At 40.2% G+C, this 144,179-nt stretch overlaps 1 long non-coding RNA gene across 1 annotated transcript; it reads right to left on the bottom strand.

Annotated features, from left to right (window-relative positions):
* Positions 1-43,648: 43,648 nt before the first annotated feature.
* LOC134531246 (uncharacterized) lies at positions 43,649-82,433 on the bottom strand. Its single transcript, XR_010074973.1, has 2 exons — positions 82,348-82,433; positions 43,649-44,418 (listed from the first exon to the last, which is right to left on the bottom strand). It is a non-coding gene; the product is annotated as an uncharacterized LOC134531246 (long non-coding RNA).
* Between the last annotated feature and the right edge of the window lie 61,746 nt (positions 82,434-144,179).

The raw sequence follows: 144,179 nt of genomic DNA, 5'->3' as shown, positions 1-144,179 counted from the left end.
ACAAACTGGCAGAAAAGGTCATACTGAGCTGCTTGAGAGAGCAAGCCGAGGAACTGGGGGTTCTCCCAGACTTCCATTTCGGCTTCAGAGAGGCGAACTATACTTCCCACGCACTGGCACAACTGACCTAAATGGCCACAAAAGGATTCAACAACTGGGAGCATACATTGGCGGTGTTCCTAGATGTGGAGAAGGCCTTCGACAAGGTCTGGCACAAGAGCCTTCTCCACAAGATGAACCGGCTGCACTTCCGCCCAGGTACGTGCTGTTGGTCTCCAGCTTCCTGGAGGGCTGACCTTCCGGGTCAAAGTCAACGGGGCCCTCTCTGAGCTGTGCCCCATTACGAGCTGCGTGCCACAGGGAGTGCGGCTCAGCCCATTACTCTACGCCCTCAACATGTCGGACATACCGACTGCACCGGCCCTCCAGGTACAGCTGCATTCTCAATTGCATGTGTGGGACCAGAAATGGTGAATTGGCTGAATCTGCGGGCAGCGGCAGATGCGTTTGAAACCTTTCTGGGGGGTTGACTGCCGAGCCTCAGCGATTCGGACCCAAAGGGCCTCATAGTGAATGGATCAGGCCAATGGTAACGGATGGACCGAGAAAGGCGATGCTGTGTTCGGGTGCACCCGGGCTTAAATAAGAGCTGTAAACTGCTCGACTAGGTGTGATAAGTTCCCCTATTCCAGTGGTCGTGGAAGGTACCAAGGCAACCCCAAGGCCCTCCAGCATACACACAGTTGGTTTGTCATTTCTAGCCAGTTCTTCCTGCGATCTCTGCCAGATGAGTTCAGGCACCTCCGGGCCTTAATCGGCTCTAAATCTGTCGGGCTAAGGTACGGCAGGTCGGAGGGTAATCTGAGAAGACAAGGACATCCAGTGGGGTAATTCTGAAGAGTGGCAGTCGGTTAGCTGTTGGCAAACGGTCTGCCGAATCGACAAGTTGGTAGTAGTATGGGAAGAATCCATGAAAGATTGAATGGTATCCCACTGAGGTTTCCTCCAAGGCCCTGGATTTATTTAGGGTAAGACTCGTACTTGGTAGTGACACTACGATCGTTTGGAGCAGACTCCAAGGGTTCCCTAGCCCGATGTGGTGTCGACGTTGTGAGCGACGACACAGCTCCGGTGACTAGCCTGGACAACTAGCAGAGGTTGGTTAGATAGGTCTCCACCGGACCACGGGTTCACTGGGTAATTGAGGGTTCCCAGTGAGATGTGGGAGAATGGGGTAGGCACCAGAAATCCTGATAACGTCTAAGAGCTAAGGACGCAGCCAATTGTCTGGTTAGCTGAGTGAGGCAGGGGGTGACAGTGTTGTCTATGCTGGGATGGGTAGCCTCAGTCTCTGGACATAACTGGATCTCTAACACCTCTCCTGTTACGCATATACTGTGTATCCGTATCCATGCTTGCGGGGGGCCCAGGCCGGCAGGGCCTAGCGACTAAGAGGGCTGTGTTAACAAATAAAAAGGGATCAATCCCTCAGTCATGTTCGCGATTACACTGCCATATTTGCCACTGGGCTGTGACCGGCCGTGACTCAGCTTCACAACAGGGTCCAAGAATATCTCAGGACCCTGGCAGAATGGCTGGAGCAATGGTGCATCTAGGCCAACACCGAAAAGTATTCCACCATTCTGTTCACTCGTCGCAGACCGCAGCCCCAGAGACTCTCCACCTCTTTCAGACACCAGTCCCACTCACACAGACTGTCAAATACCTGGGCCTGAAACTGGATTCCCAACTGCTTTGGTACCACCACATAGCAGATAGAGTGCTCGAATGCAGGAAAATGGTGGGAGCAATCTATCCTCCGGTTAAAAGAGGGTCCCCTTCCTCATCAAATGAAACTACAACTATACCTAGCCATCATCCTGCTGGCCATGCTCTCCGTGGTTGAATTGTGGGACTATGCGGTGGCAGGAGTGCTTCGCCCACTACAGGTGGCGCAGAACAGGGTCCTACAGATAGTCACTGGTTTAGACAGTACACACGTATAAGGACCCTGCACCTATTGACCCGTTTCCCCCTCGTGCCACACGCGATCCTAGCAAGCAATATCTGCTTCTACAAAGCAGCTAGAGCCCACTGGAATGCCCTGATTCGGGAGCTGGGGTGGAACAACCCGGAGGTCACCAGCTACAGATAACCCAGAATATTTGAATAATGATTCCACAAAGGTAAACACAGACCAAAAACTATACCTGTGGGACAGTGCCACAATCTACGAGCCATCAGTGTGCTGCCTGGGGCTCAAGCCACGACACTCCGCCAGGGAGTGGGCCTTCTAAGGGGGGCGGGCTGCATTACCGTTCCCTAGGGGACCAAGTCTCAGCTCTGTCCACACGATGGCAGCCACGAAGGGGAAGCAGCCACTGTCAGGTAAAATAGTGGACATGCACAAAGCCGGTCAAGGCGCGGCCATAAAACCGACAAATTGGCCGACACCATGCTCACACTCACAAGGCTGGGCGATACACACCCATAAAGTGCAACTCGTCCATGCACATCCTCCATGCGAAGTCCTCTGAGGGGCAGGCCGGGCGTCTGACACGCGACTGGGCTGTAACCGATGCGGGCAGTGACAAATCATTGCGGCCTGAGTGGCCCCCCCTGTTGCGGGACAGATCAGCCCGGAAAACAACCACCGGATGTGCTGCCACCCCTTCTCGATTGGGGACAGCGCCGCCCGTCGCGAGGCAACTCCTCTCCCACCATCAAAGGAATACCCAAGGAGCAACAGCACTCGGTGCGGTGCTAGAGGCTCAAACTACCGACGACTAGAATGACTCCACTATCCCCAGTTTCAGACCAACCACAACAGTGTGTCCTCCGACAGTGCCCTGGGCCCATGCTGGACCCTCCAGGGGATCTGGCTAGCCAGCCCATCTCCCCCGCTATCTTGAACATAAATAGATTATATAAAAAAACTCGCGGCCTCCTTGGCACACAGGCACTCCTTCCTCGCACCCCATGTGCCTACCAGAAAAACCAGAAACCAGCAACCACCCTCATTTCAATAAAACACGCCAAACCTAAACAGACCCAACTGAACACCAGAGGTTATGGGTGTCATTTCGCGGCCTAGGACTCTTGGCGAGCCCCAGATCCGAACCACAACTGAGCTTCGGACCTGGTGTCTCGCATTGGCTATGATGATGTAATAAGTCTGCAGCACATGTGATGTAGACTGTGTTGTCAGCATTAACACTGATCTGAGCCTTTGCTGCCTGGTATGTTCTAGGAGTTATTATTTAAAAGTAATGCATAAGGAAAACATTTAAAAGTATTGAATTTAGACTCCAAGAATAGAAAAAAAATTACCATTTAAAACCACGTGACAATAGTTAGAAGCAAGTTAATACTTTTTAAAATAAAATGTGCTAGAAATGTGAAACAAATGAAGTATTTCAAAAAAACTATATGATGAAACAATAGTATTGCAAGTCAGAAAGTTGTATTAATAAACGAGACATAAAAAAGATTTTTTAAGTTAATGCGGACCGCAGAATAATTTATTTTTCAGATTAATAATATTTCCATTTAAAAAAAATATTAATTGAAATATTATATTTTATTTAAGAACACATTGTGGTAGGTAGCTTACTTAACATGAGAATGGAAGGCTTCGAATTCAGTTAGGCAGCAGCAGGAAGCAGGCAGACAGGCTGGCCGGCGGCTAAGAGACTGTTCATTCCTCGTCTCTATCATGTTTATAGAAAAATGACCATTCAAAATGGCCACCAGTGCAAGCATTCCAAAATTATTTTTAATTTTTTTTTATGCCATCAGCATGGCGAGCACCCTCTCCGCTTTCCTCCCCCCTTCCTTCGCCAGAGGGTGCGCCCGCAGCCACCATTTTTTAACCCCCACAGGCAACTTCTCGCTGCTTCTCATTTTAAACTCAAAGACAGCGGACAATTATTTAAAATTAAAATAAATTTATAATATCATGTTTATAGCAAGATATTTAAACTAATTATCACAAATAAAAAAAAAAAATTAAATGTCCAGGTCAATTTTCAAATAACATTGAAATTCGTTTTATATACACCGTTTAATTCAGTTGCCATTCTCGGATCCCCAACCGCTAAAAAATCGCACGGAAGAATGAATACTTGAAAAAAAAAATTATGTTGTCAACCAGACAAGCGTTACAATAGTTATAATTACAAGAACATGAACACTGTTACTCCACACATTGTCATAACATGTAAGAGTGTTACAACACATTCTAATTAAATTTATTTACATCAGTATGTCACAATTCACAAACATATAGGTATCAAATGTTTACTTGAAACAGATACTTGAAATACAGTTACCTATTAAAAAGCTTCAAACAGCTACTTCAATTAAAAATACCAGGTCTACCATCGCATCAACACAGGTGATGCAGAGCCAACCCGACAAGCACCACAGCAGCTGCCTCTAACAAAACAGGAAGCAGAGAAGTTGATTGTGGTTATGATGGAGGGTGGTGTAATAGAACCATCGGCGAGTCCTTGGGTTTCACAAGTTGTTTTAGCGGTGAATAAGGATGGCCAACTGACGTTCTGTGTGGACTATCGGAAGCTGAATGACATCACCAAAAAATGGCACTATCCCCTCCCATATATCGATGACACATTTGGTACACACTCTGGCACCAGATGGTTCTCTACACTGGACCTGAAGAGTGTTTACTGGCAAGTGGAGCTGCACCCCGAGGATAAGGAGAAGACTGCTTCCAAGTCAGGTATTGGGTTGTTCCAGATCACTGTGTTATCATTCGGGTTATGTAATGCTCCTGCAACTTTTGAGAGATTGATGAAAATTATCCTGCATGGCTCTACTTGGAAAACATGCCTAGTATACCTGGACGATATTATTGTGGCGGGAAATACAGTGAAGGAGCACTTGCAAAATCGCCAGATGTATTCGACACGCTTGGTTCGCCATGCCCAACTTAAGTTAAGTCCTAAGAAGTGCTTCTTGTTCCAGCATGAGGTAACATTGCTGGGGCATATTGTATCACAGGATGGAGCACACAGTCATATTTGTTTGTAAAGTTATATTATCGAACATTATTAAGACTACTCTTTTCTTTCTTCAAAAACCATTTTTGGAAATGTAAATATACACGCAACAATTAAAGTATCTTCTTCCAAGAAGTTTTTGAACACATACACAAACATACTTGTACATTATCCTGATTATAAAATACATTTATACTTGTAAATATACAGTTACCATATTTAAATTAGTCTCGGAGAAGATATAAATAGAAATATGACTTACTTAAATTTCTGAAACTGTTTCCATGCAGCTTTTAAACATGCATAAGCAAACATGTTCAACTTAGAAGATGGAACTGTTAATACACAAGAACATTAAAATATCTGCTTCTGTGTATATTTTAAACCCACATACACAAACATGTACCTGATAAGAAGATACATTAATAACATTTTACTTGTGAGTGAGAACTCTTGAAACATTTCTGGTTCTCAATGGTATAAGGTATAGGATGGTGGCAAAATAAATAAGTTGATAGAAAAAACATTGTTAATTTACTAAGTACCATACTATTAAACAGAAAAGTATAATAACTTAAAAATAAATGTCATTGCATCCATAAAGAAGTGATGGTTAGATTGATATATAATATAATGAGTCTACACATATAAATATTATATATTATGACCAAGAAAAATTTCAATGCTTTTAGGAATCCAGGCGCCATCGACTTCCGCCGGGCGGAATCAAGACTATGACGACATCCACCGGATGGACGAGGGACGAATAGCAGTAAACAGCAAGTCTAAATAGGACACAATTATTATTGTTTACATTTTGTAATAGAATTTGTTTGTTTACATTTTTTTGCAAGTTTTTGACAGTAAAGTCTTTTATTACATCGTTTTTAAAGATGAGTCAAGACATTCAAGACAGTCAAGACAGAGACAACATGAAACATCCTGCAACTAGTAACCCAGTTGAGGTTATAGGGGAGTCCGAAGTTTAAAATCAGTTAATTATTACATAATTGTTGCAAATTATGCAGGGCATTACACGGTACATTGATGCAATAAGGCCTGACATGAAACATATTACACAAGGGCAACATGAAATTAGACAGATTAGTTCAGAAATTATAACTCAACAACAGGAATTGGTAAAGGTATAAAATAAAATACATATTTACAAACAATAGTAGAGGGATAAATTGCCACCACCTGTGCCCAAAGGATAGAAGCATGTGAATCGCAAATTGCAGGGATAAAGCTGGTTCAGAAACTTGCGAAAAGGATCTTAGCTTTTTAAGAAATAACACTGAACTCATTGGCCAGGGTGTACAAGAAAACAAACAGGAAATTTCAAATTTACAGGAGCAATACAATCAGCCCAGAATGACATCTGTAGGAACCAAAACGAAATCACGGAACTGCATTGGAAGAGAAATGATAATGGGAGGGGCATTTATGTAAATGAACGGGAAATTCAATAAGTTCATGCAGTAAAAATAGTTTCTAAAAATGTACATATGAGAAATAGTCCACTCATTATAGACATAAAAAAGGTATTCTGGTGCAAAAGGTTGAGGAGTTTTGAAAATTGGCAGGATTGAAGACTTGGGTGTCCTGTATATAACCTTAAGTTTGCGACCTTGAACGACCGCCGCGTCCGCCGCCATATTGAAAAAATGGTGCCCAAATTAGCTTTTTTGCAAATAACTTATTTCCTGGAGATTTTATATAAAATGTTTAAGATAAAAAATGAAGAAGATAACATTTTCTACAAAATTACTCCTAAGCGTTTTTTTCGTCAGACCTAAAGTTTCCGAGTTACAGGGCCAAAACTTCAAGTGAGTGGTTATAAACTGTAGAAAATCAGTATTTACAAGCTACGTTTCACCAATTTCCCGCCCAATAGCGTACGAAAAAACCTTTCATGCAATAAAGAAATAAAAAACCTCTTACTTCTACCAACTCTTTTCCACCCCACCCCAGGACGAGTTGAGTTCCGCGTTTTTTAATGCGCATTAACTCCGCGCACCATTGCTTCGGACTTCCATTGTTGAAAACAAGATTCACTTGACCTGCAGACAATGCGTGCGGTAGTTTTTACATGTGGTTTTAAGAAAAATACGGCTAAATATAAGAAAGGTAAAGAGATATTACTTTTTTAAAATGTGAAAATGTATTATTTAAGCTTATAATAGTGATTTCCAGGGAAAATTTCATGCCTGCCTATGAATACTGTATGTTAAACGAAACAAAGTATTTCTTTGCTAGTAATTTGTTATTTACAGATCATTTAATTTTACTTATTTGCAGTATACAAAGTTCTTCAGACTAGGTATTCTTTGTAATAGGGGCCATATGACTAATACTTATGTGTTATGTGGCTATTTGGTCTCTTAACAGGACAATGTGGATCTTATGCAGATGCATTGTTTAAAAATGTGATTATCATTTACTCGTATGTGTTGTTTATAATATATTTTTCTGGAACTCGTTGGCTATAATTGTAAACGTTTTACATGTATTAAAAACACAGCAAAGTGTATATTAACTTTTTTTTGTTTGCTGGCATTCAGTTGTTGAAATTAACACATTTATGCGATATAAATAATGCACACAGTACAGATAGTTGAAGCATTTTATATTTAATATCTGATAAATATGATTAATACGTTTTGTTCACCTTCCTGAACCGAGATAAATAGCGGATCCTGATGCACGTTATTGGTGGCTTCGGATCTCTAGATCATTCCTGACATCTTGAAGAATGTAACCGCCGCCATATTGTCTCCTGTCACTATCGTGTCTACCATTTCATTTTGCATTTATGTTCCTGTAAGGGTTCTCAAATTGTCCCATGAACCTATGGAAGATCCTTCTATAAATAAATTTCTCTCAGGTTTATGACAGCATGCCATGAGGTGGGAAGCCTGTATATGAAGAGAAGGACAAAGGCGTACCTGGTCGTCAGCATCTGTTGCAGGCCCCCTTGTTTCTACGACAAATACCAGCAGTCAGCAGAAAGTGGCCAGTGTGCTTTGTTGTTCAGTGGTTGCTTCTCACACAGGCCATGGCGAACAGTAATGAGTATTTGTGCTTTATTTGTGAAAGAACCTTGAGCGAGGGAACCACAATTGAGGTGAAACAAAAAGGCATGGATAAATTTCGTGAAAGTAGCATAAAACGAGACGATGGTAAGAGTTCTACGTTTTTGGTGAATCGACAGTCTGTTACTGTGCATGATGCATGCCGTAAACAGTACATTAATGAAAAACTTATCGCAGCAGCAAAACGACGTGGGCAAAGCGACACTGTGTTACAAGATGCACCGTCATCATCGCGACGATCTACTGCACCAGCATTTGACTTTAAAATGTTTTGTTTCTTATGCAATTTATAAATTAGTGAAGAATATTTGGTAAATTTGAAGAAAACCCGAATAAGCGACCGAGATACAATATATGAAGTAAGAAGTCTGACAATGAAAGAAAACATTTTAATGTGCGCCCAAAACCGGCATGATGACTGGGGTAAAGCCATCTCTGAACGCATATGCAATGTACAGGATTTGGTTGCAGTTCGGTACAATCGGAAAAGAAAAGAGGCTACCGACCGGCTTCAAACGTTGACGAAGCCATGGAAGAGATTTACTTGTATTTAGAAAGTAACGGTGAAGAATGTCAGTTCTCCATGGATTAATTGATGCATGTAATCGAAGGAGATTACCGGCCAGATCCAAGAACTGTGAAAGTTCGGTTATTGAAAAAATATGGCGAGGATATATCGATTGTTGTGACACACAAAGGAACTCTAATATGCTTCAGAAACACTGGTTTTAAAATATTAACAGAATCATGGTATGCTTCGAAGATAACTGATGCGGTGGAGGAACGCTTAAGAGTTGTGCAAGCAGCAGCGAATATTATTTTGGAAGATATTCGCTCTCAAGTTTACGAAACAAAGGAATATCCACCTTCAGATCAGTTTCTCGAAGACGTTGACACAGTAATACCGAAAACATTGCTCTGTTTTCTCGAACAAGTGATTGTCAAACATAAACGTGGCAATACTGACAAATGGCTTGTTAAATGTGCCCATGCAATAATCGCAAATGCCAGACCACCGTCATTTTTGTCTGCATTGCAAATTGGTGTTGGTACTTATTTGTACAAGAAATTTGGCTTGCAGCAGCTACTAGACGTTTTGTCAGCTTTGGGATTTTCAGCATCGTACAGGGAATGTGTGTTGTTTGAAATATCAACTATTATGCGTCCACCAATCGGAATCCTCGCAGGAGCATTCTCGCAGTTTGTCTTTGACAATGCTGACTTCAATACAAATACTTTAGATGGCTTGAATACTTTCCACGCCATGGGAGGAATCCACTGTGTGACACCTAAGGATGCTATTGCTCCAGACCAAGCTATTATTCGTAGAGAAACGATGCCTTCAGATAAAGTCGTAGGACAGTTTGGAAATGTGCCCACACAGATTTTTAGAAGGAATAACCAGTCGGGGCTGCAAGAAATTGTCATTCAAGATCTTGAGACAGTAGATCCATGTAAGAATGATGTGTTACCTTCGAGTTGAGATTTGCTGTGGCTGTATGGTAAAAGTGCGAATATGCTGTCAATTCCAAGTTGGAATGGTTTCATGGAGGAAGCTACACAGGACAAACCCTTCAAAAGATCACAAGTACTGTGCTTGCCTTTCATCAATGCCCCGCCAAACAACCATGATACAATATTCACTGCTCTTCTGTCAGCTGCAGAAAAATGCAGAAGTTTGAAGCAGAAAACATGTTTCATCACTTTCGATCAACCACTTTATATCAAAGCTAGAGATATTATTGCCAGTCACCCTGGTCCAGAATTAAATCATGTTGCTCTCAGACTTGGTGGTTTTCACTGTGTAATGTCATTCATGGGATGTATTGGTTATGTAATGAATGGCAGTGGTTTGAAGGAACTATTGTCCACCATATATGCTGAACACACTGTAGAGAAAATGCTGAGCGGACATGCCTATGCAAGGGCGATCAGGGCTCATATTTTATGTCATCAGGCGATAGCTAATATAGTTTGGCATGATGTAGACCTATCAGAGGAGGAAGAAACTGGAATGATGTTGCTACTCAAAAAAAATGATAAAGCTGCTGTACTGGCGATGGATAACAATGAGTGCTACAAATCGGTCTCACAAAAATTTAAAGATCGTTTAGCACAACTTGAGGCCAATGGACCAACGGCAAAGCTTTGGGTGCAATACTTACACATGGTTTCATTACTAAAACAGTTCATTGAAGCGGAACGTATGGGAAATTGGCAGCTTCATTTAGAGACTATGCAACAAATGCTGTCTTACTTCCATGCTTGCGACCACTTCCTTTATGCAAAGTCAAGTCATCTGTACTTGCAGGATATGTTCACACTGGAAGAAAAAATGGATCCGGCTGAATATGAGCTCTTTACAAAGAAAGGCCATTTCACCATCAGGCGGTCAGATAAATTTTGGTCCGGCATTTGGTCGGATATGACCATAGAACAGACACTAATGCTCACCATGAAGAGCATTGGTGGTCTGACACATGGACGCGGTATGACGGACAGTGTCTTAACCATGTGGACACTAGGGATGCGCTATCTGCATAATGTCTGTGAAGAAATATAAGAATTCTGCAACATCCAAACAGGAACAACAGAGCAGCATGTTGATATGCGCCTAACACGTATGCAACGTGACAGGAACAATGTGATAAAGATTACAGAATGGTTGTCACAACATAATCCGTTTCCGCAAGTCGACAGCTTACTCTCCATCAACAGTGGCATCGTTGGTGTTGGAACATTAAATTGCCATATGGCCCGAGAAATTGGTGCTGTGGCTGTCACAAAGACTGTTGGCAACAATTTTGGCTCCTTAAAATTCAAGCGTAAAGATGTAGTACTTTCGTTGGGAGCAGCAAATAGCAGTATCAAAGTAGATAACATTCCTATTTTCATCAATCCACTGCTGTTGTTTCAAAGAATCTGTATCGCCAAAAAAAGTGATGAAGAATTGAAAAATTATTTCAAATATGAACTTGCACCATTCCCTCTATCATTATTTAATGAGGATGGTATACGAAAAGGAACAAAATCGTCACTGTTTAAAGCATTTAGTCCAATGGACAAACCTGTACAACTGAATGACAGCTTGCATGTTTTGGATGGCAGCTTCTTGTTGCATCGAGTATTATGGCATCGCAACGATTTGTATGGCACAATATGCATGTACTACGTGCAATATGTCCAAAGACACTTTGGTCCTAGTACAGTTGTATTCTTTGACGGTTATCCAGCGAACGCTGCTAGCCGTAATACAAAGAGTGCAGAAAGATGTCGACGCTCTAGAGCACATATGTCTACTGATATAATTTTTGGTGAAGATATGATTCCGCCTGTTTCGCAAGAAAAATTTTTGGCGAGCGATGCTAACAAAAGGAATTTAATTTCAATGTTGGTTACAAAGTTTGAAGAAAATAATTTCACAGTGAAGCAGGCAGTAGAAGATGCGGATGTGCTCATCATTCAGACCGCCATCGACATGTCGTCAACATTTACACGTGTTTTTGTTGTCGGAGCAGATATAGATTTGTTGGTTCTCTTAACTGCAAAGGCGAGAAATCATTCAAATTTTTTTTTGCTGAAACCGGCAATTGGCAAAAGTGTAGAAACACTTTATTCGACACGAAGCCTGAAATATAACGAAGATGTGGCTAAGAATATTTTGTTTTTACATGCAATCAGTGGTTGTGATACCACCTCTGCTCTATTTAATCAAGGTAAATTGAAGTTCCTCAGTCTCTTGGGAAAAAACGAATCGTTGCTTCACACTGCAGCAACCTTCAAAGACATAGAAGCAGATGTAGAGGCTCTCGCCGCAGCTGGTGAAACATTCTTATTGGCACTGTATGGTGGATCGTCTGCAGAGGACATATTGGATTCACTACGCTTCAAAACTTTTGTGAAATCTGTGTCCAAGAACAAATTTAATCTTGCATCCCTTCCACCCACAAGAGATGCTGCAAGACAACACTGTCTGCGAACATACCACCAAGTCGCGATGTGGTGTGATAGTGAAAAAGATCCTGAGAAATATGGCTGGCAGAAAACGAAACATGGGCTCGATGCTATTCGCACTACGTCAGAACCAGCCCCCGACATCATTTTAAAATCGATATCCTGTAAATGTAAAAGAGGCTGTGCAGGAGCATGTGGATGTCGGAAAATTGGCTTAAAGTGCTCAGTGATGTGTCTTTACTGCAATGGGACAGCATGTGAAAACATTCCCGATTTAGTAGCGGATTCCGACTCAAAAGACACATTCGATGTTGATGACGTCCTCGATTCTTTGGAGAGGGTGTTGGAGGAGGATGGATACGAGCAAGACTCTAAAGATTGTGAGCATAGTGAACCAGGGACATCGTATAGTACAAAACGACAGAAAACATACATGTAAGCTTTGAGCAAGGATTTTTTTGAGCAAGGACTGTTTTGAGCGTGAATTAGGCCTACGAGGGATACCACATTAAGAAAAACGCGCCGCTCAACTCTACCTCATGGGTGGTGTGGAAACGAGTTGATTGAATGATAAACTTTTATTACTTTATTGCTTAAAACAACTTTTAGTAAGCTAATGGGCAGATAATCGGCCCAAAGTAACTTGCTAATGCGGTTATAATTCAATTTTAAAATATTTGCCTCAGTTTTCAGCCCTATAACTCGAAACATTTAGGTCTGACGAAAAAAACACATAGAGGCAATTTTGTATATAATTTTATCCTCTACATTTTATATTTGAAACATTTTTCTGTAAAACATTCAGGAACTAAGTTATTTGCAAAAAACCTATTTTGGGCGCCATTTTTTTAAGATGGCGGTGGTCGCGGCGGTCGCCCAAGGTCGAAAACTTAAGGTTATATTTCAGGCTCCCAAGTCTACAATCCTGCCAAGTTTCAAAACTCCTCAACCTTTTGCACCAAAATTATACCTAATGGGTGGACTAAAATAAATTCAAGAAATTTCGAGAAAGTGAAGTGGAAACCGGGAATATGGAGGGATCAATTGCAGTCCAGTGCAGAAAAACCTGAAAATTTGATAATTACATGCATTTGAGTTTGGTACAGAAGATGCAGGCAGCACTGCATCCTGACCCAGCATACCATACAGGAGGTTTTTTGTGAATAATGGTGGAATGGGTATTAATGAAAGTAATGTAAACCATGGAAGAGGTAGACTTAGTAATATGTATTCAATGGAAATGACTAGACCTAATTAACAGAGGGGTATCAGTGTCAGTGCAGTGGCCAATGAGACAAGTGCAAATGTAAACAATGGTGGACAATGTTCTCAAAATTTTTAAATAAGCCTAAGCACAAAACCAGAATTAAGAGGTTACAGAGAAACTGTGCCAAAATAAAAAATAAAAGGAAAGTGTTATGTACTGTCAGCTCGGTTGGTAAGGCTGAGAGTGTTGTATTGTCTATAGTTCGTTCGTCAGCAGCTGGCATCATGGTGGACAGCTCATCAGATAACCTGTGTAACCAATGTATCACGTAATGCACACGCAGTGCGTGTAACAGGTACCTACATAAAAGTGGCGACGAGAAATTCCGGATAGGTTCGTGCGCGTGGAGTGGTGTGTGGGGGATGATGACGGCAATTGGGGTTATATAAGAGTTTGTGCTGTGTCAGGACACGTGGAAAAGTTACCGCGAAAGGATGCAGTTTTTTTTTTAGCCAATAAAATTGAAAATGACGAAGAAGAGGATGTTGAGAGACAGACTGGTGTGTGGTGTGCGGGATAGGTCGGTTCAGCATGCATTGCTGTCTAAGGATCCACTGAGTTTCAAAGAGACAATGGAGGGCGGCTGACGCAACAGGGAAGAACATATTGGACTCACATGGAAAAGCAGACGAGGTAAGTCCAACACGTGTTGACGAACAAACGGTGCATGCGGTGGCAGGCAGAAGCCAATTTGGCAGACGTCCGGACGATATTCAGGCAAACATGGACACGGGAATACGTAAACAAATGTTGGGCCCACAGGAGAACAAATGGAAACAACAGTGTTGGCGATGTGCGGGGAATCATGTTGCGGAAGAGTGTCGGCATGTGACAACTGTGTGCCGGTTTTGTTCCAAAGAGGCCACATAGAAAAAGCCTGTATTACAAGAAAAAAAACAAGGTAGGCTTACTTGTGGGACTCGACAGGGAAATACGGGGAATAAGTCTACCTCTGGACAAACTCACATGTTGTTAGATACAGTTAGGGAGCAAGAGGGAGAACAGAATGAAGCAATGTACAGTTTGTATAACCTTCGAGCATTGAAAAGTAAGGCACCCTTTGTCATGGACGTTTGGTTGGATGGCAACAAACAATGCATGGAAATAGATACAAGTGAAAGTTTTTCTGTTATTAGTGGGGAAACATACAAGGCCCTGCGGCCCGAACAGCTACCATTGGACATGTGTAACATCGCGTTGCGTACGTGGTCCCAGGAACAATTGCGGGTTAAGTGAGTTAAAACAGTATTGGTAAAAACTGCCAGGATGGATCTGCTGCCGAAGCTAGGGGTGCCCCCAAGTGGCGGAACCACTAGCAGCGCAAGGTCGGGCTTCTCGAGGGGGGGGGGGGGGGCATTTGACGTCGTCCAGACGAAGACCACCCAAAGCCCGACCTGCACCCAACAGTATCCGGCCCCGCTAACGGAACGCACCCCTAGCCATGGCCCACCCGAGTCAGGCGAGTCTCCGATACCAACATAGAACCAAGAGCCGTGTCTAATTAATTAAACACCTCGACCCCCGTTCATTAACAATATAACATAATTTAAGAGTAACTTCAATATTAATTAAAAACCCCGCCCAGGGAAAGTGCGACGCAGGAGTGCCCGAGTCACTCACGTGTGAACTTGCCATAATAAGTTTGTGTCTCCTTTGCAGTCTTCAGCCTTAATTAATTATAGTGTTGTGTTAATGTAAACATTACCTCCCCGTTTTTTATGTGTGACGAGCGGTCAGCAAGCAACGAACAGTCTCTGGCTAGACTCTGAACTTTGAAACTTAATTTACACAAATTAATTAACCGTAATTATTAAAGGCCATCTGCCAATCAGATTAATTAAAATAATTAATGTATGAATTTAGAGCTGCTCTCAGAATATTAATATTAAAATAAATTCCGAATAACAGAACTTAAGCAACTTTGGCACGAGAGAATGCCGAGACCTTCCTCGCGCCAAGGCCAGACGCTAGTATCGAGCGACTCGCAGACCGGGGAGGACTTGTGTTCCACGGGGAACCATCATCCATTGTTCTACGCTGAGCAGTATTTCTGGTAATTATAAGTCATCAACCTAAACCTGTTTTATTCTTTTTACGTAAACTCCCCATGCGTCTCCGGTTCTTCTACGGTGTAGGGCCTAACCCAACCACTTAACTTTAAACTCCCCGCACGAGCCATCACGCGGGGTAGTTCACCTTACGGAACGGGCCGACTCCCGCTACCAACGTACTTTTACTCAATGTCGAGTGCACGGGCGCCGGCGACAGCTACGTGTAAAAAACTTTTCATCTAATATAACTGCGGGCCGCGACTCACACAGGTTAACACGGACGCCGTAAAATTAGCAACTTTCGGGATTGGCCGTCTCAAATCAAACACCCCCCCCCCCCCCTAACCTCGGCTGGAGTGAGGGCTTAAACTAGGGACAGTGCATCAGAGCACTATTTTTAACCAAGTGTATTTTTGTAGGGTAGGTAATTCCTTGTGTGCCCTGCAAGTGTAATATAAGTGTAATTGCAACTGTATTTGTCCACCTGATCAAACGACCACTCCGGGGAACCACACATAACTTAGAAAGTCACAACTTAGAACTGTCATAACTTAGAAAACTTTGAAAAATCCACATAACTTAGAAACACACAAATTAGAAACACAAAACTTAGAAACGTCATAATGTAGAAAATCATAACTTAGAACTACCATAACTTAGAAACACACAACTAAGAACTGTCATAACTTAGAAACACGTAACTAAAAACACTCATTGTAGCACTACACAACTTAGAAATGTCATAACGTATAAAGTCATAACTTAGAACTATCACAACTTAGAAACACGCAATGCAGAATCACACAACTTAGAACTATCACAACTTAGAACGATCATAACTTATAAACATGTAACTTAGAACCACACAACATAGAAACGTAGTAACATAGAAAGTCATAACTTAGAACTATCACAACTTAGAAACACGCAATGCAGAACCACAAAACATAGAAATGCTGTAATGTAGAAAGTCACAACTTAGAACGACAACAACTTAGAACTGTCATAACTTAGAAACATGTAACTTAGAAACACGCAACGCAGAACCACACAACTTAGAAACGCCATAATGTAGAAAGTCATAACTTAGAACTATCACAAGTTAGAAACACACAACTTAGAACGATCATGACTAAGAACGATCAAAACTTATAAACACGTAATTTAGAAACACATAACGCTGAATCATGTTACTTAGAATTTAAATGAGAAGGCATAAATATTTTGAAAGGACTGTAGTGAGAAATATTTTTGTTTGCACTCCCTGCATTCAGAGCTGCACTCTTGTGGCTAAATATTTACTTTCGCGTTCAGTTTGGTTCTCTCTGTATAGATGGCGCTGTTAGTTCCACACATAGCTAAATTGACTTCAGCTAATGGTTTGCTCGCCACATCTGAACGACACATTTATTTTATTCCTGTTTTCAATGATTAAGATTTAATTTGTGTTAGTAAAACAGTTTGTTTTGTTTGTATAGCTATAATAAATTAAGTTCATTACATAATGAGCGTTGGGCTAAATTCAAGTGTTTAAATAACTACAAGTAAAACAAAGAAGAAGAAAAATTGAATTAATTTTCCCCGTTTCTATTAAGTCACTGTTGACGGAAATTAAAAACTAAATAAATAAATAAATATAAATTAAACTTGTATTATCTGATATACTTTCGTTGTAGCATCATTAGGTATTCTTCTCTCGAAGGTTACATTAGTGCCATTTATTTAATATAAAATTTTTACATTTTTTTAAATGTAGCATTAACCATAATCTTGAGAATATAAATACATAATGTATGTAAAATAATCGTTAAAACTTTAATAAGTGAGAAATCACGTAATGTAGAGAAAGCAGAAACATTAATGTTCAGACGCAGGGTAGTTATTAAATCTTTTTAAAACATTTTTAGATAAAAAGCGTTGCAAATTTTATATATGAAGAACATAAAAATTTAATTTTTTCATTTCATAAAATTCATATTAAGGTACTATTTTCCAGTTGATTTCCGGGGAAATACTGCACAAGCAATGTTTACTGGGGATGCTGAAAACGTTTGGCCAGACAGCTGGTTCCAACATGACGGCTAGGTCATTGGAGAGGTGGTAAAAAAATCAAGATTCATGAAATTATTTCGAACCTGAGCTTTCGCGTTTACGCTACATCGTATTTTACGTAGTGCATTTCCGAGTAACTCTCATTACTTTATGTGAGATAATGAAGTATTTTTACGGGAATTAGGTTTTTAATTTAAAAGTATATATTTTATTAAAAAAAAATTTATTTGTTACTTTGATTAATTTAATGTTTGCGTAACCTATTTTTATAGTTTTAAAATAAAATTCGATAACTATTTTCGTTTAATATACCTATTAATATCTTTGAATGAGTTACCCGTAGTTATTTATAACTATTTTTGACTAATATTAAAAAAAATTTGCAGGGGTATTTTCCGTTTATATATTTATCTTTACTTTGAATTAGTAACAGTTTAGGAAAAATTGCTGTTTGTTTTCTTCGGCTCGTAGAAGTTTCAATCGAGTTCATATTTCAGCGTGACTCTGTGGCTGAAAATGCGGGTCGATCTGCTCGATGTGACCTGCGTTATGCCCTACGTCTAAATCAGAAATGTTGCTATATCTCGCGGACTTTCTCTTCCATCACGTAAGATTGCAGCATATTATGTCTACAGACTTTTAAGTTTCCAATGTCTTAGTAAATAAGTTGTAATGTACGTACTGCGGCAGTTCCCCCCCACCCTTTTTTTATAGTAAAGTTATAACAATATACGAGTTTTCATCAATTAATGATTACATTATTTTTGATTTCGTATTTCGCACAATAAACTTAAAAATTTAATATTATGTATTTTAATGGTTATATGAATAAACTTCCCTTTTCTTATTTACTTTACTCTAAAAGTAAGAACTGTGTAAGGTGATTTGGACGAAAATTTTAAACTCTATTGCTTGCAACCAGATAACTAATTACTCGACTTTGAATTAACACTTTCACTAATTCATTGCCAAGTGCGAGTAGAGGTATTATTAACAAATAAGTAAACTAATTGTTTTCTTGAGAAAAACGCTGACACAATTAGTTAATTGAATGTCTGTGGTTGGTTATGTTATGTGTAGACCTACATTATATTAGTCTGTGGCGTTTTGCCTCATAGTGCTACACTCCATTAACTAGTAATTTGTGTTGTTTTGTCATATTTTATTTTATTTTTTTGCAGCTGAAATTTACTAGGTCCTTTCCCTTGAAACACAAAACTCCTTTTGATATATTTTTAAAGAATTCTGAACAAAAAAAAGTATTTATAATGAATAAGAAGTTCATGCCAATATGCATTCAAAATAAACTTTTTTTTCTAACATTCTGTATAAGTGTATAAATGTATGTCGGGAAACTGAAGTCGGTGCGTGGTGTGTTTGGGATCCGCCATCTTGGATTGTGACATCACGGCGGCCATCTTGAATGACCTTGACTAGGATCTTGCCACCATATTGTAATCCACCATTTTTGTTTCTGGAACTTTCCACCATCTTAAAATCAAATACCCCAATCTCGAACGTTGCACTTTACCTTACGGCCGCAATCTGGTTTTTCCATCATCTTGTTTTTATCTGCCGGAAGTTGTCATCTTGCTTTAATTTCTTCTACTGGAAGTCGCCATCTTGGATTATGTAATATCTACCATTTTTGTTTCTGCTATTTTTTCCTAGTGTGTCAGCTACTCTCTGTCTCATGTACATAAGTTCGATGTTCCATTACCTACTAATGAGGTTATGACCCTTATCGACATAAGGTAAGTGCACCGAATATGGCCTGTTTCCCTAATATGGCCTATTTACAGAAAAAATACTTAGTTCAGAAAAATCCAGCAGGTAGCACCATTGTACAGCAGATAGTATCGAATGCTTCCAACTAATGGCAAGAGAAAGCGCCACGGGCACAATGACTCGCTAAAGGACATTCTTATTGTGTTTTTAGAATTTGGTTGACGAAGCCATCTTATTTACTAATGTAATGAAAGAATAAATTGTTTCTTACACGTAAGTCATACAATATGTAACTTTACTTTAAAATGTTAAGAATTTTATACTCTTTAAGATGGTATAATGAAATATGCTTTCATTTTACTAAAAACATAACTTCAACGTGGTTATTTAATTAAATGTAAAGTGTCCTAATATGGCCTGTGAAGGCCATATTAGGGCAATGTAGGCCATATTAGGAACATAAAATCTGTGTTTCGATTTTTTAAATGTATTTATTTGTATGAATTTTTCTATGTTTTAGGCGATGGGTCGTCATCTTAAACGTGCTCAGTGCACAGAGAAAGACTTGCAACATGCTGTTGAAGCGGTCAAGTCGAACACACTATCAACATATGTCGCATCAGAAAGATTTGCTGTTCCACGTCGGACTTTACGCCGATATATCGATGAAGGTAAAACATTTAAATCAAAACTTGGTAGAAGAAGCATTCTTACCCATGAAAAAGATCAGGATTTGTGTGAACGTATAATAAAATTGGCAAACACTGGATATCCTTTAACAGCAACAGCTATCAGACTTGTGTTTACCGATACTGTATAACCAACAATATCAAGACTATGTTTTCTATTCAAAAAGGCCTTGCTGGACGGAAATGGCTCAAGGGGTTTCTGGAAAGAAATAAAAATATTTCTAAACGTACGGCTCAAAACTTCAACCAGCAAGAGCACAAAGGGTCAACAAGTTTATTATGTCAGACTATTACTAGAAACTGAAATAACTATTAATCTCTATTATATTATATAACGTCGACGAAAAGGGGTGTAGGTTAAGTCTGCACAAACAACCTTCCAAGTATGCCAAAACAGGAAGTAAACGGGTACACATTGTTGCTAAAGAGCATGGAGAAAGTGTTTCCATTGTTTCTTGTGTGAACGCATTGGGCTCTGCTGTGTCCCCCATGATACTGTTCAAAGGTGTCCGTATGAAGCCAGAATATGTAGATAATTTACCTCCCAGCTCTGTCTGCCAGATGACACCACGAGGTAGTATGACAACGAATGCATTTGTAAGCTGGATACATCATTTCAGTAGATTTAAAACACCAGGGCCATGCACCATTATATTCGATGGTGCTAAAAGCCATCTGGATTATGAAATTGTTGATGTGGCTGATCAGTTACAAATAACTCTTTTCTGCCTTCCAGAAAATACAATACATGAACTCCAGCCTCTGGATAAGTCGGTGTTCAGAGCTTTTGAGGACTATTGGAGTCATCATGGTGACAGCTAGGCCATATTCGGTGCACTTACCTTATAAAGTTTGTGAACTTTGGTTATCGCCATACGCCACATATGGCAGCACTGTGGTTACACATTTCTGTTCCATGTGACTTCCGTTCCATTCACGAAATTACTTCCACCAAGTGCCTTATACCGGGAGATAAAATGTTACAAAACATCGCTTTGGATCATTGTTCACTGGAGTGTGGGGCAAATGCATGAATCTGTCCAACATTAAGTCAGGCTTCAGAGCTACAGGGATTTACCCATTTAATCCTGACATTCTGCCTGATGAATCAAATGCACCCAGCTCTGTCACTGAAAAAACTAGCATTCTTAATAGTGGGCCTACACATGTAGAGTTACAGCGAGAAAACTCCAACCAGCGACCTGAGTGTTCAGGAGTGCCTATTTTACCATGTGATGAAGAAGAGGAATTGGTCCAGGAAGTACTGAGGAGACATAACACCGAAGGCAGCTCTGTTAACAGCACAAGTGATTCATTCAAAACTTTCTTGCCAACACCTCAAAAAGAAATTTCAAGAGCAGCAAAGAGGAAATCATCTCTAAACTGCAAGGCCATTCACCTGAAAAAATCTCTATTTTCAAGACCAAGTACAGAGCAGTCAAAGGAAGCTCCTGGTGCAAAAAGGAAAACTTCTCTCACGAAGGAAAATGTCTCAAGGCCAGGTGGGCGAAAGCTTTATGCTGGAAGACGCACAGACAGATTGCCCAAAGCTTCAACATCTGTCGCCGACCAAATACAAGAGTCATGGTACTGTGATTTGTGCAAAGAAGAGAGAGTTATTGACATGCGAAAATGTAAGCTTTGTGAGAAATATCTCCATGATAAATGTGTAGGACTTACGGCTGATGACACTGATGAGTTTATTTGTCCATATTGTGAAAAATAAAATTAGACTTAATTTTAAACATCCATAATAATGTCACGAACACTTATATTTTAAATTAATCAATGGTTTGCCAGTTAATTTGATTTTATAACAGTTGTTGACAATTCATGTTAAACAATTTGTGACAATCATTAATATCATTACCTATTCCTGTATATTATTCTTGAATCATGTCATTTAGAATTTTTTTAATTTTTAAGTAAAGAAATAGGTATATTTTATACATATTTTAAAGCAAGAAAATTTGTGTAGGCTACAAAAATAATGAATGATATCTGTTATTATGGTTGAAATTCTTATTAAATTTAAGTAAAAATTATAGAAATAACATTTAACATCACTAGAAGCAATATTCCAATATATAAAATTAAAATGTTTCAATCCATTATATATTTATTTAAGTGAATAATATTTTTACAGCTAAGTAAAACTTTAATAATATTTTATCTGCTTAAATCACGATCGTGTGTCTAATAGGCCATATAAGGAGCACTAGGCCATATTATGACCACAATACAGATTTGCACAAAATGAAATTATTAAAAAATATACACATTGCATAACACATCTGATAACAATTTTTGAGTACACAATATACTTATCTACAACACACATAAATTATTCACCTATTTAATCATTGGTTTTGTGTGTAGGAACATCCAAACCTTAGCTAGGCTATATTCGGTGCACTTACCTTATTAAATGTAATTTTTTATACTATATACATTGGCAGTTCGGTGATTCGAACCATGGCAGTTTGTAACTATAGATTAGAAACATACGCCTTTTACCACATAACCATCGAGACATTTAACAGAATGAGAATTATATAAGGTATATATAAAAAATGTCGCATATTCGGAAGTGTAATTTTTTCAATATGATGAAATCAAAACAGCAGAATTTGTTGCTGCCATACTTGTTTTCAATTCACAATAATAGGAGCGCGAGTGTCACGTAGTACCGTAAAATGGGGTGAATAGGGTCTAAGGGGTGAAAAGGGACAAAAAATTTCCAAAACATTAAATGTACAGCTGTAATTTTTAATTTAAAGATATCCCAACACATTTTTTTTTAAAATTCTGTGAATCTTTAAGTCTTTCCAACTATGTAGACAAAACTGTTAGGTAATTATTTATGTTTAGGTTGGCAACATGAGAATCAGCTGTTGTTTATAGTAGCCATTTATATAACTTGACAACTGTTTGTTAATTTGAGCAGGTGGTTTAGCAAATCTTTTTGATGAATGCATTATAGTTTTTATTGATGTTTCGTAAGTATATTTAAATATTTACACCTTAATTTTGTGACATATTAATAATTTTTGCAGCAATGTTTAGGAAAACTTGCATTTTTTGGACTTACAGAGGGGTGAATGGGGACAGTGTTAAATTATAACATTTCGAAGTTGGGATGGAATGTGTTTAGTTTTATAAGGTTAAATAAGTTTGTAGGTAGTAGTAAAAAAATTTAAAAACAGTCAATTGCTTAATTGTACAATTTTTATTTCTTTTTGTACATTTATTCTAGGTTAGAAATTTAAGCTGCAACAATGGGTCGGACGTACAAGAGTGATCCCACTTCAAGCAAACATGCACCGATTGACCATGACCAAGTGACACGTGCAGTTTTGGCAGTAAAGGAAGGCATGTCAGTAAGGGCAGCTGATAAGGCTCATGGTTTATCAAAGTCTGCCCTTCAACGGTACTGTGCAAAGCCAAATCTACAGATTCGAACAAAAGGTGGCCAGACAGCCTTACCTTCAGGTATGGAAAAAGATATTGTCGAAGCAATTGTAAAATGTTCGGATTTGGGGTATCCACTAAGTTCTTTTGATACCCGTTGCTTTGTAAAGTTTCATCTGGATCGAGAGGGCAAGAATATTCCAAAATTTAGAGACAACCTTCCAGGTCGTGATTGGGCTCTGAGCTTTTTGAAAAGGAACAAAGAGGTACTCTCTCAAAGAATATGCCAAAATATCAAAAGAAGCCGAGCAAGTGTGAGCCCTGGAGTTATAAATGATTATTTTGACCAAGTCACAATTACACTGAAAGACATTCCAGCTCATCTCATAATAAGTTATGACGAAACATGCTTGTCAGATGATCCAGGTCGCCGAAAGCTTATCTTCAGGAGGGGATGCAAATATCCAGTGAGAGTTTTAAATGAGAGCAAATCTGGGGTATCAGTACTGTTTGCTGCAACTGCATCAGGAAAGATTCTTCCCCCCTATATAATTTACAAGTCTATTTACATATATGACCTCTGGATACAAGGGGGTCCGGAAGGGGCACAGTACAATAGGAGCAAGTCTGGCTGGATAGATGGCCATTGCTTCCTCGATTGGATACAAAAGATTGTTGTCCCATATTGCAGAAGATTCGATGGAAGAAAGGTCCTAATTGGGGATAACTTGAGCTCACATTTGTCACCAGCTGTAGTCAAGATATGTGTTGAAAATGACATCTCAATTGTTTTTTACCACCCAACTCAACCCATCTAACACAACCACTAGATGTTGCTGTTTTCAGGTCGCTGAAGATACACTGGAGGTTGGTTTTGGAAAAATGGAAGCTCAAAACCAAGAACAGCAGCAAGTCATTTGACAAACAGTATTTTCCTTGTCTTTTAAAACAGACATTGGAAAAAAATGAAAGTAAATGACCAACTTAGCAAGGACATATCTTCAGGTTTTGAAAAAGCGGGCTTGTTCCCATTGAAAAGAGAACGGGTCCTAGAAGGACTTTCTGCATTTCCTGCTGATCAACCAAACGAAGGACAGGAGAATGAGAAAACAGTGAACGACAACCTTTCACAGTTTTTAAAGGAGATGCGCTATGGTAATGAAGAACCTGAAGCAAACAGAAGCAAGAAAAAGCATCTGAGAGTTCCACCAGGTCAGAGTGTTTCTCTTGCTGATTTGGAATCAGAGGATAGTGATGTGGAATTTTATGATGGCAATAATGGAGAAAATGAGAAAGTTGTTCAAATCAAAGAAGGGGACTGGGTGAGGGTAAAATTTCAGTATGAAAATAGTGTTGAAAAGGTTTTTATTGGGAAGGTTTTGCAAGTGTGTCCAGATGAAGAGGGAGCAGACAAGTTTGTTGGATCATTTCTAAGGCAATCTAACAAAATGGCTTCAATTTACACATTCCCCAATGTCGCAGATGAATATGAGTTCAGCAAAAAACAGATTTTGCAAGTGTTAAACCCACCTGAAATAAGGAGGGGTAGGCATACCTTCAAGTAATCCAGCAAACAAACCTAGTGTTTCCACATATTATTTGTGGTAGGGCCTACCAGTAAATACAGTGTGTTTCTTAATGTAGGTAACATTATATTCTGGATGTAGACTATCTTCCGAGACTATGCATAACAGCATCATGGAGCTTATAAGTATGAATTTGTTTTTGTGCAATTATTAAAATTAATTTTTAAGATGCCTTTTTGTAAATATTTTATAGACAAATTTCGAATAAAACTATTAATGGAAGTGATTTAACCTTTTTAAAAACATTTTACATGCATTTAAAAAGCCAAGCATATGTCCCTATTAACCATACTATGATTAAAAAGGGACACATATTGAAAAAACCTCAGGTGTCCCTATTAACCCCACCTCTAGGGTGAATAGGGACAGGCAAAAATAAATTAATTTATGTAAAACATTAACAGAAAATACAAAAATGTATTATGCTATAGAAAGCTAATAAAAAGAACTACTAAATAAAAATATAATCATACAACATTCTTCAGTGATTTAGAAATTATTTAACAAAAACTAAAAAAATTGTCCCTATTCACCCCATTTTACGGTAAACCAACCATATGCTAGAGGGTGCTGCCACCATCTTTGTTTTCAGTTCTTGCTACCAGGCACATTAGTGTCCAGCTGTATGCTATAGAGAACTACCGCTATGTTGGCAAGAGTGCAGGAGTATTTGTTGCAAGAATGTTGTCACTTACGCCATCTTTTCGGACATCATAGCCGTCATATTGTAATTCTGTAATTATTAACCTATATATCCGGAAACGATTTCAACAATTATAAAAAAAATCGTTCATTAATGTAATGATTGACCCGATGGATTTAAGTCTTTGGTTCAATCCTTGACCAATACAAATAGTGTTATATTTAAAATTTAATTTAATTAAATTCATTAAAAAATACAAAAAATATTTATTTACTTTCCTGATCTATCAGCTTCCAGTGAGCCGCAGATGTAGGTTTGGTCGCCATATTGAAATTCTGTACTTATTAAATAAATAATCGAAAAAAAACCATCAAAATATTAGAAAATTAGCCAAATAATATAGCGATTGAATCATTCGATTTCAGTCCTCGGTTCGATCCTTGGCCGATGCAAAAAAAAAAAGGGATTTTAGACTAAAAAAAATTATTTTTTATTTCTCTCTTTACCTTCTGACAATTGGATAGTTGGCCTTACAACGAAACGACTCTCTAGACAGGCCGTATGACAAGCGTCTCCATACCAAGAGGTATGGAAACCTCTTCAGCTTACTCATGTACCATTTCAGGTATAGACAAAGTATCCCGAACCAAAAGATCTAATTCATCGATGCTCAGCATACTGTTCGAACAGATCATTTACAATGTCAGCCTTGTAGGCCAAGTGTATCCGAACCACGATGTATTCGTTTTCGATACTTATGTTTTTACTGCTGATAAAGACACTGCACCCGTTAAAGTCTCCTCTAGTATGTAAACGACGATGGTAGACCTTCCACAATGATTTATACTGACGATAGTCAGCATTACTGTTGTAGGTGATAGGTCAGACTGAACTGAAGAACCTCCAATTGCTGATGGTACATACGTCATCAAGGTCTTCGTCGTTGTTGCGACTGCTACTGTCCAGTCCGAGTAAAGATTAAAATCAACAACTCCAAATTTCTCTGGCTTACACAGCTCCAACTGGCTACAACGGCTACAGCAGCTCCAACTAGCTACAACGGCTACAATGGCTCCAACTCTCTACAACAGCTACAACTGAATTTAGCTCCAATTGGTTTCAGTCATATTTAGCCCGAAAGTGTCTCGATTGCTGCGAAGGCTTTTTTGTTACTTATTATTTTGTTTGGTGACGACTTTTGCATATCTTAGTTAGAAATTGTATTGTGAGAAAACAATCTTAGGCGATAAATTGCAATACAAGAAATAAAACATTTTTTCATTTTTCTTTAGTGATGGATATATTTTGAACATTTTGGGAAGCAAGTAGAAGTCTTAACCTATCGACCAATATTTAAGGATCTTCTCATGTTATGTAATCAATCTCTTCTGCTTCTGCCTCCATCTTATTTGCGCTTTTACTGCCAAATTTCTGAGAAGCTAAATAGTCTTCGTTTTTAAAACCAGCCTCATGGTTATTATAATCATAATCGTCCCATTTTTCATTTCCATTTAAGATGCTACTTTCTTCGTTAGCATTTAATTTCAAATCATTAACGAAATCTGGGATAGTGTTGTCTTTATTTCACTTTCTGGATGTTGAAGCACCATTCTATTCATCATCAGTTAGCTTGGTTGTACAGATCTTGTGATGTTTATTCAAGATATTTCGTCAACTAAATGATGCTGAGTGCAATGACCCAAAATACACTAGCTTCTCTCATGACGTTTAACATTCATTGCAAGGTAAACTTCTTGCTGCAATAACTACACTTGTGTCCGTTCGATAACGGCTACAGACATCGCTACGGAATCCATACTAGCATCTGTGAATGTGGTCAGAAGCATACTGAGTGTTCCAAACTAAAAGAGACATTCAAGTAGGAATTTCAGTAAACCATTAGCTAGAGTTAATTTTACATTTGTTGTAAAATTCATCTCCAAACAGATCTACTTTTCACCAACAGATGTCTCCTCATGTAATTGCTCACAGTGTTCGTGCTTTAAACAATATATCTGAATCAATCTAGTACAATTTACCTTGCATAATAATGCAAGTATAAAACATTCGTTATTTGTTATTTTTAGGCGAGATGCGGGATGCTCACTCACGATCGGAATAGGAGAGCTTTGTTAGACCTCAAGCAGAAGGAGAATAGTCTTGCATGCTGTGGTTCTCAGTTGTTTTGATACATAGAAATCGACTCAGCGATAAATCTAATTTATGTGTGTGTTTCGCCTGATTTAATTTGTAGTTGTAATTCGGTAACAAGAATTCACTAACTAAACGTAAAACTGAATGCAATTGCATTTCTCATATCGAAAGTAATTTGGTAACAGGAATTCACTAAATAAACGCAAAACTGAATACAATTGCAATTCACATATCTAAAAAATGCTTGAAATGATTACCTACTTTCTAATGATTATCCAGAAGCACACTAAGAAATACAACTAAAGTTTTGACAGGAATAACCAGGAGCACAGGGAGAACATCAACAAAATGTTGTGAGGAGTTTGAAGCGGCCGAGGTTAAAAGTCAAGGTCATGCAAAATGGCCACCGTGAAGTCACAATCCAAGATGATGGACCTCAACCACACACAATGTACTGGCACCAGATGCCGGACATACATTTATATATTACTCGTATGCCAAATCGGAATGTTTTAGGGGAAAATTACTGAGTAGCGGCTCCTGGAAAACCAGTTGAATAGCAACTGCAGTTAAAGGTTAGTTAGGTTGCCTTTATTAATTACGTATAAAGTTTTACTTGTGTATTAAAAAAAATATTACTACTTCTGAATTTACGCAACGAATCTTTCACTTGACGGTTTTGTATTAGCCTTATTTACAAGAAGCTACTATTTTATAAAATTACCATATTAGGAACCTATCCTAATTTTTTGTGTTACAATAAAGATTTTATACTCCTTATATACGAATTCTAACCAAATGAATAGTGCCCACAGCGTCATCTAAGAATAGTTAGTTATTGAGTTTGGCTAGGTTGATTTTAGTTCTCAGTATAGGTTCTTTAATACTAAGAGTGTTGAGTGTTGTAAAACAAGTATGTTTGAACTGTACAAAGCCTTGTTCTTTTAAGATATTTTCGTATGTAAGCTTTCACTTAATTCGTTGTTAAGGATGATTTTGACTTTACACCAAAATCGATAGAATTGGTTGTAGGGAAAGTGGAAAATAAGTACATTTCATCGTAAACAATTTTAGTAATTTGGTTGCTCTTGTATTATGTACTAGCCAGGCCCCGATTTCAGGAGCCAGCGCTCTGGGATAATTTTTACCCCCCCCCCCCCTTTTTCTTTCCAGTTCCCTGCAAAAATAATAAAAAAATTTAAAGTCAAGCTTATTTATAATAAGTTTTAATACAGCATATTATGCAACTAAATACTAAGGTTTTTCAAAGACAAAGGCTGTATTTTTTTATTTAATAAATGAGCACTAGTATTTTTTTGTGAAAAAATATTGTCCTGCTGTATTGACCAGCAGAGTTGTCGGCATCATGGCTGTGTTCACATAAGACTGGGACGAGTTTTAATTATATCAAGGTAAATGTTTGTATTTTTCATGTATCAAAATGCTTTTCTATTGACGCAGTACCTATTATACTATACATTTTTAAAATATTGAGTAAAATATTCCTTTGTTATTAAGCTTTCAAATGCTTGTTGTCGCAATAGTCCCGTTTGCATTGTTTTTATTAGTGAAATTTTTTGTTCCCGAGTGACGCTACTGGGCAAGATGGATAATGAAAAGTTAAGGTAGATCAACTCCTGACATATTGGATTTTTTAACTTCCCGAATTTGTTTAATGTGAATGCACAATTTAGGTATAACTTTCAACGATTTATCGATATTTTTTAACAATGTAGTATAATTCTGCCGATACATATTAATATTAATAGTTTATTTATATAATTGAACATAAATAGTTTGTAGGCCCTAAATGTGAACCCTTTTTTATACTGATGTGGCTATATTCAAATTAAAACCACCTTGCACAGTATTGTTTACCTATCCGAAACTTTATATTTTACAGATGGTGTATACCTATAAAAGGAAAAGTAATCGTGGCAGCTGGGAAGAGAAGGACATGTAAGCTGCCCTCGCAGCTGTTCAAGAATCTGGTGAAACTATTCTAAATGCTTCAAAGAGCTACGATGTGCCTTATGGTACCTTGCATCGGCACCTGAAGAAAGGAACTGCAGTGAAGTCTTTGGGGAGGTATCAGCCGGTTTTCACATATGTTCAAGATTTGGAACTGAAAGAATACATTTTAAAAATGGATTCTGTTTTTTTCGGGTTAACAAAAAAAGAATTCGTGGAACTAGTTTTTGAATTCGCTGAAGCAAACAAAATTCAACATCCATTCAAAAAAGGTTGCGCAGGAGATGACTGGTTCAAAGGTTTTAAACAGACACATTCAGACATAACTTTAAGAACACCTGAGCCAACATCAGTGGCTCGTGCTCGAGGGTTCAACATGCCACAAGTAAACCGGTTTTACGATTTATATTATGACATATTAGAGGAGCACAATATCAATGCAACAACACTGTTCAATGTGGACGAGACAGGAATCCAGACCACAACCACCAGACCTCCCAAAATACTGTCTTCGACTGGCAAAAAACAGGTGGGAGTAATCTCTAGCTCAGAACGAGGGACTTTGAGCACTATCGTAGGATGCTGCAGTGCTGCAGGCCAATTTATTCCACAATATTTCATATTTGCAAGAAAGAAAATGGTTGACCGACTTCTTGATGGAAGTCCACCAGGGTCTGTTGCTACCTGCACAGATAACGGGTGGATAAATGGGCCAGCTTTCTTACAATGGCTGCAATACTTCGTCCAACAGGTGAGACCAAGTCCTGAGAAGAAGGTTCTCCAGTCACATCTCTCACAAATACTATCCTGCATTAGTTTTCTCGGAAGAACAATGTGGTGTTTCTCTCTTTTCCACCTCACACCACTGGCAAACTTCAACCACCAGACAGAGCTGTTTATGGACCCTTCAAAGACATTCTTTTAGCAAGAAATAAACACATTCCAAAAAGCACATCCTGGAAGAATTGTGAACCAACTAGACATCGCGAGACTAGTCACTCCAGCTTTTTTAAAATCTGCATCTGCGAAAAATGCTGTTCATGGATTTTCATCAACTGGATTGTGGCCTTTCAACAGAAACATTTTCGGAGAAGAAAATTTTGCACCAGCGACAGTCACAGATCGTCCTCATCTTCTTGACGAACCAGTTCCAAGCAAGGATCAAGTTGCTGAGATCAATTTGCCAGGATCAAGATGCAAGATCTGCAGACACACCCAATCAGTTCTTTGAAGACATGGAGGCATGTTCCTCTAAAACAAGCCCATTTCAATTGCGGCCGCTCAAGCCGTATGTAACTCGGAACGACAAACGCAAAAGAAAATTTCAGCGGTCCGAGATCCTTACAAGCACCACACAAAAGGAAATACAAAAAATTTCTTATCTTAAGAGTCTACAACAGACAGCACGAATCAAGAAGGCATCTTCTAAAAAAATTTGATAAGGCAAATTCAAAAAAACTAAAAAAACGTTTTGTAGAAAAAAAAGTAAATGAAGGTGAAACTCGATGTTTAGTTTGCACAGAAACATATGCAGCCTCCGCTGGACAAGGAGAGTGGATTCAGTGTGGTGACTGCCAAGACTGGGCACATGAAGTGTGTACATCCTACACAGGTGTGGGAGCCTACTATTGTGATTTATGCCAAGAATGACATTTTAAAAGGCTAACGACATTTTTGTAACATTTTAAAATGTTAGTGACATGGTTAAATAAACTATCCATCTTGCCCGAATCCATTATCCATCTTACCCAGGGGTAATGGGCAAGATGGATTTTTTTCTGACTTTCATTTTTACGTGGATTAAATAAGTTTCTCATTTTTCATCTAAATGGTTTTGTGGTATTAAGTTCTGTAAGTATTGGGTTAATAAATAAAGCAGTTTATCAGTCTCTATGACTAAAAGTTTCACAGGAATGGAGCCTTCAAGTTAGGCTATCCATCATGCCCGGGTCTCCCCTACGTGGCACTTGTACGTGGAAGAAGTGTGAAATACATGACAATTTAATAATTGGATGTAACTGTAGTAAATCATGTTTAAAAAGAAACCATGGGCGTCTGAAATTAAATAAAATCAACAAGTATAATTTGGTGTTCACTAGTTGGCTACAAGGCTAATGTTATAAACTTCGCAAGAAAAGCAAACGCACAGGACGCTACATTCAACAAGTGCAATAAAACTGCGGCAATTTATTGGTAAAATACACCAGACGCTAGACATCGCCGACCCTGCAACTTGAAACAATACAGTAGTCGAAACAATTTACATTTGGCTTATTTCTATAAGTATGTTAATTTTTATGTCAAAGTAAGCAGTTCTTTATAATTTCATTAAAAATTTTCATGTGCTTTCACAGTTTGGTAGTTTCATAAGTGAAAACGTGAAACGTGTAATAAAAATAAAGTTGTTGTCTTCCATACAAATAACTTCAGTGTTTTCGGAACACGTTACATTAAATATGGAGGCCAGAATTGCAAGATGTCTTGTGTGACTTGTAAAGGTTATTTAAAAACATTGTTATTTACCTTTTCTTGAGTTTCTTGTCTGAAACTGATAAGACTATGTCTCATTGGGGGCCATCCATAAATAACGCCACGTGTTAAGGGGAGGGGAGGTGGTCGACGAAGTGTGAAATTGTGTGGCAAGGGGTAGGAGGCGCCATAAGTTTCGTGATGTCACATGTTCAAATATAACATATTTAAATGCGAAACTTTAAATGTAAGCAAAAAACTTAGAAATATTACCAACATATCAATACGCCTATACGATTTAAGGTAATCAACTCATGAATGCGAAATTCAAAGAAGTTTTCGAGATTTGAAATTAGAGCGAATTATAGTATCAGCTGTGCAATATTTTAAAGATTTTGACTTGGATGATATTTACATTGCCACAAATGCTCCGGGAAGAAGTGCATTCAACAGAGTTTAACGACAAATGGCCTCTGTGTTCCTGAAATTAACAACCAAAATGAATGAGAACGAAATGCCTGCTATGCCAGTGATAAGCAATATAGAGGAGTGGGTTCAGAGTCCATGGACACAAGATAATTGAGTTTTGTATCTTTCATTTTGATATAATTATTAGTTTATCATTCTTTCAGTAGTTTCTTGTTTTGTAAATTTTAAGAAATGTTTGATTTAATGTTATTTTGTTTAAAACAATTTTTAATGAAAGTAAAAATATTTTAAAACTGCTGTTTTAATTAAATTAGTTCAATATATAAAGTTGGAAAATTTGTGACATCGCACCATCTGTGACAAGGTCCAGATGCGGGAAGGGGGGGGGGGGGGGGGGGCAAAAATCATGACTTGTGTGACATAATTTATGGATGGCCCCTTGTAAGTGTACACGTGTGTCTCTCAAAGCTCGTTGTTGTACCATCTGAACGGGTGAAAAAATTTTATGTATTAGAATACGATTGTAAAAAGTGAAAAACTGCAGATTTTTATAACATTATTTAATGTAAAGGTTTAATTTTGGAAGTAACTTGGAACACTTATACTAAACAAAAATGTATTTCACCATAGAACTCAAGGAGACTGTATTGCGTTTTTTAAATATATTTTTTGTTTGTGAACACTCAAATTATATTTCATACAAACCAGCACGAAAATCTGCTTAAGTTTCATTCTGTCCTTTGTCTTGAGAATCCGTTTGCCCGTAAATTGTTCCCCCACCACATGGCAACTTCTATCCCCTTCGCCAGTGACGCACGGGTTTCCTGCCACACCCCGCCCCGGCACATTTCAGGTATTCTTCTCCAAGACCCTACGACCTTGAGTCCGGGAACTCAGGCGCCCCGCTAAGGCATCACAATGACAAGCCATACAGTACAACCTGCTCAATTTTTGAAAATCAGTCAACGTTATATCACTGGCTTAAGAACCCACTTAAAAACAAAGCGATGCTTAGAAATAGGTCAGTTACCTCCATTTATAAATACAGATACCAACGCATTCACGTTAAAAAATGAAGATATTGAAGAAGAAATACTCAAAAAGAAAAGTAAAACTATCAGACAGATATTTGATAAAAGAAAATTTGATGTGGCTTCTTACTACAATATTAAAACATAAACACAATTTTTCGTACAAATGTTTTCTGAACAAAACATTACCACAAACCATTATTTTCAGAGCCTTGTTAGTAAGAGCATCAAGGGGGTTCTGGCTCAATGTAAACAATGAAATGTAAACATTGCGCCAGAACCGCCCTGGGGGCCACCATCTTGTTTCGTGGGGGCCACCATTGTTGTTGACATTGGTTACCAGGGCGTGCCACCGTCGAAGCCACTGGGGGCCTACATCTTGTTTACGTCTGCTAGAGGCCGCCATCTTAGTTCAACCATTGGTTACCGGAGCGCGCTACACCGTCGCTCCGAAGGCAGGAATTGTATACAAATAAACCTGGGTGGTGTGGGGATTCGATCCGTGGGACGCAACAGCATCGAGGTTACAAGGCAGACACCTTAACCACTAGACCACGAGACCAGTTGGGAAGTGGAGAGTTAAATAAGGAACATATGCTTAAAAGACGGCATACCGCCAATATTTAAATTTCGAAAAAATATGCTAAAGCCGCCATGTTTAAATTTCGAAAAAAGAAATAAAATGCAGCCAAGTTGTATGCTTAAAACAATTGACGCCATATTTAAATTTCCAAAAGAAATAAAATGCCGCCATGTCTAATTTCCAAAAAGAAACAAAATACCGCCATGTTTAAATTTCGAAAATAAATGAAATGCCACCATGATGTATGCCTAAAGCAAACCCCCACCATTATGCTTAAAACACCCACCCCCAAGTATGCTTAAAGCAAACCCTCACCACTCCACAAATGCCGCCATACTAGCTATGTCTTAAACATTTGCAGCTATGCTTAAAAGCCCCGCCATACTAGCTATGACTAAATAGAGCGCAACATAACCTCAAAAAACCTGCGCACAGAGAGCGTGATGTTGTCCGCTGGAGCGTCACGCACACAATGCGCAATAATAATTCCATCATATTATATATATTTATAATAAAATAAGCGTTGTACAAACGTCGTGTAGGGAAGAAAGATGGAAGCTTGCCCATATAGTAAGAACAAATAGCACTGGCTTTCTGCCAGTGTGTCAAGTAAAATAAGAATAAATATAAATTTAAATAAATGTTATGCAAACACCGTGTAGGAAAGAGAGATGGAAGCCCGCTTGTGTAACGTAAAATATGCTTTAGTGGTAGCACTTGTGCAACACGCCAAGTAATAAGCATAGTGTAAAATGTAGAATATTGTGAAGAGAGAAAAAGAAGCATAGTTAAAAATGTAGGACCTCTATTGTGGTAGACCACCGTTTAATAGTACTGGACCAGAGAGAGATAAAATAACATCACTAAAAAAATATGCCATAGCGATAGCATGTCAAGTGATAAGCATAGAAATGTATTAAGCATAGTTAGGACAAAGACTATTAAATATTTCTCTTCCACTACGTCAAATAAAATAAATTTAAATAAGCAATGTACAAACGTTGTGTAGTAATTGGCTCTCTGCCAGTGTGTTAAGTAATAAGCATAGTTAGGACCCCTACGGTGCAGCGAGTATTGTTAGCAGTTGTGCGAAGCTCTAAGAGCATATTAAAACATAGGACCCCTTCAGTACAGCGTGTAACACGTAGCGTTAAGTAATAAATATATTTAAAATAAAAACTGCACGGAGTGGGGCAAAGACCCAGAAAATTATGTTTGCACCGACCCCGCCCGGCTGCGGCACGATCACCAGAAACAAATTACGTATGTTACCTAGGTTGACATCGTCCGAGCCTCCGAGCCCGATACGCCAGTACCCTCCCACCTTCCCCTCCAGCCACGGCATTCAAACCTCCCGCCGCGTGTGTAGTGGGGGGATAGAGTGCCACGGACCTGGAAAAGATGGCGCGAGAGGCTTTTCTTGAGGCTACCCGGCGGCCATGTTTTTCCTGACAGTTCTTCATCATCGCGGTAAGAGGGAGCTGAACTCGACGTAAACCGGACGTACCGCGGATTGTTTATTTGAGTATGAGTTACCTTGTAGAGGTGAATTTGTAACTAAACGTGTGGACAATCTGTGCGCGCGCGCCCGTGACAGTCAGCTCAGTGCTACCACGTGCGTGTTGTCTGAGTGCTGGATCACGTGTTTGCCTCCTCGACGTCTGGCGTGTGGGACGCCCTAAGAACCCACCCATCTAATCATCAGAGCGTGCCCGGCGCTGAGATCCGGCCAGGTTCAGGTGTCGCCGAGAACTGCAGCAAGGGGGTCGAGTCACGCCCTCACACGGGCGACGTCACGCCCTGAGGCGAGAGTCTCCGCCGGGTCCGTGCCCCTTGACACGGTGGCGCCCAATAAACTCATACGTCTCATTTACAACACCCCCGACCATGTCAAGGTAATAAAAAATAAACAATGTACGCATATAGGCATGGTTAAAAATAATAATAAAAACAGTACTAGCCAATCAAATAGCGCGACCTTCCACTTCTCAACTCGCCGGGAGCTCGCTTCCAGAAATTCGGCACAGCGAGAGCAGAGGGACTGCTGTAAACTCGCGGGTGGAGTGTGTGGGTTAGATCGCCGTACGGGTCGCGTAGCGGGGAGGAGCGAGTCGAGTCCACCGGCCTTATTACCACACACCACCATGGCGGACAATAGCGCAAGCGCGGTAAAGTTGGAAATGTTGTACAGCCTGAACGAGATGTGTTGTGTAAAGTGTGCGCGGCCCAGATATGTAGGCGCAGTACCGGGGGTAACATGGGCAGACACATGTACGTGTTTAGAACCGCGGGCCGAAGAGTGCACCCACGGGGCCAAGGCGTCCGTGCCAGACTTCCTCAAGTGCACTAACCGGGGGTGTGACGGACTAGCAGGTGACGGACTATGGTGTAGGCAATGTAGAGCGTTCAGACATGCAAAGTGCCTCGTCGCGGCCGAGTTGGCGAGTCTCCAGGACACGTGGTACATCTGCAGGGCGTGCCAGGACACCGGGATCGTGTCACGCGGGACAGTTCCCCAGGGGCAGTACAGTCTGCTGAACCAGGGGTACCCCATCCCGGTGAAGCACGTGGAGCTCCCAGAGTTCGCCGGCCTCACCAGTGACGACCCAAGGCAGTTCATCCGCGCATATCAGAGCAGTCTGAGCCGTTATGGCGTCCCGGAGATCGAATGGGCCCCGCGTACGGGCAACGCCCTGCGGGCTGACGCCAAAACCTGGTGGACCATCACGTGCGAGATCGACATGCCATGGGAGGAGTTTACAAGACGGTTCGAGGCCAGGTTCGCGGATGCCAGATCGGAGATGAAGGCACGTACCGAACTGTTCTGCCTGGAACAAGGGGCCAATGAGACGGTCGAGGCATTCGTGGTAAAGAAGATCCGCATGTACAGACGGCTCCTCCCGACGCACGCGCCGGAGGACGTACTAGGGCATGTCGTGGAACTCATGCGCCCAGAGCTACGCGCGCACCTACGGCAAGCAACCCACTACTCCGCAGAGCGCTTCGTGCAACTTGCTCGGGCGATAGAACAGGACCTGAAGTCGATGCGACCACCCAGGAACTTCACCCCGGCACCTACACGAGCGACACCAGCAGACACCAGCACTCAGGCATTAGTGCCCTACCCCGCACCCCGCGACGGGGGTCGCCGCGACACCGGGGGGCCAGGTGACCAGTTGCCGCCGGCCTGGCGCCGACGCACCATAGGCGAAGGCTCACCACCACAGTGTCACACATGTCCTAAAGGCACGCTCCACTGGCATGAAAACTGTCCCGTGCGCAACGCATTCCGGCCCAGTGACAGGACGTATAAGCGGCCGGGAAACGACCAAGGGGAGGTGACGCAGTAATTCCAGTACCCTCACCTCCCGCTGTCACAACTGCGGATGCCGCACAGACGCTGGCCGGGCCACTACTGGGTCACGTCAGCGCAGCGGAAGGCAGACTTCTGCGCATCCCCGTAAGAGTCAACGGGCGAGAGGTACTCGCACTGATCGACACCGCAGCCAGTCATAACTGTGTTGCTGCCCATCTGGTTGCGGGGACGCAGTACGAGCACCAACCGGGACAACTTCAGCTGGCCACTGTCGGAGATGCCTGTCAGACGCAGGGCGTCGCGACGCTGTGCATCGACGTACGCGACCAAAGATCGTCCACAACTGCACTGGTGGTCACGGAGCTACGAGACGACGTCATCCTGGGCCAGCCATGGCTCTGCGAGCAAGATGCGCATATTGGGGTGCGTGGTGGGCTGGTGTGCGTAGGCACCCGTGGGCGCCGCACGGTCTACGGCTTCGGACATCCAACACCACCATCACCCAGCAAGGTCAGTCTCAACGATTTCAAGCACGGGGTCCCTCCCGGACTGCAGGCCACTATCCAGAGTGTACTGGATCAACAGAGCGCTGTGTTCGCGAACGCCGACCCCCTTAAGCGTACATCAGTTGCGGAACATGCAATTCCTACTCACCCCCACGAGCCAATGTATATCCCACCTGGCAGTTATGGGTACGCGGGCAAGCAGACCATCCTAGCGCAGGTCAACGAGATGCTGAGAGATGGTATCATCGAGCCCAGCGAGAGCCCATACAATTTTCAGATCGTGTTGGCAGAGAAGAAAGACGGTACGGCCCGCTTTTGTGTCAATTTCAAGCCGATCAACAAGGTGACGATTAACTCTCCCCCTCCCTTACTGAATATTGCCGATACACTCGCCGGCCTAGGGAGCGCGAAAATTTTCTCATCACTCGACTTGAAATCTGGGTACTGGCAGGTTCCCATAAGGCTGGAGGACCGCCAGAAAACTGCTTTTACTATTCCTGATGGACGCCACTTCCAGTTTAGAGCCATGCCCTTCGGGCTGCAGTACGCTCCAGCCACTTTTCAGCACATGATGACGCGCGTGTTGGACGACTACTCCGGTCAGTTTGCTGCAGCATATCTCGATGACATCATCATTTGGTCCCAAAACTGGGAGGAGCATGCGCACCACCTCGCACTCATACTGGAGCGCCTTGCGGCACATGGGCTGACCTGTAACAGGGCCAAATGTCATCTGGGACCGACCGAACTTAACTTCCTGGGGCTCGTGGTAAATGCAGAGGGGAACCGACCCACGCCAGAACAACTGGGCATCATACTCACTCGACCTGTCCCAAACACCCGCAAGAAGCTCCAGCGGTTCATTGGGCTGGCCTACTGGCTGCGGGCTTTCATCCCCGAATTCTCCGTAGTGACAGCCCCCCTGACAGCTCAACTGTCCCCAAAAAAACCGTACAAATGGATGCCTGCTATGCAAACCGCATTCGACGAGCTGAAGCGCCGGTTCAGTCAATGTCATCTACTGGCCAGGCTCGACCCCCAGAAACCTCTCATCGTCCAGACGGATGCAAGCCAGGAGGGCATAGGAGCCATCTTGCTCCAGGCCAGCGCTGGAGGGGAGCCGCGGATAGTCGAATACGCTAGTGCCAGGTTTGGGGACTTAGAGCGCAGGTAGTGTGAATGAGCGCGAGTGTCTCGGGGTAGTGTGGGCATTAAGGCGTTACCGGCCGCACTTGGAAGGACAGGAATTCACCCTGCGCATGGACAGCCAGTGCCTCAAATGGCTTGCAACCATGCAGGGCCGCCGGTCCAAACTGACGCAGTGGGCCATGCTACTGCAGGCGCTGGACTTCACCGTAGAGCATGTGGCAGGAAAGCAAAATGAGCTAGCAGATAAGTTGTCACGCAACCCGGACCGTACGGTATATGCGCGAGATGACGCCGAGTGGGAGGAGCTGCTGCCACCGACACGCGAGCAGACGCACCAGTCCCGCGGGAATACTGGCGCGTGCGATTACCCCGAACACACCCCCGTCACTCCCCCCAGGGGCAGAACTGGACGATCTGGACACCTTCGTACGAGCCAAACAGGCGACGGACGGGCACACTCAGGAGCTCATCCTGCGGTGTGGTGCAATGACACTGGAGGGGTACCGAGTGGTAGATGGCTGCCTCCAGGCATGCCCGGTGGGGCCACAACCACCCCAAACGAAATGGCGGACATTCGCACCAGTGGACACACGCCGGGACATCTTCAACATGCTGCACACTAACAAGCTGGCAGGCCATCCGGGGACGGACCAGACCACACGGGCCATCAGGGAATGGTTTTATTGGCCGGGCATCAACAAACACGTGAGGAACAGTGTACGAAACTGCCGGCACTGCCAGCGACACAAAAGGAGGCCGGACGGGCGGGAGCAACAGGTGCCCAGGCGACCCACAGAGCCCTTCCATACCGTGGCTCTGGACCTGATGGGCCCCTACCCTCGCACTGCACGGGGAAGAGGTTCCTCCTGGTTGTGACCGACTGCTTCACGCGGTAGATTGAGGTGTTTCCCTTAGCCAATTATCGTGCCGGCACGATCGCTCGGGCGCTGGAGACGGAGTTCTTCCCTCGATGGGGCTACACCCAGGTACTTCTATCCGATAATGCCACCCAGTTTGCGGGCAGGAAATGGGCGGAATTTTGTACTAAATGGCGGGTCATGGCCCATACCACACCCATCTACCACCCAAGGGCGAACCCGACGGAAAGACGGAACCAGGAAGTAAAGGCCCAGTTGCGCCTGCAACTCACGGACGACCACACAACCTGGGACGTACACCTCCCCGAAATCCTGTACTGTCTGAGACGTAGGGAAAACGAGGCCACCGGGGAAGCACCCGCAACGTTGGTAGAGGGGCGGAACTTGCCCTTACCGGGGCAGTACCGAGTTCAGGCGCAAGGTGCGGAAGAGGAGGGGCAAACGCCTGAGGCCCGGGCGGCACGGATAGCTGCCACCCGTGACGTGGCCCGGCACCGACAGGCGGAGTATCAGGCCCGTATTACACCCGTGACATCATCACCGCCCCCGGAACTGACACCCGGGCAGCTCGTCTACACCAGGCTGCACCCCCTTTCAGCCAGTGGACGAAAGTACTGCGCCGGGCTGGCGGCGAAGTGGGTAGGTCCCGTAGCGGTAGTACGTACTCTAGGTACCACGGCCGTGTTGTTGAAGTTACCCACGGGGCGGATAGTGAAGTACCACAGGGATTCAGTGAGACTCGCACGTGAGGAGGAGATGGACACAGAGGCTCAGAGATCTGAGCCAGGAACGCCGGACCCAGCCCCCGATACAGAGCAAGCGGCCGGGGGGCATGACACTCCCACGCCTGCGAGTCCAGATACGTCAGACTTCCACGGGTTCCCCGACGCTACTGCCATAACCTCCATCCTACACACGGGTCACCCGGAGTGTGCGAGGCAGCTGTTCCCCGAGTCGGACACAGATGAGTCCTTCCGTGGATTCGCTGCTAGAGAACGAACGGGCAGTGCCGAACAGCGTTCCACCCCCTCACCACTCATCTGGTACCCCGAGGACGCCGAAGACCGACCCAAGAGTCCGCCGCTTACAGGGCCTAAATGGCCTCTACACTATTCCCTGGAGAACGCCACGTTCCATGTAACCGTAGAGGAACCAGCAAATGAAGAGGAGGGGGGTGACAGCCCCAATGGACAGGAGGCAGCGGCGAGGGGGGCTGCGCATGGATACCATTTGCGGCCGCGCAAGGTGGCAGGCCCAGCGAGATGCTGCATGACAGAAGCCATACGAGTTGGAGGCGCCGACAGACGGAGCGATCCCCCCGCCACAGGTGTGCACACAGCGGACCACGCCACCCAGCTGCTCCCATCGCTGTACTGTAATATCGGGCTACTTTCGGGGGGGGGGGGGGGGGGGGGCAATTGACATCGTCCGAGCCTCCGAGCCCGATATGCCAGTACCCTCCCACCTTCCCCTCCAGCCACGGCATTCAAACCTCCCGCCGCGTGTGTAGTGGGGGGATAGAGTGCCACGGACCTGGAAAAGATGGCGCGAGAGGCTTTTGTTGAGGCTACCCGGCGGCCATGTTTTTCCCGACAGTTCTTCGTCATCGCGGTAAGAGGGAGCTGAACTCGACGTAAACCGGACGTACCGCGGATTGTTTATTTGAGTATGAGTTACCTTGTAGAGGTGAATTTGTAACTAAACGTGTGGACAATCTGTGCGCGCGCGCCCGTGACAGTCAGCTCAGTGCTACCACGTGCGTGTTGTCTGAGTGCTGGATCACGTGTTTGCCTCCTCGACGTCTGGCGTGTGGGACGCCCTAAGAACCCACCCATCTAATCATCAGAGCGTGCCCGGCGCTGAGATCCGGCCAGGTTCAGGTGTCGCCGAGAACTGCAGCAAGGGGGTCGAGTCACGCCCTGAGGCGAGAGTCTCCGCCGGGTCCGTGCCCCTTGACACGGTGGCGCCCAATAAACTCATACGTCTCATTTACAACACCCCCGACCATGTCAAGGTAATAAAAAATAAACAATGTACGCATATAGGCATGGTTAAAAATAATAATAAAAACAGTACTAGCCAATCAAATAGCGCGAAGCGCAGTAAAAGACGCTCAGCAACATGTAGCAAATAAGCATACATAAAATAAAAGAAAAAAACTCACCGGAATGCAATCGGCCCACCCCGGCGACGTGTAATTAAAAATAAAAAAACCCAGAAAAAACACATTAAAAATAGTAACACCTATGTACGCCGTGTGGAGCGCAACCTGCCTACCCGACAGCGTGTAACGATAAGTAAATTTATAAAACATATAACAAAGCAGGAGCGTTAGAGTAACACGTATTTACGCCATGTAGGCACTCGGAAGGCTGTTGACAATTTCTCGCGCGACGAAAACCAGCGAGAAGGGGAAAGTTGTTTTTGACCCTGGCCCGCTGCGTTCTATAGTAGCTTGCAGTAGTGTCATGGAACTTGCCTAAGCGTGGAACACAATTAAAAAAGTACAGCCCAGTAATACATTTAGATAATCAACCGCCGAATGCATGTGACAAAAATACCATAAATCAAGTGTAAATAACAATACAAATAGGTATTAATAAACCTATTAAAACATACCATGTAATACAAAACAAAAACAATCAAAATGATATAGCAGACACACACAAACACAATCACAAACGCAATACAGCGCAATGCATATAAAATCGCCAATCACAGATAATAAAACCTCAGCAGCGAAAAACTCCCATGAAATAACAGAACACACATCACAAAATAACTCGCTTATTGAGACAGCATGATGCAAAGAGTAAAAATCCCTATACGTAAATAGGAAAAATAAAACAAGCGCGGAACCACGAGAAAACAAGCATAAGACGTAATAAAATAGTGTTACCCATAAAATAAACAAGCAAAACCATCGACAGCAGTCCACACCATAAAATAAATGCAAGAAAGGTAATAAAAATACTAATTCAGTAACACATTGAGGTAATAAAAAAATGCAGACAGGTAAGGACGAAAACCTCTATATCCCCCCCAGTAATGTAAACTATTTAATCACCTACAAAGACATCAAAACCCAACCATTACTTTCAAAACAATTTCTCAACATTCACAGACCAGAACCACAAGCAACTTGGGGATCATCACAGCATCGTCCCGCAAAGTTCCAGCCTACTCTCTTGGCATGCCAGGAACATTTATGGAGTTTATCGTGACATTTGCCAACATAAATACATCAATACAGAGGTTTCCTCTGGGTTTTCCTGGTCCCCTCACCACTTTTACCCCATAATTAATTGCTCTACCTCATACACACTTCAGCCTCATCAGCAACAAGGTCTCCTCCCATGCAGGGTGGAAGGTCCAACTGTAACAGGTGACCACAGTATCCGACCAACTCCTAGCATTCTAAGCATCACCATGAACCAGCACATTACACTACTGCAGCACAATTTACTAATATACTTAATATTTAAATTTCTATAAAATGAACTGCTGCAGATATGTCTGTCATCTTGGAGGCAGGACTGCATCCTCACTGGCTACTCACTTCCGTCCCTCAGATAGGTCAGCTGGCTCTACTTGATACCAACCTTGTAACTTTCACAACAAATTGCTGGAAAAATATTTAAATTATTTTAACTAGCTTAAATATTATTTAATATAATTTTACTGCCGATTGAGAAAAAAATTCATCAATATATCTTGCAAAATCTGAGTACATAAGTACCTGTCTCATGCTTTTCTTGCTAAACATAGGCCAGTCATTGACAAATAAAACAATTTTTATGCAACTTCTTAGGGTATGGCAAAATGTACAAGACAAATAATACATAATTTTGGTTATTGACTTCCTGGTCAAAACTTAACTTTCTAATGAGAAATAATAAAATGTCCTCTGTCAACATTAAGAGTAAAAAATAAAAAAAAAACTGCTCCTGTTTCAGTTAAAACACAACACAAATGAAGTATCACTGCTTCTTTTTCTTTTCTTTCTGTGGTTCCCACAGGCTACTTTTGACAAACCGCTTAGTGGCACCTTGATCTATGCGCGGCATTACCGTCTTACGATCACGTATCTTTTGAAATTTATCGAAGTAAGTTTTCACACGACCAATTTCTGACTTAATCTGGGTACGTGCCGGGTTGCACCCCTTTGTACGCAAATACATCCAAAATAATGAGTTAAGTGAATAAGACACAAACAAATCGTGCTTCACACGGCTCTCAACATCGAGGCTGGCATAAATGTCACTTTTACACAGTGTGTCCACAATCTTGTCAATTCTGTCCACACTCTGATGCAGAGCGTTTACGTTCTGCACAATCTCACTGTGGTTTTCCAATTCTGACAGATCCAGAGCATCATCTGTGACTTTTTCTTCAGAATCCATGGCAACAGTAACTTCATTTACCATTTTACCTGTTAACAGAAATTAAAAATTCTAAATATTTACACTATTTATAACATCGCACAACTAACAAGACTTATTCCTGCCGTAAAGCATATTTCCTTTATAAATTATAAAAAAAAATTACTTGAACTGGCCGGATGAATGCATTATGGCGTAACATTAGTTAACATTTGAATTAGTAGAGGCAGTGATCATGGGGCAATGAAAGAATAAATAGGAGAGGAACTACATGGGGATAAACTAACAGCTCTCTGCGACATTTGGGTTATTCCATATCAAATCAACACTGGGTATAAATCTGACCACCTCAGAATTTGATGAAATTTAGTATGAAGTAGTCCTCATAGAGAGTAAGATAAATGCCAATTTTTTTTTCAAATATCTCAAACAGTTTGAAAATTATGGTTTTGAAAAGTTTCCCAAAATCCGTCAAAAAAACGTAACAGACATATTTTGAGATCACCATAGCTTTTCCCCTAATTGAGCTAGAGAGATGGGAGTGGTGTCATTTTACTCAGTTTTAAATGCTCTTTCTTTTGATGTAAAACACAACATACTTTGTTATAAAAAGTGTTTTTGAGAAATCAATTTCAAAGTTTTAATTCAGATTTTCTCAAAATGTGCATTTAAGAAAATTTTTAAAAAATTCTAATAAATAGGTTATACTTTTGGTAAGTGATTCTCAAAATTTCAAAGTAGGAGGCTAATGGGTTCATAGTAAAATAATAATTTTTAAATAGGGGTTTTATAAGTTTTTGTTTCAGTTTAATACTTGTACCCTAACTTTACTTAATTTATGATGGTGATTATTACCATAATTAATTATGTACTTAGGAAGTTGCCTATAAGACAACAATTTAGTTATTTACAAAAGAACATTTTTTTAAAAATTAAGTTTGAAATAGTTTTTATAACGTACTTTATAATGCATTTTATTTGAAAATGTAAGGAGCCACTCATAAATAACAATCAGCAGAGTCTGTTCAAGTTGTGACATGAAAGGTGACTAATAGTGGGTAGGTCTGTTGTTTCATGAGTTGACAAGAGCCTCACAGTCAGGTTGAGACAGGCTCACTTTCAGTTCTCTCTTCTGTCTGTGTTGCATTGTTTAGTCTGCATCTGCAGTTGGTATCAGTAGGATGTGAGTACATAATGTAAGTGTTTAAAAGTGAACAATCTTTTGTGCTCAAATATGTTAAAATATAAGTTCTATTAATTCCTTGAAAGTTTTTTTATATTTAGTGAGTGTTTACAAGAATATTATTTTGTAAGTACTACATGATAAACATTTATTGAAGCTCTTTGAAAAACACAATGAAAAATACAATAAGCTAGGTCTATAAGATGGTAGTTTTCTAAAGTTTAAAAAATTGTTTAAAACACACAATGGAAAGCAAAACCAAATTAATTCAATTACAATGTTTTAACCTGCTAAACAAAACTAATCACACAATTAGGGATATAAAAAGAGACTGAAAAATGTAACATCTTGGATGTTAAGTTTAAAATCTAAAATAACTATAAAAAAAAGCCAAAATTTGTGATTTTTGTAGAAATTAAATTGGAAATTTAAAGGTAGACAATACTAATCAACCTGGCCCCTCTGTTCTGTCCTCCAATCAAAACTAGCGAGGAATACAGTTCTCAGCCACATGACCCATTCTTTTCTTTAGATCCAAAAATAGTAATTGAACAATTAAATACTTCAATAGTTGAACTAGAAGTCTCCTATTAATGTTAATAAAATTCACTATTGAGCATTATTCTACACAGAAAGTAAAAAAGATAAACTCTGCATTGAAGCGTAAACTCTTTTTAGCAGCTGAAGATTCATCTAGTGATGATGAGAATCTAGATGAGTCAGTTTTACAAAACCTCAAAGAAAAGTTTTCTACATTAACAAATAGAGTTTAGAAGTTAATGATATTTACGTGTCGCCCAGAGAAATCGGACATTAGAAAAATAATGCTGGAATTTAATGCACCAAATTATATGGTGAGACAGGCAAAAAAATTTTAAAAGAAAAGGTTTTTTTTTTAGAAAGCCCTAACCCAAAGCCTGGAAAGGCTACTTCAAAAGCTATTGTCAATAAAGTAAAGTCATTTTATGAAAGTGAAGATATAAGCAGAATATAATAAGCAGTATTAAGGACTGATTGTCTGTAGTCTATTCAAATGAAATAAAACAAAAATGTCACAATGACTAATATTGTGTAATCTGAAGGAAGCTTAATTATTGTTTAAGGAAAGATTCTCCGATATTACAATAGGTTTTTCAAAATTTGCCGAGTTGAGACCAAAACATTGCATATTGGCAGGCCAAAGTTGTACACATTCAGTCTGTGTATGAAGTTAATGATAGAAAATACGAAATTAGGAGCTTTGACAAATGGACAACAGTCATCATTCATTAATGACAAAAAAGAAAATACTAAAGAGTCTGAGTTTGTAGTAAACCTAGGTTTCTCTGAAAAATAGAATATTGTCGTTCAGGACGAAGCTCAAAGTTTCCACTGGGCAAGTGACCATTGACAATACACCCATTTGTGATTTATTACAGAGAGAATAATAAACTTAAACATTTAAGTTTTGTTGTAATTTTACCATGTTTGCAGTATAACACTGTTTCTGTGTATACATTCCAGAAAAAAACTTGTCTAATTCATGACAAAAAAAGTTTCTATTAGTGCCAAAAAAAGATTTTTTATTACTCCGATGGATGCTATGCACAATACGAAAATAAGAAAAAACTTTATCAACTAATTGTTCTTCCACTACTGCCCATGGAAAAGGACCATGTGATGGAGTTGGGGGCTAAGTGAAGAGACTTGCTGCAAGAGCAAGCCTACAACGTCCATATGACTAAATTTTAACACCTATCCAACTTTATGAATGGGCAGTTGATCGGGAATTAATTTCACCTTCTCCACAAAAGATGCGTATGTTGAGTCTGAGAAATTTCTGAATAACTGTTTCAGCCAAGCAGTAACTATTAAGGGAACACAGCAATATCATGCTTATATGGCTGTACATTTAAGTGTATCAAAGATATGTGTAAAAATATTCTCTGAAGATACAACAGAGGAAACAGTGACCATCCAAAAATGCCTTGAAAAACTACAAATGACAAAAGTTAGTGGATATATAACCGCTGTATATCACCAAAAGTGGTGGCTGGAATATGTGTTGGAAAAGAATAAAGAAGATTAACTAAAAGTGACATTTCTGAAACCTGCTGGTTTTTCATCATCATTTCATATCCAAGAAAACTGGACATATTGTGGATACCACTGAGAGATGTACTTTGTACTCGTACAGGAAGGATTTATGTAATAACATCTGAAGAAGTATCGGATCCTTCTTTATCAAATCTTTACAAAAATTGGTCATTAGTATTGATATATGGTTAACTCGAATACTTAGACCTGTTATATTAATTTAATGAAATCAAACCAAAAAATGGTTGTATTAATGGTTTGAGTTACGTGAAATATGAGTAACACAATATTTGTATATTTAAGTGAAGTTTAATTAATATCATTTCAGTTCTGAATTCAAATTATAATACATTTAGTATACTGACAATATCAATATTTGTTAAGTGTCTCTAAAATTGAAATCACAAATTTAAGAATTTTTTATTTTTATTTCTGTATGCTAACTTGCTAAATCGGTAGAGTATGTCTTTGTTGGGTACACAATCAGAGTTCCATGTTATCGATCATCATTCGGTTAATTATCACTCTGTTCAACTTTACAATTATATTTAGCAGTCTGGTATTTGATAAAATAATTTTAATGTGTCTCGAATTTAGTTAAGTGTGATCGAAGGACGATACCACCAACCTGGTAGTAGTTCGGAGTGCTATGAACTATTTAGAATAGTTTTTCTTACAACTCCATCCTGAGATGCCTAAAATTCGGAAATCATTGGCTTCAACCTGGGAACGCCTCTCTTTAGAAATTGATGGCTTCAACTTTGTTGGATCATGATCTAAATTTTGTTTCTCGATTTTCTTTTCAATTATTCGGCATAACTTTGTGTTCGATGATAAGTGAAATCGTCTTCATTTTTCTAATGGCTTCGCCAAATGAAACCTTCTTAAATTCTTGAGTATTAATTAGCTTTCTTTTATTATATAATAAAAATAACAGTTCACCTCAATAAATCAAGTATCAATATCATAATTATCGGTTTTAAAAATTAGACGTCAAAGTCAGTTCAGCTGGTTTTAAACAGAATGTAATTTCCTTCTGTTCTTTTCTCAATATTCTAAAATTGACTTTCAGCTATTTTCAATAAATTATTTTGTGTCATTGTTTTAAAACAGTACCAGAGAATTTTATAAAGATTATTAATACAAATATATAAACTGAAAATAGAAATAAATTTTATAAAATATCAAGTTACTTATGCAAAGAAGTTTAGTTAACAAAGATATACATTAAAATTTACTAACTGATATGCCATAGAGGAAAAACACATACACTACACCTATCCCTCACTTAGCATGACTAATTAGTTCCTAAAAATGCTCATGTTATTCCAAATAGCGTATTCTGAAGCATTAGTTTCCATAAATAGCAAGACTAATTTGTTTAATGTGTTCCAAAATTGTGTCGGAAAATATACTTTACGTAATATAAATGAGTTGAATAAAACTCAAAAATAAATATATCACACCATTTATCTTTATATGCCTCCCATCGCACTTTGTATGACAAATACGACACCGTGTAACGGAAGATACGTGGTTATGTACTTTATCGTCAGTCGGCTACTGACTTGCCTGCCCGGGCGTGACCTTTAACTCACGTTGCATACCTTTCCAAACCATCCTTTACTGACAGTGAAATCGATATTACTGTCCGGATGCTTACATTTTAATTTTTCAAAAATTAAAGTGCTTATTCACGTATCACCACCTGGTTCACACCATTCCTGTCAGGCCAAAGATAATTTTTTCATTGCACTATACATTTAACAACCTTTTCCATGTGAATCATCTGTTCATTTCTGTTCTGGTATCTTATGTCAAATATATTCCCGCTAGTACAACCAACAGCATTAGACTTATATAAACGTTTGTTAGTCATTTTTTACGATTGTGCGCACAGTAGACGTGCCAAAAACTAAAGTACGACCAACATACCTGTGGCCTTCATGACATTCTGCATGCCGTAATACTTCTAGTTTTGTCTCAAATACTTGAACACAATGCATTATGAATGATCAAACACGCACAGTTACCGGTATCTGAGTGGGCAGATGTTGCTTTTGTTTGTGTGAATTCCCTGCCGCAGGCTAGACTGCATTCACGGCCCGGTTTGTGGCCAGGCGACAACGGTATGGCACAGAGACATACGCGTGGACGTAAAAACATTTGGTTCTTTACACTCCTAGCCGCAATTTAACTTGCCATATCTGATGTTTGTACAACAGCCGATAGCATAGACAGACCTGCGTGCGCATCTCTTCCCACCTTGTTTGGCTAACTGTATCCCACGGCACTTCTGTTGTTTACAGAAGTTGAAACAGACTTCGTGGAGTCGTGCCCGACTTTTTTTTTTGCCTGTAGAGATTTTGCGCTGAAATTTACAGACGTGATATTCAAGACTGGGGCAGTAAAATTCAGATCGCGCTAAATGAATCCGCGCAATTTGAAGACGTGCTAAGTGAGGGATAGGTGTACAATGGAAATATCAATGATACAATAATTTTTGTTTCCCCCCCTCTTGTCTAGAAGGTTTTTGAGTCATCCTACCTTTACAGAAGCCATAAAAACTTCACAAATCATGAAGTTCTGAATAACTTTAGCCTAAGATGTACCTAAGTGTTAAAAAATTTTAATTTCATGATTAATGTAATATAGTAAAGAAATCTACCTACAGTAGGTAGACTAACAGTTTCATAACACACCCTTTTTAAAATTATTATTTAACCATCATTAGCCTCACACTTTGAAATTTTGAGAATCACTTACCAAAAATATTAATTATTTATAAGAATTTTTTAAAAAATTTCAAAAATGCACTTTTAGAGAAAATAAAAATTTTGAATTTTATTTCTCAAAAACACTTTTTATATCAAAGTTTGTTGTGTTGTACATCAAAATAAAGAGCATTTAAAACTAAGTAAAATGACACACTCCAATTTCTCTAGCTCAATTAGGAGAAAAGCTATGGTGATTTCTAAATATATATATATTTTAAGGATTTTGAGAAAATTTAAATAGCTGTAATTTTAAAACCGTTTGAGATATTTGAGAGAAAAAAAAGGGGCATTTTTCTTAATTTTTATGAGAAAAACTTTCATACCAAATTTCATCAAATTTTGAGGTGGTCAAGTAAATTTTTTTTTATTTTATTGTGTTGATTTCACACAAAATGACCCATTTGCCACATTTCCAGATTGCGAAAAATTAAGGATTGACCTCTGCCAGGAGTAAAACCTGGATCCCCTTAATGAAAGGCAAATGATCGAACCACTAAAACACCACCTCTACCTCTAACAACAAACACAATTTCTTGCATCTTTATCACTAAACCTGTACAAATCACCACTAATTAATTTAAAGTCATCTTAACAGTTTTAATGTCAATAATTAATAAGAAAAATATTTGATCATAGATACAAAAATCTCTGCATTATCTTAAATTACTAGGTAAACATCAAAGGCTATCCCTATCATAATTTTTAAATAATTAGATTTTAAAAATATCCACACCCATAGTAGGTGCACAGCTGCGACTGAAGCAGGTATGCAGTAATAACAAAGTGTAGCATGTAAGCCTGAAGAGTGGGTTAATAGTGGCTAAGACAGTGCTGTACGACTGTACGATGCATGGGTGTGACAAGTACGAACTCACCAGCAACAACTGCTGTGCTTCCCAGTTTAATAATGTGATCAGGACAGCACCCAGATTCAAACCAAAATAGCAGTGGCGGGAGGAAAGCAATCCCATTAAGAAACCCTGTAGCTCTCCTTTTCAACGACTCACTAAAACCAGATTTATAAATATTATTCCAACATTTTCACTCCTAACAAATCCTTCTAAGCTAAACATAGGGGTTTGTACATTACTACAATATTAAGTTAGCTATATCACGGTTTGCTAAAATCAGAAAAAAAGTTTACTTTTCAGTAGGGACATTAGCTAAGGCAATCAGTAAAGTTACAAATGACAAGAAAGAGCCACTATTAAAAACAGAAGAAAAAAGATTGTGCTAGCTTCAAAAAATTAACAGAAACTTGTAAAACAAATGTGAAAACTACCGTACAAGACTTTATTGAACAACATGGTTTGAATACACCATTTAAAAACAACAAACATTGAGTACATTTATTTCTGTAAAAGTAATAGGTTATGTCTCAAGACACTTAAATCACAATAAAAAATATTTCTTAACTATTTTTGGTCCATGGTTTTTTTTTCATTTAATGGAGCTAAAATTTAGAGAGCTGGCCTTATCAGATAAAATGTAGCATTGCAGGATGCTCAGTAAAGCAGTATCAGCAGATTAACTGATCCAAAGTCAAAGTGATCTAGTTTTATCATTCTTAATATTCTTATTAAGTAATTTTGATATTTAATTATTTCATTTATAAAAGCAGTCTAGCTATGTTTTTACTGTTTTTGTTTTTGTTTGCTAGGTTATTATTTGTGTATATGGATTTTTCAGTATTATATTTACTTTTGATTTTCTTCTATTCCAATATTTTACGTTTGGATTTGTTTGTAAGCTATTGTTGTTTTTCTGGAACATTGTGTATTGTATTGGTAAAAGGAAGGACAAAGAGACAGATGCAAAACTTGGTGGGACAAATTTTTTAGACTTTTATTTTGTGCCCAGATATTCGCAGGTTCTGTATGTAATTCTTATGATGGTTACTCTCAGGAGACGAGAAAATTATCAGGCTGCTGTGTTTTTGGTCCGTATTGTGTTGTGATTGGTTTTTGAGGTCACATGACTGCTTATTCCCTTCGTCGTTGCGGGCAGTCACGTAGCTTCTTCAGTCGTTCTTGGAATGTTGTGCTGATAGATCATGCCTTTTGGCAGCTCGCTAATCAAATTATAAATGAATAAAGAGGCAAATAATTTACCACCTGGGGGTCTAGGCCATGTCGCATCTAAAGTTTCAACCTTTGTTTGTTTCAAGTTTCTGCCTCAGATATGCAGTGCAGGCCCGGGTGGTCTATTGGTCCACCGGGACGTAGTTCATACCTAGACGAAGAGATGCTAGGGACATTCTTTCATTGAGGCACAGGAGTAGGAATAATGATTGGCGAAAAGTGATGATTGTTTTCATTAGAACCTATTTGGTACAGAAAACTTTAAGTCTTTCATTATAAAAAGAATAAAAATACAAATATATTTCAACTATATTACCATTTGAGAATCACATTAACAATTTCAAGTCATTTAACAGTCATCAACAAACCAGACTACCTGCACTTCAGGTGAAATATTGTTTCAAGTTTTTATGTATTTGCAATCTAGACCAACTGGAAACTAGCCGAAGGTCTGGAGCCTAACAAAACCAACACACATTTGGAATTTAGATGAGTCTGGGTTTTCCAGTAATGCCAAGAATGTTAAAGGGGTGACATGAAAAGGAAAGAAGGTTCATAACACCATCATGAGAAGTGGAAAGAACACTACCATTGCTGCATGCTGTTTGTCTGCTGATGACCTTGTACCACCACTTAATACAAAGCTGAGATGATGTGGTGCACCTGGATAGGGTTATCAGATGTTCTCTTTTACCCGGACATGCCCTCTTTTTGTAGCCTCAACAGTACGGACGGGTTTTCTAACAAACTACTGGTACCAGGAGACGTTTGTACATGCATGAGCAGGGGGAAGTGGGGATAGCTGTGCAAGAGGGGAAGAGATCAACGAAAGGGTGTTCAGTTGAATGGAAGGCTATGGATTGTAAAGGATTTGTAGCATTGCACAATGAGTATGTTATATACATATATATATTTTTTGGGGTCATAAGAATATTGATTAAGAATAACTTTGATATGAAAGATAATAATAATTTGATATGTAGATAAGGGTAATTGTTCAGAGCTGTTAAGAATTTTTATTAATTACTTTGGTTAAATTTCATGGAAAGCCTCAAAATACTTATTTCCTTGAGATACTTAATTATTAATTTGAGGGTTAACTCCAGTTCATAATAATTGATTTTGATATTCGATAATTAATGTCAGTAATTGTTTTGTTTAAAGCAGTATAGATTATAATTTTACAGGACATCATTTTTAAACAAAAGTTTTTAATATGGTATGAATTTCAACTTTGTTTACTAAAATTTTGAACATTGTATTGGAATTTTTTGGGTAATTTTATATTCTATTGGATATTGCTAGTGTAATATCTTGAGAATAGTCTGGAAGGTACAGAAGGAAGAGCGGACAGGCGCGACACTCTGGCGCCAGAAAGTTATTTTTCACTTTGTAAATGCGTGTTTGGGATTTACACGTCACGTTGTACGCACAGCTGTAGCGACCGTCTGGAAGGGTCTCTGGAGGCTACCACTAGCCAGCCAATCAGGGCAAGCCCTGGCATTAAGTGATGTGCCCGTACGAATTTCCTTATATGGTCATGTTTTGGAATTATGTGCGCTGATTGGTCAGTTGGCCCACGGGGTTGCCTCCCTTGATTTCAACTTTACAAGGGAAGGTAATCTCGTCGACTAAGTCACTTGTTGCTCGATCGTCGCCGAACTCGGTCGCGTCGTCGGCAAGTCGCAAGACAAATGGAGAATTACTAAGAGATAATTTAACGCCTAGGGACTGGGGCCAGGCCGTAATTTTTCAACCTAAGTTCATTTTTTTCGGACAAATTCACTAGAAATTTAGGCCCTAGGCGTCGGCATCGGCCCAACATCGTGAGATTACGGTCCGCGATCGACGGTACCTTGAGTTAGGTAATTAACCAAGGGACATTACTAAGTTTTTTTTTTCTTTGGCAAGTAACAAGACTCCTCGACCATCAACGGCAAGATGTATGGTGCTGTGGTATGTATTTGGACCTCATCCTATCAAAATTCAAATACATCGTTAAAATTTGTATAAGAAAAGACAAAAACTGTGCAAGTAACAAAGTTTTTCTAACTAAATTCATTTGTAAAATTGTGTATTGAGGCCATGTAACAATGAGAAAAAACATTTTTTTTTAAAGAAATAAACAAAGTTAATTTAATAAACTCTTTTATTTCCAAATAACGTAGAACCACCGTAATGAAAAATTCCTCAGGAACATTGTTTGTTTTGTTTTGTTACGTTTCTATGTGTGCTTAGCCGGGCAAAAACATACAACGTAACAACATGGCTGCCCAGTCGTGGGGCACGAATTTAGACACTGCCTGATGATAAAATAAACATTCGGAAAAACAGCAAAAACTTATCAAGTAAAGCCAATCATGACTAAATAAACTGGCAAAACCTTTTAGAACATCGGAAAAATTATAACTTGTGAACGAGTGATTCGTGTGTGGATCGTGTGAACTTTTATCTCCGCGTCGCACTTGTAAACATAGACAGACGAAGACGAGCGTGAGAAGCCAGCATTCACCGTTTAACAGCGCGGGACATCGTGGGAAAGGAATGCGACGAGAACTACATTTTAGAACATCGTAGAACAGCGCTTCGCAGAACATCGTGGGACACGATTCCAGCAACATAGATCATCTCGGTACTTCGCAGGACGAGGGATGAATCGGTACTTCGCGGGACAACGAGGGATGAATCGCCGGAAACAGCAAGTCTAAGTTGGACAGAAACTTACATTCTTACGGTCTAAATTTTTGTATTTGTGGTTATCATTGTTTCAAGTTTTTTAAAATGTATTTTTAAAGGTTTGTTTACGTTTTCTGGTAATTTATAATAGTAAAAACAAAAGAAAAATGAGTACAGACAGTCAGGATGACCTTGCGGGTTTTCCTGAAACTTCAGGAATGTCCGATCCTAATTTGAATATTGAATTGGTACAGGAGCAGTCGGAAAACATGGAACAGCCTGAAAATGGTAATCCAGTAGAGGTTATGGGGGGGTCAGATATATCTCATCAAATGTTAGAAAAATTAATGATAATGATACATGACATGTCACAAGGACAGACTGAATTTAGACATATAATGGAACAAAAATTAGATGCCACTGAACAAAAATTAGATGCCACTGAACAAAAATTAGATGCCACTGAAAAAAAATTAACCAATACATTTGAGAGCCGATTTGATGCACTTAGGAATGATCTTAATGAACAGATCTCTTCCTGTATATGCAAAGTAAATAATTGTGAAGTGCAGATAGAGGCGGTACAGTCTAGGTTAAACACTTGTGAATATATAGTGGGCCAAGTTCAGGAAAATTTGACGCAAACAGGTAAAACAGTTCAGGAACATAGTAATAAAACTTCAGAACTCGTACAACATAATGAAAGTATACAAAACAAAATAACCAAGAATCAAGGGGATATCACAAATTTGCAGTTAAAAGTAACTGAGAATTCCCAAAATATCTATTACAATGAAAAGAAAATTCGGGAAGTCAAGGAGAATTTTGAGGCTAATGTTGAACGAATATTTACAGAAAATTCAAAAATAAATAACCAGTTAGAGAATTTCAGGGATGATGTGGGTAGAGAGTGTTTACAAAAAATGGAGGAAAAGTTGAGTAAGATTCGAGGGGATGGACAGGGTAATATTAGAAATTCAGTTTTAACTGTAGACGAAGTAAACACTTTCGAAAAAACAGTGCCTAAATATTTGGGGATGATCGAGGGGCAACTCCAATACAATTTATAACCAAATGTGAGAAAGTATTTAGCTATCTTAGGGGTTCAGATGATCAACAGGTAGAATTGTTTATCACTAAATTGGATGGGGCTGCATTGCAATGGGCAATGCATAAGGAGAATGAATGGAAAACATTTAAAGAGGCAAAGATAGCATTTTTGAACAAATATTGGGGTATATACATTCAAGATGATTTCCTACAATATTTATTTTCAGGAAAACACAGAGCAAGGGATGGCCCCATGGCCCCTTATGTTCAAAGGTTGTATTTACAGTCAAAGTTTTTGAATAATCCAATTACTGATGAAAGATTTATTTCCCACATTGTACACCATTTTTACCAGCAAGTACAGAACTGCATTTTGGGGGCTAGGACTAAGAGTGTTGAAGAGGTCATTGCATTGCTTGAAACATTGGACAGGAGGAACGAGCGAGAGGAAGGACTGAGGGGAAGGGAACCAGAGCTCCCAGGAAGGCAGCGAGGACCACCCAGAGAGAGATTTCATCCTCCAGAGGGCATGCTGAGGGAACAGGTTCAGCGACCCCATCGACAAGAGTTGCAAGGTAACGTGCGACCTCAGCAGGAACATCCAAGGGAAGAGAGGGTCAGGGAAAGACAAGATAGGCAGAGACATGATGAGCAAGGGAATGCAAGGAATTTAAACTCTTAGATAGGGAAGATCTAGCCTCGGATACTTTCCCTAATCATTTCGCAGAGGCAGGAGGGTCATGCAAGGTGTTGAAAAAACAGGGCTGTAATGAACCCACTATTACACACGAAGGGAAGGATCTTTTGCAAAATTTCAATGAAAAATCAAAATTCATTCAAGGCAAGCTGGGGTTATGTCCAGTAATACAGGGTGAAATTGTTGGTACCGAAACAAAAGTTAAATTATTAATTGATTCAGGGAGTGAAGTAACCGCAATGTTTGAAGAATATTTTAATTCACTAGGAAGTAAAGCAATGGAAGCAGTTTCAGTGCTACCAGTTTCAAATATCACGATCATAGGAGCAACTGGAGTAAGAAATAAAAATGTGAAAAAACAAGTTTTAATGGAAATCAAAATAGGTGAAGTAATTATGTGGGTTGTTTTTCTAATAGTTAAAGGACTTAATGTTGATGGACTATTGGGAGCTGATTGGTTGCAATCAAATGAGGTTATCATTGATTATTCAAAGCAGTATATACATGTAAAAGAGACACAAATTACTTTTGCTGAAACTGATGCTAGAAACAACTCATTTAATTTACGAATTATAATGAGAAATGATTTTGAAATGGGTTTTGAAGAAGAATGTAATTTTTTAGAAAGGGAACATATTTTAGAAACTGGAGTAGAACAAATAATATTGCATAGTGGTAACACAGAACAGCAGTATGAGTTTAAATGAATTTTGCAAAAAGAATGTAAAGCGTTTGCCAATTTCCCTGGGCTCAATAATAAATACGAATGTCGCCTGAAGCTGAAAGAACACCAACCTTTTGTACAGAAACCTTACCCAGTTGCATATAGTTTGAGGCTAGCAGTTGAAAACGAAATACAGAATATGATTGATGGGGACATAATTGAAAGGTGCAGTTCCGAATATTTGAATCCACTCGTTGTGGTTAACAAGAAAAATGGGGGGGTAAGGTAATGTGTAGACGCTAGAAAACTAAATCAGTTAATTGTTCCTGATAGAGAATCAACAGAACCTATGGATGAACTTTTACAGAAATTTGAAGGCTGTGCCTATTTTTCAAAAATTGATCTAGTAGCTTCTTATTGGCAAATCCCTTTAAATGTGGAATCTAGACTATGCACTGCTTTTTCATATCAAGGGAAAACATATTGTTTTAAAAGGATGCCTTTCGGATTAAATGTGTCAGTGAGTCATTTCATTAGAGGGCTTTAACAGGTTTTGGGACCTGAAGTATTAAATTTGGTAACTGTGTATGTAGACGATATTTTGATTGCAACTAAAACTTTCGAGGAACATTGTAAAATTGTACAGTTAGTGTTGAGAAAATTACAAGAAGGAGGCATGACTGCAAATTTAAAGAAATCTGAGTTTTTGAAAGATGAAATTAACTTTTTGGGTAATATTGTAAATGCTAAGGGAATTTGTATCGATCCTGAAAAATTAAAAGCAGTTAGGGAATACCCATCACTTACAAACAGAAAACAATTAGAAAGGTTGATAGGATTTTTCAACTTTTTTCGGAAATATATTCCAAATTTTAGCAATATTTGTAGTCCATTGAGAAAATTGTTACAAAAAAACCAGTGTTGGGAATGGAGACAGGAACAGGAGCGAGCAGTAGAACTACTAAAACAAGAATTAGAAAAGGAAATTTTATTGCACCACCCAAAATTAGATCAGGAATTTTATATTACTTGTGATGCATCAGGTGAGGCAGTTGGTGCCATGCTTTTCCAAGTGAATAGGGAAGGAGATCAAATTCCAATAAGCTTTGCCAGTAGAGCTCTGAATTCTGCCGAAATAAACTACACTACTACAGAGAAAGAACTGCTAAGTATTGTATTTGCTTGCTCAAAATTTCGAATCTATATTTATGGTAAGGACACCACGGTGCAAACAGATCATAAGGCCTTATGCCACATGGATTCGTGTAAACTATTGCATGGCAGAATCACTAGATGGATTTTATCCTTGCAAGAATATAATTTAGATATAAAATATGTACCAGGAAAAGAACAAGTTGTTGCAGATGCACTGTCTAGAATTGTAACAGATTCACAATCGGCCTGAACGAAAGAATTCCAAATTCGTAATTTAAGAAAACAAATGCAAGAGGTAGAAAAGGGAATAGAGGAGTTTTCTAAGAAATTGACAGAAGAAATAAGTAAAGATCCCAGACTACAGAAAGTGATACACGAATTAGGATCTCCAAATTATAGGGATGTGATAAGAGAAACTTTTGTAATGGAGGGTGAATATTTATTCCAAAATGTATCCGGCAGAGTACCCAAGTGGGTACTATGCGTCCCCAATACTCTGAGAAAAAAGATATGTACTTTGATGCATATAGAATGCGGACACTTTGGAGTTACCAAAACTATTAAATACATTCAAGAGTTTTGTGTTTTTAAAGATATGTACAGGATGGTAGCTGTTAATATCAAATCATGTTTACTATGTGCACAAACCAAAGTAATGAATCGGAAATGCCAAGGATACATGGGAAATGTTTTAGCTACCAAGCCTTTAGAAATTGTGTGTGTTGACCTGTTTGGACCTTTACCAAGTGGCAGGGGTGGTACCAAAAACATACTGGTAGTTTTAGACATTTTTTCTAAGTATGTTAAACTGTATCCGATTAAAAAGGCTTCAGCTCAGGTTGTTACAAATAAAATAATGGATGTTTATGTAAAAGAAATAGGTATCCCTAACAAAATAATCTCTGATAATGGTCCCCAATTTCGGAGTGAAGTTTGGAAAACCTTATCTAGTATTTTAGGTATCGAACTAGGATACACTGCTGTATATCACCCAGCAGCCAACCCTGCTGAAAGAGTAATGAGAGAATTGGGGCGTTTGTTTAGGGTTTACTGTAATGAGAAACATAACACATGGGCCAGCATTGTAGGCCAGGTAGAGAAATTGATCAACAATTGTTGGCATGAGAGTACAGGGTTTACACCTATCGAGTTGATGCTACAAAAGTTACCAACCACCAAACTCCAAAATAGAATTAACTTTCCTAAAATTGATGCTGTAGATTTGAAAGAAAAGTTAGATAAGGCAAAAGAAAAACTAATGCATAAGGCTAATTCAAGGAAAGCCAGATTTGATAGAACCGCCAGACAAATAAGTTTTAAGGAAGGGGATGAAGTATTAATTGCTTCACATAAGTTGTCATCCCTTATAGATAATAAGATATCCAAGTTTTTCAAATTATATGATGGGCCATATGAAATAAAGGCTGTGGTAGGCCACAATGTTTACAGAGTAAACGATGCTAATTGGCACGTCTCTTTACTAAGACCATGGAAAATTAATTAAGTGTAAAATAAAAAGGGTACATTTTAAGAAAGTTGAGTATGTACTTTTTTAGTATGAGTCAATGAAACAATGTGGACATCAATGAAACAATTTGGACAATCAGCTATGCAATGTTTGATTATTGTGTAAAGTATGTTCATGTTGATATTGTAAACAAATTAATGTCATCAAGAATTTTATCATATTGGACTAAAGACACTTAACTATAGTGAACATTTAGCATATTTTTTAAATGAAAAATGAACATGAAATTCCAATGAAATGTTTTGTAGTGTCAAGGTATAACCTGTTGAAGTTTATATTTGCTCTATAATCAAGTGTTAATTGTGTTCGTTGGGCAAGAAAGATTTGTTACTTTTTAATTTGGTATGGAGAATTGAAATAATTTTGTGTATGTAATTTTTTAATGTTTGGGTTATAATGATCAAGAATTTTATCAGGTTGGACTAAAGACACTTCACTATAGTGAATGTTTTGTATATTTTTTAAATAACAAATGAACATGAAATACCAATGAAATGTTTGGTGGTGTCGAGGTATAACCTGTTGAAGGTTATATTTGTTCTATAATCAAGTGTTAACTGTGTTCTTTGTGCAAGTTTGATTTGTCACATTTTATTTTGGTATGGAGAATGGAAATGATTTTGTTTATGTAATTTTTCAATATGTGGGTAATAATTTGGTTTTAAGGATTTATAATATGAAAAGTAATGGTATGTTGTTATGGTGTTAAAAAGATATTGTAATACTCATATTCAGGTTAATTTGTTGCAATTGTTTGCACATTGTTGATTTGTTATGGTATTTCTTTTGTATTCAATTGACACTTGTATACTTTTTGATTTAATTTTGTATAAATTCAATCAAAAAGTAGGGGGGGTTATGTAGCATTGCACAATGAGTATGTTATATACATATATATATTTTTTGGGGTCATAAGAATATTGATTAAGAATAACTTTGATATGAAAGATAATAATAATTTAATATGTAGATAAGGGTAATTGTTCAGAGCTGTTAAGAATTTTTATTAATTACTTTGGTTAAATTTCATGGAAAGCCTCAAAATACTTATTTCCTTGAGATACTTAATTATTAATTTGAGGGTTAACTCCAGTTCATAATAATTGATTTTGATATTCGATAATTAATGTCAGTAATTGTTTTGTTTAAAGCAGTATAGATTATAATTTTACAGGACATCATTTTTAAACAAAAGTTTTTAATATGGTATGAATTTCAACTTTGTTTACTAAAATTTTGAACATTGTATTGGAATTTTTTGGGTAATTTTATATTCTATTGGATATTGCTAGTGTAATATCTTGAGAATAGTCTAGAAGGTACAGATGGAATAGCGGACAGGCGCGACACTCTGGCGCCAGAAAGTTATTTTTCACTTTGTAAATGCGTGTTTGGGATTTACACGTCACGTTGTACGCACAGCTGTAGCGACCGTCTGGAAGGGTCTCTGGAGGCTACCACTAGCCAGCCAATCAGGGCAAGCCCTGGCATCAAGTGATGTGCCCGTACGAATTTCCTTATATGGTCATGTTTTGGAATTATGTGCGCTGATTGGTCAGTTGGCCCACGGGGTTGCCTCCCTTGTTTTCACCTTTACAAGGGAAGGTAATCTCGTCGACCAAGTCACTTGTTGCTCGATCGTCGCCGAACTCGGTCGCGTCGTCGGCAAGTCGCAAGACAAATGGAGAATTACTAAGAGATAATTTAACGCCTAGGGACTGGGGCCAGGCCGTAATTTTTCAACCTAAGTTCATTTTTTTCGGACAAATTCACTAGAAATTTAGGCCCTAGGCGTCGGCATCGGCCCAACATCGTGAGATTACGGTCCGCGATCGACGGTACCTTGAGTTAGGTAATTAACCAAGGGACATTACTAAGTTTTTTTTTTCTTTGGCGAGTAACAAGACTCCTCGACCATCAACGGCAAGATGTATGGTGCTGTGGTATGTATTTGGACCTTATCCTATCAAAATTCAAATACATCGTTAAAATTTGTATAAGAAAAGACAAAAACTGTGCAAGTAACGAAGTTTTTCTAACTAAATTCATTTGTAAAATTGTGTATTGAGGCAATGTAAGAATGAGAAAAAACATTTTTTTTTAAAGAAATAAACAAAGATAATTTAATAAACTCTTTTATTTCCAAATAACGTAGAACCACCGTAATGCAAAATTCCTCAGGAACATTGTTTGTTTTGTTTTGTTACGTTTCTATGTGTGCTTAGCCGGGCAAAAACATACAACGTAACAGATTGTCACAAAGATGCTTGTGGTATTGCAGGCCCTTCCAATCTCTCAGGTTATTTTGAGACGTAATATTTTATAGTAATGCATTATAAGATGATTATGTAGGTTCAAGGTCATTGTGACCTAGGTTTGTATTTGTATTTTATTGTCATTAATATTTTTATAATTGCCTCTGATATTTAATTAGTTTATTCAGAGAATACATTTAACTATGTTTTTAATGGTTTACACATTATTAGTTAGGTTACTATTTGTGCAATCATATGTTATAGTTTTTTTTTCCACTTGAATGTATTTTATCTATTCATTAGCAAAATTTTATAACCTTTCTAGACCATTATGTATTGTTTTAGGAAAATAAAGGATAAGAGCAGCTCCTTTTTTCCAGACAGCTCATGTGTGTCAGAGACATTCTGGCAATTTCTGCATGGATTCTTATGCCGGGAATATCTGCAGTTGTTAGCTCCCACGAGAGGCAGTAAATGTATCAGGTTTTTGTGACAACCAATCAGAAAGGACTGTGTTTTATATATTTGTATTGTTTACAGAAATAACTCAATGCGAGGATAAGGTATTTTGTACTATGTGTCTTTGTATGTAAAAGCAGTGTTGTGATTGGTCAGTGCGGTCACGTAGCTACCATATCCCTGCGTGGTTGCACGTAGTTGCATAGCCTCGTCAGTCGTTGTTCGAGTGTTGTGCCGATAGGTTGAGTCGTTCTGTGGCTCCCGAAAAAACCTTTTGTGAGTGAGTAGAGGTGGGCATTTTGACATTTGGGTGCAAGGGCCATGCCGCAGTAAGTTTTAACATGTCATTTTTCTAGTCACAGAAATTGTCAATTAGAATTTAAAGGTCCGGTCTCACAGGGAAACTTTCCTTCCAATGCCTTCCAATATGTTATGTCAAATAAACCTGGATGGTTATGAAATCACCAAAAACATCACTAGCGCAGCCATGTTTGTTCGACAAGTTGGCTGTCTTTGAGTTCCCACCAAAAAAAATTTGCATATATGACATGTTCCAAAATATGGATCACCCAATCAAAATCATACCTAGCAACAACGGAAAAGACATCTGCTTCCGTCACAAAGAGTGTTAAAATGACTAAAAAATAAATGGGAGATTCAAAAGTTAATATGAAATTCATATGTGAAATAAGTTGATGTGTAAAAAGGAAATCATGTTTCTTTAACTGTAAAAAATCACTGAACTTTTATTATGTAACAAATATTGAAAGTTAAAATTATAAATATTTAAAAATGCACAAATAGCATAAGTACAAATATTGCATCCAACAATGTGATGCATTATTTAATTTTAAATTCAGATTAAAATTTAAAAGATTAAGTTAGCTCAGACAAATAATAAAATTTGATGTGACATGATTTAAAGATATTTTAGGTTATTTGTCCAAATTGAGAAAATTGGGTAACATTTTCCAACCAATGCCACCCCTCCCACTCAACTATTAAATATAGTTGGAGACAAATATTTGACTGTGTAACAGGGCCTTCGATCACCATACGAGCTGCTCTGGCCCGTTGGGACTTAACTTCTCTTTCTTCTGTACTTAGACGACGAACTTGCTAGGGACATTCTCTCATTAAGTAAAACAATCTAGCATTTCATTTTTATCACATGATATAACAGACATGTTAAGTCAACGTGAGAAGTATAAATACTAAATTCATTTCAAAATTTTTATTTAATTAGAACCATTAACAGTTTTGAGAAACAAACAATCACTGACAGAGTTTTTCACCTAACTACCTCCAACATCTTATGTTGGGTCTGTCTACAAGAAAGTGGACATTAAACATTTTTTATGCATACAATTTAATGTTTTTCAGAGAGCTAATATTGGGAGTATGTTGGCTGCCTTGATATTTTCGGCTGGAAAAATGTTTACTTGTATTATTAACAGCTGATTGTGAGTACACAGTACTGTTAAAGTGATACTAACATACATTAACCTGATCTGTAATTTAATTTATCTTTACTTTTATGAAAGACGAAAGATAACTCAATGTAACAAGAAAATAACTAGGATAAAATGTAAGTGTAAATAAATATTTCATTTTGATTTATTTGAATTTAGTATATATCCTTAATGCTTGATCAATATCAGGTCATGCAATGTAACGTGAGTTACCAGAAACAAACATTTTTAATTATAAAATGATAAATGTTTATATGACATAAAATAACTTTCAGAATTACTGCCAGATATTTGTTCCAAGTAACCCCAAGACTGAAATAGTTTTTTTACATAACCTCAAAATTAATATTTCAGTCTTACATTTGTGTAATGTGAGTTACCATTTACCCAGGCCTAGAATGATGTTTTTAATATCATGACCCTTTTGCTGGCTATAGAGTTTCCTTCCAATATTTTATTACAGGACCGGTAGAAGCATATGTCAAAGCCAAAACGGGCATCTTAGATTCATTAATAAAGGTTAATAGAGTCTTGTTCGTTAATAAAGTATATAGGTTTGTGGTAGGCTTAATTTAGGTTGCAAATTTATTCTGAAAACATTATTTTACGTTACAGAATTATTTTTTACAGAGACATGGCATTAAGTGCGGCAGAAAAGATGAGAAGGCGGCGACATAAATTAAAAGAAGAGGGGAAGTATGAAGAATACAAAGAGAAGCAGAGACAACAAATGAAGAAAGTCCGAGACAAGGAAAAACAACAGCTTTCAAAGCTCAAAAAAAGAAGACAAGAGGCTATAAGATTGGAAGAAAGAAGGAAAACAAGATAGAGAGTAGCTAGACATAGATGCTTAAAGAAAGAAAGACAGAGAAGTCAAGCTTCTCCATGTGTCATGTATAAGAGTGCATGTTCATCGGGAAAAGCCATTAAACGTGCTAAAATGGCACTACCAAAATCACCACGTAAGAAAGCATATGTAGTAAAAATATTGTTTGAATCCATCCAATCAAACTAAGCACACAAATTCATTGGCTTTAAGTTCAGAGACTATTAGTAAAGTCATTGAGTTTTATGAATGTGATGACATAAGTAGACTAGCCCCTGGTCTGAAAGATGTAACAGTAAAGCATAGTGATGGTTCTAAACAAAAGCTCCAAACTCGACACCTTTTCTCATCAATTGTGAAACTCATGCTTTGTTTTGCGAAGAGAATAGAGACACTATAATTGGTAAAAGCAAATTTAGCGAACTACGACCTAAACATGTAAAATATTCCAGTAGGTTGCCACACAACGTTTGTTTATGCAAATACCATGAAAAATTCATTTTGGCTATAAATGCCTTGCATTCTACTTTTCCTTGCTTTCCCAAGTACACTCAAAATTTCTGGGATAAATCTCTCTGTCAACCTCACAGAGAAGATTGCTGGCTAAGTAATTGTGAAGACTGTAAAAATAAGCTCCATTAGTTCAGGCATTTTAGAAAAAAATACGCAGGAATAAAAAAGAAATTACAAAAAAGCTTATTTTTGGTAGAGAAGTTTTCAGTGGTATTCTAAAGTAAATATCAAAAGTCCCCATAGATCCGAGTTGAGCTAACGCCGCCATTTTGAAAAAATGGCGCGCAAAACGGGTTTTTAGTAAGTAACTCGTTTACTATTGTTTATAGAGAATAAAAAGTTTAACCAAACATAATGAACACAAAAATATCTACATAATTGCTCCCTTGAATTTTTTTTATTAAACGCATACTTTAGGTGCTACAATGGAAAACATCTTTTACATAACATTTTCACTTCGTGCCACAGTAAATAAGTCTTCTTCGCGTGACTTATTAAACAAATGTTTCTTTTCCTGATGTTGCATACAAAATAAAAACGCTTTTTAATGTCATAGTGACATTTTTTTAACTTTCCGCTTTTTTATGCTTTTTTTTGCAGTTTCTTCCACCTGCTTCTTCTGTGACACGAGATCCATGCAGTTGTGTTGCACTTTTCGCCACCAGGGTCATCGATGTACTGAATTGAAACAGGAAAATAAAATAAAAAATTCAATTATTCGGTAGTGTTCGGGCAGGGTTCAGGACTGTTCAGGCGTGCAGCCCATGTTACACGAAGGTAAATATTAGGGCGTGTTGAAAAGGACATGTGAATCGTAGGCTACCTTTGTTATGTCTCGGTCAGAGGGTGATGACTCAGTTAAGTGGTGTCTCGCCTCACATTCGTAAGTGCCTGAAATATTACGTGCGGCTTATCCGGTTGCTTGCTCAGCTTTTGAAGTGAGGATAGTATTTTCAGCACTACATTATGCACTTTATCTTCAGTTTTCGTTTACGTTTTAGAGTGCGGTAAAATATTATGCACTTATTGAAAACAATATGAATAACGATAGGGTATGCATAATATGTGGTAAGAACTTATCGGTTGGTGAAATAGTGCGCGTTGAAAGAGGACTGTCAAAATTACGGGTATGCAGTATAAGAAGAGAAGATGAAATATGGAAACAGCTGGACCCAATTCCGTATATAGACGTACACAAGTATTGTCGGAAGAAGTATATCAGGAAAAGCAGCATTGTTGCGGCAAGGAAGCCAACCAAGGTAAGCTCACAACAGTTATTAAATACTAGTTATTCACCAGTTAAGAAGAAATTGCGAAGTGCCGAACACACAGAATTTGATTTTAAAAGTAACTGTTTGTTTTGTACCGAAATTTGCTGTGAAGAAGAAGAAAGGAAGAAACCACAAGACAGACCTAAGAAAATAGTTTCTGTGCAGACTCTCCATTTTCGAGATGGTGTACTGGAAGTATGTAATAAAATAAAAGATCATTGGGCGAGAAGAGTCGAAATTCGTGTAAACAGCATACTTTGCCTGCCTGCAGCTGAAGCTAAATACCACCAAGCATGTTACAGAGATTTTCTGCACTGTAGTCCAGGATCAAGTGGGCAAGGTAGGCCTAACAAACCGGAACAAATCAAGGCATTTCTAAAGATGTGTGAAATAATTGAAGCTAATGAGGAATGTCAGTATGGTTTAAATGAGTTGCAGGGTATGATGGGTGAAAATGCTTATTCGGAAATATGGTTGAAAAGTAAGTTACAAGAAAAATATGGAGACGGAATAGTTATTTCTTGACAGAAAAACATCGGAACATGTGTTTCTTTCCGTAATTTTGGAAATAAAGTGTTAACACAAAATTGGTACAATGAAAGGGAAAGCAATGAGAAAAATGAAAGATTACGAATTGTTGCAGCTGCAGCTGAAATAGTAAGGGAAGACATAAGAAGTAATGTTTACAATGTAGATAATTATCCATCTGTAAGTGATATCCGAAATTCTGCTAGCGAAGTCATACCTGAAACATTACACATATTCCTAGAAGAGGTAATAATGAATGGTAAAAATAGTACAACCTTAGAGAAAATTAGAAAAAAATGTACTACGATAGCACATGCTATCGTTTCTGCAACACGACCACGCTTTTTTCTGTCGCAGATTCAGCTTGGTATATCTGTATACCTACACAGGAAATTTGCTTCTAAAACACTAATTAAAATGTTATCGAATTTGGGCATTTGTGCATCATATAATGAAACAGTAAATTACGAAGCAGCTGCTGTGGCAGCTGAACCTCAAACAGTTTCTGAAAACTCATTTTCACAATTTGTGTTTGACAATGCAGATTTCAACACAAATACATTAGAAGGGCTAAACACATTTCACAGACTGGGAGGAATAAGGTGCATCACTCGTTCAATTGCTGTATCAGTATGTCCAAAATTCCCAAGAGATCATAAACACAATGCATCATCATCATTGATTAAGCACAGAGAAAAACAAGTACCACTGAAAAGATTTGAACACACGGGTCATCCTGGACTGCAATCTGTTGTCATATGTGATTTAGATGAATTGAAACCAGAAAACAGATGTGATGGCAAACCCTTGCCATCATCTTTAGACATTCTTTGGATGCTAGGCAAAATGTACAATGTACAAGAACTTCCATTTTGGAATGGTTTCATGTCTGAAATTACGAAAGACAACTGTTTCGAAGTTTCCCATGTTTTGTGTCTACCCTTTGTGAATCTTCCTCCATCTAGTCACGACGCTGTGTTTACAGTATTAAAGTTTGCAGCTAACCAATTGGAAAAATCACAACAAAGAATATGTTTTGTTACTTTTGATCAGCCCCTATATTCTAAAGCTAGAACAATTACAGCTAGCCACGTGTATAATAATGATTTATCAAATGTCGTAGTTAGACTTGTAGGTTTCCATTTACTAATGTCCTTTATGGGATCAATTGGAAACATAATGATGGGCAGTGGCCTGAAATAAGTTTGGAGTGTAATTTACGCCCCCAATGTTGCAGAGAAAATGATGAGAGGACACAACTATTCGAGAGCTATCCGGGGACACCTCACTGTACACCTTGCAATTGCTCTGATCATGTTACGTGAATGTGATATTTCCGAAGACGAGAAAGGACATATAAATGAGCTTCTGCAAAACTTTAGTGAAGAATCACATCTACCTGAGAAACTAAAAAAACTTAAATTTATCAGGCGTACAAAGTCGACTTGAGCACCATCTGTTAACAATCAGAAGTAAAGGGCCTACATCTTCACTATGGATACAGTACTTTCACTTAGTGAACTTAGTAAAGCAGTTCATCAAAGCTGAACGTTCAGGTGACTGGTAACTACACCTTAAAACAGTTCATTCAATGACACCTTTTTTCCATGCAGCCGGACATACCGAATATGCGAAAAGCTGTCATTTGTACCTTCAAGACATGTACGGACTTGTGCACAGGTTGCCCACAAAAGAGTACGAAGATTTTACGCGAAGAGGATTTTTCACTGTCAGAAGATCTGACAAATATTGGTCTGGTTTGTGGACAGATTTAACAATAGAACAAACACTTATGAGGATGATGAAAAGCAGAGGTGGCCTTACTCGAGGTCGTAGTATGAAAGAAAGTGTACTAGATAAGTGGATACTAGGAATGCCAGCAACTTTTGAAATGTGCTCAGCCATGGAGGATTATGCTTCTGTATATGCATCAACAGGTGAACAACATGTACAACTTAGAAGTTCACGCATTTCAAGAGATGATGCAGACATTGGCAAAGTTCTGCGCTGGTTTGAGGTTCATCCACCATTTCCACAAACAGATAAAATCATGTCCATTGCAACAGGACTGGTAGGTGATGGTTCTGTGAACTGTTATGATGCTTTTACAGTGGGCACAAATGCTAAAAAAGGAATTATCTGTAGCAATTTTTCTGAAGCAAAACTCAAGAGAATAAACAGAGTCCGCTCTTTAGCATGTACTAACAGTTCTGTAAAAATTAGAGATGACACTGTACCAGTAAACACAGCCCTTCTTTTCCAGCGTTGTTTGTGCATAGTAAATGAAGAATACGAACTTGAAGAATACTTCAGATATGAACTGTCTCCACGACCCTTATCTTTGTTCGATGGGGAAGGAATGCGTAAAACTAATAAATCTGCTCTTTATAAATTGATGAAACCCAAGAGCATGACAATTCCACTGGATGATCAAAATGTATGGTATGTCGTAGATGGAGGTTTCCTTCTTCATCGTGTTTTCTGGCCTCCACAAAGTAAGTACAATGAAATTGTTGGAGCTTATTTAACTTATGTGAAGAAACATTATGGACTTCAAGTCGTGATTGTATTTGATGGTTATAGTGTGAATGATGATTGTACAAAACAAGTTGAACATAACAGGCGATATACAACCCCAAAATGTGCAGAAATTGTATTTGAAGAAACAATGGATGTCACAGTGTGTCGAGATGCATTTCTTACAAACAGTAAAAACAAACAGCGCCTTATAGCAATGCTGTCCAAAGCATTCCAGAAGACTGAGATTACTGTTAAACAGGCTCTTGACGATGCGGATTTAATGATCGTTAAAACAGCAGTGGATCTTTGTGAAGAAAAGGAAGTCACAAGTTTTCATTGTGGGAGAAGATATAGATCTTTTAGTCTTAATGTTACATTATTCAGTACCAGGTGAACGTCTTACATTTGTAAAGCCTAGCAAAGGAAAGGATGAATCTGTCTTATATACACCTGAATCTTTGCAAACATGTCCTACTATTTCAAGAGAAACTATTCTATTGCTACATGCATTTTCTGGTTGCGATACAACATCTGCATCTTTTCGCAAAGGCAAGATAACTGCATTCAAATTACTAATGAAGCATGCAAAAATTAAGGAGTTTGTATCAACATTCATAGATGCAAATGCGACGAAAGAATCAATTGGCCAAGTAGGGTCAAATTTTACACTTGCTCTGTATAAAGCGCCTAAGTCTGAAACATCATTAGATAGTTACAGATATAAATGCTTCAAGAATGCTGTTGCTCATAGCGATAAAGAGGTAATGCTTTCGAATATTTCCCCTACCACTGCTGCTTCTCTTCAGCATTCTCTTAGAGTATACCATCAAGTGCAAATCTGGCTTGGCCACAAACTTCCTCCTACCTCATGGGTAGAGCCAAGATTATATGGTTTTATGCAAAATCGCGAATTTTCACGCGAAATTCATCCCAAACCGCGAAAAATGCGAAATGTTTTCTAACCACAAATAAACACATCAATATTGATTTAAATCGTTAACTACAGACTATTGGTTGATTGACAAAAATTCTGTATCTGTTTGTAGAACATGGTGGCCACTCACAGTCACCAAAAATATTCCCTGATTTCCCTGATTAAAAATTCAATATTTCCCTGATATTTACAATTACAAAAAAAAACATACTTTTGATGAAAAATATATTATAAAAAGAGATTACTCATATTTTAGCACCCTGCTGTATTTTCTTCATTATATACATACGGAAGTTCGTTAGATAACAAATACATATTAAATATGTCACATTACATTATAGCGTCCCGTTCAATGACATGCAGTCTGTGTTTTGTTTTATGTAATGGGGTATTTCAGTGGCGAGTGCTCAAACATTTTTTCACACAACTTTTGATAACTGTTCTTTAATTCATTTTTGAAGTGTAACATTTCTAGTTGTGAAACAACTAATTGATAAATCTTCACTGCATTACAATCAGTACTCCCATCTGTAGCTAAAGCAAATGGTCCACTTACTAAAGATTCAACAGTTTCAATTTAGTTTCACCAGCCATATACTCCACTAAAGCAGATGTTTTTGCTCTCGCACAGCTGTATTTCTGTGCAATTTTTGAGTCCGGAAACATAGCTCTATACAAATTATCCGAATGATCGGCTACTGCTGTCGGTAAATTGTGTTCTACCAAAAAACTTGTAAACAATAACTCTGCGTTTGTTAATTTCGTTTCTTCAGATGTAGCGAAAAACGACGATATAGATTTATTGCTCGTCACGGCTTTAAAATGTTCTGCATGTTTCTTTGATTCAATATGCCGTCCTCAGTCATCCCTTCCACCATGCGCAATCGAAAAGTCACACGTGCATACATTACAAAAAGCGTGGCGTTCCAAAACATTTGAAGATGACAAGCATGGCCATTTTTTTATATAGTTTGGTCGAAAGTTCTGAAGAATAACGTTCTTTTTTTTTTTTGACCCAGATACACATTGTTCTATCACACGCTTCATTTCTACAACCGGCACTGAAGAACACAACACTATCGAACAACATAAAAAGGTTTCACGTCTGTACACACGACAAAAACACTTTGATGGAAAAAATGGCTTTCAAGAAAGTAAATAATACAAGACAGGTTAGCCAAAGTACCGTACAAAAATTATCGTGATGTAAGTAGCTAACAGACGAAAAGTCCGAGAATATGTACTAGTTGTATCGTACAACGGACGTAATACCGTACCATTTCTATTACAAAACACAACAATTAATCTACTTATTTCGACAGTACATGCGCACATTTATCAGTTCCGTTATCTGCGCAACCACGTGATGTATTCGAACTGCGTTCACGAAACACGCACACCAGAAACGGAATTTTTTTTTCCGTTACCCAGCAGCACAAAGCTTCGTTTCCGTAATAAACCAGCGATGTTCCGTAATTACGTAATATTGTGTTAAATCCGTAATAATTACGGAAAATCCGTAATGGTTGGCAGGGAAATATACATGACACAAAAAATTCCTGGTTATTAAAAAAATTCCCTGACATTTCCCTGATAATTCCCGATCAACGTGATTTCCCTGATAAATCCCGGTTTTCCCGGTTTTCCCGGTGAGTGGCCACCCTGTAGAAGAAATGGTCGTCATCCAACTGCAGTGTGGTGGTTATTTAATGCGTTAATTATTCATCTTAAAAAATTACAAGATATCACAAAAATTGACTATTTCACGAACAAAAAAAAGATCGTTATCGGAGTTAGGTTAGGGTTTTTAAACGCATCTAGCCACTAGAGATCACGCAATATTAACAACTGACGATCGTAAACTAAAATTAACAAGTTAACAAACACAACAACGTGAAAAATCTCAGCGCCTTGTTTGCTGTATCCTTTGAAAAATACACGTGAACAAAAACTGCATTCATTAAATAAATACGTATGAAAATAAAATAAAAGCGAACATTGATATTTAATGATCACTTGATATTTAATGAAATTTCACTGTAACGCAATTTTGTGTGCTTGTTGAATAAGCAGTTTACCGTGAAGCCTTCATTTTCATTTCACACTTCACAGGCGAGAGAGCCAAAATCGTAACATAATCGAAGTTTTCCGATCGCTAATGAAAAAGCAACATATTGCAAGGATTTATTTTACGGTCATTAAATATTTTAAATAACGCTTACCTACCCAACCCTCCCGGAAAATAAATAAAAACATTTATTTCACTGACCTGACATAACCTAACCTTTTACTTCGGGTTGAGTATATGTCTCTCTCGCCTGTAAAAAGTAGGCTTCGCGCGGTTTATTTTTTCGCTGCAACTTCAGTAAATACTAGTTTTTGGTACCTCCGGGCTTTGTTTACAAATGACGTGCATAAATGAAAGCTAAATTTCTTAATCATGCCGAAAAATAAAGTTACTGCGGCATCACGTGCTGACGAGTTTAAGAATGAGGGATTATACGTCAGTGACGGAAAAATACTTTTCTGTAAATACTGTAATTGCCGTTTGGAGCATGAACGTAAGGACACGGTAAACAAGCACATAATTAGCGACAAACATGTAAAAGCTAAACGATCCCCATGCACTTTGAAACGACAGCTTTCTATCCCAGAAGCAGGAGTGGCACAAATATGCGCAAAAAAACAAAAGGAAGATTTTGTTCTAGAAACTGTTGAAGCCTTTGTAGCTGCAGGTATTCCTCTTGAGAAACTTGACAACAGCAAGCTGACTGCATGGATGCAGAAGCATGTAAGTGGTGCTGGTGATCTTCCAACAGCGGATTGGATGAGGAAAAAGTACATTCCCCTACTTAGAGAGAAAAAAGAAGTGGAAATCAAGCAGCAGCTCTTGGGGCAAGATGTGTTCATACTCGCAGATGAAACCACTGACAAGAGTAATAATTGTGTTTTCAACATCTTGTTTAAAATTCTGAAACCAGGTGCTGAACAAGATGTTATCTTAGGGGCTTCTTGTGTCCTTGATGCAGCAAATGCTGTTTGTTGTTCTCGGGCAGTGATTGATGTATGCTCCAAATATGAAGTCAAGGAAGAAAACATAATTGCGTATGTTACAGATAGTGCCAGGTACATGACAAAATCTGCTGGCACCCTTGAAGGTGTATTTGGTGACCACATGTACCACATACAATGTTGGGCCCATAAAGTAAACATTGTTGGGCAGATCTGGCAAAACAACTTGGAAGAACTGAACCTCTTCGTTTGTAAGGTAAAGATGGCCTTTCTTAACACCAGAAAGAGGAGGCATGCATACCTTCAATTTCTTCTCCAGAAACATGGAGAAAACAAGGCTCTGGTCAAGTTATTCCCCATGCCAGTTGTTACACGTTGGAACACATGGTTTGAATCTGTATCATACCTTGCACTCCATCTGCACGACATTGTGGAATTCTTTGAGCAGCTTAGCGAAGATAACTCTGGTGTTAAATATATCAAGGGACTCCAGAAGGAAGAGTTACAATGTCTTGAGGCCACTCTTACATTTATGGCTCAAAACTGTAACACCTTTTTAGAGCTAATTAATTTTCTTGAAGGAACTAAAGTATCCTACTGCTCATCAGTTGTGCACAAAATTGAGTAAACTGCAAACTACTCTTGATGTCTTGGCTAAGGAAATATTTCCTAAAAATGTTGAGGACATTTTGGCTGAAATGAAAACTGTCAACTCTGCAGCCCTTAAAGAGCAGTTCAAGAACACAGCTAAACTCAGTCTTATAAAACTGATTGATCTGGTGAACACTGATCCATCTCGTCAACTATTTCTGGGAATCAGCGCTCTAATGAATCCTCAAAATGTAGGAAACATTCGTGTGGAGGAAAAAGAATTCCAGAAACATATTGGGAACCTACCTTTCCTTTGCAAGGTGCAGAAGACCTCTGTAGCAACAGGCTACATAACACTCCAAAACCTGGTTTCCCAAGAGCAGAAGAAACCGCATGTGAACTACATAGACATGGTGGACATACTATGTAAAATGAAAGCGGATTATCCTGAATTTGCAGCTGCTGCTTTAAAGTTAATATGGATACCTGTAACGAATGTGGACTCAGAAAGATCTTTTTCTAAGTATTCTGTAGTTGTAAGTGACAGAAGAAGATCTCTAAAACCAGAGAATGCTGAACTGCTGACAATGGTGGCTTTTTCCTGAGCTTAATTATATTGCATTTATAGAACAAAAGTTTAACTGTATTTTTTATTTTAATTAATTTAGACTCTCTCCTGAACTCAGGAACAGTACTTACCTGCATAAGAATACTGAATATTTTAGTTGTTAATTTTGTATGTACTCTCAACATAGTATTGTTTAATGTGCATATTTTAAGTCTCTAACCACGAATTATTGAAGCATTTGATCAAGGCAGCTCTGCTAGGTGTGTACATGTTATTACATGTGTTTTAATTTTTTATGACGATAAAGACGAAATCCACAATTCTTAATGACGAAAAGTCCTTTTTCATAACACCATAAAATCTTGGCTCTACTCATGGGGTTGGCACTACGGAAAACAGAGAGAACTTGAGCCAACAACCACATTAGAACCTCCTGCTCCTGATAAACTGCTAAACTTAATTTCATGTAGCTGTAGCAAACGTTGCGAACGGTGGTGTGGATGCAGAAAAGCAGGAATGAAATGTTCACATTTTTGCAGTTTGTGCCATGGAATGTCATGTTCAAACACACCATCAATAAAAGTTGACAATGAATTTGATGACATTGACGTCACAAATGACACAAGCTCTGATGAAGATGGTAGCTAAGATATCATACCAACTCAAAAGGAAATAAGGAGAGTGAGGTATCCTACAGTGTGAAAAAGTGGAATAGGCCTACTGGGGACACCACTAAAAACAAAGCGCGCCAAATTCTCTACCTCAATGGTGGTGAGGAAATGAGAAATAAAGAGCAAATATAAATTTATGGAAGGTACGCACTGATCAATGAATTAAAGAGCATCAAATCTTGATAGCAAGATTTGGTGACAGAATTTGCTACATTGAAGTCTTGAAATTGAAGAGAGATAGGAAGCGATAGAACTCAATTATCTAGGTACAGTGTAAACCAAAACATGGTCTCAAACGTCAAGCAGCACTTCAAACTGCGGCATAATCAACTTGTTTAGCCCCAATATGAAGCATCGAGGAAGAGTCGGTTGGTTCATTGTGAAGAGTATTTTTCACTGTAGCTTCAAAACTATGGGTTAAACGAGGAAGGTTCTAGGGAACTTTTTCGTAGATTTTTGTTTGTAGATTATTTTTTGTAAAGCTTATTTTTCTATAAAATTAACGGTTAATAAGTAATTAACAAAAAACTTGTTTTTACTGCAATTTTTTCAAGATGGCGTCGTTAGCTCAACTCGGATCGCTAGGGACTTTTAGGATTCTCTTCATAACTAAATTGCGGACGTCTCCACCAAAAATCAGCTTTTTCGTAATTTATTTTTTTAAAAAACCTAAAATGCCTGGACTACATAAGTGTATGGCAAAACTGTTAGAGGAGAATGGTGCGTCATGTGATGTCAAGTGGCATGTTTGGAAACAGCTCCCAGAAGGTCTACGCAAGGTTGTAGAGGATGACAGTGCAGAAACACTCGTAGCATTATATCAACAGTATTTGTAATGAATTTCTAAAACATTCATACACAAAAATGGAACAAAATAATAGTTATCAAATTGACCGATCTAAGACTGCCTCTCCACACCACGACAAGAAAATTGCACTGGTACAGGTAGACTTCTCGGAAAATTACACTTGTATTGCCCAACAAGAAATACAAAGTTATCATTGGAACCAGCCACAAGTATCTTTGTTCACTTGTAGTCTGTGCTATGAAGGAAAGCAGCACCCTATTGTTATTGTTTCTGATAATTTAAATCATTCAAAAGATACCATTGTTGCCTACATGTCCAGAATTTTTGATGAGATTCCCACAAAAGTAAGCGAAGTCAGAGAATGGTCAGATGGACCAAGTTCTCAATTCAAGAATAAATTTATTGCTGCCAGCTTGAAGCCTCTTGAAAAGAGACACAAGAAGAAAATCACGTGGAATTATTTTGCAACATCACATGGTAAGGGACCGGTAGACGGTATTGGAAGATCTGTTAAGAGGCAAGTTCGACAGACAGTGTTGAGTGGAAAAGGTGTTATAATGCTTCTGATTTTTGCAGCTTAGCGAAGCAAGTTAGTAATGTCACTGTATTGCACATGTCTGTTGACGAAATTGATTAGCTGAATAAGCAACTGGACGTGAAAAGCATATTTGAGGAGGCTGACACTGTTCCAGGAGTTAACAAAAGCACATTGCATCATTTGGGAAAAGAAATGCTTGAAGACCTATGCCCTCACAAACAAAAATTCACAGTCAATTTATAGTTTTCCTTCAAACTCTGAAAAAAAATCACAGAGAGTTCCGGTTTATAACCTTATATATGACAGTGAAGATAACTCATCTGATGATGATGTGGAACCAGTGGGTTCCAACTCAAAAGTTGCAATAACAAATGGAAGTTTTGTTCTTGTTGAATTCAGTGAAGAGAAAAACTCACATATTAAGTTTCGATATGTGGCAATATGTCAAAGCGAAATCGATGAGCAGTATGATGTCAAGATAATGTCTCTTAAGAGTGTCAACAACAGCAAGCAAGTTTTTAAAATTGATGTAGAAGACATCACTTTTGTTAAAGAAAATCAAATTGTCAAAGTTTTACATTGTCCAGAAATTGTCATGCGAAGAAAGCGGATGCATTACAAATTCAAGAAAAATATTAACATTAAAGAAAAGTAGTTCTTATGATTAGACTGTGCATACAGATATGATAGAAAATAGAAATTTTTATTACATAAGTTGTAGTAACACAATACTAACTCATTCATACAGTAGGCCTAATGCATTGACAAAGCACCTTTAATTAATTTTTCGTTTGTTTTATTTGTGGTTTAAAGTTTTAAGTCCAAAATTGATATGTAGACAAAATGTAACGTTAGTTACCGTAACGTGAGTTACCAACATGTTAATACTTACATTTAATTTTGACAATTGAGGTGTTATATATTATTCTGTAACTTTACTGATTGAAATTTTTAACTATATATTTGGCAGGATAAATAGCATTTAATTTTTAAACTGACCATATTAGCAGAAAATTAGCATCGAAGATATAATTTGAGAATGTGATGTCCCTTTTATGTAACGTGAGTTACTAGACAATTTGGTTTATTATTAAGTGCAATATTAATCAGAAGTACATGAAAATTGAGGATATTCTTCATAAATACAAAATGAATGTTTTCTTACAGTTTTAAACATTTTCCTTGTCTTACAATGAGAATAATAACACAATATACTTCAAATTAATTGTCAAACCGTAGCATGAGTTACCATGGACACACCCTGATTATATTTTTTCAAGTATTTTCTGTATGTACAAGAAATTATTGTCATCTTAGCCAGGCACAATAGTGACTATTCACATGCTAAATATGCTCTGTAAACTAACTGTACTGTTGTTTACTAATTAGTAGCGATAGCAACAATGCCAACTGCAGGAATATTTGTGCAACAGGGTAATTTATAAGGTATCTTATATGCCATGCCTACTTTTGTTATGTACACTTAAAATTATATTAAGTTTAATTTATTTATTTTATTCATTTTAAATGACACTTTGTAAAAAATTGTAATAACTAAGTTATCACTTTGGGTGGGATACTTTAACTACATTTTGAATTCTTTCGTTGTCTGTCGTTTATTATATTAAACCTTTTCATAAAGAAAATAGTGACATAAAATTATATTGTGCTTTGGTAGCATGCATAGAATAGAGACAGGTAGCATAGCCAAGACTGTTTTCCACAAGAGATATCCCTAATCCTGCTGTTGCCACCCTATTGTTTACTTGATACTAGCAGCAAATCAATTTTGTGGTTATTTAAAGATACTTATGAATATAGCATAGCTGAAGCTGTTTTCAGAAAGACAGGAATTTTTGTGCCTGTATGTTACAGCCAAGGCCAAGACTGTTTTACACCTAATTAATTTTTTCATTTTAATTAAATATCTAAAAATACTAAACAATATTTAAAAGAAATGGAAAATCAGTTATGGTGGGAAAATGTTTTCGCTCCAGACATACTTTCATCAAAAATTCCTTTGTTGTAAATCATAGCCTCTGCTCCTAAGAATCTCTGAAGAACCACAAATTCAAGTTGCAGCTATTATCAAGAAAAAAGTAGGGCAATGACTACAATCATGGCAATCTCTCGTAGAAACCAGTCTCAGCTACGCTATTTAAGCACAACACTTATTTACATTAGAGGTTTATGGGTACTTTTAGAATATTATATTTATTAATTTTTATAAAATCAACATTAATTCATAAATATTTGTTTGTACCTACCAATAGTAACATGACTAGGACTACGTAAACTACTACCTATACAAAGTTGTGCAATTAATAAATGGCTGAAATTTTGCTTTAAATAAATTAACATGTATTGGAGTTAGAAACAAAATGCTGTTAAGAAAAGTAGATGGAACATAGTTTTGATTGTAAATAAATATGTGAATAGCTTCTCCCATAATCAATCATCATTTATAAAGAATAATCTTTCACAACTGTGAAATAAGGATTTATAAACTTTGTATGTAAAGTTACAGAAGATAAAACTATATTTATTGGATTGAGTATTTCTTACACAGTATTAAACTTAGTCCAGTTTATCAGTGTTTGGAGCATTGACTTCAATTAGTCACAGAATACTAGTGCTACAAGATGTACTCGAACGTCATGAGTCCATGTCAAATCAACACAACACAACACAACAATTTCTTATCTCCGCCAGGTTTAATGAAAAGAGGAAGTTAAAGAGCATATAATAAAAGTATTTTCGGATTTTTAAATTTTTTTTTTTTTACAAATACCGCCCAACTACATATTTACCCAGGAATGTCTCTAGTTTTTTTTAAAAAAAAAAGGGTAAATATGTAGTTGAGCGGGATTTGTACAAAAAAATGTTAAAAATCCGAAAATACCTTTATTATATGCTCTTCAACGTCCTCTTTTCATTAAAAGCGGCGGAGGTAAGAAATTCCAAATACTTTAGGAGATATTGAATTTTTAATTTTCAACAAATTAGTTGAGCGGTATTTGCGAAAAAAAATGTTAAAAATCCAAAAATACCTATATTATATGCTCTTCAACTTCCTCTTTTCATTAAAAGCGGCGGAGGTAAGAAATTCCAAATACTTTAGGAGATATTGCCGTTCTTATTTTGCTATACAAGACCTGTGTAATCATTGGACCGTTGCAATTTTTTTTATTGCCATGTGTTTGTGTTTGTGAATGCCTAATTAATGAAAATGGTCCATTAGGTCAAGTCACTTACATTATAAATACTTTGAAACTAAGCGTACATTAAAAATAATATGAATTAATTTCAATGGTTCTTTAATTTTAAAGTTATAATGTAACTGACCTGACCTAACAAACCGGGACAAAGGATGAACAGTAACAACTCACGTAAAATTTTTTTGTTACTTATTACTTGCACAACAATATAAACCAAATAACAAAAAAGACTTTAAAATTAGAAACGTTAATAACTCACTTAAGTTGGAGGCGGTAATTAAACACAGTTTTAAACAATAAATGAACTAAATAATCACGTATTGGTTCATTTGAATTCTGGCCTATCACGAACAATCACGTGAAATCATTATCCAATAAAAAAAATAGATATTCGTAAACAAGAAACAATGGACCACGCCACATGAATGCACTGGTAGCTTATATGATGAAATTTAAAAATTTGATATCTCCTTAAGTATTTGGAATGTCTTATCTCCGCCGCTTTTAATGAAAAGAGGAAGTTGAAGAGCATATAATAAAGGTATTTTTCGGATTTTTAACATTTTTTCAGCAAATACCGCTGAACTACATATGATGAAATTTAAAAATTCAATATCTCCTAAAGTATTTGGAATTTCTTACCTCCGCCGCTTTTAATGAAAAGAGGACGTTGAAGAGCATATAATAAAGGCATTTTCAGATTTTTAACATTTGTTTTTCGCAAATCCCGCTCAACTACATATTTACCAAAAAAAAGTATTATCTGAATTTTACTATTAATTTCAGGAAAAGCCGCGACGTAAGAAAATTGCTGCAATTAACTTCCACAGAATTAGTATTAAAACAATAAACTGAATAAATCCATTTAGTGGCACCCCTGCAGTATCGATTTCATAACGGTTCAATATTGTGCTGAGCAGGGCACATTGGATTAAAGAATTCAAAATGTTAAAATGTATTTTTATATCCTTACCATCTTCCTAATCATTGTGTAAAACAGCATGGCTGTACTCGAAGTAGTTTAGCAGAAATGACTTTTTTAATGGTTGTCGGTTTAAAGATGGTATAAAATTGTTGTAAATATTAACTGTAATGTAAAATTAATGACGTTAATTTTATATTGTTTTAATAGCATAACAGAAACTGTTTACGACAGATATCCCTTATCTTGTCGTCACAAGCCTACTTTTTACTGCAAGAAACCGAGAATTACCTCGTTTAGGGTAAAATTTCAATCCGGATTGAACCTGGAGTGTAGTTAACTAGGAGTGAATGTGAACGAACATAGAGTGACGAAATGTGTTTATGGTAAATATCACAATCCAGATTGAAATGTAAACAAGATCGAAGTTGGAGTCAACATTGACTGAAAATGTTGTGGTGCGATCTAAGCTTTTTTCCGTCCAGCAATCTTAAAATATGTTTTTCAATCATTACGTCCAACAATAACTCTACTTCCATCTATGTCCACACATTACTCTGCTCTTTATTTGCCATTTTCACAAATTATGCCTGAAATGCAACGAGACCAATAACAAACAATGCAATATGGCGGCGGCTTGCTCGTGCGTGTTTTCTTTTCACTCCAGTCCGTGTTTAAAGTATAATCTCAATCCGAATTCTTCAGTCCAGTCCACCTCAACAAGTGGAGTGGATTATCTCACTTCACTCCAACTTCAGTCCACAACAAAGTGTTTTAGTAAAATTTCAATCTAGATTCCTCACTCCAATCCAGGTTCAATCCGGATTTAAATTTTAACCTAATCGAGCTAAATGTTTCCTAAAGAACGGGGATTTTTAAAGTAAGTACGTAACGGCAAAAATTTTTTTCAAACCTAATTGATTTTCCACCCTACTAAGGCACGGATGGCTAAATGTATATAATATGTTTCTCCAAACTATACATACCTCTACAAATGTCTCAATAGTTTAAATAAAAATACACCATAATCCAAAACATCACGTTCATTCAATCATAGACTACAGATCATGGCGGCATAGAAAAGGGGGGCTATCTCTTATGGGAAAACCGCTTTCAGTGTAATTAGTTCGAGGTACACCCACGTGAGTGCATTTGAGCGTTAGTAGTCTGTTTTGTTTACTATGACTGACATTTTTTCCCGCTTAAATGCTAATGCACTGTGCACTGTTTGGGTTAGCTTATTCCTGTTGATCGTGTAATTTATATTTAGTGTTTTTGTCGTACTTGCATTATGTCAATATGTACTACACTAAAAACTGTTGTGTGCCGGGTTGTCAAAACTGGACAGAACCCCGTCACAGATTTCCTCGTGTTTGTGATGTGGAAAGATTTCAGCACTGAAAACGTGGATTGCTTCGCCGAAATTAGCTCTCCTTGGTAATGAGCATATTTACAAAGTCTACAGGATATGCAACAGTCACTTCAATGCAGATTGCTTCAGCCCAGGGACGGAGAGGCTTAACGCCAATTCTGTACCAACCCTCCTATTGCCAGGTTAGTAATATATCAAGTTATGCCCTAGTATTATTTGTTTCTGTTAATACAAATGTATTAATGTATTCGTTCATGTCGGCATGTTTTTTCAACCCCTTTCAGCAATTGTTCGTATTATCAAAAATTGTTTCATGTACCCACTAGCGGATCCAGAGGGGGGGCCATAGCGGCATGGCCCTCCCCTGAACCTGGAATATATATATATAATTTTCTCCTAATTGCTTACCATAGTTTCTCCAAACTTACATAAGTGTTATTTTGCTGCAGTGCTATATAGATAACAAGACGTTTTTGAACTACAAAAAAAAACCAACTAAATATTCAAATTCTACATGTGCGAATATTGAACTAGAAAATTTAATTTGGCCCTCCCCTGACCTTTATCCTGGATCCGCCCTTGCATGTACCGTAACAGTTTTAGTAACAAATTATAAGATTTATAAACAATTCGAATGGTTTTGATAGTGTGCCTAATGAGGGAGTTATTAATTTTTTTTTCTTGAACCTCTGTTTTTTTCTCCCCCTCCAATAAATTTGGTCGTATAAAAAACTGTTTCAGACGAAAGTTGTACACAATAATTTGCCATCAGCTGGAATTTCGGGTGCGATTCCCGCGGCGAGTCTAAGGAGCTGTACGTGAAAATTGGGGTGTTTTCCGGGAGGGCGCCAGGCTAGCTCTGTCGTCTAACCGTGAGTGGGTCGATCGGCCCCAGCATGTCCCCTAGACTCGGTGGCTTGACTTTGAAAGTAGCGACGGCCGGGTTAATCCCTGCACCGTAGAAAAAAAAACCGACCCGGAGTCACGTGGGAAGTTGCGTTGAAAAAGGTATTTGGTGATGACTATAGTTACCAGTCGTGAGAAATCAGAGACAAAACTTGAAGGCTCCCCACGGTACGCGCACGTCTGCTCCGGGCCGCGAGCTGATCAGAACTGCCTCAGGGGTTGGCGTGCAAAGGGGGGGACACTCCCTCCATGCACCAAGGTTACGCCGCTCATCTCATTTGGGTGGAGACTTGGCGAGGGGTGCGTTCCGCCAGCAGGAGCCAGTACTGCAGGCTGAGGCCGGGCTAATGGTCTTCGGTCGGTACGACGTCAAACGCCCCCACCCCCTGAAGAAGCCCGGCCTTGCATGCGATCAGGCTCTGCGGCCCTTTGCACCCCTAGCATCTCGTTGACTACCCATCCTGGCACCTGGGGTGGCTGCGGCTGGTGGGGCCACATGGAGGCGTGATGAGGTAGGTGGTGGTGTGCAGTGTTGTGGTCGTGTGGTGGTCTGGTGTGGTGGCCTAGTTTTCTCAGCATGTCCAGGCGGTTGGGGCTCTGGGCGGTCGCATGTGGTAGTGTGTGTCCACCGGTGGTCGAGTTTCCTCCATCGTGCCCTCAAGATTGCGGGGGCCGCGGTGGCCCCTCTGGGCCCTCCCGAGATCGTACTCGGCCAGGTAACCCGGGGGCCGTCTGTCCCTGGCAGGTCTCATCACTTGGCGTGTGGGCGGTTCGTCGGGCACTTCTGGTGGGTCGTGAAGCGTCCTAGTGGTGGTTGTGGTGGTGTTGTTGTGGTCTTCCGTCGGTGTTGTACGGTGGTTTCTCGCGTCGTGGTTGTTGGATGGCCCGCTAGAGTAAGGTTGCCTCCTTCGTTCGGGTATACCCGGGGTTTCTCCTGCCTCGTTGTCGGGTTCCTCCATGATGGGTGTTGTGCCCTCAGGTAGGGTTGCCGCCTCCTCCTCTGATGGGTGGGCGATCACTGGTCCAGCCGCACAGAGTTGTAGTTGTTGTCTGGCAGCGCCGAGTACCATGTCATAGGGTTCATTGATGACGGTGGCGGTGTCTCCCAATAGGCCCTCCGGATCGCTCAGTGAGACGTCGGTGATGGTCATCTGTCCGTGGCGGGTCATCTGTCCTGGTTGGCATGACGTCATCTCGTGCATGAGATCTTGTGCATCATTTGGTGTTTCCAGGTCGTCGAGGGCCTTTTGTGGTGTCCTGGTACGGATGTCGTGGTCATGCTCTCCGGTAGTCGGTTCGGGCTCGTCTGCTACCGGTTGTTCATCGTCGTGCATGTCGTCGTGTGCCTTGTCGTGGTCGGGTTCTTCCGGCATCAGCTCACCCGTTGTCGTGGCCAGACGTAGATCGTCGCGGTGGATCTTCTGAATGCGCCACCCCCGAGTCTGACCAGATATGTGGTCCTGCCCACGCGTCTCTGGATTTTGTAAGGCCCGCTCCAGCGGGGTGCCAATCCAGCGCAGTAGTTGTGGGGGGCTGCAGACAGCGGGTGGACCCGGGCGTAGACTTGGTCTCCCGCTCGGACTAGGGGTGGCTCCCGCGTGGTCTTGGGGGTGATATTCTACGAGTAGGTCGTTTGTCGTTGTCGTGCGCCTTCATACATGTCTGTCCTGCGCTGGTCGCGTTCCTCTGTCCCTTCTCCATCATGCAGCGTCCCGTGGGTGGCCCATTCGCCTGGAAGGTGCAGGTTACTCCCTTGCACCATCTCTGCAGGCGTGTGGCCGGTGGCTGCATTCACACGACGGCGGATGCAGAACAGGGCATCGGCGAGGTGTTGGTCCCACTTCGAGTGGTCATCAGTCAGTCGGAGTTGGATCTTCAAGTCCTAGTTCCTGCGCTCGGTGGGGTTGGCTCTGGGATGGTAATCTGGGGTGGTGTGGTGCTGGATATGCACCCGCGTGCAACAGTCCTGCCATTGCTTGCCGATGAACTGGCTGCCATTATCGGTCAAGGCCGACTGTGGGTAGCCCCACCGAGGCAGGAACTCCTGTGTCATGAGGTGGATGATGGTGGACGCCTTGGCATTGCTGCACGGATATGCCTCTGTCCACCTTGTGAACATATCCGTCACGATAAGTATGAACCTCTTCCCTCTGGGCGACCTGGGGTAGGGCCCCATCAGGTCGAGTGCGATGGTCTGGAAGGCGTGGGTCAGTTGTTGTAGGTGCTGTTGCTGCTCCCCGTCGCGTCGGCGTGCCTTGCGGACCTGGCAGACCTCACACTCCCGGACGTACTCCCTCACATCCCATGCCACGCCGGGCCAATGGTAGTGTTGGGAGACCGCGTGTTGTGTCTGGTCCGTACCGGGGTGTCCTGCCAGGTCATGGTCGTGGTAGAACCTCAAGACGGCCTCGCGTGCCTCGGGAGGCACGTAGGTCTTCCACGACCCAGCCGCTCCAAGCGCTCGGTGCATGATCCGGCCGTCCTGGTCTCTCCACGTCGGGTGTAGTTTGTCTCCGGCTTGTTGTCGTCGTCGGTTCATTTCGGTTGATTGACGTTGAGCGGTCATGACCCGTTGGTCGACGTCAGTTGCGATGTCAGGTGGTGGGTCGGTTTGGTTGGCATCAGTCGTGATCCGTAAACATGTGTTTAGTGGCGAGAGGTGTTCGGTGTTGGGATGGGGCGGCAGCATGTCCTCCCACTCCTCCACATCGATGACCTCGTGTTGGTCGCTCGGTTGCCGAGACAGGGCGTCTGGCAGCTGGTTTTCTCGCCCTGGCATGTGATCCACCACGAAGTCGAAGGACTGGAGGAGTATTGCCTACCGTATGAGTTGCCCTTTTCTGCCCTGCATTGTCTGGAGCCAGGTGAGGCAGCGGTTGTCGGTCCGGAGAGTAAAGGTCCGGCCCTCGAGGTGCGGCCGGTACTTTTTTACTGCCCAGATCACCGCCAAACACTCCTGCTCATTGCTGTGGTATCTACTCTCAGCAGGCCCGAACTTCGCGCTGGCGTACTCCACTAAGTGCTTGTCTCCTAGGTGGTCAACTTGAAACAGGACGGCGCCTACCACTAAGGTGCTGGCATCTTTCTTCAGGATGAGTGGGCGTTCAGGGTCTATACGTGCAAGGGTGTGGCAGCGAGTGTACGCGCTCTTGACCTCCTCGAATGCGCGTTGCGCATCGCTGCCCCAGTGGTAGCGCCTTTGCGGTGACAGCAGGTTGGTAAGGGGTGCGATTACGCGGGAAAATCGGGTATGTATACCCTCAGCCAATTGATCATACCAATAAACCTTTGGAGCTGCTTCCTCGTACGTGGAGCCTCCGCAGTCGCGATCTTCTGGAGATGGCCAGTCTGAGGCTGGCTTCCCTCCGCATTGACGTGGTGCCCCAGGAATTCCACTTCCTCGGTACCTAGGTGGCATTTAGCGGGGTTCGCGGTCAGGTGGTGGGTAGCGAGTCTCTCGAGCACGAGTGCTAGGTGGCGGCAGTGGTCCTCCCATATCTCCGAGAAGACAATAACGTCGTCTAGATACGCGAGGGCGAACTGGCCGAGGTACCCTTCTAGCACCCGCGTCATCATTGCTTGGAATGTCGTTGGTGCACACTTGAGCCCGAAAGGCATGGCCCTGTAATGGAATCGCCTGCCATCAGGGACGGTGAAGGCGGTTTTCTCCCAGTCTTGGTGTTTGATTGGTACTTGCCAGTACCCCCACTTCAGATCTAGCGTGCTGAACACGCGGGCCCTCCCGAGGCCGGATACCGCCGTCTCGACGCTGATCTGCGGGGGTGGTGCGCTGATGGTTACGGCATTGAGGGGACGAAAATCAGTAAAAAAACGCAGGGTACCGTCCCTTTTGGGGGCCAGAATGATACACGTGTTGTAGGGGCTGTTGGAGGGTTCGATCACCCCACTGAGCAGCATTTCAGTGACCTGCTCCCGTATGATCCTCTGCTCCTTGTACCCATAACCCCGGGGTGATTCATAGATGGGTTGGTCGGTGGTGGTCGGGATGGAGTGCTCGACTACAGTGGTGCGCCGTAGGGGCTTGGCGGTCGCGAACACGCCTCGTCGTTTGTGCAGGACTTTGTTGATGGTGCTATGGAACTCCGGTGGTACATCGTGGTGGAGGTCGTCTAGGGTTATTGTTGGGCCTGATGGACTAGGTGTTCGACCCACTGCAAACACAACGAATCTCTCGGTTCGCCCCACATTGATTTTAGCTGGCCCCATCTCCAACACGGCATCGTGTTCTGCCAGCCAGGGTTGCCCTCAAACAAGCTCTTCCCCCAAGTCCCCCACAACAACAGCTGTCACTGGTGTAGTTAGCTCCCCAAGGCTTACCTTCACATCTGTGTGTCCCATCATCCGGCCGGCGTGGGTGGTGGTTGCCAGCCGGAGCTCGCCCTGGTGTGGGCGGAAGGTACCAGTGAGGGGTGGATGAACACCTGGCTCGCCCCCGTGTCGTTGAGGGCGAGGGTCGGGCGTCCATTCACCTCGACGGGCACGCGGAGCAGGTGGTCGCTGGGCTGTGCAAGTTGTTACATTCTGGGGGGTTGTTGTAACTGGATTGTTCCGCTGTGGCCAGGCTGTTGGGCGTGGTGTATGTCGGCGCGGTGAGTGCGCTCGGCGGTTGAGCGTGGTGTGATGCTGGGGTCTCCGGGTCCTGTGGTGAGTGTCGTGGTGGGTTCTGACATGGTTGGTATACCTGGTGGTCTTCGGTAGCGTGTTGTTGTGGTAGGCGGCGCTTGTCGTGGCTCGTCGTGGTTGTCACCGGCGCTCATGTGGCGTATGTCGGCACGGTGGATGCACTCAGCGGTTGAGCATGGTGCGGCGCTGGGGTCATTGCATCCTGTCGTGAGTGTCGTGGTGGGTGGTTAACGTTGTGCTGTCCTTGTTGCGGTTGGGTTTGCCGTGGTCGTGGTATCACCTGGTTCGCGTGTCGGTATTGCGGGCGGGGGGCTCCATCTCTGTCCCCCCCTTACTCGTTTCCCGTCGGCTCTTGGTCGTGCGAGGTGGTGGGTGGCCGGTAGGCGGGTTGTGTCGTGCGCCAGGCGTTTGCCCCCCAATGACAGTCGCTGTGCCAGTGGTACGTGCCCTGGGAGCATCCTAACCTGCACTGCGGCGGTTGATAACACGCGCTGGCTTCTGGCTGCATCAGCCCGTCGGTGCGTAGCATTCTTGGATCCCTGAGGTTGGGGCCCCTCTGTTGTGGTTGGGGTGGTGGTGCCTGGATTGCTAGCAGGTGTCAGCGGTTGGGTGGGCTGCTCCGTTCTCGCTCGGGACCATGTGCAGTCCTTCCCCACATCCTCTGAACATTTTGCTTCGTCGCCACCGCGAGTTACACGTATTCCATGACGGTGTTTACTTGGGTGACGCGCAGGAACAGCTGGAGCTCGTCCCTCAACAGTAGGGTGATGGTGGGGAGTGCTCTGGTGGGCTCTGCGAGTGGTGCTATGCACTTGAAGTGCTGTATTTTGTGTGCCACGAAGTTCTCAACGGGTTTGCTATCTCGCTGTGTGTTCCCGTAGAATTGTGCGGTGCATTGCACCATCGTCGCGCGTGCATCGAACCGTTGGCTGAAGGTCTCCGTGAACTCCTGCCACTCCATATCGAAGCGTCCCCATAGGCGCCACCATGTCAGGGCGCTTCCCCGCAGCTGTTCGCTGGTCAGCTCGGGCCACTCGTCGATTGGGGTTCCGCTTCGCGTGAGTCGGATTTCACACTGGTGGAGGTAGGCGCGAGGGTCCTCGTGAGGTGCACCACTGAATTCGGGTAACCTCGATGAGTATGGGGCGGTTCGCACAGACTCCATGCGCGTGTTGGTGGGTCGCGTTGCTATGTCGTGCCCAATCGGTTGTGCTGTAGTTTGGTGTGGGGGCATGCCGTAACATGTGTTTGGCTTGTTCCCGGTGACTGGCACTGTCAGTGTGGGTTGTGGTGGTATTGTATACCCTGTCTCTAATTTTTCCTTCCAAATCTTCTCCCAGTCTATGTTCCACTGTTCGTGGTTCGCTTGGTTGGTTGGTGACGTGGTATTGTTTTGCGCTGCGCATTGTAACGTGCTTTGCCAAGGCTGTGAGCCTGTCAGAAAGTCGGCGGTTCTCGGTTGCTTGCAGTGTGCGCATTTCCCGTTGGATGTTTGGTGAAACATAGTTGTGTTGTGACTCTTGGAGCTTTGGACAGCTGTTATCGTTGACGTGCCGCGCGCGCCTTAACGGGTCCGCCGGGCTAGGTGCCCGGACAGCCGCACAAAGCGGAGATCGCGATTAGGAGGGCGGGTTGGTTGCGCGCGCTGCTCCAGTGGCCGGGAGAAGGGGGTGGTGCGGACACCTGTGTGAAGGTAGGGGCCGAGAGCGCCCGGACTGCCGCACAAAGCGGAGGACCAAACAGGCGTGGTGGAGGAGGGGATGCGGATGGGCGTGCGAAGCGACGGCCGAGAGCGCCCGGACAGCCGCACAAAGCGGAGGTGAAAAACGGTCTTGAGGGAGAGTATGTCGGGATGTGGCGTCGCGCTCCCGCGTCGCGAAGGACGCGAAGCTGGTGGTTGCGGGGGGGGGGGGGGGGGGGGTGGGGAGAAGCTCCTATGTCCTGTTGCCTCGACCCGCCGTCTGTCTGAACCTGATCCGTTCTCGCCCGAAAAATGGCCGTTTCGTGCCCGCTTTGTCGTCTGTGTTGGGAATGGCTTGAAAAATTCTGTTTTGAGATTTCTCCTGATTTGTTTTCTGTCCGGTTTTGCTTGACGGGTGTTTCTTTTGCTAATTTATTTTGCACTATTTGCCACATGCAGGGGCGCCATTTGCCATCAGTCGGGGTTTCGGGTGCGATTCCCATGGCGAGTCTAAGGAGCTGTACATGAAAATTGGGGTGTTTTCCGGGAGGGCGCCAGGCTAGCTCTGTCATCTAACCGCGAGTGGGTCGATCGACCCCAGCGTGTCCCCTAGACTCGGTGGCATGACTTGGAAAGTAGCGACGGCCGGGTTAATCCCTGCACTGTAGAAAAAAAATCGATCCGGAGTCGCATGGGGAGTTGCGTTGAAAAAGGTATTTGGTGATGACTATAGTTACCAGTCGTGAGAAATCAGAGACAAAACTTGAAGGCTCCCCACGGTATGCGCACGTCTGCTCCGGGCCGCGAGCTGATCAGAACTGCCTCAGGGGTTGGCGTGTGGAGGGGGGACACTCCCTCCATGCACCAAGGTTACGCCGCTCATCTCATTTGGGTGGAGACTTGGCGAGGGGTGCGTTCCGCCAGCAGGAGCCAGTACTGCGGGCTGAGGCCGGGCTAATGGCCTTCGGTCAGTATGACGTCAAATTCAATGTTTAACAATACATAAGATTGTAATTAAAATCTTATATAGTACTGAACTTACGAATTTTTATTTATATTCTACCCCAGTTTTTTTAAACCCTTTCTGCAATGTTTCGAATAATAAAAAAAAATTGATAAAGTTTCAGATGAAAATTATAAAAATAATCAAAAAATTGAATGGTTTTGATAGTTTGCCTAATGAAGGAGTTATGATTTTTTTTCCAGGAAACCCTTTTTTTCTACCCCTAGCAATCATGGTTGGTTGTATAAAAAAATTAGTTTGGACAAAAAAAATTGTGTTTTCACTACAATTTATTATGTGTTTCCTCGAATGTGATATTCATAATATTATGGGAGTTATTTCAATTTTTCTGTTTTTCGGAAAACCTCTCCCATTTCTACCCATTGGAGCTGTGTTTGCTCATTAACGATCTCGACCGAGATAACCCATTACATGATTTTATGTATCAGTTTGGAGGTTATTTGTGCAAAATTACAGCAGATTTTGTGTCCAAAAAATCTGAAAGTTATATATATATACATCGTACCGCCTGTGACAGTGAAGCCCGGTCTCCACCCCGCCAGTACCTTACCCCGCTGCGAGACCGCACCCCTAGCCTAGCCTATGCAAGCTGATGCTGCCCCCCCCCTCCTAGGCCGGCCGCGGTCAACAGCAGTCGACAACGGGTCATCAACTAGGATGGATGTGCCATTCCCCACATTTCCCATCCGTTCAAAAACCATCAGGTAATTACGTGCGTGTGTTCATTGTGTTCAGCCACCATATAGCCTAGGAGCTTAGTAGTGCACGCTGGGGCCGACGACCCACCACAACAACGGCTAGACGCTTAAAGAGTAGCCTGGCGCTCTCCCAGAGAACAAACACATCAACAGAACACCAGCAACTACTAGGCTCACCCCGGGTATCGAGTTCTAGACCCCGGGTGATGGCATTTGGTGCCCATGCGTGTGACAAAAATTAATAATTCCAGTGTTTTTCCGCGATCCGCGTGAAACGGCCATCTCGTGTGTGTGAAGGAATTGGGTTTAGACAGGCAGGCGCGACCAGGACAGCGGACATTCCAAAGGAGCGAGACCGACCTCCCCCTTCCACCAGCCGGAGCCAACGCTCTTTTCTTTGTGCGACCGTCTGGGCAGCGCCCCACACACCTCCCCCCGCTCCGCACCCCGAGAACGCCTTTACTGCCCAACCTGCTTCTCCCACCAGCCGAAGTTATCGCTCTACTCTTTGTGCGGTCATCCAGGCAGTGGCCTACCGCGCCACCCCTCCCTCCAGTGCGCACGCACGAGTCCTCACCCCGACTACACCAAACATCACCGGACATTATGTGTGAATTTCTTTTATATTGGTAAAAATTGTTATGCGATCTAATCCTTCTAAATTATATTAGCTACACCAAATCAACTGACACCTACCGGTGACGTCAACAACACAATTGCTCACCCGTAAAATGTTACCACACATTTCAACCACAGTCTGTGCAAACTGCTACCTACCTAAGGGCATGGACCTATTAACAGGGACACTACCGTGGCATAACACATGCCGATGCGCACCCAACACCTTAAAATTCCCGATCAAATGGGAAACAGTAAAGTCCAATGCAATGGAATCCTGTGTGGCCAGGGAAGGACGAAGCGGGGCTACCACCAACGGCACCGCCTGCCCTAGTGACCACAGCACCAATCATGCACACCGCCACGGGAAACCCATTAGATAAAATAGAAACAACAGAGTGTGCAAACTGCGCACAGATCGAGCAGAAGCCAAGGCAGGCATGGGAACACACATTACTGACCGACCTGAGCGCCACATGGGGGGCACCGCGAATGGTGACGAACACGGGTAGAGCAACACTCCCGGAGTTCAGTGGACTGCCGCAGGAGCACCCGGGCGAGTTTCTACGGCAATGCGAGGTGCGCCTAGCGAGGGTGGGAATACCACCTGACGAATGGGCAGAACATGCGAGTGACCAGCTGCGAGGCGTGGCACGTCACTGGTGGAGCCTCTGGGGCCAGTTCGGAATGCTGTGGCCAGAGTTCACCACCAAGTTCATGCAGCAATTTGTCACAGGAGAGGCGGAGGTACAGTGTACCTCCCAATTCTATGGGAGACAGCAGCGAGACGGGGAACCAGTGGAGCAGTTTGTCGCCCACAAACTGCAGTTGTTTCGGCGGATCATGCCGAACACAGAACCTATGGCAGCGCTGCCGACTGTCACCACTCTGCTGCGTGATGAGCATCAGCCCTTCCTCTGCTGCTAACGACACACCTCGGTAGAAGACTATGTGCAACAGGCAGTGGCCACTGAATGAAACCTACAGATGGTGTGGGGCCGAAACCCATCAATGACAGACCGGGGGTACCACAGCCTAGCATTACCGAGTGCACCAGTGACCAACCACCAAGCCAGGCCGAGTAAGCCTCAACCATCACCCAGGCTGGCATCACGCCAGAGCACCACGCAGCCAGGCCGCTGGGACAACCAGTCGCAATGCAACCATGAGCAGCCACCTCAGTGCCAACGGGGTTGTGCCACTGGGGCATATCACTGGCACAGTGAATTCCCACTTCCCCCACCACTATGCCAGCAGCAGACAGTGTCGCAGTCGGTAAATGGACCACCGGGGGTGCGGGACTAAGGGGCCCAACCTCTGCGAGAATGGCACCATCTGCCACAACCTTCTCGACACCACCTGCCGCAACTCCCTTCTCTGAACCACCTGCCACAACTCCCTTCTCGGTACCACCTGCCGCAACTCCCTTCTCAGCACCACCTGCCGCAACTTGCTTCTGGGAACCACCTGCCACAACTCCCTTCTTGGCACCACCTGCCACAACTCCCTTCTCGACACCACCTGCCGCAACTCCCTTCTCTGAACCACCTGCCACAACTCCCTTCTCGGCCCAACTTGCCGCAACTCCCTTCTCGGCACCACCTGCCACAACTCCCTTCTCGGCACCACCTGCCGCAACTCCCTTCTCGGCACCACCTGCCGCAACTCCCTTCTCGGCACCACCTGCCGCAACTCCCTTCTCGGCACCACCTGCCGCAACTCCCTTCTCGGCACCACCTGCCGCAACTCCCTTCTCGGCACCACCTGTCGCAACTCCCTTCTCGGCACCACCTGCCGCAACTCCCCTCTCGGCACCACCTGCCGCAACTCCCTTCTCGTCACCACCTGCCATGACCTCAGACAGGGCACCACCTGCTGCAACCTCACTCTTGGCACCACCAGCCACACCACCAGCAGTGCTACTGGCACCATCCTTACCAACGGCATCACCGGCCACAGGACCAATGCTCTCAATGCCACCTGCACCACCACCTATCGGGATGATGCCAGGAACCACACCGACGCTGGGCCAACTGTTCCAGCCACACGACCACCTGCTGTGCATCCCGGTGGAGATAAATGGCCAGCCGACAGCGGCACTGGTCTACACAGGTGCGAGCCATGTGTTTGTCGCCCCAAGCCTGGTACCTCCCGGGAGCACTCCAAGCCCACCGCACCGAGCTGCGCCTCGTGACCACTACACGGCCAGGGATGACAGTGGGCCAAGCCGAACTCCAGGTAAGCCTTCGGGAAATGTCAACCACAGTAATTGCCTTTGTTGTGGAGGACCTGCATGAAGACCTTGTATTAGGACAGCCCTGTTTAGCATATCATGATGCTGTGGTGGAGCTGAAGGCTGCACGAGTCCACGTGGGAACCTGGGAGCTATTCACAGTGTATGCCACGGGGCTCGCACCCTAACCACCTGGCTAACCGCTTACACTGGCGCAACTGCATCACGATGTACCCCCGCAGAATCAGGCAGATGTAGAAAAGGTGCTGCAAAAGAGGCAGGATGTTTTTGCACTCGCCAAGCCCCTGCAACGCACCACAGTGGCGGAGCATCGGATCCCAACCATTCATGATCAATTTATTCATGAACCACCCAGGGGATATGGCTTCCGAGAGCAGAGCACCATCAGAGAGCAGGTATCGGAAATGTTACGGGATGGCGCCATCGAGCCCTCCAATAGCCATTATAATTCATGTGTGGTGTTGGCCCCGAAAAAGGCTCGCTGCGTTTTTGTGTGGAATTCTGGCCCCTGAACGCCATCACCATCAGCTCACCTCCGCCCCAGATCAGTGTCGAGGCCACCATCACAGGCTTAGGACGAGCCAAAGTGTTTAGCATGCTTGACCTCGAGGCTGGCTATTGGCAGGTGCCCATACGGCCTGGGGACCGAGGTAAAACTGCTTTTTCAACACCAGATGGGCGGCGCTTCCAATTCAGGGCCATGCCATTCGGCATTAAGTGCGCGCCAGCCACCTTCCAGGAGATGATGACGCGGGTGCTAGAGGGGTATGTGGGACAGAATGCCATAGCCTACCTCGATGATGTCATCGTTTTTTCCGAGATATGGGAGGACCACTTCCACCACCTTGCCCTCGTTTTAAAGCAGCTCGCGACACAGCCCCAGCCAAGTGTCATGTCGGGGCGCTCGAAGTCGAGTTCTTAGGGCACTTGGTGGATGCGGCAGGCAAGAGCCCACAACCAGTACACCTGCGGAAAATCGCGGAGGCTGAGGTGCCAAGGACCCGCAAACAGCCACAACGTTTCGTGGGACTTGTTAACTGGTTAAGGAGCTATATACCGAAAATTTAAAATATCATTGTTCCACTCACAGTCCTCTTGTCACCACAGTTGCGCTACAGGTGGGATGCGATCGCACAAAATGCCTTTGACCACATCAACGTCGCATTCACGAGCTGTCACACATTGGCACGTGTGGACCCAGAGCACCGCCTGTACCTGCAAACCGATGTAGTTCCCTAGGGATGGGAGCTGTGCTGTTTCATTTGGACCAAAATGGTTACCGACAAGTCATCGATTATGCGAGTGCGAAGTTCGGCTCAGCAGAGTGTCGTTACCACAGTAACGAGCAGGAGTGCCTGGCTGTCGTGTGGGCCGTGAAGAAGTACCGCCCGCACCTGGAAGGAAAACCATTCTCGCTCCGCACCGACAACAAGTGCCTCACCTGGTTGCACACCATGCAGGGGAGGAAGGGCAAGCTGATCAGGTGGGTATTGTTCCTGCAATCTTTTGACTTTGAAGTCGAACACGTCCCCGGAACAGACAACCAGCTGCCCGACCTTCTGTCTCGCGTGCCAGACGAGAACAGCGAGCTAGCCGACCAAGAAGACTAGGAGGATATGCTGCCACCCAGCCACCAAAACAGGCAAGCCCAACCAGATGCAACATGCACACGGATTACAGCCGATGCCCAGGAAGACAATGTACCACCGAGTACAGCAGCTGACGTCCACCACAGAGTTTTGGAAGCCCAAGGGACGTCACCAGAGGCCGATCGATTGCGCCAACAGGCGACGATGGGGGAACATGACACCTGGTGTGTACGAGATGGAACCGTGTGGTGCTGTTCACCTGGCACCAAGTGAACTGGAAGACGTACATACCACCTGAAGCCCGAGAACCGGTACTACGGTTCTACCATGACCACGACCTAGCTGGCCATCCTGGCACCGATCAGACAAAGCGAGCTGTTTGCCAATATTACCACTGGCCCGGAGTCGCCAGCGTGTACGCGAGTACGTGCGCGAATGTCAAGTCTGTCAATCACGGAAGGCACAACAGTGAGATGGGGAGGAGCAGCTGCAAACACGGGAACCCACCACAGCCTTCAAGACAATAGCACTGGATGTGATGGGCCCATATCCACGAACACCGAGGGGGAACAGGTTCTTGCTTGTAGTAACTGACCTGTTCACCCGGTGGACGGAGGCCTATCCCTGTCGAAATGTGCGAGCCGCCACCATCACCAAGATCCTGGCACAAGAGTTCTTGCCGTGCTTGGGCTACCCGCAGTCGACCCTCTCCAACAATGGCAGCCAGCTCTTGGGCCGACAGTGGAGGACCTGGTGCGACGACCACCAAAAACAGCACCACACCACACCTGCATACCACTCGCGGGCGAACCCCACCGAATGCCGCAAACAGGAGCTAAAGGCGCAGATGCGCATACGCCTCAGCTCGGACCATGCACAGTGGGACAGACACATTTCAGATGCCCTGTCCTGCATGCGCCGTCGGGTGAATGCGGCAACTGGTAGAACACCCGCCGAGATGGTTCAGGGACACAATCTACCCCTGCTTGAAGAATGGGCCACGCATGGAGTACTACACCCGACAGAAGGACCGGAAGAGCGAGACCGCAGCCGCACAGCCACACACGAAGAAGCTCGCTATATAATAGTAGTAGCTAGGAGTGTTAATGTTAAGAGGCACACAAATAAATTAAGTACAGCTACACATTGTTGCGTCGTTTTTTTGTAGTAATAGTATTCGTATGTGTGCTATCAGTTCTGTTAATTTCCCTATGGTTGTAGTATAGCTGAATACATATGATTATCGTGAATTGGGCGCCGTTACTATACTAGCCAAAAGGGTCTATTATGTTGGTTGAGTGTAATTGAACAAATACATAAAAAAAATATGAATTAAATATTAATAATTAGGTTTAATGATCAAGATGTATGTGTCTGGTGATAGGATCATAACACAGTTTAATACACACAGAACGACACACAACGATAACACATGCATTTAACAATCCTAACTATAAACAAACAAATACACAAAAACATAACACTTCAATTGCAAATAATCTGTAATTAACTGTTTTATTATGGGGAAGTAGATATGGTGTAGGTTGATAGTGACCAAAATTCTGAGTTTATATGGTTAATTGTGGCTTTTCTGGTTATTTTTACGTTGTTTAATATTCACGATATATGTAGGCACAGATATATATTTAAACAAAAGTTCGTTAATTTAAAATTATCATCACTCATAAGTTCATGTACGAGAAACAGTTTAGTGTTCAGATTCTTTAAATTACATAAATTACCGTAGCTCAGTTTCGGTAAAAAAAAATATAAGTGAAATAAATAAATATCTTAGTATTTATATTCAATAGATAATGTTTTCACCTCGGCTATAGCTCAGGGTTTGCAGGAGTTCTGCTCTAAGACCACTGAGTAGAATCAAAACTGTAAACGACACTGAAATAATAATATAAATCGGTAATAATGTTCAATCATATGTTAAAATGTCCAACATATGGGTGATTAACTTTGCAATAATTATTAGATTCAAAATTACAATCGCATAAAAGTCTTTACTATGGACGCTACCAAGCTTAAAATGGCTACTTTGAGCTTAGAGAATAAGCCTCAATTTAATTTGTAGGTAATTTATCTCTTTGCCGCCGGATCTTGCTGCAAACGCTCACGATTGTAGCTACCACAATACAAATTAATATCAAGACACTGAATTTACATTATTTTATATGATTATGAAAAATATACTAATTTATAAAAGGTCGGCGTCGGGATAGGCCCTTACGCAGAGATGCCTATTCTTACTTCCTCTTTACATGACATAATTCACGGACGCATTTCCGCCCACGGCGGTATGCTATTATACAAGATAGCCTGCGGCTGTAAACACTTCAGCCAAGAACAGGCAAAATCATGTTGGTGATTAACAATCACTACAAAACAAAATGTAAAACCATTAAACATAAAATGTCTGTGGTGAGAAAAGAAACAAGAAGTAACAGAAGTGAAGTTACAACAATTATATAAATATTAAATCAGGTTAGATTTGATGGTATTATAGTCAGTTCAATGTTTATAGATGCTAGGCTGTAGCATAACAGTTCCGTAGTTTGATGGTCACAGTATTTTATATAGAAGTGTTAAACAATATCGTAATATTAATAATAATAATAAAGAAAACATAAATAATAATAACTCAATTAAAACATATTTTATATGTTTCTGTACGCGGTACTAGGTAACCGTACAGAATGCTGTCCCAGATGAACTTGTGTGAAAGATCCTTGCAATAAGTCTAGGGGGTTTTCAAAAGTTCATCTTAACCCTTTCTTTCAGTCTCCATTCTGGTCACGCGATAAATTGTCGGTTGGCGAGCAAACGTCTTTTTTATACTTTATTTTTCCCTCAGCAGGTGCGAACTAAAAAAAACAAAGCGCACGGCAGTTGAACTAGGAACAGGAGTGGAGGGAGGGAAAATTTCGCGCCAAAGCGACAACCAATCCACGACGGCACTGGGTCGCGCGATCACTTCTCGCTGAACGGTCGTACAGTCAAGACCTGCGTCACGCAGCTCCGCGAAACTCCAACGTTTTTCTTCGTTGCTCCGTCGTTGATGGTCTTCAGGAAGGGATTACGAGGCACGGACACATTTCAGACATTGGTAAGTGTACTTACGATTGTGAAGATGGCGAAAGTATGCAATGTAAAGAACAATTGCAAGCCCTGCATTGTTGTGTACAGGTCCAGCACGGCGTCAGGCGCTACTGCACAGCACCCTGGAACGAGTCATGGCGACCTTGACAGCGCCACTGGCAGGGGACGCGTTGGCGGGGACGGCGAACCGTCTCACGGCCACCTGCCGCGAGGTCCCAGCTGTCTACTGCACTGCTACCAGGCCGGCGTAATCCACACCAGCCCAGCTGGCGGGAGGCGGCGCCTCGGCGAGACAGTGCCTGCTGATAGCGACGGCGGTGTTCTTGGTCCGACATCGGGACGTTCCACGACTAGCGTGGGACGTCGGAGTTGGGTCCTTACACAGTCGTTGCGTATGCGGTTAGTTCAAACACACTTTCAAGGCGCACTCACACGGGCGTCCTTAATTATAGCTCGGGCTTAACTCTCAAATTTCACTTCTTTAAAACAACAATGTCCTATCTGTGCTTTTCAGTCGTAGCCTCGGGTCACCTCGATCATAACCATTCAACCACAAATAACCATTTAACATACTATGAAACGTAGTTAATTACAATAAAAAAATATATTATTATTAGGAGGGTTTAATGTGTTTTGTTTATAACTTAAACCTATTAATATTTAATTTACCATGACCCACAGGGTAATCTGGTACCATTATTATTGTACCGGTACTAACATACAGAAGATTCATGCTATAAATATTAGATTATATTTCTTTTGTTTACATATTTGCTCATAGACATAGCAATTATTTTCAGTTATTTTCTGGTAAACTAATTAATTTGATTACAACTAATTAGGCTTATTTACATTTTGCTCTTGGGCTTAGAAATTATATACAAGAATATTCTAACACATCATATACTATTATCATTTACACATTTCATGTCACTATGACCACATGAATAGTTGCAATGCAATTAAATGACTTATTATTACAATAATAATAGTTCATTTCATAAAATTCATTTCATGTTATTTCATCTTATAACATAATTGCTTAAATTCAAATGCTGCAGACTTACAGACAATAATAGTGTATTAATATGTTTTTGTACCATCAGTACATACTGTGTTTTCACATAACACATGTCTTGCAGTGTTCAATATATATATTTTTTTTCATTTCACTGTTGATGTGAAATTATAATTTCAACATATTTGTCTGACTGAGTTCATCACACTTTGTTGACACTTGTTACACACTTTGGCCACAGGCAACAACTGGGTAGCACAGAAAATTATTTACTCTTGCTCGCGACACCAGTGTTCCATGTTCTGTATCACAGCCAGAAGACTAGACCCCAACAAGTAGGTCGTTTGAAACTTCAAGAAATGATAACTTTCGTGTGACAACAAGTAGTGTGAGAAGTAATTACAACATTGTTGTATTTCTTTTCAGTGGCAAATTTAAAATAAATTAAGCTACAGCTTAATATTCAAATTTAAATTCAAGTGTTTTTTATTCATTAAAAGCAAAGTGTTTTTAAATGGCTCACTATAAATAAATATATAAGATACAATGCCAAACATAATACTCATTATAACCAAAATTTGTGCAATTTTTTTACACATGATATTACACAGTCAAATTCATGGCAATTTTCATTTTATTTTATTTTTCTGAAGTGAGATTAAAAAATCAATAAGTGCGACCTTCATTTCATCATATGGATAACGCAAACAAGGTTATTAGTTTCTAGAGGGTTTGCATGGCTTCGTAGTTGCAAGAGTGATATGTGGCTTATTTGATATGCTGTGTGCATGCTTGCTTATGTGGACAATCAGCTGGTCAGCGAATTCTAACACATTCTGTTACACTTGGTCATGATAGCTATTCTCACACATGTCAGTGGGTATTCATACAGGATACACAGTTGTTTTTAATTCCACAGCTGACACCTGGTCATGCTCGTGTGTACATGTTGTAATGTTGACACCAACTCTGTGGTGCTAGCGCCATGCAATGCTGTATACATAGCTCTCTGGCTATACACTGTTACACAAAATAAATCCTAGTGTGGGTGGACTATTTCACCATGCCTCATCACTGGACAAACTGGCCTTACACTCGTAGGCTGCCAGTGTAGTGTATCAATAGACACTACAAAACACAATAAAAGCAAAAATAACATCTCATGGCTGGCACTACCATTGCTGGCATAACATGTGAAACATCACACATTTGCATTATAGGATGTCCTGTCCTCTATTTACATAGGACCATCCAATGTATTCTATACAACAACTGTACATTCAGGCTATCTTCCACAGTAGTATACATGATGAGTTCTAATGAGCTCTGACCAGACATTTTTACAGATTACTGGGCTGGTTGTAGGCCCTTAAATGTGTTAGATTATACCTTCCCACAACTTGGTTGGTAACAGGGTCTTGCAGCTCGTAGCAATTTCCACGAATGATCTTGCTTACCACATATGGGCCTTCGAAGAGCAGAAACAGCTTCTTCGTCACTCGTTCCCACTTCTTGCTCACCGGAGCTGTTCTTAGAAGCACTCGGTCTCCAACTTGGAACTGCTTCACTCTAGATGAACTCTTGCATTTCCTCCTGGCTAAAGCTTCTGCTTGTAGTCGCTTACTGATTAGGTGCTCTACCTCTTGACCGGTTGGCCATTCCGTCACATCCGTATCAATGTCTCTTTCAGGTAAATAGAGTGGGTTAATCGCCACCGACCGATCCAGACTTAGGGCTTCATGAGGGGTAAAACCGGTGGAACTATGCACTGTATGGTTTAATATGCACTCAATCGCAGGTATGCGATCACGCCATGACTGTTGTGCACCATGGCACATAGCACGTAGAGTATTCCCCAAAGACTTCATAACCCTCTCAACAGGGTTACTTTGAGGGTGCCTTATAGATGACATAGTAGGTATCACATTCATTTTTCTTAGGCCTGTCTGCCACAGTTCACTCTGGAACTGGGTACCATGGTCTGACAGTACCATCCTAGGTGTTTGCACTTCCTTACAAAATTTTTGCAGGTACCTCAAAACTGTTTTTGCAGTTGCGTGCTTAATTGGAAACAACCTGGTATACTTAGTATACACATCCATTATCACAAAAATATACTGGACACCTGCTTTAGATGGCGGCAGTGGACCAAACAAATCCACTGACACTAGCTGCATAGGTTGGCTGGGTAGAATTGCCTCTAGAAATCCATGCAGGTTCTCAGGGGGTGCCTTTGATTTCTGACACAGGTCACAGGATTTAGTATAAGAGGTAATTGTACGTGGCATGTTCGGCCAGTACAACTGACTGCTGACAGCTTCCAATACTTTCTTACTTCCCATGTGACCTAGGGTTTCATGTATTTCCTTCACTATAGGAAAAATCATGCAACTGGGCACTACTGGTTTCCAGTTTTCAGAAAATATATGTTTCTGTTTAGGATGAGCAAACAAAACACCTTCAGCTGACATGCTGAAATGTTGATGTATTCGATGATCAGCAGGCTTATCAGTTAATCCTTGCTTCATCTTGCAGCAGAAATCATCTGTGTTTTGCTTCTCCTTTAAATCTTGTAATATTAATTTCAAATTAGAATTATTTTGAAATGGGCTAGGCTGATTGATTGCCACAAGAAATTCCTTTGGTCTGCTTGCAACTGGATGGGTGTCTGAGTTTAATTCTGCCAGTCTACTTAAGCAATCAGCTGTGACATTAGCTGTGCCTTTGATGTGTTGAATATGTATGTCGTATTCTTGCAGTAATAGACACCATCTTATCAAACGGCTGCCAAATAATTTTCCTGCTTTCAGACAAGTGAGAGCTTGATGGTCTGTCAGTAGGTTGACTTTCTCACCTATCAACAAGTCTCTGAATTTCTGCAGGGACCATACTATTGCCAAGGCTTCCCTCTCTGTAACTGTGTAGTAACGCTCAGCCTTGTTGAGTGTGCGGCTGGCCATAGCAACAGTTCTCTCTTGTCCTGCATTATCACACTGGGCTAGCTTGCACCCTAATGCAATGTCTGAAGCATCGGTATACAGGAAAAATTCCTTGTTCTGTACCGGATGATAAATCACGTGTTCAGCCAAAAATAATTGTTTCAAATTTTGAAAAGCTTCTGTATGCTTGCTTGTCCATTCCCAGATCTTGTTCTTTTTCAATAATTCAAACAAAGGTGATGCCAGTTGTGCTACTCGGTCTGAGTAGTTTCTGTAGAAACCAATTATCCCAAAAAATGCTCTGAGTTGTTTGACATTTCTGGGTGCAGAGAACTCCTGAATTGCCTGAAGCTTGTCAGGGGCTGTTTTGATGCCTTCTGGTGTTAGTAAATGTCCCAGAAATGGCAGTTCATCCCTACAAAACACTGACTTTTTTAGTTTCACAGTCATCCCAGCAGATTGCAACTTCTGTAGTACCGTTCCTATGTGCTGGACATGCTCCTCAAATGTAGTTAACGTAATCAGTATGTCATCAACATATGCTCGTGCAAAACCACTGCACTCAGGGCCTAAGGTGGCTGCTAGGCACCTGGTGAATTCTGCTACTGCATTACACAGTCCAAAGGGCATGACCTGGAACATGTATTGCTGATTCCTAAACAGGAATGCCGTATACTGTTGAGACCGTGGTTCTAGGGGAATTTGCCAATATCCAGATGACAAATCTAGGGTGGTGAGATATTTTACACCCTGATACAACCTTAGTATCTCACGGGTTTGTACGGGGCTCTCTCTATCCTTGATGGTAATACAATTCAATTCTCTGGCGTCAAGGCAAAGCCTTACTGTACCATCTTTCTTGCCAACACATACTATTGGATTAGCATATGGGCTAGCCTCTCTCTTGATGACCTTCCATTCTATCATAAGCTTCAGATACTCCGTAGCCTCCAGTAGGTACTTTGCTGGTATTGGATAGGACTTACGGTGAAACGGTTTATCCTCTTTAATACAGATCTTGGCTTTGTACATGTTATTGAGACCTGGTTTATCAAAGAAAATCTCTTGATAACTGGCTAGCAAGTGATATAACACATTCATCTGCTCATGTGGTACTGTGTTTACACTACAGATGGCAGTGGAAATGTCTTCCAATGAGGCTGTTAGGCTAGAGTTGACATTGCAACTGTTAATCTGCCTAAGCATAGGCATGTTAGCTAACAGTCCTACCAAATTTTCTTTCACACTCCATTGATCTGACAATGGGATGGAGTGCTGACTGTCACTGGCAGTTATAGTCCATAATTGAAAATTAATAATTATTCCAAATTGTGTTAGGAAATCTGTCCCTAAAATCAGTTGTTTAGCGAGGCCTTTTACCACTAAGGCTGAAACTTGTTTTGGCTGTCCCAGACCTTCAATGTGCAGCAACACTTGTCGGTTGACAACTGGACTGGCTCTTGAAGTTACTCCCAGTATTTTCAATGCTGGCACAGGCATGACAGGTACCCTTACACCTGTTTGCTCGAGCTGTCTCACAAGCTCTTCACTCACACAGGTGACCTCAGCACCACTATCAATTAGTGCTGGTACACTGATGCCGTTTACCTCTAGCGGTATCTCTGGACAGACAGTTTTGATCTGAGGTAGATCATCCTCATGTATCTCTCTGAAGAGAAACTCCCTCTCATTCTCTCTCATTAATACAGTGCAAATAAATTTGTGATAGTTAATGTAACCATGTCGTGTGTCAATGGTTACTGGCGTGTGTGCATGTTCCCCCTCGTCTGGATAATGGGTCGTGGTTCGGGGCGATTTAACCTGGACCCACTCTAGTTTAACGGGCTGTCCCGTTGGTTGTTGCTACTTGATGATGTAGCAGGGTGGTTTCGACTTGGTGCGGTCCAGCTGCTCGATGGACCATGGGCTGCATTGGCCACAGCAGTCCGGAACTCAGTAGCAATGGGGTTGATAGGCGTGTTGCGCTGGAAATATCCCATGCTCTGCTGGCTGGGTGAATGATGTGATGGCGGTGGATAGGGAAATGAATATTGATGACTGGCAGGTGGACCGGTACTTCTTCTGTTTCCGCAGCCTTCTTCCTGTTCAGTCGGGACTCTGGTGTGTGGCATTCGGTAGTCATGCTGGTAGTAAGCTGTTGATGGGTAGCTGCGCTTCTGGTTTACAGGGCGGTAATCAGCTTCTCCATCTGATTCAGCAGCTCTATGCCTATAGCTTGACTTCCTGGGAGGCCGTTCCATCGCCTTCCTGTTCTGTTGCCGCTGATCCTCATCCTCACCTTCACTGTTGCTCCTGGGCCGCTGGTTCCACCACTTCTTCTTCGGATAGGGCTTGTTCTGGTATGATTTCCTACCCTTCTTGTATCCATACTTGAAACTGTTGTTGTTAGTAGGCTCTGACTCAGAGTATCTGGTACTCTTCTCACAGTTTATGAGATGTACATTTGCTTGTCTGTCGTCTTTGTTTCTTCCTTGCCAGTATGTGTTAACTGGTCCTTGCTTTTGGTAGGCCGGCTGAGATGGCTTCTCACACTCTTCCTTGCTGGCTTGACCCTTCTGAAGGTGTTTTTCCTTTTGTCTACTGCCAACACGTGATCACGAAACTCTGTGACATCTTTGTAGGCATGGCCAGACATTTGCATTTGGTAGGCGACAGGCAACTGTGTTAGCATGGTGGCGATGAACTCTTCGTCTGACATGACGATGTCCAAGTACCTGGTGCGTTCGTACATGGTGACTATGTGCGCCTCCAGCGAACCACCTCTCTTGCTGTCAAAACGGTCAGCATGTAGCTGAGCACGCAGATTGCCTTGTATTTTCAAGCTCCAGTACTGGCTCTTGAATTGGTCCTTGAATTGTTTGAATGAAGTAGTCTGAGTGCTTTGAAGCTCCCACCAATAGAATGCCGTGCTCTTGAGGGCAAAATTCAGACACTTTAATTTTTCTGTGTCTGTCAAGGCAAACGTTCTGGCATAATCCTCAAACTTCTTCAGGAAGCGAATGGGATTTTCTTGTGACTTGCCAGAGAATGTGGGAATAGACTCCAACCAGTGTTTGGCGGGGTGGTGCATAAGTGTGACCTGGTCAGATTCTTTAAATTACATAAATTACCATAGCTCAGTTTCGGTAAAAAAAAATATAAGTGAAATAAATAAATATCTTAGTATTTATTCAATAGATAATGTTTTCACCTCGGCTATAGCTCAGGGTTTGCAGGAGTTCTGCTCTAAGACCACTGAGTAGAATCATACTGTAAACGACACTGAAATAATAATATAAATCGGTAATAATGTTCAAACATATGTTAAAATGTCCAACATATGGGTGATTATCTTTGCAATAATTATTAGTTTCAAAATTACAATCGCATAAAAGTCTTTACTATGGACGCTACCATGCTTAAAATGGCTACTTTTAGCTTAGAGCATAAGCCTCAATTTAATTTGTAGGTAACTTATCTCTTTGCCGCCGGATCTTGCTGCAAACGCTCACGATTGTAGCTACCACAATACAAATTAATATCAAGACACTGAATTTACATTATTTTATATGATTATGAAAAATATACTAATTTATAAAAGGTCGGCGTCGGGATAGGCCCTTACGCAGAGATGCCTATTCTTACTTCCTCTTTACATGACATAATTCACGGACGCATTTCCGCCCACGGCGGTATGCTATTATACAAGATAGCCTGCGGCTGTAAACACTTCAGCCAAGAATAGGCAAAATCATGTTGGTGATTAACAATCACATCAAAACAAAATGTAAAACCATTAAACATAAAATGTCTGTGGTGAGAAAAGAAACAAGAAGTAACAGAAGTGAAGTTACAACAATTATATAAATATTAAATCAGGTTAGATTTGATGGTATTATAGTCAGTTCAATGTTTATAGATGCTAGGCTGTAGCATAACAGTTCCGTAGTTTGATGGTCACAGTATTTTATATAGAAGTGTTAAACAATATCGTAATATTAATAATAATAATAATAAAGAAAACATAAATAATAATAACTCAATTAAAACATATTTTATATGTTTCTGTACGCGGTACTAGGTAACCGTACAACGCCAACAGCAAAAAGTCTATGCGATGGAAATAACACCAATGACGAACCACACGCCACCCACCATACAAGCAGGAGACCAAGTGTTTGTGCGTGTCCATCCCCTGTCGGCCACACCACGTAATTACTGCGCAGGATTGCCCCCCCCCTGGGGAGGCCCCTGCATGGTACAGAGATGCCTGTGCCAGACCACATACCTTGTGCGCCTAGGTGGATGGCAGGTGAAGAAGATTCATCGTGATGACCTGCGCCTTGCCACACTCCCGGGAGACATACTCCCAGAAATGCCTGTAACACTGACTCCACCAGAACACCCAGCACCCAGGAGAGAACTGGACGATCTGACCACCCCTGATGGTGAGGGGGACGAGGTCCAGAACGGTGGGCAAGGCTCACGCTGACAGTTCAGTCGCAAATGATTACCACGAGTAATTATCACTGATGTCTCGGCGGATGAAACGACATTCGATGCAGACGAGGCACCAAGTACACAACTGGTCGTGACCGAACCGTACGAGACTGACCCCGATGCACCTATGTCACTGACCTGGGGCGCCTAGGACCACCTGGCATCCCTGGAGGATGCCCACTTCACTGTCCATATGATCGAGCCGAACGACGAGGCTAACAAACAGCCCCGCCGGCCAACCCAGCACCCGTGTCACCTGGATGATAATGGCCTCGATGAGCCAATGACCCCACAGCAACAAATGCATCGACAAATGCGAACAAGGCTGTTCAAAGGCGCAGACACCACACCTGATAGGAGCAGCGACCACGCGCTGACACCACCCGCAACAGAACCAGAGGAGGACCGAACCAACCAGAACTCGAGTGGTCTGGCATCACCTGGGATTCCAGAAAGTGAAGAGACCACGTCGGCCACCCAAACTGACCTCCGCCAACATGACAACCTGACCGGACGGCCCCAATGGGTCAGGCGGCCACAGGGATACCTCGCAGACTATCACCTGGGAACAATCCAGGGCGCCCGGTATGCTGATAAAGCCTCCGGGTAAACACAGCGGGATGACCTGTGAGCAGAGCGCGGGTCCTATCAGCTGCTGCCACTCCAAGTGCCTCCAGCTTGGACCTGCTGCCAATGCTAGGGGTGCAACCATTGTGCGGGGTACCGATCACGGGGAAAGACCGGGCTTCTCCAGGAGGGGGGGTGTTTGACGTCGTACCGCCTGTGACAGTGAAGCCCGGTCTCCACCCCGCCAGTACCTTACCCCGCTGCGAGACCGCACCCCTAGCCTAGCCTATGCAGGCTGAAGCTGCCCCCCCCCCTCCTAGGCCGGCCGCGGTCAACAGCAGTCGACAACGGGTCATCAACTAGGACGGACGTGCCGTTCCCCGCGTTTCTCATCCGTTCAAAAACCGTCAGGTAATTACGTGCATGTGTTCATTGTGTTCAGCCATCATATAGCCTAGGAGCTTAGTAGTGCACGCTGGGGCCGACGACCCACCACAACAACGGCTAGACGCTTTAAGACTAGACTGGCGCCCTCCCAGAGAACAAACACCTCAACCGAATCACCAGCAACTACTAGGCTCACCCCGGGTATCGAGTTCAAGACCCCGGGTGATGGCAATATATATATAAACTTTTGAGTTGACTATGGTTTTGAGATATTTGGACCACGAAACGGAAAACTATGTAAAATTTTTATGGAAGTCGCACCGTGTGAATGGATACAATTGGTAGTCCTTCTTCGAAATCCACCTAAAATGAAGCCAATCATATGGACAGTACATCACTGTTTCTTGATAGAATTTGTGCTTTTATGGCAGAGTCCATCATATCATTTATAGTGTAGGTACTAACTATTTTACTATTCTGCAATGTCAATAAATGATGAAACATTTTTTGCCAGTTATAATTACATTCCAATAAATAAATTATATTCTATACAGTTGTCTAGTTGCTGCTTAATACATTTGGCAATATGTTAGCTCTATGCTGTTGCAAATGTACAATCTTAATGCTTGTTTTTATAGTCACCAGTATCATATATACCTATTTTTGTTTTAATAAAGTTATTACAAAATGTCGTCGTCCCTCCGAAGGCCATAAAGCCCGGCCTCCACCCGCCAGTATAAAACCCTGCTAATGGAACGCACCCCTAGCCCATGTCACGTGAGTCAAACGAGCCGTCGGCGCTGGTGAGTGCCTTCACAGATTATGTCCATATGCCAACACCACCAAACAGTTCTCATGAATCATTAATTGCTGTGAGTAATTAAGCGATTTTTAAATAACAGAACAACCCTTAATAGTGAAAGTGCGTCGTAGAGGTGCAGCGGTTTTCCCCATGGGAAACCGCAGTTAATAAATGTCCGGAACATCCTTTGCGGCATTCCACCAATAATTACCACATTGTTAATCAACCTAATTTACCTCCCTGTTTTTACTTGCAAATAGCCACTGGAGTAGTCAACAAGTGACAGACAGTCTCCAGCTTGACTTTTTATTTTCAAATATTATTAATCTCAATTTTATTATGTATTATTATTATAGGCCTTCCGCCAACTAATTCAGACAGATGTCATTAAGATACGAGTGTTCTATAAATAATAATGACTAATTATAATTATACAATTGGAATAACAGCACATTAGAAAGTTCGGTGCGTCATGACGCTTCCTCCTGTCCCAAGCGGGCACAAAGCTGCAGTAGAGTTTTACTCACGGGCCGGGGCGGATGTGTGATCCCACAGGGAGACTTCAACTTTTGTACTCCTGATTCTTCATACTGGTAACTATCATAATTCACTAAAACCTCTTTTCCTCTCCCCGCGTGCCCCCGTGCCCTTTTCCGGTGCAGGGCTTTACCTGGCCGCTTTAATTTTTGCCTGTCAATGGACAATGGTTAGCGATGCAGTCACATTACGGTCCGGGCCGACTCCCGCGAACAGAAATTAACGTAATTCGTCGAGCATACGACTGCCGACTGCAAGCTTAAAGACTTTGCACCTTCTTGGGCTCGCGACTCACACAGGTGATCCCGGGCACGAAGTTATCTCCAGTTCATCACGGGAGTGGCCGTTAATCCACCCAAACTCTTCGTCGACCCACAAACCAATGTAGGGATCTTGTTTGCAAGTGCCGCAATGTAACACGTAATTAATTATCAGTGCGGGTGTGTGTAGTGCCAACGTATTTTTGTCAAGTGTAATTGTATAACTTGTGCCCCATCCACACTATGTGAGATGCGAGATTAAAAAACCAGCACCTAAATACAGTTTCTTTATTTCATAAACACCTCCTGAACAATTAGGAAACAGTCCTCTCTACTGTTTAGGGCCAGTGCGTATTAGAAGCAGGGACTCCCTCCCACCATCAACAGCCGTCGATCCTAGTGGAACACGCAGGGGCAGAAACCCACGACCACCTCGGTTAATCTTTGAATTAAACTGGCGCCCGCCAGAGATTTCCTTTAGAGCCACTGAAAACCACTAGGACCGCCCCAAGTCTCGATCATGATACCATGGGTGACGGCAAATATTTTATCTCAACTAACAATTGAAGGGTTTCTGGCAAAAACAACCAATGTCAAAAAAAGCCAAAATTGAGTTATTAGTAGGATGGGAATAACATTTGTGTCATTTGTCTATGGACATCTCATATTCCACAAAAACATCCATAGTCACTAAGATACAGGTGCATGAAATGTTGGTACTTCTGCAAAAACAACCAATGTCAGTTGGCTTTCCAGTAAGAAAAACCATAGTCACATGACGATGGTTGTTTTTGTTTACAAGCTATAAACAGTCATGATGAACTTTAAAAATAATATTAACAACATTATTTACAATAAAGTACATATAAATTATCCTTTATATATAAAAACTATCATTATGCATTAGTGTGCATAGTGAAATTTATGGATTTTATTAAATCCAGAAATTAAACTATTTACATTATATACTCTTCTATACCCATACAGCACAAAATGTTACAGATATGTTTCAGAAATATAACTTTTGAAACATTGTAACATGTTTGAAACATTTCGCAACCTACCTGAAACATCTCGGATATATTTCAGAAACGTCAAAATGTCCGCCCTGTGAAATATTTCAATGAAACCTCCCTGCAACATCAAATGGTAATGTTTCTGAAATGTTTCAATGAAACCTCCCTGCAACATCAAATGGTAATGTTTCTGAAATGTTTCCACTAATGTCCCATCAATATTTCTGAAACATTTAACCGAAATATTTCCATAAATGTTCTGAAATACATGTAAAATGTATCATGTGACCCAAAATACCTCTGGAAATTAGGATGACTGAGGGTATATTTATAATTTAAAAGAGTATTGCACTTTAACAGATACCATAATGTTACAGCTGCATTGGTCAGCTAGTTGCAGTGAAGTGCAGTGACTGTGTTCCAATTCATCACAGCATTCCCTCGTACACTTCCTCTTGATCACTTTTTGCATAATGCCCCTTGACCACACCCTTAGAAAGTGTTAATCGGTGGATTGATATGATCTTGTTCGTATCTTCTTGTTTTCGTCAAGTTTTGCTTGTCCATAGTAATGTGTCATTTTTCGATTATATAAAAAAATAGATATTGTAATATTATTTTGTTTGAAATTATTTTAAAGATGTGCTCTGGTAGGGCATAGAATGTAAATTTTTGTCGTTTTTAATGTAATGATAATTGATTATATTACTTAATAATTTGGCTTGTACAATAATTAAAAATTTACTTATAATTTCTAATGTAAGATTAAAAAGGCCTGCCGACAAAATCCAACAATTCAGGTAAATTAATGAAACCATATTCTCCACCCTACTGAGCTTAATTTATAATTTATATATATATATGAACCAAGTAAAGAAATAATTTAATTAATAAAGACATCAGATGTTTTCCCAGGTCAGCGTACCAGACTTGCCTAACATTAATTTTACAAACTATTTTATTATTCTAAAAACAAATTATGGTTATAAAAGTAAAATTTAAATAAGTCTTCAGTATGCTTGCAAAGTGAATGAAACTTACATGAATGTAATAGGTAGCCCAGCATTGGTGTCCATGTGTCCTGTCCATTGCATTTTATTTTAATGGGGAATTTGAATGTGATATAGTGGCAGGCAGGCATGCATCTACATCAGTACATGGGGAAAAAGGGACAAGCTAATGCACAAAGGTTCCATTATTAAATACAATGACAATGTCATCTTGTAATGAATAAATTAAATTGAGGCTCCCCAAGCTATCTGGATGTGATCTCCTTATGCTCAGCACAGAAAGTATGCTAATATTTACTTAATCCATAACAACCAAACCCCACTTGCATAGGAGACATGATTACTGAGCATTTTAAAATATAATTTTCACAACCCAATGTGTTATGGCCACTTCAAGTTTGTTTTTGAGTATCATAAATGAGCACTTGTCCATCGATGTCTTTATCTGTATTTGAACAATGTCTTGAGAATTTGGGTATGGTTTTCTATTGCATTCCAGATGTTGACATTCTCAAAAATCACGACACTGTTATTGTGTACGGTATCAGTGGTCTAGATAATCATGTGGTATTACATTAACTTAAAATACTTGATACACACAAGAAAAAAAATCGCATTCAACCTCAAACAAATGTTATAGAAATAAAAAAGTAATATACCTATATACAATACACTAACATATTATAATAGAAAATTCCTACTTGTATGTTGCACAGGAAACCGGTATTAACATAATGAACAGCCATGAGACTTGACCTGTGCTCGTATTGTGATGTACTTTTATCCTTATTTAATGCTATAGTAAGTATATATGGCTGGTGCTTGTTTTTTGGACATTTGCAAGAAAAAAATGTGCGCTTGAAAACCCTCAAAAGACATGTAACAATTTTATGTTATAATTAATGTCTTTTTCTTCTTAAACACACATATACTAATTTACAGAGGGTCTAAATATGAAACAATGCAGTCTTAATACAATTTCATCATATAGCTTTATAATCGACATATTGTTTTCCATTTCACACAAGCTCAACATAAATGAGACTGGACTAGAATCGGCTGTCCTCACTAAACAAAAAACTTGTCTGACCAGCCTAAATGAAGTGAGATGGTGGTGTAGTAGTGGAATATAAATGGGAATGAAACAAATGTGCAATGAGAAATACTCTTTAACATTGCAATGTCACTTTCCCTAATTGAAAGACTTATTGTATCAGACAAGAGCTCAAATTGATCCAGCTTCCCTAACATTGAGTGGCCAGTGACTTGCTGAAGATAAAATAGTGGCAGTCCATAAAAAATCTGGTTTCCTTAATTTTTTCTATAGATAGCATGTTAATCTACCTAAAGTTCGTGGATTAAGCTAGGTTTTATATTTGTATTTTAATACTACCAAATTGACTAAATAGCCTAAGGATAAAACAACAAATACAATATGGCAATAGTATATAGGGTCTCTAAAATCCAAATTTTCAAAGTAAATACACAAAATAATATTAACACAACAGTACTTCCACACAAACTATATTCAAATGAGATCACAAATTTATTGTAAACAAATAATATAAATAATTTTGTAATATGCAGTACAAAATTTTAAAATAATATGAATGGCGAGTTATACTTTGTACAAAATAGAAGGTAGCTAGTTTGGCCTAACTCGTCAACAATGAAGTCATTAGAGATAGAGAAACTTATTCAAACAGACAATAGGGTTTTGGATTGTAACTTCTATGATCTATGTTATGAAACCAGCCAAGAATGCACCTGAAGTAAGTTAAGAACCATGTATAACCATAATCAGAAAGCCACACCAGGTCAAACCAGGTTCTTTCCATTTGAAAACTTAACAATAGAGGCAAAGATGCAAAGGGGTATTTTCAATAACAAATAACAACATAGTCTGAGAAGTAGACTTTAATAAAAAAAACTATATATATATATATAAATAATATATACAATACATGAAACTTTTAACTGACTCTCTATGCAGATGTTTTTGGAGATTTTTGCTGGAAAAAAAAGAAGAAAAAACAATTATTTTCAACTTGTTTCAGGTCAATTATGACATGTATGTGAGATTTTTAAACATGTAGATACTAAGTTGATACATTATTTATTTTTAAATTACCATGCAAACAGAAAAAAAAAGTTTCTGATGCCAATGATAAATTTCAAAACTAAAAGCATCTTAAAATGGACAAATTGGTATTGCAACCTATGCATTTTTTTTTCAAACTTATTAAGCAGGAATACTTCTTCACTGGGAATTTCTTAACATGCTATTTACATTCCTAATAATCAATTTAATGGTTTCTGGTTAATGCAAAGAGGCCCATGACATTGTATAATAACACATTTTAAGCAAAGTTTTAAAAGAAAACTTAAATTTAAATCCTAATGATTTCCTAATAAGTGTCTGTGTGAACAGTGCCTGTGATGTTACATCATTACAATTCAGCCCATGTTTTTGTGCAGTAATACTCTAAAATTTCTAGTAATTTTTTGAGCAGATTCTCAATATTATCCTTTGTAGTGCACATTTAATGTTTATTTTCGTTATTTAAATTGCTACCACTACATAACTATACACATGTAATCTAATAAATCATCATTTAATGTGTTTCCTTTATTGTCATATAATGGATGGAATTAGGTTTTGTCAAACTCTCCAAATCAAACATACTTGGTTACTACCATAATTTAGCATAAGAAAAACTAATTTAAATAGAAAAACCAATGATGCTTATGCTTAGTACAACACAACTCGAAGACTTGTACCTTCTCTGCGGTAAAGGACAAGATTTATTTCAATTATTTTGCGCTGCAATTCCAGCCCACCAATAAAATGAAGGCCAGATTGCAGAAATAACTTTGTTAAGCGAAATGGCAATTAATGAAACCGCTGTCTAATTATATGTGTAGGCCTAGTGCATTCACTTACAATAAATTGCATTTATGACAAGCCAGATATAATAGCAGGCTTTATTAAATTTCCGTTAATAGTAATACGTAGGCCTACAACATACGATGTAAGTACTACAGAGTGCAGAACATAACATAATAAAAATAATTACTTAACCAGTAGAATTGTAAATTATTTCAAATAAAACACTTCAATATTTATATTAAAATAAACACAACATAATTAATTTATGTGTTGTGCACAGTAAATAAACATTAATTACCGTTAACTACATATTATAGGTTATGAAATATATTTACTTAAGTATATTATAAAAGCCCGAAGGTGATAACTGAATAAAATAAATTGGTTTAATCAAATGCTATTAAAACCAAAATATTTTGGAACCTATAAGCCTATATTTGTGTGATTTTTAACTAAAGATAATAAATAACCCATACATTAGCATTCGTGTTCTACAGTCAACGACCATATATAGCTACAGTAAGTAGAAAACTCATTAGATGCTTTCGCAATTTTATTAAATCGCGAATATCCTGTTAATGCATCGCATAAATTAAAAAATCAGACTGAAAACAGCGCACATATAAATATGGCACGGGAATGTTAAGCATACCGACAAAAAAAGACATTCCTTAACCTACAGCTTTACACATTTCGAAGACGCATAAAAGAATGTTTCTATACCGGTACTTGCTTAAGTGCGAAAGTAAAAACAAAAAAAAAGTAAACTAACATGAAATAAATAATGTTAAAACTTACAATTTATTCACCACATATAAAAATCCAAGTACCAAAATACTGCGCCAAAACAAGAAATAATACACAAAGACAAAGATTTCTAAACTTCAGTGCCAACAAGCATGATGGGAAGTTTCAATATAATGTCTCAGATACATTTCAGAATCAACCACAATGTAATATTGCCAAACGAATCTTGCTGAAATGTATCTGAAACTTCATTTATAGACATGAGTACTATGTGTCCAATGAAATGTTTATGAAATATTCCAGAAACATGACAGATGAAATGTAATCTATTCGAAACATAGTAATGTTACTGCAATATCACAGACATGTTACTGAAACATTGTGTGCTGTATGGGTACTAATTAATCATATTGGAAAAAAATAAATTACATTCAAAATTCCCGCTAAGAAATGTTAAGTTCGGGAAACTGATACCACAGCGCTGTAATAAGCTTTCAATTCAGGCTAGGAAGAGCCATTTCTATACCCTGTATGTTCTATGACAGCATTTCTGCCAGGTGTTCTGGGCATTTAGAGGTTTGCGTTGCACATGTGATGCATTACAGTTACAAATAGAGTGTACAACAGACCATACAGAAAAGAACATACTAATGCAGAAGAAAGAGTTGCATCAGAGGAAGGCCGATAATTTTTTTTGAAATGAAGAGAGCATACAGCAAGCTGCTATAGAAGGGACTTGCATGGTTATTTCGTTTGACTTCATGCAGAACCTGCCATTATCCCACATACATACCAGTGATGTATTATTCTATAGGCAACTATGGTATTATGTATTTGGTGTACACGATTTAGCTGATGACAGTGCTACGATGTATGTTTATACAGAAACAGTAGGAAGGAAGGGAGCAAATGAAGTCACGTCCATGTTGTTACATTTTTTTTAATAGCAAAACCATCACTGCTGATCATCTAGTTCTACTGAGTAATGGATGCTCTGGACAGAATAAAAATCATACAATGGTCTATTTCCAATACATACTAGTTCACTGCCTCCATCTCTTCAAAAAAGTAAACCAAATTTTTCCGATGAGGGGCCACTCATTTCTTCCAAATGATCAAGACTTTGCACTGAATGAGAATAAAAAGAGAAATACTTTACCAAAAGTACCAAATTACTGGAATGAAATAATCAGTAGCTGTTGCAGCAGACCATATCCATTTTATGTCATCGTTGTAACCCAGGAAATGCTTTATGATTTCAAACTTGCACAAGCTCCTTAAAAATGCCAAGACCATCCCTGACTCTCAGAAATCTTCGCCTGATGGAAATCGTAGATAACTTCCTCTATGTTTTGAAAAGGAATACATACTTTGGCCACTGGGATAAGTGCAACATTCGTAACAAAACTGTGCTTCCTGAAAGTATAGAAAAAAAAACCATTGTATTGAGGTCCAATTTCTCTTTCACCAGCGAAGATGCAGGGCTTAAAACGATTGTGTGCATTCCTTCAGAGGTCAGAAAGCGGGATGTTTTACACACAGCTGGAAGAGAGTCCAGAATGTATTAGTGGCGATATTGATATAGATGAAGATGACAACAGTGATGGATGCATCGAGTGAAGACATTTTAGTGAACCATCACATTACTATGCTATTTTCTCATTCAGTTTTCAATAATGTGTGATGTAAAAAGCAAAAGCAAGGAAACTATCAGAAATACATAAAATTAACATTGTCTATCAACAAATTTTGTTAAATAAACTGAGATATTGCCATTGTCTCATATATACATGTACAAAAAGAATATCTGCTGCATTATCTGATAAATTTAAGGTATAGATTTTTTCCCCCATGAAAATTGTGAGCAGAAACAACCAATGTCAGAAACTATATAATTTTATAAAGGCTAATTATAATGTATTTCAACATTAGAAACTTTAATAAACTGTTTCTTTCTTGTATACACGTGTATGGAAAAGTATTCAAATGTAATTTTAACATAGACTCAGATTTAGAAAGTTATTTGTTTCTCCTGAAAATTTCATTTTTTCGACATTGGTTGTTTTTGCCAAAAACCCTTCAATTTACATGCATACATGTGGTGGGCAGTTCAAAATGCACTGTGAAGGCTTGAAATTCAACTCATAATGTTTTTTTATGTTGCTTTCCTTTTAACAATTTATGTCAATGTTTATTAAAATTTGCAAACAGGACTTTCATTTATGGTGTATACTCGGTAATTGGAATTTATTGTTTGTAAAATTTAATTACTCATTGGCTCTTACAGTTAAGCAAATTCATTGATGGAGTTGGAATGCATTTGGAACTGCCCGCCACAGTAGTTTTTTTTTTGGTTTAGTTCGAGGTACAGCCACCAGGAGCACTGTCAGCACTGTCAATGTTTGCTCTATGGAAGATATCCATCTATCCCCTCCCTTATCTATGCTACAGATAAAGATTAGCATATATCAGAATCTTTCAGAAAGTAGTGTCAAAAAACGTAGCGTTCAATGTAACCGAAACATCACAAAATCATAATATAACACTCACTCATAATTTGTATTAAACATGAAGCTTTATGATTGATGCTGTCGAAATAATTCCGATAGCTTAATGCTTAATTCGACAGAGATTTTATAAACCATATTCCGAACATTCGCTAGAAGAATTATGTATAGAAATTGCGTCACATACTGTCGGAATTATTCCACCTCATTTGCTGACGGAATCAAAATTTCGATAAAGATCTGAGAGTTTGTTGTTCTTTGGAATTTCAATTTAATGAAAATGGATGATCTGTAATGGTTCTGAAATACATTTAAATCGCGTGAATGGTTGGTTAAGTTAGTTTAGCTCAATTTAAAAATTATGAAATAGTGTAGATGACTTCTTATATTATGTTAGCTGCATTTAAAACCTACTTATTCCCCTAGTTTTAAAAAGTGATGTATATTCAGAAGAAAATGCGCGATGAGATACTATAGGCAGGCCTATCACCCAATCATAGGTTATAAGATTGAAATTTTATTTATTCCTAAATAATTCACAAACATTATTTATATAAACACAAATGCGATATGTTTAAGTATAAATCCAATACCTATATTGCATTTAAAAATTGAAACACGGGTGCCATTCCAACCTTTAAAACTTGTGTTTTCGTGAGAAATTGCTTGTATTTGAACTACAATTTAAAGTCTAAGAATATTACATTTTTTTCTGTGATTGGCAATGCCAGTTTCATAAACATTAATTGAAGTTATATTTAAAATTGTTCATTACTTAACATTTTACATAATGTACATGACAAATGTGGAAATTTTCGCTGTGTAAAACTTTGGTATGTTATTGTTGGGGTTTATGATAACTACTAATAGATAATTACATTATTCGTCTATCACACTAAATATTGCAAAAATGCAAGGTAATTAAAAAGGTAAGTAGACCATTCTGCGCATGCACACTTTTAGTTCCTCCACTCCACCCCAAACCGTGATGTTACATTGGGGGACACAAGGTTCGCCGCTCTAGCGACCAACAATCACAAATATATATATATATATATATATATATATATATATATATATATATATATTTCACAGTAGTTTTTATAATGTGCAGTGCCGTTGCCCTCCAGAAATTTGAGACCTCATTTATGCATTGCCACTCAATGTATATGTCTGTAACAGGCAGGGGCGCAACAGTTAAATTTCCGAAGGAGGGGCAATATACCTTTTTATAAAGAAGCGGGGAGTCGGGGGTCCTCCCCTGGGAAAATTTGTATTTCAAGGTGGAATATGGTGCTATTTAAGCAGTTTTATTATCTAAAAATTGATTACACAGCACTTTCTTTGCCCCATTTGCCCCCACTTCAAGGTTTCAGAGGGGGGCAAAATACCCTTGCCCCCCCCTGTTGTTGCACCCCTGGTAACAGGATAAAGGAAGATGGGCTATATTATTTAAGAGTGTAACTTTTTGATAGTGAGGTTGTTAGTAATAAAATTGTTTCGGCAGGGCCGGCACACACTGTCATGATGGGTTTATTCCCGAGTTGCCAGCGTGCACTCCTGCTCTCACCACAGGACCGACGACCCCGCTGCAGCTGCTGGACCATGGGCCCGGTCGTAGGTAAGCTGCTCCAGATTCCTGTGTAGGTAAATGAGCAGCACTTGGAGAAACTGGGGAGACCGCTGCGAGTTGCACCTACATTGTGATACTCATCTCTGAGGCGGAGATGACAGCAGATGTGGAGACCAAGCTACTGGCCACCAAGGTATCTAGCATGCCCACGACCAGGCAAGCCCAGGTAATATTTAACATCAGGGACCAAGTTATTCAGACAGATGCTCTAGAAGTGCACAACCTGTGAGAGGAACTAATCCTGGGAGGCTGCTGGCTGGCTCAGGTGGATGCCACCATCGAGGTCCAGGCCAGGTGTATGCACATGGTTGCCTGTGACCGCTGGATGGTGTACGGGCTTCATCAGACTACCCCTTCCCCACCCAATCATGTTACAGGTTTGGACGAGCTCCATCATAATGTTCCTATAGAACATTTTTTGCTTATAAATAAGTCACTTCATAATAACCCACAGGTATTTACAGCAGCGGACCGACTTCGGAGGAAAACCAGCACAGAGCATGGAATCCCTCTCATACTCCACACACACCCCTTTGAAAAAGTGTTTGAGATCAGGCCCAAGGAGCAAGAGGCCATACAGTAGCAGATCGAGGAGATGCTAGAGAGTGGTGTCATCAAGCCCTGTACGTCCCCCTACAACTGTCTTATTGTCATGGCTTCTAAAAAGAATGGGACTCTGAAATTATGTGTCAACTTCAAGCCCATAAACAGTCTAACCCATCCCGCACCAGCACTTTATGGATGATGTGGCTGGGCTTGGAGATGCTACAATTTTCACCTCCCTCGACCTGAAATCAGGGTATTGGCAAGGGCTGGTTTCGTAGTCCGCCTTCTCTGGCCCCGATGGCCCGCATTTCCAGTTCTGTGCGATGCTGTTTGGGCTTCCCATGATCTTCTAGACCATGATGGTCTGCATCCTGGATGGAAACATTGGAAAGATTTCCATGGTCTACCTGGTCAAAATGATCATCTGGTCACATTCGTGGGAGGACCACATGCACCCTGGTCCTTGAACAGCTCACATATGTGCCACATTGAGGTGGCCGACATGAGTTTCTGGCATGTAGTCGATGCCTAGGATTGTCACCCACTGCTCGATCATTTGTCCCTCATCAAGGGCAAGCAGGCGCACCGACCACGGAAATAGCTCTAGAAGCTCATTGGGCTGTCTAACTGATTGAGGAATTTCATTCACAATTTCGCCACAATCATAGCACCCATGACTGAACTGCTCTCCTCCATACACAAATTCAGGTGGACGCAAGCCATTTACCAGGCCCTTAACCTGGTCAAACAGCGCTTCTGCAACTGCCACATCCTGTCCCGGCTGGTGCTGGACTGTCTAGCCTGGACAAGCCCCTGTTCGTGCAAACCAATGCCAGACAGGATCGCATGTGGGCCATGTTGTATCAGCTGGACAGTAAAGACCAGCTCAGAGTAATCGAGTATTCTAGTGCGAAATTGGCCCAGGTGGAAAGAAAGTACAATGTCAACAAGCAGTATTGCCTCGCAGTGGTATGGGTGCTCAAGCAGTACTGGAACCTCCTCGAGGGGCAACCTTTCACCCTTTGCATGGACAGCCAATGCCTCTGGTGGCTGGACTCCATTCGGGGGGAATCGAAATTTACCAGATGGACCTTAAAGATTCCTATTTTCTTGTTCACGGTAGAACATGTTTTCGGCCGAGAAAACCAACTTCCTGACAAACTTTTCAGAAACCCCAAAACCAAAACCACATTTCATGACAACCAGAGATGGGATGACCTCCTGTCCTGGTCCACCACACCACCCATCAGGCTCCATCACCACCACTGGCCAGCAGGACCTTGTGAGGGACTAGTGCATTCGAACCACCCACCACTATCGAAACCATGGCCCACCATGCGGTGCATGTTCATGACACCCACCAGAGTGACCCGAATACGCAATCCCGACTCGCCGAGTGCGGTGACTGAGTCGTCCCGAACCATCACAGCTATGAGGAGCTGCTTCAGACCCAGAGTGCTGGCAGAGGGTGCTGGTGGCATATTCACGCACTTCTGCCGCGCGGCCAGTCCTACTGCATTTCATCTGTGCTCATAAAATGGCAGGGCACCCCGGGTGAAATAAAACCTGTGGGAAGTCTGCAGGGCTTTTCACAGGCCAGGTGTTACCACAAAGGTCAAATATTACGTGCCGGAGTGCCAGTGCTGCCAACAGGGCAAGGCACATCGGCCTAATGGATTGAACAGCAGGTACCTAGGTGAACAGATAATCCATTCAACACCATAGTGCTAGACATCATGGGCCCATACCCTCGTACCACCAAGAGAAATCAATTCATAGTGGTAATGACATGTATTTACATTATGTGTAGAGGCATTTGCAGTAACAAACATCAAAACAAAGATGGCAGTTGTCCTGCTGGACCAACAAGTGTTCCCATGTTATGGTTTTCCCTGAGTACTTCTTACTGATAATGCCGTGCATTTCATAGGGTATCACTGGCAGGCATCATGTAGGTTGTAATCTCATATATACTTTCCGAAGGTATGCTGATAAAGTTTTAACATTTGCTTGGTGTTACGGCTGTATTTCTCTAAGCATGCCCGGTAGCTTAACCAGCACGTTTCATAGTTACTATTCAAGATAATGATAATTTACAGAAAGTGATATACGAATTTTGTCAATAATATGATGGGTTCCATTAAAAATATGTTTAGGTTTGTGATGTAATCTTCCAGTGCGTTTTACTTTGTGACTCTAAGGAGTATAAATAATAAATTAATAATATGCATTAGGAATTATTGTATTTAAAAATGGGTGTCACAGAATCTTTATATGAAATATTAGATAATATAACCAATCTGACACTAATATGTTAATTTCTTAAACAAACTTAAATCATTAACTATATTTGTTTGTTAGTGAGATTCCTAACAACCCAGTGTTTTTACTAAACCCTGTTAACATCGCAAATATGTTATATTTTAATAAGGTAAATTTCCTAAAGTATATATAAAGTAGATACATCACTGGGGAGGGACATCACACGGTTCTCAGTCGGTAGAAGCTCGAAGTTATTCTTCAGGAGCACTAGGTAGTTCCCTCGTGGACTGCAGCTAGGAGGCGTATGCTGGAATGGACTAATAGACTACGGCTGGCTATAGTTGTTCTGGCCTCCACCAATCCAGTCGGCTTCTGAAAAGTTGAAGTAGGTAATAGGAATGGTCTCACCGAATAGAAGACAGATTAATCATCTGCCTAGACGTTGGCTTGTCAACGACCCATGTTGTAGGTCGTTTCGGCAGGATCCATTCATCAAGACATCACATTGGCGGGTTGTAATAGATGAAATTTTAATAAATATGCAAACCATGCATATCACAAGATAGAATTATCTCCTTCGAATATCTATCGTCCATGTAAAACACCGAAATATGTAAGAACATACAAACTAGCACCAGGCCTTAGCTCATTTCACTATGGTCGCCTATTACATTCCTTTTTCTACCATACACGGCCATATTTTCTTTAATCTCCTTGTTGTAGCAACCCCAGGCGAAAAAACAAAGAAGACTCAACACAGCAAAGACAGCGATGTCGATTTGGTTATTTTGTCTATGACATAATGCTTGGTTCATGAACTGTAATAAAACTGAATACTATCCCAAGGAAATGTGTAGATGATCAAATAGAAACAAGCCTAGGAGTTTAGATTAAAACATTAATTCAAAAAGTGTATCTTGGGTTGTTAGAACTCACTTACATTTAAATATCAACTAAATAATATGTACATAAAACATGAATAATAATAATAATATGACATAAATATTAACTGTAAATGCTCTGAGTAGTTACAAGGTGGTAGGGGTTGAACACCACAACACTCCCAACCACCAACCACTAGCAAATCCTAGAGAGAGGGGCTACCAATATATCAATACCCAGCTACGACCCAGCTAGATGAGGATCACACGAAGGGGGATATCCACCTCCCACTCTCCTGTATTGTATCTGCCACCAGATCAATGTGGTCCTAGACTACTCCCCGGACGAATTGCTGCAGGGCCTTAACATAGCGCTGCTAGGCAAATAGAGTGCAATTAGGACTGAAGACTCGGTCCCAATGGAGACCCAACAAGCTGAGTCTCACCAACTACAAGTCCATTTCCAAGCTCATTGAATGCCCTAATCCACCACTTCACCCAAACAACTCATCCCCGGGCATCTGGTCTATGTTATGCTTCACCACCTGTCTGACAGGGAGCGAAAACTCTGCACATGCCTAGTGCCTAAATGCTCCGAACCTTGGAGGGTAGTATCTCGACTAGGGACAACTACTTACTTTGTCAGGATACTCAACGGTAGGACAACCAAAGTTCACTGCGATGCCATGCATCTAGCCACCGACCCGACACCACCTGGGCTGCCTCCCGAGGCAGCAAAAGGAGATCACCAAATCCCGACCAAAACCAGCCGAACACACCAGAACCCATGGACACCAGTACAGTACAGATGAAAAGATACTGGGTACCAACCCCAAATGTTGAGGTTCACCCCAGTGGAAACTCCCACTCGCACACGAACAGTGACAAATCAGCATGGCATGACCAACACATCGGGAGCCGAATAAGCCTCGAGCATCGTCGTCAGGAAAAACCACATGTATGGTTTGAATCCTGAGTCTTCCAAATACCACCCAGAGGGGGCACTCACACACTCTTGACTCATGAGCTGAGCCGACGAGCAAACTCCCCCCCCCCAAAAAAAAAAACCGAACCAGCAGTGGATAACACTTTCCAGAGAAACGTCTCTCAGGCACAAACCTTAAACCCTCAGAGAGGGACTAGACCAATGATGCCACCCAACAGTCAAACACAACTGACCGAACTGGTGCTGCCATGTGCAACCTGGATCAGTTAATGGATAGGTTATATCCTAAGCACCACACACCATGGTCCCAGGGAGGCTGTGCTGATGGTTAAGACGAATCGAGTATCCCACTTCAGGTCAAGAGAACTACAATCACACCAGCCCCACACATTGATGACCGCAATTTACCACCCTCTGATTTGAAGTCAACAGTGTGTTTTCCTATGGAAACCATGGAGGAAATAGACTCTAGTATGCATCCTCACAGAAACCACCACACCATCCAACAATCCAGTTATCCCGACGAACAGTAGGGGTAACCATAGTTCTCATAAATGAGGAAGGGGTTGTCAACACAGGACTCAGCCCATGCAAGACGACAGTGAGCATAGCCAACTGAAAGTCCCCGAGGAAACCCGCCTTTCCACTCGCCATTGTAGGCCCCTACCCATCTTCAGTATTTTCAGTGACCAGGTGAACTTACTCAGCAGATGGTCCCTACTTGTGTGCCGAGTCCCTGGTTAGGGATACCCAGTTGCCTAAGTATTTCTTCATGCAGTGCGTATGACATACGTAAATGGGTAAAGCAGCCTCGGAGTCCGGAGTTGCTTTTAGTGCTCCCTTCCATTGATTAAGCTGTTGTTGCCCATTGCTGTTCCTCTGGGGCTGTGCCCCCTCTCTCGCAGGTGCATTTCTACAAACATGTGAAGTGCAGTGGAAAGAACAGCACCGAGGCTGATATAGCGATATCCGCCCATGCGATTGTCATGTGACACTCCAATGTGCATCCTCTGTGTATCAATCCACTGGATATAAATCTATTTGATTATTTATTTATTGGATGAATATGTATCAAGTTTTGTAGTGTCAGAATGTTTCTTTTATTACGTCATTTGTCATTCCAATGCACTTTCATTCACGCAATTGGCCTAGGCCATATCTTGTTTCACATGCACTTCGCGTGCCAAAAGCAGCTTTCTCGCCATGGTGCTGCGTGGAACGAGCTAAATGTCATTCTCTCGGCTCAAAGGCCGGATGCGGTCGTGTACCACGGAGCCAGCATCACCTTGACATCACCTTCCCCCTTAGCTGGAATAGTTATAAGTCTTATGGAACTGTTTATTTAGCTTCGTGGCCAGCCTCCACTTTGCTTGGCCTATTAAGTCAGCCACTTCAAATAATTGCATTTTACGATCCTCCCACACTGGGACAAGGAGACTTGTAGTCGAAGGGCTACATCATGCAGTTTCCTCCTCGGTCTCTGCGGACCTGCTGCAGGTGTTTGGACCTCGCCCGCACAGGGCTGCCTCCGGGCTAAACATGTGAACTACTTAATTCGCCATTATTGTCAGGTGGGAATGTAGTGACACTGTGGGACACACACCTACAGGGACCCTATGCATAAGCTTATTATGTATTATTATTTTAGTATAAACGGTGCAAGTGGTACCATGGACTTGTGTAATGTATTTCATGTGAACAGCTCGTCTCTTGTACAAATCATAATTATCTGGGTGTAACATTCGCATCTTCATTAAAGACCATATATTGACCTGTTGTGTTAATCAGTGATGTAAGTTTTGCTGTAGTTCTCAATTCCATCATACATGCCACCTCCAGTGAGTAACTAGTAAGATAGGCAATCAGTGTGTTGGAACGTGCTGATATACTTAGACATGAAAAAAAAAACAGTTCCGCGAGTGGTTTGGTGCAATAAAGCAATGCCATACAAACTGTGTCTGCCATTATTTCTTATGATATACCGAGTGGCCAATAACTCGGGTTTCCCTGCTGCAATGTCTCCCCTGTTTCCAGCAACGTGCCCACACTTACCTCCTGAGAAACAGTGCACCACTAGTTAGCTGGTGCACAGGACTTGAACCCGCGACTCACCATCGCCATGGAAACAGGTGGAGAACATCGAATATATAAGTAATAATAAAATTGAATTGTAAAGTTTCACCTATGAAATGCAAAAAAAAAAATATTAAGCAGGTAATAATATTATTGTGTAAAGAAAAAGTCAAATTTATTTCTTGTGGAGAGAAGTAGTACAGTACAAATGATTACGAAAATGTTTTTTTTACAGTTAAAAAATCATCACTTAAAAAGACAACTTTTTAGTCTATAGTTTCTGCCAAATTCTTTCCAACTCGTATCAATTTTTGTGCATACATAACTCCACTAGTAAGTGTTCACAAATAGGGTTTAGCAAGTCTCTGTCGGAAAAAAGGCAATTCCGCTAGCGGAATTAAACCAACAGCTTCATAGGACCCCCAGTGTCGGAGAGCAAACTGGAACTCCTGCTATAAGTGTCGAGACCTTTTTACTCTTAAGTATTAATGCTTCTTGATATTGAGTGTCTGATTTTTATATGAGATACCTACTTTACTACTATTTTACTACTACTTTACTACTTTACATTACTACAAGCTATAAGTAGTTTCTCAACTACTAACTTGTATCACCTATTTCTCAAATGACTCTTTTTGAGCGATGTCCTCGCCAGTTTGATCATGTGTCACATTGGGCTTATGGAATATGTTCCTGTAAAAAATCCTACAGGCTTTAAGTGCCCTGTGAAAACAAGAAAAAAACCAACTTAAAACTGTATTTCCTTTATACTTGATTCATACTTCACTCAATCATATCATGTTAAAAATGAAAATAACACAATCTGCTAGTTTATTCTGTGTTCCAGTTTCCTCTTCGTACCACTCGTATCCATTGTGTGTTTAAAGTTTAATTCATAGGAAACCTGTATGTATATTTAACTAAGGTAAAATACATATTAATGAAATCACGAATATGAACTGAAAATTTATGGTCAATTCCCGGTTCAGATTCGCCAGAAACCTTGGCAATTTTATGGTTTTTAAATATAATGGAACTATTTTATGATTAAAAATAGAACATCAGTAGTATAGGATAGTATGTTCTGCGGCAGGATGCAGGTTGTGGAGCTGTGTGTCCATTCCGCCATCTTGGATTGTGACGTCACGGCAGCCATCTTGGATGAGTGTAACGGGACACAGCGTAACGGGACAAAACGTAACGGGACACATCGTAACAGGACAGGTATATCATGGCGGCCATCTTGTATCCGCCATTTTGGATTACGTCATTTTGTTTTCTCGAACATTCCAGCATTTTGTTTTCCACCATTTTGAATTATGACGTCAGCGTTGCAATTTCCATTACGCCCGCCATCTTTAACTTTTTTATTTATTATCCGATTTTAATGAATTTTTTTTTAAATTTATAAAAAAATTCAATTAAAAAAATTTTAATATATATATTTTTTTTAAATGTACTTTTAAGACACGGAGTTCGGAGTCCACGGTTCAAACCCGTCGAGGTCAAAAAAAATTAAAAATAGCGACAGGCTCCTTCCCTCATGGTGGATGCTGGCAGACTGACCCCCACCACTTCTTACCATGCTTATATATCATCAGGTAGTATGACGTCATGTCCGCCATCTTGAAAATCCGTACTTTTAATGCTAGAGATTCGGGAAAAAAATTTAAAAAGCATTAAAAAAATTAACTAATCGAATTAAATAATAAAAAAATCCTTAAAACCACCGTTGCACTTTTTCGTGATGGCCACCATCTTGAAATCACCCGCTGGAGGTCACCATCTTGTTTTCGTCTGCTAGAGTGTGCTGATACCATGTTGGTATAATTATCTAGTCACCATACCTTTGTCCTCAACTGTTGACATTGAACTTTGACCTTGCCCTTGAACTTTGACCTTGACCTTGACCTTTGACCTTGACCTTGACCTTTAAATTTAACCTTGACCTTGATGACCCTCATGGATCCGACATTTTATGTTCAGTACATGCTACCAGGAGCTATTACCTGCTGGAGTACGCCATATTGTGTGTGTGTACTTGTATTATAGAGTACATTTCCATCTGGATATTTTTATTCTAACCCGCTACAGTGTAGTAATCATTTATTATAAAGGTGCCCCCCGCCATCTTGAAATTCGGCCGCCATCTTGAAATGTAATGATAGTGATAATGTAGCTAGAAAAGCGGGAAAAAATCCAAAATTCATTAAATAAATTTGTAATCCATATAATGATTGATTGGATCGACTAAGGTCCTTGGTTCGATCCCTGACCGATACAAAACAACTTTAATTAAAAAAATACTAAAAAAGTGTTAGTTTTAAGATAATAAAAACACCACAAGTTCTTTTAAAAAAAATTTTATTACATAAATTCAATACACTACTACAAGTACAAAAAAAAACACTGACAAATTACCAAAGCCTTTTGGATTCCACGATTCAAACAGTCTTCTTATTGTACGGACTAAGCCTTTTACATGACTTTAAATGTCTATCCGATCCGTTCATCACCACAGCCAGAGACGGACTAAAGTTCATAGCACTTATATAGTCTCATTAGCCGGTACAACACATGAGTCAAAACAATAACCATGTTCATTATACGTCTCGGAGCATTTTTTATAATGTCGATGTAAGCTGTCGAGGCGTGAAATTAGTTTATTACACTTATTGCACTGAAATTGTATTCGTTTCAGTAAATTATTCGGACAACTGCTTCTTTCATGTCTGCGAGCGCTTGAAGTGCTAGTAAATGATGCGCCACAGTATTTGCACTGATGCAATGTATGCTCTTCATTAATTGATGTCTGGAATGCGGATGGTGAAACGTCAGCTGATGGTGGAACAGCACATATCGAAGTCTCCTCCAGTGTTGTCAGAGGCGTTGCCAACGGGATCTGCTCCAACATCGTCGGCGCCGACGTCATGGTTCCCGTAGTCGTTGGTACATTCTCCATCGAGTACGACGTTAAAGTCGGTAAATATGCCATCGAAGTCTCAAGAACAGCCAATTACACGTCTTATGCACCAGAAGAAACAAACTAGGTGATCCGTACACCGTCGACGGCAGTAACAAACTGAGCGTCCTGCTGTCTAGGACTCGTTTATATACATTAACCGGTTTCAATAATACGCTAGTCAAATCAAGAACAATTTACTAAAATACTAGAGTCAAAACAACATTAAAAAAATAGAAGCACCAGCAAAAAAAAAAAAGGCAGCACATTTGGAAGCACCGAAAACGAAAAGGCAGCACATTTGGAAGCACCGAAAACGAAAAGACAGCACATTTGGAAGCACCGAAAACGAAAAGACAGCACATTTGGAAGCACCGACAACGAAAAGACAGCACATTTGGCAGCACCGACTACGAAAAGGCAGCACATTTGGAAGCACCGACAACGAAAAGACAACACATTTGGAAGCACCGACTACGAAGGTGTGCTGCCTTTTCGTAGTCGGTGCTGCCAAATGTGCTGTCTTTTCGTTGTCGGTGCTTCCAAATGTGCTGCCTTTTTTTTTTTTTTTTTTGCTGGTACTTCTATTTTTTAATGTTGTTTTGACTCTAGTATTTTAGTAAATTGTTCTTGATTTGACTAGCGTATTATTGAAACCGGTTAATGTATATAAACGAGTCCTAGACAGCAGGACACTCAGTTTGTTACTGCCGTCGACGGTGTACCGATCACCTAGTTTGTTTCTTCTGGTGCATAAGACGTGTAATTGGCTGTTCTTGAGACTTCGATGGCATATTTACCGACTTTAACGTCGTACTCGATGGAGGATGTACCAACGACTACGGGAACCATGACGTCGGCGCCGACGATGTTGGAGCAGATCCCGTTGGCAACGCCTCTGACAACACTGGAGGAGACTTCGATATGTGCTGTTCCACCATCAGCTGACGTTTCACCATCCGCATTCCAGACATCAATTAATGAAGAGCATACATCGCATCAGTGCGAATACTGTGGCGCATCATTTACTAGCACTTCAAGCGCTCGCAGACATGAAAGAAGCAGTTGTCCGAATAATTTACTGAAACGAATACAATTTCAGTGCAATAAGTGTAATAAACTAATTTCACGCCTCGACAGCTTACATCGACATTATAAAAAATGCTCCGAGACGTATAATGAACATGGTTATTGTTTTGACTCATGTGTTGTACCGGCTAATGAGACTATATAAGTGCTATGAACTTTAGTCCGTCTCTGGCTGTGGTGATGAACGGATCGGATAGACATTTAAAGTCATGTAAAAGGCTTAGTCCGTACAATAAGAAGACTGTTTGAATCGTGGAATCCAAAAGGCTTTGGTAATTTGTCAGTGTTTTTTTTTGTACTTGTAGTAGTGTATTGAATTTATGTAATAAATTTTTTTTTTAAAAGAACTTGTGGTGTTTTTATTATCTCAAACCTAACACTTTTTTAGTATTTTTTTAATTAAAGTTGTTTTGTATCGGTCAGGGATCGAACCAAGGACCTAAGTCGATCCAATCAATCATTATATGGATTACAAATTTATTTAATGAATTTTGGATTTTTTCCCGCTTTTCTAGCTACATTATCACTATCATTACATTTCAAGATGGCGGCCGAATTTCAAGATGGCGGGGGGCACCTTTATAATAAATGATTACTACACTGTAGCGGGTTAGAATAAAATTATCCAGATGGAAATGTACTCTATAATACAAGTACACACACACAATATGGCGTACTCCAGCAGGTAATAGCTCCTGGTAGCATGTACTGAACATAAAATGTCGAATCCATGAGGGTCGTCAAGGTCAAGGTTAAATTACAAGGTCAAGGTCAAATTTCAAGGTCATGTCAAAGTTCAAGGTCAAGGTCAAAGTTCAATGTCAACAGTTGAGGACAAAGGTATGGTGACTAGATAATTATACTAACATGGTATCAGCACACTCTAGCAGACGAAAACAAGATGGTGACCTCCAGCGGGTGATTTCAAGATGGTGGCCATCACGAAAAAGTACAACGGTGGTTTTAAGGATTTTTTTATTATTTAATTCGATTAGTTAATTTTTTTTAATGATTTTTAAATTTTTTCCCGAATCTCTAGCATTAAAAGTACGGATTTTCAAGATGGCGGACATGACGTCATACTACCTGATGGTATATAAGCATGGTAAAAAGTGGTGGGGGTCAGTCTGCCAGCATTTACCACGAGGGAAGGAGCCTGTCGCCATTTTTAATTTTTTTTTGACCTCGATGGGTTTGAACCGAAGACTCCGAACTCCGTGTCTAAAAAGTACGTTTTTTAAAAAAAATATAAATTTTTTTTTAATTGAATTTTTTTATAAATTAAAAAAAAAAATCATTAAAATCGGATAATAAATAAAAAAGTTAAAGATGGTGGGCGTAACGGAAATTGCAACGGTGACGTCATAATTCAAAATGGCGGAAAACAAAATGCTGGAATGTTCGAGAAAACAAAATGACGTCATCCAAAATGGCGGATCAAAGATGGCCGCCGTGATATACTTGTCCCATTACGCTGTGTACCGTTACGTTTTGTCCCGTTACACTCATCCAAGATGGCCGCCGTGACGTCACAACCCAAGATGGCGGATAGGACACAGAGCTCCACAACCGGCATCCTGCCGCAGAACATACTATCCTTTACTACTAACATCTAAATTAAACCATATAACTTGGTTGTTTTACATATTGGAACAACAATAACAGAGCTGCATTTACAATACGTTATTTACTACTGAAACAAGCGACATTGTCAATGTTTTGGGTATCATTGGGTGCGTGGCACATGCATCACCTGTACACCATTAGGGTGCATCCTCCCTACTTCTAGGTCTGTCTGCTGTGAGTGTCCGGAGTTGGCATGACTGATTGCGCTGTTAGTGTTGTGTTCGGGCGCAGGGGCGGGAGCAGTCCAGGAGAAGAGTAGCCAAGACTGGACAGAGACAGTTGTCTCGTCGTGCTGGGTAGTCAAGTAGTAATAATTGCAGTGGGCAGGTGCCAATTAACTGTTGCCAAGGGGAAATTATACTAATCGATGGTGACACGGGAGTAGCTTATCATGGAGAGACATATGACCAGTTTTCTTATAGCAAGCAAGAAATGTTATGTGAGCTTCACAGGTCGTTCACTATTTGTATCAGCGATGGTATTTCTGTGTTTGCATTATTCGCTGTGTGCGAAGAGAAGTTTAGTGCAGCATAGTAGTCTCCAATTGATTTAGTGTGATATTCTCCGACTGATGAGTTCAATAATCATCTAGTAATTTTAGGTTGATAATTATGAGGCTTCATGCCAGCTGCAGGCATGATTTATTGGATACTCCGCTTGAATGAAATTAATTTAATTGTAAACTTTGTAGCAATATTAGTTTCGCGTTTATAGTTGCAAGTGTGTGTATTTCGTTCCCATTACTTTTGTCAAATTTGCTTCCATATGGGCTTACTTTTTTTTGATTATGCTTCTTTTATGAATGTTGTTATAGTAAATGGTTTTTTGTTTTGACTAGCATATTAATATTCGACTATTTGCGGGTTTATAAACGAGTCTCCACATGGTGGCACTTTCAGTTTGTTACTGGCTGCGGCGGTGCATAATTCGTGTAATTACTCGTTCTTGTGAACGCGAAAGTATTTTTTCTGTCTTTAACGACGAAATCGATTAAAGATGTATCTTCGTCAGTAGTATACAAATGGGGCTGCGGACGCAGGGTTCAGGGTGAGGTGCTAGGTGACAGTCCGCCATCTTGGATTCTGACGTCACGGCGGCCATCTTGTATGACCTTGAACTTAAACTTTGACCTTGACCTTTACTTTTGACCTTCAAAATTAGCCAAAATATTCCAAAATTAGCCAAAATTATTCCAAATTTGCTAAACATTTACCCAAAATTCGCTAAAATTCACCAAATTTGCAAGTTGTCTGGAAAAAAATTCTGCCAAAAATCCTCAAAAATTCCACAATTCGAAAATTATGATTTCGAAAAACCTCAATAGTCATTTTTCCTTAGAAATAACACACATTCCTAAAAACCATCTATGTCTACAGCCTCCGATAAGCCTCTGACGTCATCTAGGATTATGACGTCATCGTTGCAATTTCCGTTACGACCATATTCGTGAAAATCCGCAATTTCAATGCCAAAATTCGGGAAAAAATTATAAATTAATAAAAAAATTATTAATTAATTAATTCTAATAAAAAATCTTTCAAAAACATTGTTGCACTTTTCGTTACAGCCACCATCTTGGAAAACTATGTTTTTATGGTAGAAATTTGAAAAAAATCTCAAAAATTATAGTAAAATTTTATTAATCACATTTTAACAAAATACTATTTAAAAGTGCACTAACGGCCTGAAGTCCTTGGTTTTAACCCAGTAAGAGGAAAAAAAAGGTTGATAAATCCTTCCATGGAAGCCACCTGCCGAATGACCTCCTACCACCAATACCAATACATATCTTTTCAGCTGGTATGACATAATGTCCGCCATCTTGTATTCGTCTGCTGGAGACCACCATATTGTTTTCGTCTGCTAGAGAGCGCTGACACCATGTTAGTTTAATTCTTATCCGCTAGAGTGCAATAATCATTTATTATTATTGTGACACCCGTCATCTTGTCATTTGGGGGCCATATTGGAATTGTGTAATTATTTAGCTAGAAATTCAGGAAAAATAAAATTCATTAAATAAATTTGCAATCAATATACTGATTGATCCGATCAGTTCCTGTCCTTGGTTCGATAATAATTGATTGTTGCAACAATTTTTAATTTTATGTAAAAAATATCAATTTCAATAAATAAGGCGGTAAGTCATAAATGATGTATAGTTTCCAAGCCACCCATCATCCTATAAGGCACTATGTCCGCCATCTTGGAAATTCGTAATAATTAACCTAGATTTTCAGGAAAAATTCCTAAATTCATTGAACGTATTAATTAACTTAATACTTGGATCGATTCCCGTCCTTGGTTCGATACTTAATCGAAGCAATAATTTTTAATTTTATGTAAAAAATATCAATTTCAATTAGTAATTTTCAAAATTCTTAAAGATGCTTAAAATCTTCTACTACCAACCTTCAGTAAGCTCTTATGAGTGCCATCTTGGAAATTTGTCATAATAACCTATAAATTCAGGGAAAATTCCAAAAGTCACCGAAAAAACAACTCATTAATTTACATATTGACCCGAAATTTGTTTCGAACCCTGGACGATATAAAATTAATTTAATATAACATCAATTTAGCATAATAGTGATAGGTTCGAGAAATAAAACACCCCAATTTCTTTTACAAACTTAATATTTCTTACTGAATTTCAGTTGTGTAGTTTGGGGGCGCCGAGCCCTGGCTTCTGGCTGTGGAGCTGGAGCCGGTCCTCCATCTTGGATTCTGACATCACGACGGCCATCTTAGACTCAAAAATTCCTCAAAATTCCTCAAAAATGACTAAAAATGACGCAAAAGTTCTCTTTTTGAGAAAAAATTACTCGTTTTCTTCCTCAAAAATTAAAAAATTAGGATTTCGATAAACCTCAAAGTCTTTTGCCTTAGAAAGAACTCAAAATCCTAAAAGCGGCTTAAAAGTCCTAAGAGCTAGCTGCTCTAAGCCGGTGACATCATCTAGGATTATGACGTCACAGTTGCAATTTCTGTTACGGCCGCCATCTTCAAAATCTTTATTTATTATCCGATTTTAATGAAAAACATTTTAATATTAATAAAAAAAGTTATAAAATAAAATTGTAATAAAAACAAACTTTTACGACATGGAGCTCGAAGTCCTCTGTTCGAATCCGGTGAGGGCAAATAAATAAAATTGGTGACCGATTCTCCCCTCACAGTGGCTGCTGGCAGACTGACCCCAAACCACTTTTTACATAGAATTATATCTTCAGTTATTGACGTCATGTCCGCCAAATTGAAAATCCGTAATTTTAATGCAATTGTTTTGGCAAAAATTCCAAAATTCATTAAATAAATTTTGAATCAATATTCTGATTATTAGATCTGTTATTTTTCTGTCATTTTTTATGCACATACCACACCAATAAAGTGAGGGGTCCGGGGGCCCTCCCACGGAAAAATGGTGCTATTTAAGAATTTTCATACCTACATGTAACAGTTTCTGTGCTACTGTAACTTCCATGCATGAACCCACTATGTCCATAAAGTAGTCCGTATAATCACTAGACTTGTTCATTAAATATGTTGAGACATTATATTGTAAATCAGAAAAGACATTCCTGGCATGCAAGTTAAAAAACCTTTTTACCAGTTATCAGTTGTAGGAATTACAATGCAAGCGATTTCGGCGCCCCCACAGCTTTGCGCCCGGGGCGTATGCCCCGCTGGCCCCCCCCCCCCCCCTAGTTGCGGCCCTGACTCCAACAATCAATGACCTAAAAAGTATTTGACTCCAAATAGTCTTAGGCCTAGCGCTATTTGACTACAAGACTAGGAAGCTATGAAGATACGAGACTACAGGACTACATGTCTACATGAGTACTTGACTACAAAGTTACAAGTCTACATGGCTCCAATTGCTGCATCTGTCTTCGGCGGAATTTTCTCTTTGTCTCCAACTACATTATGTTTTAAGATTACAAGGCTACTTGGTTACCTAGCTACAAGTTTACGAGGCTCTAAGGCATCATGACTACTTGACTAAGAGCCATGATGTTACGAGACTACGCGATTACGAGTCTACAAGTTTATGAGACTGCGAGGCTACAGGTCTACAAAGCTTCCAGGACACGTGGCTACGTGGCTACGTGGCTACGAGACTACTTGGCTCTAACTGATTACGATAGCACCATTCAGTGATGAAAGTTAATTTATCTCATGCAAAATAACCTGTTTAAAGTAGTGTCGATTCTTGTCAACAGATGACACCACATATTGCTTAAAGGTAAATATTATTTAGTTATTTTATGTGGGATGCAGGATGCTTACTAACGATCGCAAAAGAAGGATGCCTTCGCTAATCACCAAGGAGAAGGAAGGTCGTCTTGCTTATTAGTGATTCTCAGATATCACAGAGCTTATCAATACTAATTTTATAAATGCGAAAGTAACTCTGTCTGTCTGTCTTTCTGTGTGTCTGTTTGTTTGTTTGTTACCTTTTCCCGGCTGAACGGCTGAACCGATCGTAATGAAATTTGGCAAGGAGATAGATTATATCCTGGAAATGGACATAGGCTATCTTTTGTCTAAAAAAAAATCTTTAAACGGGTTAAATAAAATATCTTAATTTTATGTAATGTGTGTCATAGATATACAAACTGTTAGTGTCATTCCTCTATGCCTGCCGAGCAATAGCTTTCAAGCCATTACGTTACGTTTTTCTATTGTAAGGAACTAAGTAGAGAGTAAGAAAAAAATAAAGATCTTGACAGTTTGTAGTGTCACCATATTTGTTTCAATTTTCAATACCGTTTTTGTATATTACAATTTAAATTGCAGAAAAAAATGTTTCATAAACACATAAATAGTAAGTGTGTGTCATTTCTCTATGTCCACGAGGTCTCGCCGCGTCAATTTTCTCCTTGGGGCGAACCCATCCAAACAGCTTTTATCGTTGAATGATTTCATGATTTATTTCATGAAAATCTGCTCTCATAAAAAAGTAACTTTTATAGACATTTAATAGGTCTCTCTCTCTCTCTCTCTGAAGATCAATCTATGAATCGTTACAAATTTATTTCCTTTATTTTTTTAGTTTGATTTGATACAATATGATTTCACTAAAAATCTATTTCTACCCCTTCCTATTTTCATTTCCACATTACGAAGTTTCACTTCTTCCGCGCGGAGGGACTCCACGCAATATTTTTGCATGTAATTAAAAACTATTTTTTAATGATGCCAAAGAAGTATAACTTCTCATGCGCGTACCTAAGTACACGCACCCATTTTTTAAATTTAATTTCTTCTATATATATATTTTCTCCCTACCTAGGGCACTCATAATTCTTTTAAATATCACGTGTATGTTTTCAATGTCATTTCAGTTGTACATTTTTTTTGGTCAAATTGGTCATTATTTATACTTTGTTTCATTTTGGAAACATATGTACCTATTTTTAGGTATTATGACAAATAAAAAAAATTAGTTACACTATAATTCTTAGGTTTTTATTGTGTGGATAGTTTCAAGTTTCATATTATGTAGCTATATAAATTCTTAAACTTATAAATTTCTTCGAAATTTATTCATAGTTTGGTAGGGCCTACTAATTTTTTCTATTTGTAAATATTGTTATTTTTTTACAGTACCTAATTATAACTTATTTGCAAGGAGTTTGGTTTAGGGCCGGTTTTATGACCTCCGGCTAAATCTTCATGTCAGCTAGCCACCAGGCTAGTCTAGCCTCCGGTTAACGAACGAGGGGTGTATTTTATGACCCACACTTAGCCTGCGGTTGGCTAACCGGAACCTGACGAAGCGTGTGGTGTAATAATGGGTGTGTTGGTAATGAAATAAACCAGAATTTGGTAACTTTTGTTGCGAGACAGTTTTTTTCTGGTAGAATGTTAGTCAGCTGTTTGTTTGTATTGTCAATCGTAATCACAGAATACAGAGGGAAATCGTAATGTTTACAGCTGCAGTAAAGAAATATGCCGCGAACTTTATCTTGCAACATATATAATTAAATTATCCAAAAAACTACTTCTACGTCAAACCTGCTTTGTATTAAACCATTAAATTAAAATTTAAGATTCAAAACCGTGTGTTTTTAACTTTACTATTGTATTTAAACTCATGATTTTGTTAGGTTATACATAAGCCAAAACTAACGAAGTAATTCTATACAAACAAATAAATAGGGATAAGACAATTTTGCTAGAGAACACTTATTTCTTTCATAAATTTATTTCATAATCAAATAATATAGACCCTGTTTAGGTAAAATACTTGTCGATTTTTATTTCACTGGTGTAGGTTTCATTTTTATACTAATAGTTTCGTATCACGTATCCAAATTAATCTGATCCTGATGGAATTAGTTTGTGGTATAGGATGCTTGCCGTTTTAATTTAGTAGGTCGAGAGATCCTATACATAATCACTGGTGAAATAATTATGATTGTAAAATGTATACGAATGAAATACATTTTTACAAGACCTGACATAATTTGTTTGTATCGTGATATGTTAGGTATTTTGTGTTATGTACAGGATTTTTCAACATTCTAAATTAAAACAGCAAGTCTAATGTAAAACAAGACCAACATATAAAGGGTCATGCCGATAGGATCAAGGGATAAACTTGGATACGGGAAACAGTGCTGTTTTCGTTTTGCATTTGCGTGGCAGGTAGATAATAAGTAGGGGAGACCGGGGTCGAATGTAACGAGGGTCGATTTTAACATCCATATAATTTGTCGCAGAGTTAGTTCAGAAAAATACCGCTAGATGGCAGTGAGTGCCTCTTCAAGAACTCTAACGCGTCACACGTACTCGAAGATCTAGAGCTAGTCGTGGTTTTGCTATTCAGCCCGGAAGATTGTTGATCAGGTAAGTAAATTTTATTTATTGCTTTATTTCTTTTATATAATTATGCGGTTGGAGTAAAAAGTTTTCATTTATATTTAATTTTGAAGATAATTGAATGTAGTTTATTGTGGCTATAATAGAAAAGGAGTTAATAATGGATGCGAATTGTAAATTTTATTTTGTTCTTAAATGATTTCGGGACGATTGTAACACGTACTTCGGGGACGGTTGTAACACGTACTTCGGGGACGGTTGTAACACGTACTTCGGGGACGGTTGTAACATGTTACAATCGTCCCCATCGTATGCATTGTCTCAAACAAAGTGTTTAAGATTATTCCAGTGGGGTAAAAAAATGTCATGGCGTTAGAGTCTTTTCATGCTGGAATAAATCAATATGTAGTACTTAAATAGACTACAGGAGAATACATAAGAAGTTATTCGTGTATTTTTAAGTTATTTACAATCCTCTGCGTAGTTGTACAATTAAACAGTGAACATTTCACATAATTTATTTCAACCAAAAAAATTATCGTATTCCTTTTAATAGTTTTTTTTTAATGTTACGTACCGATATTAGGCTATATCTTTGTTTTTTTCTAGCATACAATGTAGCCTTGACAAATTATGAAGAAAATGTTAGGCTTATGTTTATTTTTACTGTTTTGCAGAATGCCAGGGGTTCGGATCAGGACAACTAACAGAGGTATTCCTCAGGCTGTTATGGATGCAGCCTCTCATGAAGTAATAGAAAAAGGAAAATCAGTTAGGTCAGCAGCAAAGCAATTTGACATTTGTCATGTAAGCTTGTACAGATTTGTAAAAAAAAAGTATGTGCTGCTTCGGAGAAACAATTGCCTAGGCCGATAACAGGATACAACCCACGCAATAAGGTATTCACAGGCGAGCAAAAACAAACACTCAACAAATATATAAAAAATTGTGTTGATCTGTATTTTGGACTTACTCCTAGAGAAGTTAGGAAGCTAGCATATGAATGTGCCGTTAAGCATGACTTGAAAGTTCCATCTAGTTGGACAGAAACAGGGTTAGCTGGGATGGATTGGTTCACTAGTTACCTCAAGCGTAACAAAGATTTGACTATTCGCAAACCAGAGGCAACCAGCTTGGCAAGGGCTATGAATTTTAATAAAGCCAATGTGAAGTCATTTATGGATAAGTATGAAAGTGTTCTTCAGAAATACAAATTTGATGCTCAGCATGTGTATAATATTGACGAAACTGGAATCACCACAGTACAAGCTCCGAATAAAATTGTGGCTGCTAAGGGAAAGAAACAAATTGGTGCAATAACTTCTGCAGAACGGGGTACCCTCGTTACAATGTGTTTTTGTGTAAATGGTACGGGAAATTAAGTCCCGGCAATGTTTATATTTCCTCGCGTAAATTATCATGAATATTTTGTCAGAGGTCCCTACTGGTTGCATAGGAACCGCCAATAAGTCTAGATGGATGCAAGGAAGTGATTTTCTTTTATTCATGAAACATTTTGCAAACCATGTTCGCCCTACAATTGAAAGAAAAATGCTAGTGTTATTAGACAATTATGAGTCACATTTGTCTCTTCCAGTGATAGATTTCTGCAGAGATGACGGGATCGTATTACCCTCATTTCCACCCCACTGTTCCCACAAGCTACAACCATTAGACCGTAGTGTTTATGGTCCACTGAAGAAATATTTATCCCGAGCTATGAACTCTTTTCTCAATTCTCATCCTAGGAAAAGAATTACAATTTATGACATTCCTGAAGTAGTTTCCTTTGCACTCCCTCATGCTGCATCTCCTAAAAATATTATAAGTGGCTTTCAGGTTTCTGGCATTTTGGCCTTTCAACAGAAGTGCTTTTCAAGATTCTGACTTTTCCCCAGCATCTGTTACAGATTAAAATTTACTTGAAGATGTGTGTATCTACGATGTTTTGGAAAGAGAAATTGGAACCCCACAATCTTCTGTGGACCACCCACAGGCAACCACTCCTGAGCGGGAATCCCTCACACCCCAGCCAGGAACATCAGGATTGGGAGCGACCAAATTTTCACCAGAGAGTGTCCGCCCCTATCCGAAGGCAGAACAGAGATCAAAGAGTGCATCATCCCGTGGTATGAAAAGAGGCAGAAGTTCTATTCTTACTGATACGCCAGAAAAAAACATACGAGAGGAGAAAGCGAAAAGAAAGAGCACTGTTCCTGTATTGGGTAGAAGAGGCGTAGACAAAGAGATCAAATCAAGGAAAACTACATGTGAAGATAAAAGTCGTAGACCTATTCTGACCCTTAATAAAAATGATGAAGATGATTGTCTCTGCTTGGTGTGTATGGAAAAGTTCAGCAACAGTCGTTCACAGGAAGAATGGATTCAATGTACAAGCTGCCACCTGTGGGCACACGTTGCATGCACTGATGACAATTCCCCATTTTACTTGTGTAATGACTGTTCTAATTGACAGTAATATGTTTCTTTAATATTTTATTTTCCCAAGAATTTTAATATTTGAGTTTTTTAAAGATATTGTTTGAGAAATCTGTACATATTGCCTAATTTCATACTGATATAGTGATTGTAATGTTAAATATGCCAGTGTTACAATTGACCCCACCCCTGTTACAATTGACCCTATTATGGGGTCAATAGTAACAATACGTTTTTCAACTTATTTAGTGTTACAGAATTGTTTCATGTAAGGAGTAAACCCTGTTATATTTTTTTTCAGGTAATATGATGTCCAAACTTTCATATTTAGTACATACATATCTTGTATATGGTAGGTAATGTATGGTATAAAACAATGAAAATGTGAAAAATGTTACTTTCGGCCCCGGTCTCCCCTACCTACCTAAAGGTTTGTAAGATAGGGAAGGGATAGTTGGGTAACATTTATTTTCACATTCAATTGTATTCATTGAATTAGAACCACGTCTGAAGTCGTATGAAGTGCATTTCATTCCCGGCATAAGTCCACTGTATTACGAATAAAAATTCACAGATACAACTTCTACGAAAACACGCATTTTAAGTTATAGGTAATAATAACCCTCGTTTTGCAAATTTAAAATGCTCTAATTTACACATATACTTAAGCAGGAACATTTAAGTTTATATACATTGGATACGTTTATGTACTTCGTGATCAATTAAAGTCAAATAATAATATACGACTCGACGAGAATCGAAAAGCGTGACTACACTTTCGTTTAATTTTTAATAAAACTTTGACGAATACGGCGAATCATTTTATATTTAGTAATAAATTATTCCATCGCATCCTGCAAATATTCAATAGAATTCCTCAAATAGTCATCATCACTATCAACAACTAACCTCGCCTGATACATCGCCATTTTATTTTCTGTCGCTTAGCCTCCCGTTAAGCAGCTAGCAGCCGTTTCATCCACCCGTTAGGTTAGCCGGGACTTTAACTGGAATGTAGACGTTAACAGGAAGTCATAAAACCGAAATAAGAGCTAGCCGGAGGTTTAGCCGGAAGTCATAAAACCGGCCCTTAGTGTTTATAATTTATCTGCTGAGCGTCAAGAGTCTTAGGGCTACCTTTGAATATATATACTGTATAGAAGTCGCGAGTGGATAGGATTTACTCTACGTTTTTCAGAAGCTTATGATGAGCAGCTTGGGAACTTCACCGCTGCAGTGCGCTGCCGTAACGCCCTGTATCGTCTTAGTTGTTATTTACACGTTAGAGCGCAGCGCTGTCGCCCGCTGTCATTCCCCGCTCCCCTCTTCCATCATTCACTGCAGCTCAACGTCGTTCAACGGGAGGGGGAAGGGGTGTTTGAAGAGTTCGAGACTTGTCCGCTAGGGACCACCACAAGTCGATGCCCTAGAGATGGTGGCGATTGCGGCGGTGAATTAACCAACTACCTCAAAACCGTATTAGAAGTTTTAACCTGGGCTGGCGACTTCTATACAGTATATATATTCAAAGGGGCTACTGAGACCGAAGACCAGAAATATTTATCATTTATGTAATATATTGTTGAAAAATTTGAATTTTACTAATTAAGGTAGGTTGATTTTTTTAAAATTAGAATAGTTACGTGTAATTGCCATCTTCCTTTATTTCATATTAAACATTATGTATGGTTGAGTGCGAGATAATTTTATTAATGTATGTTTTAATTTCATTTATTTTCTTATATATAGGTGTATATATATAAATATATATATATTCTTACCTACCTACTTCTATTAAAGTTCAGGTGGATGTTAACATTGTCATTCCAGTTGAATAAATATTTTTGACAAATTAGTTGTTATTTATACTTTTTGTTTCATTTTGGACTATGTTTTTTTTTACTTAATTCAATGATTTGTGGTGTGTACAGGGAGTGATATCTCTATTAATTTCTATACTCCTTTGGATAGGCGGAATATGGCCACCACAGTTTTACCTATAAACAAATCCTACAAATGTTTTAAACATTATGACAAATAAAAAATAGTTTCACAAACATCCTTAGTTTTTTTTGGTGTGTATAGTTTGAAGTTTAATATTATGTATGTACGTAAATTCTTAAACATAGAGTTATTTATTAATTTATTTAGAAAATTATTCATAGGTAGGTAATAAGTTTTCCTTTATATATCTTTCGATTGGAGTGTTTCCGAGCCATTCGGGGTCTTCAACATCACCCCCCCCCCCCCCAGGTGGTTAAAGCCCCAAAATTTCTAAAGTTTAAAATTTTTAAAAAATTTTCTCTTTAGATTTTAAGCGTTTTCGAGCCATTCAGGCCCCTCTGGGAAAAAGCCCCAAAATTTCGATAATTTTAGGAATTTAAAATATCTATTCTTTCGAGATGGAGTTTTCCGAAACATTCGAGGTCCTGAACCTCCACCCCCCCCCCCCCCCCCCT

This window comes from Bacillus rossius, chromosome 3 (assembly GCF_032445375.1).
Source record: "Bacillus rossius redtenbacheri isolate Brsri chromosome 3, Brsri_v3, whole genome shotgun sequence".
Lineage (NCBI taxonomy): Eukaryota > Metazoa > Arthropoda > Insecta > Phasmatodea > Bacillidae > Bacillus > Bacillus rossius.
The sequence above is the reverse complement of the archived record's forward strand: the minus strand, read 5'-3'. Positions and strand labels throughout refer to the sequence as shown.